This window comes from Pezoporus occidentalis, unplaced genomic scaffold (assembly GCF_034315485.1).
Source record: "Pezoporus occidentalis ecotype Australia unplaced genomic scaffold, CSIRO_AGI_Poc_V1 ctg10, whole genome shotgun sequence".
Lineage (NCBI taxonomy): Eukaryota > Metazoa > Chordata > Aves > Psittaciformes > Psittacidae > Pezoporus > Pezoporus occidentalis.
The window spans coordinates 7168793-7290688 of NW_026912779.1; the positions used below are offsets into that span (position 1 = coordinate 7168793).

Here is a 121896-nt window from a genome sequence, read left to right on the forward strand (position 1 = left end):
CGACCAACACCCCCAAGTCCTTCTCCTTGGGCTGCTCTGAATCTCTTCTCTGCCCCACCTGTAGCTGTGCCTGGGATTGCTCCGACCCAGGTGCAGGACCTTGCACTTGGCATGGTTAAACTTCATGAGGTTGGCATCAGCCCACCTCACAAGTGTGTCAAGGTCCCTCTGGATGGCATTCCTTCCCTCCAGCGTACCAACCAAACCACACAGCTTGGTGTCATCGGCAAACTTGCTGAGGGTGCACTCGATCCCACTGTCCATGTCAGCGACAAAGATGTTAAACAAGACCGATCCCAACACTGATAGTCGAACGCAAGTACATACAGAGGAAAATCTATTCATAACAACCTAAATGTTATTGACACTTTTAAAATAGGCAGTGTTAAACCTTTAGGCAAATCATAATTTCCTCTCTTGTCCTTTTTAAATCAGCTCCAGTGACAACGGTCTGCTGAATCACCATACATCCTGATGAGGGGGTCAAGAAATGCAAAGTGCAAGTCATCCCCACATCAAAAACTGTGAAGAATTTCCTGATGGGAAAGCTAGTTCCTGGGGAGGGCTGTGAGGAACTGCAGAAACTGAAGAGCTCTGGGAATGAGGAGCACTTTCTTGAAGACTGTGCCATAGTGTGACATGTTCTGTCCATATCTAGAAATGCAGTGTTAGTCTGTTCGCTTGCCAGACCAGCAGGTCTCACTAGCTCCAACTCAGATACATAGAAAGTTAAAATATTCTGAAGCAGGAATGAATTTGATAAACGAAGGAATGAAGAATGTGGGGGAAAATCCCAAGTTTTAGCCAAACTGATGTGAAAGCAAATTAAAGTAAGAATAAAAGGTTTGCTAGCTCCATTATGAGTACACTAACAGTAAATACAAAATGCAGCCTGTGTAGAAAGAGCTACTGCTAATGTCCATCAAGACTGGAATGAATAAGTACTCATACCAATTGCGGCCCTGGCAACATCCCAGGGTGCCACTTCCATAGTGCCCTCTTCAATGGACTTACAGAGAAGACTGTCCCTCTTCTCCATAGCCAATTCCAGAAGTTATTTTTGACTGCTAGGGATTTTAAGTTTCATCTAGATGCCAAGGTAACCTTGAAATATGTAAAGGAGACCTGGCTGTGATCATTCATGTGTGGGTGACAGACTGGTTGTGATGAGAGACTGACTATCATCAGTTGCTGTATCAGCCAGCTATGGTGATGAGGGTCTGTGAAGCGGTCAGGGAGCTTCAATAGAACCTGGAAGTCTGGACAATTTCCAAAATCTTGGCACTAGAAAACAGTCTTCTGTTGAAATAAGTCATACAAGGAAGAAGCCTGCTGTATGAGAGATAATGAGACCATGGGTTTAAGATCTGCAGAGAGTCTGAAAAGGGATTTGTCCCCAGCAAAGATTGTCTTGGTGTTTACTTTGTGAGCCCCAGTGTGCAAGGACTTATGTAAACCATAAAATTTTCCCTTAGACTACGAGCTATGTCAGCTACTGGACAAGGAACAATTTAGCCGTGGTTGTCCCACTCCACAAATACAGTGTCTTTTAATATATTCTGGTGTTATATAAATGTGGGCTAGATATTTTTCCGGTAAAAACTTGGGCTTTGATTTCTTTTTATTGCTACAAAAAACATATTTGGCCATTGATTATTGCAGATGAAACACCTGCTGTGCAGTACATGCTTTCAAGGAATGCACGCAGGCATCACCACAAAGGTAAGCTTGACTTCTCTCCATTTGCAGAAGAAATGTTGGTTCCATTTAGATGAGTAAAAGATCATGATAATAGCTGTGCTGGTTCAACCCAGGGATCGTTATTCACTCTCCTGTTTCCAAGTATTTTTGCAGAATGAAGTGTCAGGGTACTTGGAACACAGGGACCTCTGGGATATCATTACTGCAATCAGTGGCACATCCCTGGTCTTCTGCCTATTCTTGTTCACCAGCATGTGAATGCACTGTAAACAGCAGACATCCTCTAAGTGAGCGAGCATCCTGGTGGGCTGTTGAGGTCCACACCTTTCATCATCATCCTCACAGTCTTTAGCAACTTGGAGTGACTGGATTCTGATGAAAGGCTCCAGGCAAAGACACTCTGCAAAATCATCACCTGCTTCTTCCTTGCTGATTCTGGCCTCATCGAGTGGCCTTATGTTCATGTTTGGCCTCTACAATGTCAAAAAAGGTCCCTTACTGAGAGAGCGGAGAAGGCAAGACAAGGAACTGATACCAAGTGAACTGTCCCCAGAGTACATAACTGGTATCTATGCAAATATCTGTGAGCGATATGTTCCAGCTTGTCTTTAGCTCTTCTGTCCACTAACCTGAACTAAACACTCTTTCAAGTTGTGTTTATTATGTCTGTTGAGCAATGGTGTTGTCCGGAATGCAGCCTGATTTGTTTTAAAGCCTAAAGAATAAGGCGGATTTTACTCTGACAATGGTGATTAATTGCAAATCTTTAAGTCTATTATGGACTGGAAGTGTTCAAGATTATTCTTGATGAACTATTGAACTGATCAATCTTTTGTTTCCTTTTGTCCTGTTTCTGAACTGGTGAGCTTTTCTGAGTGTGTTAATTGCTAAAAACTTCTTCTAACTCTTGCCAATTCAAGTAAAAATTATTACAAAGGTTTTTGATGAATTATCCCTGCTACTGTTTCTTTAAGAATCTGGTATTTTTCAGGCATTAGATTTGTCTGCTTAGGCAAGTCTTCTGTTTCTACACTATGTTTAGATAATTTAGCCTGCTAAAATGAGCAAATAACCAAAGCCATCTAACCCATAATGACTTGCGATATTACTTTTCAGCATGGTTTATTATTCACTGGGTATTGTGAATTATTTAGGATTCATAAACATCTTCAGGGCTGAAAACATTCGTCATGCAGATACACATACGCAGTTAATACTAATAAGCCACAAATAATAACTGAATGAGCTGACAGTGCTTATGACAAAATTATTCACTGTTTTTTTGTGGTATTTAACCAAGTCTGCTTAGGATCCATAAATAACTGCTGACTTCCAGATTTTGAAGGCCTGATAGAACTGTTGGATCATTTTTCTGATTTTCAAGGTAGTATAGACCAGGTACTACTCTTAGTTATGCTGGATGATGATTATATCTATGTGCATTGACCATTTTAATCCTGCTGAGTATAGATAGACTGCAAAGGTCTAAGTAAAAGCAGAAAAAAATCTGGTATTGTCATTGATGAGACTTTATGAGGAAAAAAAATGAATGTTTAGTATAGCAGTTTCGTATCTAAACAGTGAAGCAGTCATGTCACAGTTGAAATTTCCTCCATATAGAAGACAGAAGGGTTTAGGGAATTTCTTATTCCTTCTTTTTGCAAAATCATATAGAATCATGATGCAAAACAGATTCCAGAGAACAGCGACAGTTGTTCCTCTGTAACAAATGGGATTGCTAATGGAAAGAAATGCAAGACAGCCATCTGTTGGCTTGCACAGTAACATGCTTGGTTTCCAGGTCCCAGTGTGGGCTGTCAGTAGCCCAGAAAGGAATAAGAACAGTACTCATTGCAACGGCAGATGGTGTTTGTGGACAGTTTAAATTCAGGCTGAGCAGAAGTCCCCTAAAAAGGAAATGCATGTGTCTGAAAATGGATCCTGGGATTGCTGGAGACATCTGGGATGAAGGCAAGTCTTTGTCATCAGCGTGTTACTGGTTGTACAGAGGTTTTCTGCATCTTTTCACAAGTAACAATTCTATACTGCAGGACTGTGTGGCGAGCTCCCTTCAAAAGTGATGGATTCAGCACTGATCCACTGCTTGGGGAGAGCAAACACACAGCTGACCTCAACATGCATGTCAGTGTAGAGCAGCAGATGAGCTTGCCCCTGGATGTGTATGACACCTTCATATATGTACTGTAAAGAACATACTAATGAAGATTACAACCATGTTTATCTTTAAAAAGTTGGGTTTAATGTAAGGTTTGACTTAGATGTTTTGAATCCTTATCTTTTGTGTATTATCGGCTTTTATTAAAAACCTTTTCTGTCATATTGGTCATTAAGTGATACAGTCAATAACTGGGTCTTTGGTTGTCCCAGATCTACTGATCCAAATCTGCAATTTGATAAATTAGCCTATTTGCACATCACTGCCATTAACGCTGGAGGTCTGAGCCGGTATAACATCTTTCCCATCCAAGATACTCTGACAGACTTCTACTTTGAAGTGATTTTGTACCTTTCGTAGATCTGGGACCATTTAAATAGGCTTAGTTCCCAGTACCACGGAGGTGATTGCATTCTGTTGTTTGTCTCCAGATCTTTTTAGTAGATGGCTATAAAATAGTGGATATACTGGTCCCCCTCTTACCACAGTCGTCAGTGTAATGCTCAAGAGTAATGCTCAAGCTCATGTTATCTCTCTTCCAGGTAACAATAATACAAAGGAGAACTTCTGATACGGTACCAGGGTGCTGGGGGTTTGGGCAGGGATTTGTAAGCCTCGTGCATATTGCTGTTGTCACTTCCATTACAGCTGCAAGCTGGTACTCAGGACTAAGCTCTGAACCACAGTGATTTCAATGGAAGTATTATCAGTGTTTTTATCTGTCACAAACTGTGCAATTTTCAACAGCTTCCTGGCTTGCCTTTACTTATTTTTTTTGTCCCTGCTGAGGCCAATTACACTTAAAGCTGGAAAAATTGAGCCAGTATTGAAAATCACACCCTATGTGTTCCTCTGAGTACCAATAGACTGAATTTCAATTAAAAATGAGTGAAGTAAAAGGTCACTTGTTAATTCTAATGTAATTTAAATGGATGTAAATTAATTTTGTTTTTCTCTGTCTTCACGTTCCATCACGTGTTCTTTTGTAGGTCACTGAAATCACAAGAATGGGTAACAGCTCATGGATGTAAAAGGTAAAGGGATAGGGACAATCATAAGAAAGGTATCAAAATAACCAATTATACTAAATATTGGAGCAGAAAACCACACTGGTTGAGCTGCACAAGTGATTTGTTTGCTGCATTTTGTGGCAGACATCCATTGTGAATATTTGACACATGTGATTGCTTTGGTGAAGATATTCAAATCGTTTACAGGCACTGAGGATATGACCACTGCATTCCATGTGATAATCATAAATCTCTCATATTCTGCATTCCTGTGCTAGTTTTTTTTTTCCTCCAGTAATTTGGCTTAGACTTGACAGCTTCTGCTTGTGATGCATTTATCCCATATGTTGTCATCAGCAGATTAATATTATGCTCTAAATAAGATTCAGCTGATACGAAACTGATAAAGCTGGAAGGACAAAGGTACCAGCTGGGCTAGGCTAGCTTGTTAACATCCCAGGAGATCTTGCTGTGAGCTGAATACCTGTCACTCAGGCTGTAACTTCCTGAGAGTTTTAAAATTACATAGGCAGGCTTTATTAATTGTAAATTCTGCAGCCCCTGACAGAGGATCAGAATTAGGCTTCAATGCACTTGATATGCAGAAGTGTTTGTAATATGTGTAGAAGCTAGATCTTGTGGTTTCAGTCCAAACTCAATGAACAGTTCAGTTGGAAAGGTATTTCAGTCTCTGTATATGCAAATGTTAGGAGTTATCCTCATGTCCCTCTTGCTAACAAAGAATCTTCTTACCTTAACAGAAGGCCACTAAAAGGGGAGAAGAAAAATGTCATACAGTTTCAGGGGAGATGCCTGACAGATGGTGCACTAGGTCTAAGAGAAGCTGGCTTTTCTGCTATGAAAGGTTTTATTCTTGCTTAGTCAGCAAATTATATACAAAAAAGGTCTATTCTGGTTCTGGTTTTATGTTATATTTAGTATGAATTTCACGACTTCGCCTCCATTTTAATCTATGAAGCCTGGATTTTCCCCTGCAATTTAAGTGACCTGGTTTTGAAATTGCTGACTGCTGCTGTTTGGGGTATTCACTTCCAGAAGCAGGAAGAGGGACTGATCCCTAACCTCAGAGCAAGATGTAAGTTTTATCGTGCATAAATAACTCCATTCTCAGAAGCAGTCTAGAGGGGAATATGGGAACTGATTTGTTTTGAAAGCAAGGGAAGAGTTAAACAGCTTCAACAGAAAGTAAATAGCCACATTACGTTTGCTGAAAGCAAAGAAAAACCCTCAGAAATTTGGGAGCAAAAACAAGCCCTTTTTTTTGTGCTAGAACAGTTTCACACTAATTGCAAATATGTTTGCTAATAACCTTCTCCAAGTTTGGCCTTTGACCCCAAAACCAAAATAGGAGAAGGTTTTGCCTTCGTTGCTCAAGACGGATGAGTTTGTTAGAGGAAGATAACAAATGTGGAATATGTCACTACAAATACCGAAGGGGAAGGTGACACTTCAGGTGCTTGCCTCTGGCTAAGTATGTAAGGCCAGTGCTATATTCTTATCTAGGTACAACCTTTCCACTTACCTTACAATAAATTAAACTGACTGCTTGTCTTTGCTAAGGCTAAAAAAGCCATTTTTTTGTATGTGTTTGTTTTTCTCCTTTTAACCTCAGGGTAACTAATACATCTCGGCTTTCCTGAGGTAAAAACATAGGGAAGGAGAGACACTTCAATTTACAAGATCAGTGCTATACCTCTGCCTAAGGTTGACTTAGCCAAATTCATCCCACAGTAAAACTGAAGCACTCTGGCATTGCTGTCTTTTCTTTTTTTCCTTCTTTTCCTCACCTCACACAACCTTGTGTGCGCTAATTACAACACAGCACATCTTGAGCAATGAACAGTTTTAACTGCAGCGTACCCAGGTTATGCTAGTATGGAGATCACAGTGCTGATGGTACAATACTTATCTTGAATGTAATTTATCTTTTCACATAGGCAAGCGATATTCCTCCTTCTCTTGGCTCATTTCTCAATTGTACATTTCAATTTGATTCCCTCACATGTGGCATTCTGCTCTTCTCCTTGCCAGATGTACCTGCTCAGATTTAGCTACTTCTAAAGTGCTTCTGCAGCTGTGGGCCTTCTGTGCCGCTGCGATCTGCTCTTCACTGAAGCAAGTGCAATTAGCATAGGGACAGTATTTGGCATCTCTGCACAATTTATCCTCCCACCCCAGAGTGACAACCTGAGATTTTCTGACTTCCCTGCACTTAAAAACCCTCAATTTCCTGTGATTCTTTTTCAGTTGTTTTTACTCTCTCTTAAATATGAATTAATAGCCCAGGATCCCGACCCTATTTCTGAGCTTCTTCATTTCATTCTACAATAGAAAAAAGTCTGTACATCACTGTAAAAATAAATTCTTTATATTCCATCCCCACTGCATCCAGAGTTTCCTGACTGTATTATTACAGACGCTATACTGGGTTATTCTGGGTATTAACACTGGTAGATCCCTCTTAGTGTATTGTGCTTCCTGAACTTGGAAACCTCTCTCAGCTATTTTCCTAAAAGTTCATCTATGTACCCATTCTTCTCTTGACATATCTCCCCAACAGCCCACATCTGGTTAAGTTGCAGAGTGCCCTGAAGAGAGTCATAGCATTACAAAGAGCTTTCTAGCACATAGTCTCTATTTATAACAGTCAACTTTGTTGACTAATGTGGTCAACAAAGGTTGACCATATTTTTGAGGTCAACAAAGTGCATAAAGTGTTTCAGCTTAAATATTCTTATGTATTGCTAGAAAATACATTACCAGCAATATTTTTTTGTCTACTGAAGAGAGCCAAGAAGTTGATGAGCGTCCAACTCTTTCCAATATAGATTAAAAAATCCTTCTGCCTCACCAAACTGAAAAGTCTTCCACTAAGTCTGAATTCAATTTTACTTTCTCTGCTTAATGGTAAAACAAGTTTTATCTTCTTCTTCCAAAAAGTTTTAGGTATAGATTTGATTGGAGCCAAAGCCAGGGGCATCAATCTGTGCTAATAGTGGCAGTTCAGAAACCAAAATTCAAATGAGCATAAGATGGATTTAACATAATGCTCTCAAACATAATCAAATTTTTGATAAATTGGCCAATTTTCCTGCTAATTGTGTGATTATCCCAGAAAATGAACTGTGAATTATATGCTCTGTAATATGTTTCTGACGCTGATGTGAAAGTCATTTGATGAAGGAATTACTTGACCCAAAATGTTTATTATTTAGATGTTTTTCAGATTGTACAAATCAATCTCAGTATTAAGGACACTCCAGTAATTGAAGACATACACTTGAATTTCTAGTCTTAAATAATGATGCTTAATATTAACCCATCATCCAACTGGCACAACCCAAGCCAGGGCAAAAATGAAAACCAACATAGATGATGTGTGTGTGCATATATGCTGTCTTCTAATTTTAAAGTCTCTAAACATATACATATGTATATATATGATTCACTGCATTCTCAGGACACTTTAATGTGCTGATACTATTAAATAACAAATTAAAAAGGGTATATTTCTGGATGTTGGAATGTATCTATGTGAGAGCAGGCTATAGCTCAAAGGCTTGCTAGCCACCAGTGCTTGCTGTCTGTGCAGCAGCAGGTCTGCAAGTGCCACTCAGGCACCACTTTTCAACAGTTCTCTGGTGAAAGGAAATGTGACTTGAGTCACTCACAATATTCTGTTTCTTCACCTGCAAATGAGTAGTTTTCCTGTTGATTTTAGACTTCACCCAAGTGCTGTGCTGCACCACGCCAGCTGTATTTTCTCACTCAATTCATAGCACGTAATATTACCTGCCTGTCAAAAACCTAAGCAGTGTAAGCTAAGAGCTCATTCTTTCATGACCACTATGTCCTTTGCTTTTTCTTGCATAAAACCACACCTGCTTGTATTTAAAGCTTACAAGTAGTGATATATCTTATGTCACAGAAGTCTCCGATACAGTAAAACAAGGTTCTTGATTTTGCCAAAGCCCAATTCTCTGACAGCATAAAGCCCTGGAAGAAGGTGGAAACAGGTGCAGAGAGGATGCTGTGATTTAGCAGGGATTTTTGCCTCAATGGCTGTTTTTTTTTCTCTATGACCACTTTAGGCTTAAGGTGCTTTTGAGTAAAAGTGCATTATCCAGCATCAGGTTCCGACTAGCTGGGATTGGCAAGAGCTTTTCAGGATTCAAATCCTGTCTGGCAAGTTCAACCTTTTAAGTCCCCGTCTTTACATACAGTAATATTGTGTAGTAATGAGGCTTCTCTAATTTAAACCAAACATTGAAACGGTGTCTTAGTGGCCTTGTGTTATCAAGTTGGCATAACACCCTCCTTGCCCTTTCCCTGCAGAGCAACTGAACCTCTGTAATTCAGGAAAGGCTCTTGGTAATGTCTAGGGTATGAGGGTTGCTGTGCCAAGACTACTGCCTTTATACTTCCTTTGGGAAAATGAAGTTCCATCAGAATAATTTTTTGCATGACTATTCCCATCCCAACTGTACCATTGACAGATATGTTTGTAAATGTTTCAAAACAATCAACAACCTGATTTTGTTTATATTTTCTTATTGACTTTTGCCTTTCTCATTTCCTTTTATTTTGAGAGGCTATTATGCTGCATTTTCTGGTTTAATACAAAATAATCAAAGGCATTTTAGAATTGCAAGTCTGCTTAGTATTTTATGAATATCAATTTTTCTCCCAAGTAGGACAAAATAAAATTGGGAAAAGTCAGACCATCCAACAAGATGGAAATTCTGTAGCTGGTTTCATGTTTCCCTTTGTGATTTTGAGCTCCCAGGACCTGATTCAGTGCCCAGCAAAAGAAATTGGAAGCTTTTTCTCCAACTTAATTACTTTGGACTCAACTTTAAGACCAAAAATCTTTCAATCTGGTTATAGAAACCAACAGGCTTTTATTTTCTCTTTTAGTTTTAAATATTCCTGCTGCTATGAAAACCCAACTGGCAAGAGGAAACTTGCACTGAACATCCATATTTAAGTCAATGTAAGAAAGTGAGGGGGGCTCCCAGTGTCTACTGAATCCCAACTAAGCCAGAGATTTGAGTTGAATTAGTGGAATTCGCCATGAACCATTATTTGGCTCCAATGCCTTGTTACTGGATCTCTATGAACATTGTGATGTTGAATGTCCAGGAACAATGTTTTAGAAATGTTTTAGAGATATTAAAGATTTTGATGTAGGTTGCTTTTTTTTTTTCCCTTTTGGGATTGAACAGGTTTCCTGAGGCAGCTGGTATGTATTGGGGGATTGAATATGGAGTTGAGATGGAGCACAGAAGTGACACTGGTCATATGCCAGTATTCAAGTACGCTGCCTGGAGTGGTTCACTGTTGCGTCCGAGCACTCTAACAAGTTCTTGATGTCACCAGAAATACTTCAGGACAAGAGACCAGGTCACCACCTCTATTACAATTGCATGAGTCACTCTGCCTCATCAAGGTAACACAGGTAGAAGTGATAAGAGATTATCACATACAGAGTGCTGCTCTCATCACCATCCTTACACCCCATCCTGCTCTGTAATGGGGTGTGGGTTATTTCCTCAGCTCTGCCTTGCTCTGTGCAATGTGGTCAACCAAGAGGAAATAAAGTCTCTAACTTCTCAGCCATTCAACCCAAGCACTGAGAGTCAAGCTTCACTTTGTAATTTATATCTTGAGTCACCCAAGTCAGCAAATATGACCCTTGACATACAGAGGGTGTCACTTTCACAGAGCAGTTTTTTACAAAGGAACAATTATACTAGTGACCAGCTGATTTTCTTGGAAACTTAGTGGTCCATTGTTGGAAAGGCAAAAGAACTTTTGCTTATATGGACTGTGTTCCACTTCTGCTGTAATGCTTTTGTGAGATGTGATTCTTTCGGCCTGCTCAAAAGGTAGGTGTTTTCTACAGTCTTTGATAGATATGCAAAGTAGGTGTTTGGCTTGCAGCTTCTTCCTGCAGGTAAGGTACCATTGCACTTGTTTCTTTCATTCCCAAGCTTCTTTTATCAAGATTTTGGAGCTTGTTTTAATCTTTTTAAGACTCAAATGTTGGTGTTTGGGGTTTTTTTTTAGTAATAGTGACATTTCCACTTAAGAAGCTGAAAGTTGCTGCTAATCAGAGTCCTGCATAAAGCCCTAGAAATGATCAGAGTTTGCCTCTGATCATTTCTGACAAGCCCTTTGGAGAAAATCTTGACAGAATGATGATGACTGCCAACCTTTTTGGTTAAGTTCATTCTCACAACTTAGCAGTACTAGGAATCAGGTCTTCTATGGTGTATTTTGCCCAAAGAAGTGGTAAATGCTCCATCCCTGGCAGTGTTCAAGGCCAGGCTGGGCAGAACTTGGGCAACACAGTCTAGTGTGAGGTGTCCCTCATGCACATGGCAGGGGGGTTAGAGCTATGTGACCTCAAGGTATTTTCCAACCCGAACCATTCTGTGATTCTATGATTGTGAACTCGGTAGCCATTTCATGCTTCATGTGTTTTCTTCCCTGTGATCAGAAAGATGAACTCATGTATAAAGACGGAATAAGCTGGACAGGTTTTTCAATAAAACCTTCTTGTGCAGTTTTCAAACAGCTGAAAGACAGAAAAACAGACTTTCCATTGGCAATAACTTTTCTTGCAAACACTTGTATACATTTTCATTATGCTGTCAAAGGAAAATGATGATGCAAAGCAAAAATAACCTCAGGACTCCCTTGTAAATCATTTGGTTTCCGTCTTGAAAGAGCTTTTTTTTCTTGTGGTGTCAACATCATTTTAATCAGAGTACTGGAGCTCCTAAGGAAGCACAAATTGCACTACTGTTTCATACACATTCACAGCCATCAGAGGTCAGTACAAGTTCATTCATCTGAGCAGTTTTAAGGTCCTTTATTCCTCCAGTTTTACATATCAAGTTTTGGATAAATAAGAAAATGAGCCTTCATGTCTGTGACATCTTAGTAGATGAGAAGCTTCTCGAGAATTTAAAAAAGCTAATAAACTTAAAATATATGCTTACACTAATATCTTCATGCCATATAACATGTCAGGAGAAGTTCCATTTCATGTTTGTTCAAATTTTGAGAGTGAGCAACTGCCAAAGGAATAGAACAGATCACAGAATGGTTGGGTTGGAAGGGACCTTAAAAATCATGGGCAGGGACACCTTCCACTAGACGAGGCTGCTCCAAACCCCGTCCAACCTGGCTGTACCACATGCTCTTCCAGATTTTGGTTAATACTTGTGCCTCATTGAGATCTGTTTGACACAAATCCTACTGGTTATGAACCTAAGTTGTTAAGAGTTAGCACCAAGACAGCTACAGCAATGTATTGTTTCGTATTTTGTCTTATTTGGCTCACTTAAGCCCAATATTAATGATCCCCAGTAAAGTGCCCTCTAAAAAAACCATCTAAATATTCTTCAGTTAAACAGAATGAAGGTTTAAAGGCAACTTTCTGTGGATTTATAGCTGATTTTACAATATGCTTTATTTATTTTGAAAAAAAACCAACATGCTGTAAATTGGTAAAATAGGGAGTATTAAAAAACTCCGAGGAACAGAAGGTTCAGGAAGTTCTGAACTTATTTTCCCAAACCAGTACTTATTCTTAATGTGTTTTATTGAAAAATGCTCCTTAGAGGAACATGAATAAAATTTTATTTGGCTATAGTGTGAGAGAGTGAAAGACGTGAATCCAGTGGTTTGAGTGCCTGCTACAGAAAAGGGCTGAGAATCTGTTATGGATCTGGCCAAGAATGAACTTGAACTTCTGCCTCCCACTAAAAAAACAGTCTATCAGTTATGGGAACTTCTCCCTCTCCCTCCAGAGACAAATTCAAAAGGTAAAACACAAAATTGGTAACTAGAATGGGTTTAAGTGTTTGTTTAGGAAAACATTTTCTAAACGATTTTGGGTTTGACTCAAAAGGAATATTGAAAAACAAGAAAATTCTATGAAGTATTTTTTTTAGTTCCCTGGACAGCAGCAGTAGTAATGTGAGCTGCTTCCTATCTGTAACTAAGCTATGAAAATAAAATTCAAGTGTAGAAGGTCAGTTGAAAATTAAAAATGCAATTCATTAACTTGGGTTTATTGGAAGAAACACTCATCCAGGTCTCAGAGGATAATAACTATCACAAAATGCTGCATAGACAGAATTGCCAAGGCTTCAGGTTCAAAGTGGATCTCACCAGACTGGCTGTTTATCTTGAAGCTTAGTTCCCACAGCCATGTATCACCTGAAAATCTCAGTTCCTATACTGTCATTTAAAACAAATAACCAACAAAAAAACAAACCAAACTATAAAGCTAATCTCACAAAGTCCCATTGCTCTAAGAGCCAAGACTGCAGGAGAAAACATTAAATGGACCATTGATTAAACTGTGTCAGTTGGCAATTCTGAGTGTGGGAAAAGAATCCTCTCTCAGTACTGAGCTCGAATGTGAGTCCAGTAAATACATATCAAGAGTATCAGCTTTGAACTGACAAAGAACTTCATAGTCCTGGTGAATTACTTGGGAAATCCTAGTATCTGATCCACCCTCCATCAGGATCACACATCATCATGTATGCCATGAGGTCAGAACAAACACTAAACAAGGCAGTATCCTGACTTTTGTTGCCACATCACCTAGTGTTAACCTAAGAGTCTTTGCTTTTTACTGGTGTTAGTTAACTCAGTAATAATTAGTGATCTTATAATATTAAAAAGTAGCAAAACAACTTGGATTTTATTGAATGTGATGCTGAGGGACAGAGGTACATACACAGTGAGGTCTTAAGAAGGCCATGACTACGGTGTACAGAAAATTCAAATCTGTAACCACATTTAATAATCATGATCTGAGAAACTTTATAAGAATGGTCAGGAATTTTGCTGTATCTTCTAAACAATTATTCTCAGCCTTACCTTTACACTGTGGACAGCTGTAATAATTTGATTGGGTATATTCAAAGTATGCATGTAACAATAGTAGGAAGGCAGGGGTGTTTGCAAGAAAAGCTTTGGTGTTTTGGGAGTGACTGGTTAGACAAAAAGACTTAATTCAAAGCTGTTCAGTGTTATCAAAAGGTCATTATGTGAACAGTGGTTTGAGTTCTTGTAAAGTCCAATGACAATTCTAAATAAGAATATATGCAAAACAGAAAATATGTGGATGATTTTCTTGCTGTTTTAAACTCTATGAAATCTGGGATTTCTCTTTGATTAGATTGCTTCCTGAAGTTAATTCAAGTGTTGTCTGAAGCATCATTGGAAGGTAGTTTTGGTTTGAAACTTTCTGTGCTTGATGTCAGGGTGAATATCTGACTTTCCCATAAAGTTTCAGTAAAGCAGTGAATTAAGCTAGTAGGAATACAAGCAATCTTAAGCTAGGCCTAGATAGAGTCTGCTGTCAGCCTGTCTAGGTGTAAATCTGAATCTGGTTGGAGTGCCAAGAGTCAGTTGAGGTCAGTAGACTTGTATGTGTATTCTTAGTGAGAGGGCCATGACTCAGTGCATAGGTACCACAGAACCTGAGTTTTCACACAGAACTATTGATTTGTGTGTGTGTGTTTATGTCTTTGTCTCAAACATCAAAATCTGGACCTGGGTAGTCCTGAACAGACTGCTTAAGTATTACTTTTTCCACTGTTGAGGAATTCTGGTTAAATTAGTGGATTTTTTTCTTGAGAGATCCTTTAGTCAAACCCAGATCATTTATAGAGCACCAGGCTATGGTCTAGAGAGCACCAAACTGAGTAAAATTGTACTAATCTTGAATGAAGTGATCTAATGATTCCAGATTAATGGTGTCTCCTGGCCTCAGGAGCCTCATGAGGGTGTCATCTTCACACTGGTTTAAAAGGTTAAAAACAGTATCAGAATTCTGAAATTCTTACATGACAAGGAGCAGCACACATTCTACTAATCCTGTTGGTGTAAATCTGTTGGTTCATTGGGCTACAGACCCCCAAAATCAAGTACTTCTGCCAAATCTGTTTAATGACCGCCTTAGGTATAATGTAAAAGAGCTGGCAGCTAGGGCAATAAAATGGCTGTGCCTCAGCTGTTTCCATTACTAGGACTAGAAATCTCAGGAGGTAAGTTGGCTGCTAGAGCTGACAAGGGAAAGGTTGGAGTTTGCATCATGGTGGTGGCCGTGGAAAGGAAAGAAGGAGTAATACCTTTTTCCTCATATTTAGTTCTCAGAAGTACAATAGTAAACCTCAGTCTCCAAAGCTTCTCCCAATCCTTGCTCCCCCCCACCTTCATCTGTACACCTGTATTCAATGAAAAGAGAGTCTATGGAGCTTCCCCTCACCTTCAGTTCTCACCTTCCCTGCTGAGTATTTAGCTCTTGTCTATCCCAGTCGGAAGTCTTGAGTCACCTCTGTTCTATTTTCAGCTTGCTTTCCTCCAGCAAAGAGAAAGAAACCATACGCAAAGGAACAGCATTAATGCTGCAGTAAATCCATGACACCAGCTGCTGTTTGCCAGCATAGGGAATAGCAGGTGAGGAAAAGAACTACTTGAGGTAAAGGACTGTTTTGGATGTCCGTTAGCTGCAGTGAAAGCACCGGAACTGCAGGACATGCGCTAGTCTCAGAGTAAGTTGCACAGGATCACTTAAAAGCTTGAATTTTCAGTAACATTGAAAAAGCAGCACAAGAACTTTATTTTCGGTTAGTCACATGTGTAGGAAAGGTTGCTTTGAAACCCATTGGAAGCAGTAGACTGCTAAATATAGCCGGAACAGTAACCTCTCCAGGCTAAGGGATGAATGCACATAGCTGGAAAGTAGAATGAGGCCCATTTAAAAGTCCTCTAAGTCCCAACTTGCCTAGACTTCTCCAGTGATATAAAATATGCTGCTTTGTTTGACACAGAGATTAGTTTCAAAAAAGAACTACTGGAAAAAAGCAGCCCTTGGTTCCATTTCTTTACTGATGCCTATCAAATTTACCTTGCATAATATCAAAATCGGAGATTACATGGAATATAAAAGTGAATAAACACTGGAGGAAAGAAGCTTTAGTTTTACAGCGTCTTGGCATGGCAGTTACAAGACCCCAATGTAAATTGGGTTCCTGTAAGAGTGTGTTTAATGAAAATATTGTGACTGAAACTGATGTATTGAAACAGAACCTGCTGCTCTGAGCAGCCTTCTTTTATTTGCTGGCATATGCACCAGCTGTGAGCTGAACTTGTGGAGTCCAAGCTCCTGAAACAGTGTTTTGGAATACCAGAGTGTGTTCCTAAAGCTTCTGTAGCAAATGTAGGATGGGTCAGACTTGTACACTAAATCTTAAATACAAGTACCCCCAAGTAAGGAACAACGACGTTTTATTTGGTTGACAAAATTCTACGGTGTGGTTAAATGTAAGGCTTCAACCAATCTCAGAAAATATTTGTCTCAGAACTCTGTGGATTTTTAAAATTCCTGGGATAATTTTGTAATGTTGGCATTCCTGCATTTGGCATCAATTTCTAGGATGATTTTTTAAATTCTCATTCACCCTTTCATCCTCCCATCTGACCCTTGGTACTTCTCCAGAGCCCCATTGACTTCATGGGGGCATGAAATCGAGGATGAATTGCTGCTAAGTCTGCTGAAAACAGAATGATGACTGAGTCTGCAGAACCATAGATGAAGCAGAAGTCTCAAAAGACACAAGAAATTCTGCACAAGTGAAAACAGAAAACAAATGGATCTGGAAACAGACAAAGTGAACAGTAATTTGGTTTCTTCCATCTGTTTGACAGTGTAGGGTAAAAATAACTAATGTCAACCATAGTAAAGTATCATGAGGCAACTGAATGAAGACATTTTAGGCTTTATAAGGCAACTTGGCTAATAGCTCTTTACCATAATGCCATAAACACAGATTATCTATCTATCTATCTATCTATCTATCTATCTATCTATCTATCTATCTATCTATCTATCTATCTATCTTTCTATCTATCTATCTATCTATCTATCTATCTATCTATCTATCTATCTATCTAATCTCTCTCTATATATATATCTATCCATCTCTCTATCTCTATCTATCTATCTATCTATCTATCTATCTATCTATCTATCTATCTATCTATCTATCTATCCTCTCTCAGCCTGTATTCCCCTAAAAGGTAGAATATACAGAACTGAAATGATGAATAGCAAAACTACAAGCAACAATAGCAGGAAATGAGACTATAGAAAGCCCATGTATGGGGTCGTATTTAACACAACCCTGTGTCATGTCTTGAAATGCTTTGTTCACTGGCAATGGAGAAGGCAAATAATCTACTGTATCATGTCACTAAGTTTAGTACTGCTAATAAAAATGTGTTGAAGCATAACTACTACTTGGATGAGTAGGGTTATTGACCTCACTGGGTTTAATCCCATGAAGTGCTTCACTGAATGAGTAAGAATTGCAAAAGAGCCACTTGTTAGATTAAAAATGGTTTTGGGGTGTTTTGCAATGCTACTTTTTTTTTAAACTGGGTACCATTGCTAGCCTTCATCTTGGCCTGTATAAATCTCTTGCCTCCAGAAGCACTGAACAATTGTGTTACAGGAACAATGAGCAATAACCTTTAAGCTTTGTGTGAAATCACCTCTTAATTTCCTGCTCTGAGACTTAAATTTCATCATTAAACGTAGGTTGAAGCTATGACTTCTGTTTCAATTTCATTAGTAATACTAAGGAGATTTTTCTTCCCTGTTAAATATCAGTTGTCTTAATGTTCCAGATGTTTGTAGCTAAGAGCAACTTGTCTGAATTGATGTGGTGATGACAGAGAGAAGGAACAGATGGCACAGAGCTGTCTCTGCTCCATTCATCACGTCAGTGACTGGAAACACTGACAATACCACACTGGCTTGTTCCAAATTATGAAGCCTAGCAAACAAATTAGCCAGGCTGGCAGGAGGTCTCAGAAAAGTAGACTGGAATCTGCTTTGGACAGCTATAGAGGTTACACAGCTATGGCTCACAACGCTGGTGAAAAAGGTATGTAGAAAAATGGCCAAAGAAAGGTTTTGCCTCTCCCTGGTTCTTGTAAAGTTCTTTCAGCTTTCTTTCAGCTTTTGGCTTGGGTGAGTATTTCTGTTGACTTCACTGGGTCTAGCTACACAAAGAAGTCTTTCATTTAAGGAGTGAGAATTACAGATCCAGCTTGTTGATCAGATACCAGGTAAGAATGTAGTAATGACATGATACTTGTAAGTGGAAGAAGCTAGAGCAAAAGGGTATATACTAGGCTTACTTATGCTTGCCGCTGTATTTTTGCAGCAGGCTTCTAGTTACCATACTGTTATTCTTTTTGTCTAGGTCTGTTTTTCTGTATTGCTTTTGGTTTTGCCTGACCATAACGTTCTAGTCAGATTCTTTTGTATTTTTGTGTCATAAGATAGGGACAGAACCATATCAGCTGTGCAGCTTAATCCTTGCAAGATTAAAGTTTCTGGTGCCACAAATGTCCTGGGGTTGGGTACAGATTCCTAACCAGATATGTGTACCATATATCAAAAATACCAGTAAGTTCCTATTGTTATGAGTACTCACAGCTGACTGACATCTGGATACACTCAGATCAAGTGCTGCTAAGACTGCTTAAGAAACCGGGGGAAAGTACATTTATATGTATATGATTTGCAACTGTTTTCCTGTCATCTTACTGTACATCATGAAAGAACAAGGAGATGCAGGATTCGTAAGTAAAGAAAAGCAGATTTTGTTGTTCCACCAAAAAAAAAAAAAAAGGAAATTTGTTGGGCTTTTTCTACTCAGACCTGCAGTAGAGCTTGTTACAGAACACCAAATACAAGGGTTTGGTAGAAGTGTTTATTAAGTTTCTTCTGTGTCTTGGTGAACACACTCTCTTTGTCAGGGCATGCTTGTAGTTTGGGAAGGATAGGAGTGTTCTCATTGGTATACTTAAAAAAATAATAGAAAATGAGTAAAATCACTTGCTCGATAAATAGAAATTGAGGAAAGTTAACTGTTTTATCCAGATTGGAAAGGGAGATGTGGATAAGCTCTGATTGTCCTCTTTACAAGTGATAAACTGGTTACCTCTTTTACTGTTGACTGCTCTAGCAGTGATTATTTGCCAGAAGACTGTTTTGTACAGCGAGTGGAAGAAGTTAAACTTGTAATTCTTGTGCTAAGGGTGTGAATAGTTCCCCAAATATGAGAGTTTGGGGTTTCAAACCCAAGGTAATTTCTACTTCTCCCCTTCTATTATCTGACAGGAGTTAAATATGTCCACCTGAGAAGGTCTTAGCAAAATGTTTGTACCAACCTCTTTCTGCACTCAGGAGTAAGCAGAGTTATTTGAAATGAAAAAGTAAGAAGAAGTCCCTCTCTCCTACAGTAATTCTATCAGAACATTGCAGCAGCATCTGTGTTTCTAACCTCCACCTTTGGAGCTGTCAGAACTTAACTTTCTGTCAGGAGAGAGCCCCAGCTTGCAACAACTGCATTAGTACTTGAAAATATGACTCAAATGCATCCAAGAGTTTTGGAAAGGAGAAGGTCTCAAATCATTATCATATTAAACTCATTCTATGGTATTTCAGTACCTAATATTAACTGTATCCAGTAAATTATGATAACAGTGATAAAATAATTTTGTAATCTATGTAACAACCCCAAAGCAAAGTAAAGTTAAGCTGGTAAAGCTAAGAGGAAAGCGCAGCTGCGACTGAATTTCCAATAGATCAGGTTATGATGAAGGCAGACTGTTAATAGAGAGTACATGTTGTCTGAGGACTTATGGTAGAATAAATAAAAGGGAAAGAAAGGGGAATTTAGAAGCTCCATTTCTCAAGAGAAATATCCAAAATCAGTGCTTCTATGCAAACTTTTTAGACCATAAAAGGATATTCTAATTTAATTTTCAGCTTATAGACACTAAAAAAAAATCCAAAGAGGGACTACAAAAATAATGGTAGTGACAGCAAAACAGCAGGGAACCTTATCCAAAGTTTTAATAGAATCATAGAATAGCTAGGGTTGGAAAGGATCTTAAGACCATCTAGTTCCAACCCCCCTGCCATGGGCAGGAAAACAGGTTTAAATGGTCCAGACAAGCACAGCCCTGTAATATTAATTGACTTCCAAAAATATCCATAAGAATCACATGCCAAGAAGACAGCAGAAACTGCTAATCATAGTAAGAGTTATCCTGAATCATGATGCTTTTCCTTCATGATACATCTGATTAACTAGTAGAAACTTGGCTACCTGGAAGCCTAGTGTTGTTTGGGCTTTTCCTGCTCATAACTTACAGCCTCCTTTGTTTACGTAAGTGAGCTACTGCAGATTTAGGATATTTAAGATCTGTACTTCTGATTATAAGCAGGGAAAAAAAAACCAACCAGAGAATGTTATTAATTTTATCTGAACAGTGGCCTAAATAGTAGATTTCAACATTAATGGCTGTGGAATATAAACTGGAGATGTGAAGTGTGTGGTTTCCTTTCACAGTTCAAGGATAACATCCAACATGATGTGCGCATGTTGGTACATGAAGCTTAGGTTATGCCAGTCTGTCATCTTTTACTAGTCTATAGTAAACAAACTATGGATTTCATAATCTAAAGTGTTTTTCAAATGTCAACCAAAACTTATGCCAGTTGCTGACACATTGCTGGCAAAAGTTAGGAGTATAATATCATTAGAAATTGAAGATGTCTGCTACAACTAGTAACTTATTCACAGTCATTACTCCCCTGACATATATTCACTTAAATAATATATTATTATAGTGCAAATGGTGAATGAAACTTCGACACTTATGGAGGAGGGAATGACATCTGTGGGTAGCAAGAAACAAGATGTATTTGTCTTTTTAACAGCTACACATTAAGGTGGTAAAATAACAGAAACGAGATACCTAAGCAAGAATCAGACAATCTGGCATTCAGACCTACAGTAGTGTCCTGCATAACTCAAATTAGTAAAGCAACTGCACTTAGTTCATGCATCTCCTTTTAGGTGCATTTGTTGCTCAGAGAAATGTACATTAAGGTTTCAATGCAGCTTCTCCCTGTAGCGCTGAAACAGTAAGTACATCCAAGGAGGGTGTAACAGAATGCACCATTAAAATGAGAAACTTTATGGATACCATGTTTAGTTTGGGGGTTAAGATGTGTCCACTGCAATTGAGGGTACTTGGGTTATCAGTAATGATCTGGCAATTCATGTGATACTGTCTGCTTTGAATTAACTTCACTAGTGCATGTGAGTTCTGTTTGCACTGACATCAAACAGCAGAATCGTCTGGTGAGGTTTATTCTGCATTCCAAGGAAAGAGAATTTATTTCCACTGTTATACAAGCACTTGGAGGTGTGGTGTTCGGTATGCAAGAGCCCTGTTCTGAAGAGCATACAAACTTAAATCAAAAGACATAGAGCCGGTGGGATGCCAAATTCAGACCATGTTCTGCACCACGGGCAAGCAGCATAAATACAGCATCTGCTCTAGTCAGCAGTGTTTGAGCTTCCCTGTGAAAACGCGTACTTTCATGTAGGTGTGAGGAAATCTTCTCCCCTTTCTCCTCAGAGAGAGCAATTAGTAGAAACATATCTACATGTAAATTACTCACACTTTACTCCTCTCTCGACAGAGGTTTCGTCAAACGTTCTTGCCTTTCCCTGGCACTCCAGTCCCTCAAACCAACAGCTTCTGAGGTAAGAACATTTTAAAACCATTTTCCGATCCCTTCATTAGCATAGTGTAATCAAGTTATTCAACTGAATTCACCTCTGTCTTTACAGGAGTTATAAGCCTGAAGGAAATGTTTTGAAAGCATGTGGAACTGCCAGCCTGGGTGGTCTTACAAGTGTTCATACAGGGCACCTCGTTCTCCACATCTTTTCAATGGGTGCATTGATTTATGATTTATATGTAATGTAGATTTCACACAGGTCAGTGGCTTTACTCACATCAAAGTAAACCTTCGATTCCCAATAAATGTATATATCACTGCTTTGCTGCTATGCAATATGAATTCCCAACATTTTCAGTGGCTACCCTGTGTTTGTCTGTGGGATTTTTTTTCCTGATCCCACTGAGGATTTTGTGGGCAGGCAGGATGGATGAAGGCCAAAAGCTCTTTGTGCATTACTGGGAGCCTGCCTGCAAAAATCTGAAAGCAAGAGAGAAACAATAGATTGCGATGATAAAGCAATATGGATGAAATTCAGATGGAAAATGTAAAAGATCAAGTCTCTGCCTGCTTCATGCTGTTTCCCAAGAGCTTCCCTTGAGCCATCCATCAAATAAAAGAGCTGGAGAGGATTAATGAGGTGCGTCAAGTTTTAAAGGTGACACCTGTTCTGGACTGCCCAAAGATGGATTTGGAGGAGTTTATAGAGGGTTTTTTTCCTTTTAGAGACAGGAGATCAGATGGCAAGCAGGGAGCAGAAAATGCCACCTCCATGGAAAAATGTGGAATTCTGTATTTTCTTTGTGGAAGTGCTCATCATGTATCAGTGTGCCTGTGACTTTCTACAGAGCTGTATTATGCTCCTCCTTGAAGCATGAGTCTGAAAGCAGGTTTCAGTCCCACCTCTGTGTAGTGATGTCCAACCTCTGTGATTAAAAATCAGCAAATCTCTCTGGGCTGCTGCTATACCGAATAACAACAAATTTTCAAGGCCCATTTGGAGGAAAAAAATAAGATAGTCAGTTTTTTTCAATGCAAGACAGTTGCATGGAGTGCTGCAGTTTCATAGTATAGCAAATGAAATTTTCAGTCATTTATAGACCCCTCAAATGTGTGAATCCATGCATCAATACTGCAAGTTTGCACAATAGGATTTTTTTCCTTAGCTGCTTAAATCCATGATCCCTAAGAAGTCCTTGCACCCTGATAGTTCACAAACCAGAGTGAATTTTCTAGGGAAAATCAATGAAGCTCAGAAGGCTGGAGTCACATTTTGACCTATGAAGCAACACTTCTTCATCCGTTAGTCTTTGAAGAGGCTTTCACCCCTTTTAAGATTTAGTTGCAGTCTGAGATTTGAAGGAAGGACATCTGTCAGCAGAATGGCAACCTCCTTGTCCCTTAGAACAGGAGCAATGTTGGGGAAAACTCATCAAGACTTGATGCAGGCTTGTGGAGAAAAAGTTAAAGAGGCTTATGTAAGTAGGAGAAAAAGTAAATACAAAAAAGAGGTTGCTTCCTGGCACACAGTCATTTGTTCGTGCTGACAGGACAAAAGTGCTACACTGGCGTTCTTGCTTCACTCGGGTTTTTATAACAAGTAATGAAGTGACTGTATAAGTCTAATCTGTCTCTTCAATAGATGGGTCCAACAACAGGCTGTAAGGATGTCAGACTGCACCCACCAAGTCCTTGCCTGCTGCCCTGGTTCCTAGGCCTGGACGTAGCTTCTTCTACCTGTGCCCACACTTCTGGCTGTGCTTTTTCTTGCAAAAATGTAAGCTTTTTTTGCAGTAAATTCAATGAACTTTATCTCTTAAGTGGTGCAAGACTTCCTTGTTGGCAGGACCTTCCTGTTCTGGAGATCTCACAACCTCTCTTCCAGATTTCACACAACCCAACAAAACTGTAGGTTTCCCTGTGGTTGAACTTCCCAGACACTAATGTAAGTCAAACAATATATAGCCCCCTCTACCTCATCACTGAGAAGCCTGTTTGTGCTCCTCTCTCCTCCCCAGCACCCAGTCTGCAGAGGTGAAATAGGGGATCTGTGCCAGCCCCAGGGTTCTGCAGATGATGCATGGACCTGCCAGAGCTGGAGGAGCCCTGATCGTTGTACCATGTTGCAATGTCTCTGATGCAATGCTAGTTGCATGCATCCACCTATGCCGTTGGGTCTTGGTTCTGAGATGCTCTACTATTATTTCCTAACCAATTTCAAAGCTTTTTTCTATCCACCAAAGGGTAATTGTGCAAGGGCACTTGAGGGGATCCATCAGCACTGGTGTGCAGTTTCATGCCCAGGTAATAGGGAGATATCCCTACTCAGATAGGGTTTAAAGAAGCATAGGTGGATTGAGGTTCTTCCATTTGAACATTTAAGAAGTTGAGCCTATAGCCAGTGTTGATGAAGCCTGGGTGACTCTGGAAAGACACCCAGGGAGATGACTGACCAGCCGATACCTGATGCTTGCTGTTGCTTATGTCAGTTTATTGTTGTGTCTCCCTACTTGTTCATTTATTTCAGCCTCACTGGTGTTGCTATATTGTAAGTCATTTACATATCCAGCGCAGGAATTGTCTCCAATATCCATGGGTCCACAGGTACCCAATGTACTGGGGTCCTAAACAGAGAATAAGCCAAAAATGGTACACAGAATTTATAAGGCAGACTACTGTTGTAAGATAAACAATTGGGAGAGCAGGAATGCTTTTTAACTGGGGGCATGCTCTGCAGCTAAACTAAATGTTATTAGAACCATGACTTTTAACAAAGGAACTGAGTTAGGCACCCAGTTTTTTGAGCTCTGGTTTGACACTGGTGTCTGTCCAATGAAAATAAGCGTAAAAACGGTAGTTGCCTTTGTGTAGCTCCTTATTGTTTCATGTGGCACGTAAATTTACACCTGTCATGAAGGGAAATCATCAAGGTCTTGCAACCACATTGTAAGACCATTTCACAACTAGGCTGGAACTGTTCTCTGGGATGAGCATGGGCCGTGTGGAAATCATTCTGGCTTATGACATTACAGTTTCTGGGGATCAGCTCTCACGCTTTCTTGCAACATGTACTCTTTTTATCAGTAGGTAATCTAGTGGTGCTATCATGCATGGGGACCCTGTGGCCACCCTAATGACTCTACATGGTCTGACTGGGCTGGAAGTCTAATGGAAGGCTAAATGGTTTTGTCCCTGTTTCTTGAATTCATCAGCCAAGGTCGACCTTTTAACCTACCCTGTGTAACAGTGGTAATGCATAGCAGAAAAGTGGTTTTCTTCAAGTACTGAGAGACTGCTCAGACAGAGCCCTACCCCTCCCTTCTCTCCCTGCTCTGTTGTTAAACCTCTGCTAATTAACTGTATATATTTTACTTTTCCACCACACTCCTTGTCAATTAGTCCCAGTGCGTTTACAAAGGATTTAAACACTTTTATCCTGATTTCAAGAGGTGAGTCAGCAAAGACCCAATGGCGTTGACATGATAACGACAAAGCAAAGGATAGATCTGGGGAATTCACTGATGGTTTTCCTACAGATTTATAGTAGTCGTAGCCATGGCTTACAAGCTTTACTGGCATCTGCATAGAGCATGGTGTGTGGTCTGCTAATGACCTTAGAAATTCATCATCTTCTTGCCAATGTATGAAGGGTAACTTCTGACCAGAACCCAAGCCACCAAAGTGAGGAGCACATACAATCTTAGCAGGATTGGGGTCCCCTGCAGTTAAATGCACACAGTTCTTGTATAGTCAGCATAGTAAGGTTTTTTTATCTCTTGCCTCCCAGAATGGTAAAAAGAGACAGGGTACCACTGCTGGTCATTTTGGTGTTGCAAAGTACATTACTGAGTCCTTCCTCCAGTGTCCAGAATGCATAGACTTTCATATTTCAAATAGATTTAGACGCAGCTAATCAGTAGCATGATAGATACGGTTATAGAAGCCTGAGTAACAGATGGTTTTGAATAAGATGGAGTTCTAAAGGGCACAATTCAACATACTTCTTTTTCTGCAGGAGAAATACCACATCCTGTTTACAGATCATCTGTGTGTATTTGTCCAGACTCATCCCTTCTGTAAATCTTTTGCTGTGAATGGAATCAAGGCAGGAATTTTACTCAGCCCTCAGTGGTATTTGTTTTGTGAGCTCTGGCTTTTACAGTGTGGTTAAAAGAGACCCTAAAGGATAGCTGTTTTCTGAGGGTTTTAAAATTGCTCATTTAAATTCTTATTTAAAAGTAGTCTATTTTTTTTGTGGTGTTTGTTTGTGATCTTAAATATTACGACATTGAAAGCTAAAATTAATGTAGCATATTTAATTCCCTTTTTTATTCATATAAGGGCACTGATATTTCATAGGCCTTGAAATAGATAAAAGGTGTAGACTTACAGCCTGGGATTAGAGACAGAATTTGCATCACCTGAACTGTTATTTAATCAGATTCTACTTCCCCATAAACCTAATTGGAAAAAGAAAAAGAATAAGACACACCTGAGATGTTAATTATATCACTTTGTGCCCTGAAAGGTGCTGAGTCTGTTGGGAAGCATATATGGCAGAGGTGCTGGGACTGTTAAGGGGAAGAAGTCTACTCCGGTAAGTTTTCTTGTCTTGTCTTTATCACAGCAGGATCAAGATGATCAGTCACTGTCTGAACAGATGATGTGTTTTACAGGGTTTAGTTTTGCTGTGACAGTCAAGGAAGCAATTCCCAAATGAAGACAGATTTTGGTGGGAGGGGGTTGCCAGAGAGTATGCTCTATATCATTGTGCTGTATCTGTCGTGGTACTATGGGTGAGAGAGATGTAGGAAAGTATTACTAACCATTCTTTCAGCCTTCTTCTGGCTTGTCCTAATCTCTGTCTTCTCCTTGTAGATATGAACTCCTAGCCCCTTATCATGACCAATTTATCTTATCACTACATATTCATGATTAATCTGTAATTGAGTTATCCTTGCAGATGCCTTAATGAAGCCTAAAAAAAGACTGTTTCACACAGAAATGAGGCAGTCTGGCCTAGGAAAAAACACCAAAAGACAAACCTAGGAAATCTGAGTTCTGATGGTGAATCTGGTATAATTGTGAAGCAAAGCATTTTGGTGTTTTAATCTTTCTGTGTCATTCTAGTCAGTTAAGGGGCTATTTTCTTGACCAAAACTACTACTGTCTTATTAATTGAAATATGTAGTAGAAGGCTTCTTTCAAAGGATATAAAAATCAAACCTGGTTATAAATGGACTGCTTTTTCAGTTGGTGTACTCCATAGTGTATCATGGAGGTTTTCTGCAGGTCTTAATGGAAGTTTCAGCAGGCCACCTCTGAAATGAGGTGAAATGTAGAGGGAAAGATGCAGAGATACTTCTTTTAAACACATTTCAGGTCTATGTTAGGTAGGGACCAAAAGATTTCCTACTTTTCCATTGAAGATACACCACTTTGCAAACCACTTCAAAGGAGAAAATACATGCTAGGAAATCAATACATGACTAAGACAAGTTTTCAAAACCAATGCAGTGTGTTTCCCTTTACAGTGGCTCACTAAATATTTAAGTTCTACATGCTCAGGCTGTAGGCTGCTTTTTCTGTATATCACTTACATTTCATTGCTGACACAGTAATTTTTTCTAGTTAAAACACTCCAAGTGTTTTTATTCTCCCAGCCTTTCATCCTTACTGTTTTCCAAAATGGATATTATAATACGCTTTCCTTTAATCTCTCTCAGTAATAATTGTAATCATTTGGGGAGGAAGAGATTCTATCAGATGCTGCCAGACACTCTTACGCTTTCATGTTTTGCCACTAAAATCTGAAACATGAGAATTTGCTGCAGCAAAGACACTATATGTGAGTATTTCCTCGTGTCTTAGAAGCAAGGATGTATGTTAGTCCTGGTTAGTAATTTCATATGTGATTAAAACCTAACTTGTTTTAAAACTAGATGAATAAACTTTATAAAAGTCCATTTCCTCTTAGTTATAATAGCATGCCATTTATCCTATTACTGGCCAAACTGATTTTAAAGAGACAGTTCACTTCAGTAAACACCTGTGCACACTCTGTAGGATAGAGCTAAATATATTGTTTCTAGCTCTAGGTAAAATGTCATTTAAACACTGAAACGTTTTCCATTTCCTTGCAGGATTAATGTTGTTTCTATCATGCTACTTATATAAGAAGAGATTAAAAAAAAAATAGAAAAGAAAAAAAAGCTGTTCTGTTCCACTCAGTGAAATACTACTTTTTCAGCCAATACACTCTGAGCAAGATGAACCTTGTAATTTTAAAGATTACCCTATTTAAATTTTCCAAGCATTTTATTACTCTAAACGGAGTAACGTAGCTCTACGTTCAGTGTAACCAGGAGGAGAAACTCTAATGCTCCTCACTGGGAGATGTTTAAGAGGTAATGTATCTTTAAGTGTCTCCGCCTCTGAATCCACCCACTTCTTGATAGCTGCAGCAGCCTTGTTGACTCATAGAAGCTGTGTTCATACAATAGCCAGCAATGAGACGTATTCCTCAGAGATTTTAAGAGCACACGTCCTGCTATGTATTTCGCGATCTAGCCTGCTGGGGCTGAAGGTATATGAAAGAAACAGTTTTAGGTTTCTAAGGTATTGCAAAAGATAGATCTTCCTCTCATCCCGGAAAATCCTGACAGACCAGTTGGATATCTTTCAGGCCTTAACCAAGAACTTTATCTGCTCGTCCCACTGTCTTTTTTGTAGTAGAAAGACCTGAGATACCCTTAGAGAACTGGGAATCTGACTAATTTAAACAGATGGCTAATCCCAATGCTGTCTGCAATGGACATCTACATCACCATCATCAGAAACAGAATAACCTCTTAAAAAGTGGAATCTATAAGAAAAATGGAATTACGAAAGGAATGAAGGTAAGGTTTAATTGTTTACCCTAATTGCCTCAATATTGAAAACAAATAAGTAGTTGCACCATTACTTATTAAGCTAGTTTCATGGCAGTCTTGGTCTCCATTGAACAGGTTGCATGGATTGGGTTTATATGTTCAGTTTTACAATCTTGGGACCTGACACTGATTTTTTTTCTGTCATCCTAAACTGCAATGAGAGTTGTGAATGCTCCAGCTACTTACTGCTGGTCCTGCAGATTAACTAGTCTCTAGTTCATATCGAACACAACAAACACTTGCACGCTGAAATGCAGTAGTTTCCTTCTTAAAGCTTAACCAATGGTGGAGTTGACTTTATGTTGCATTAACCACTAATGGAATGCTGTTTTATCAATTTAAAGTGTGTGTGTGGATTAGTTTATAAAGTGTGATTTATTGCTGTACAAGTACAACCAAAAAAAAACCACATGCAGGGGAAGCTATCTTTTCTTGATGTTTACGTTACTGCAAGGTTGGTTTAACTGATGCCTGCACTTTACTGACGCCGGCCCTCTCCAGTCTTGTACTGCTTAAAATCCGAGCCAGTTTGCTTCCTAGTTTCTCAAGCTGTTCTCTTTGAAACCAGTGCTCCTCATTTACGTGGACGTTTTGTAGCACGGTTGGCAGGTAGCAACCTAAAGAATAAACCACAAAACCAAAGGTTTGCCTCTGCCAAAAGAGCCCAAATCTACAGGTTGTCTGTCTGTGATGCCTGTTCTGAGAACCTACAGCCTGCCTTGAAGTGTCCTAATTCTGGATCACGATGTGGTCATTAGTAGAAAGTCTTGTAGCGACGAGCAAAAGGCTGGCTTTACAATGGGGTGTGATGGTGAGAGGGGAGAGGAGAAGGTTGCTTCTGGAGCCTGAGCACTGACCTGACCATCCCTGCTGAAAGCTTTAGACAGTGGCTGTGGTGAGGGCTCCACTGTTTTAGAACCAAACTGCTATCTTATATCTTTCTCGAAATGGGGCTCTCACACACCTAGCACTCTAATGAAGGCACACCCAGTGTCATGCTTAATGGTTGTCTGCTTTAGGTGTCTCCCTTGGTACCGGTGTTTCCCAATCTTTGGCTTGTGTAGTAGGATGAGGAAAGCAAAAATGTTTGTGCAATGATTGAAAGGCCTTTCTTGGGATTCACTTCCAGAAACCTAATCTGGCATCCTTTTATATGTCATCATTTTACGTATTAGCTGTTTGCCACAATGATGTCTGAAATCTCTGCTTTCACTTTGAGTGGCAAATTTCAATAAGCCTTGCCATTCAGTTATTGCTAACCTTCTGCAAGTGAGCAGTTTTGAAAGCAGTAGACTCCCATGAGGGGATTAGTTAGAATACCCTCCTTAATAGGAAAGCCGTGGCTAGAGAAGTAAAGAAGAATATTGCTGAGGGTGAGCAAAAAGGAAATAAAGATTGGCCTGAAAGGGGTGGCAAAGAAATGGAAGAAAATGTTAGTAGATGTATCTGCTAGATTTGTAAGGTCTTACAAACACCATGTGGTTGAAGGAAAAGAGTCTTTACCCTGCCATGTGATGTGTGAAAGAAGCACTGAACCACTGACAAATACCATCCATGGCTGAGGAAGTGGTGAGGAAGTGAAGCCGTAGAAAGTTCAGGAGGCTTATCGCAGGCAGATTTGGTATGTCCGGGTCTAGCACTGTGTTCTGAATTACATGCCATTTCACCTCTCTCCTGCTTCAAACACAGATTAGGAAAGAAGGAAACAATAACAGACAGGAGTCCTGTATGAACCAGGAATCTCATTCCTGGTAGGAATCTCCCCATTCCTGTCTGGTCTGTTTCTCCACCCCAGCTGCCTCACCCTGTTGGGTACTTATGCTTTATCCTATTCCACATGAACAGATACTGTTCCTTCCTACCTGAGCTGTTTACATGGCATACTGCTCTAGGTGCACCACTTCACGCAGTCTTCCAGGGTGTTTGTATTTGCAACACCTCGCTGAGGTGTGCTTCCCACTTCACAGCTGGGATCTGAAGAGTAGGCAGTATGGCAGCTGGGTGCACAAGGAATTCTGTGAGGGACCAGACCCAGGTTTGTCATGATTGCAGTCATCCTCCCTCCTCCCTTCTCTTTTGCTCTTTCTCCACCTTGACCCAATTTCCCCTAGCACTTTCACACACATGTACACACACGTATATGTACTTTGCTGCTTATTGAATAAATTAATTCACTACTAAACACCTTATATTGGAGGTGAAATACAGTGCTAGGATATTCAGGGGACATGACTGATGATGCTGGTTCTAGCACTGAAGACTTGTGGCAGTTCTGAAACTCTCGGGGTTGGTTACAGCTGTGTTTCTTTGCAAGGAGGAGAGGCGAGTGTTCTGGTTTGAGAGAGGCAACTGGTGGTACAGAGGCTGCAGCAAGGGCATGGCACAATGAAGGCTTCTAAGCCAGTATTATGTAGCAATAGCTGCACACAACTGACTGACTGGAACATCAGGCTTTGCAGAAATCTGCCCCATAAACCCTTTTTTCTAGGGAGCCCACAGGAAGCACTGGCTTCAGGAAATGTTGGCTTTGGAAACGCTGCTTTGGAAAACACTGGCGCAGGAACAATGTGTTTCTCATCTTAATGATGTAAGGGCATTTTTTGTGTCTCTGAGTGCACGACAGAAAAAGAGAAGCAATTCTGATACAGCAAAACCCCCAGGTTACCAAAGAAAGGATTTTGTTTAATGGTTTGGGGAAGGCAATTAGGGATGATCAAATGTGGGCGAGTAGGGAGGTTCTCTTTGCTTCTAGCAAGCTGTGGCATACCAAGGACAGGAAAGGAGGTATCCGAGTGATAAAGAAGCAGGGAAGCATCCTACCAGAAGAGATACTGCTTTTGTGGGGAAAGAGATCTACCCCTTTGGGGTGGGACTCCTGGTTGGAATAGCTTCTGTGATTATTTTAAGTCTGACTCACTCAATTCTAGCTGATAGCACAGATTCCCACATAGTAATGAACCCAGGCCTAACCACATCCCCACAGCCATGCATCCTTGTATTCTTTATAGCATATATCCTTATAGAAGCCTTCCAATACCTAAAGAAGGGCTGCAAGAAATTCGGAGAGGGACTTTTTACAAGGACATGTAGGAATAGGACAAGGGGGGATGGCTTTAAATTGAAAGAGGGGAGATTTACATTACGTATTAGGAAGAAGTTCTTCTCAATAGAAGTGGTGAGACACTGGCACAGATTGCCCAGAGAAGCTGTGGCTGCCCCATCCCTGGCAGTGTTCAAGGCCAGGTTGGACAGGGCTTGGAGCAACCTGGTCTAGGGGAAGGTGTCCCTGCCTGTAGCAGAGAGCTGGAACTGAATGAACTTTAAAGTCCCTTCTAACCTAAGCCATTCTGTGATGCTATGATTCATTGGAAGGTGGTCCACAGTGAGACATAAGCTTTGGCTTGGTTGAGCGCCATGTCTTTCACTTCATTAGAGCTTTTAAGACATGTTCTTTCAGAACTTGTAGCCTGGACTTGCTTTTATCCAAAGCACAGTTCAATAGGTAACCTATTTATTCATGCAATTGTAGTATTCAGGAGAAGGTACTTTCCTAACAATGGTTTCTTTTGCTGTTATGTTGCTGTTGATTGGGTGTCCATTGTAGAGAACATTGGATTTTTAAAACAATAAATATGTTTGTCTAATAGAAACATTTTTTCCTGAAGTACACATGCAGCAATTTTTTTGATAGATCATTTCCTCGGATGCCTTCAAGACAGTGTAAAGCTATTTGCAAATTCACTTTTTCTGTTCTGCACTAAGAATGGCATTAGCTTGCATTGAGAATGGCACTTCACTTGCAGTGAACAGCACTAACAGCCTTTTCCAGGGCTTTCAGTCTCCCTTCTGGAAGAAAAAAAAAGAGCTTAGGAATTAAGTCAAACCTTAATACCAAAGTAACATCTGCCCCACTTATTTGACAGCCCCAAAATGTGATAGCTTCTGCTATTAGGGGGCTCTACAGTTCAGAAGCTGGTTATATTTACCCTCTGTCCTGTGACATCTGGACCCCCTCCTAACTGTTCTGCTCTGCTATTGATTTGGTACTCCAGTAGCTGTCTTAGTACCTGTCATGCTTTTGGCTCCCCTGCTTTTCTTCCTCCTCTTTGTGCACTCCAGTGTCACTCACTCCCTAGTGGAGATCTTAAAGAAAACATTGGTTGTTTAAAAAGAAAGTCATGAAAGGAATATGCCATGCAACTGTTCTCATAGGATTCATTTTCTTGTATGCTGCAAATGCCCCCTGTAATTTCTCTGTGCTCTGTCCTCTCACATATACAGATAGCTCTTATTTCATGCAGTGGTTAGTGCAACTGGGGCGTTTTGGGTGCAAACTCAATACAAATGTTAATGAGTCCTGTGGGGAAAATATAAGCTGATTCCCACAATTAGAGTCACGTGATAAGGTTTATTAATGAGAGAAGATCAAGAAGAGAGGATTAAGGCTGATCAGACACAGCCCTTCCGAATGTTTGCAGCCTCAGCTGCACAACCATAAAGTGACCTACCGACAGAATCACCTTCTCCTGAAGTATCTTCATTTCTTGGTGTTGCTTTGGGTAAAAACAAACTAAAAGGGGACTTTGCTGGCCCCAGCTTGTTTCATCTGCAGCATGTAAACCTTTTGAACCTGTTCCACTCGCATGTATTAGTGGAAAGCTCAATCTTCATAAGCCCTCTGGGTTTCATAGCTGTAGTGATGACAAGTAAATAGAGAGAATTGGTTTCCAGTCAGTTCTCTACCAGTTATTACACCTGTTGCTTCAGCTGCACCACAGACATGACCTCCTCATCCTCAGTTCCTGCCTTCTCTGGGTTTCGAGCCCCAGAAATTTGCTGCTTTGTACCGGCACTCTCAGCTAATAATCACAGGTCTCAGATCCACACCCTTGTTTCTGTCATTTACTCTGCTATGTGATGAGCTCAATGCATTGGAAGCAGGAAATGTTGAAGAAGTCTTTCTGCAAACTGAGATGTGACAACTGTGTAGGCACGTTAAGCATTGCTACAAGAGTCACTGTTACATGTGTGTTGTATGAGACTTTACATGCAGGGTTAGGGATCACATGGCACAAGAAGTTTCCAGTAGGGATGGACTCACTACCCTGTTAACACGTGAAATGTCTTAATCTAGCTAATTAAATTTGGGTAGTTTGAACCCTGCCTATATGCAAAACCAGCATATAGTGCTTTGCTTTGGCTTGGAAGACTGAGCATGTCAGGTCTTTAAGGACAGCCTCCTGTTAGTGCAAGAACATGAAACAAGTCAATGTATTAGGAGGCTGGCTCAGCTAAACAGATAACCCATGATTAAGCTCCAGTGCAAAAAAAAACACCAGTATACAAAAGGCAGAAGCAGGAATTGGGTTATGAAATAGGAATTTTCAAACATTTCAGGGGCATGAAGGAATGGTATTAGGAAATACAAAGCTCACCCGGAGTCAACATTTGTGAGGAACATCAAGGGAAGCAAGAAGAGCTTTTACGGCTACATTAGTAGTAAATGAAGAAACACATGAAATGTGGCTCATTGCTGAATGGTGTGGGTAACTTGGTGACTGCAGACACAGGTAAGGCTGAGGTATCCCATGCTTTCTTTCACCACTGAAGTCTTCCCAGCCTCTTTGTTGTCAAACTACCAGTAGCAGAAGACAATTGAATCCTGGATCTATTGAGAACTCTCAACCTATACAAGTGAACGGGATCAGAAGGAAGCATCCAAATGTGCTGGCTGATGTCATAGTGATATCACAGGCTACCATATTTGACAGATATCAAAGTCCATCCCTGATAAGTTCAGAAAGACAAATGTTTCATGTGTTTTCAAAAGACAGGATAACTTTTAGGAAATGTAGTTTCCTATAGAGGAAGTTAAGGAATAGCAAGCATGGTTGTGACAAATACAAACGATGTTTGTCTGACTGTCTTCTATGATGAAGTGACCAGATTTGTGAATGAGGGCAGAATGATGGATGTCATCTACCCTGACTCTAGTAATACTGTCCTCTTCTGCTCCTTGGGACATTACGGTCTCAATGGGTAGACTACTATATGGGTTAATAACTGGCTGGATCATTGGGCTCAAAGAGTAGTGGTTAATGGTTCATACTTTGCCTGGAGGCTGGAGAGGTTTCATATATGGGGTAAAAAAAGCATCAACATACAGGTAACAGCACTGGGACATGTTGCTCTGGAGCCTACATCATGGAGGCTTTCAGGACCCAGCTGGGAAAAGCCCTGAGCACCCTGCTGGGAATTTGGTGTTGAGCTGCCTTTGAACACAAACCAGAGACCAGCTGAGGCCCCATCCATCCTAAGGGAGTCTGTGACCCCTTAGCATGAGGACACAGTATTTCTTTGGTGATAGTCAGCTGCAGTGATCTAAAAATGGACAGAATTGAACCAGAACCCCTGTGGGGCTTCTGTGGGTAATTACCTGGCAAGCAGCTTATTCTTGCTCAGTAGAGACAGTTTGTAAAGAAATCCTTGAAGTGGGTAGTCTCATTGCCTGTCAAGTATGTCCCTTCAGCATGAGAGTAAGCTACCTTTGCAAGTTGTAAACAGCAGTCTAGCTTTCAGATACAGGCAAGATAATGTGCATTTCCTATCTACTAGGTCAGCCAGGGACATAGCTGACTGCAGTCCATTGCAGAAGCAAGTTCATGAATATAATGGGCAATAGGATAAGATAATGGCTGTTTGGGGACTACCTGCATCTCTGTGTGAGCTGGCAGAGGCAGGAGCATGTTTATAATCCTCACCAATGTTCCATCATTTTCCCAAATTCCACCCCCTTGCTTAAGGCACCATTTTCACTGAGACTGGCAAAGCTGGAGGTGCCCATTTGGGATTGTGGGGTGTAGAGCAGGGAAATTTAGAGGCACATAATAAACACATATAGAAAAAGGAGTGAATGTATCACTACAATAATGCTCTGAATTGGGTGTTCCATTCATTCTGTCAGGGAATTAAACCACTCAACCAGCCAGGCTCCACCAGTAGATGTTTTATTTGATGCTTTAAGCCCTCAAGATGCTGAATGTCAGCCTCCATGCTGGCTGATTCACCAGATGTGTTGAAACAACACATGCCTTCAAAACTGGAGCAGTGTTTATGGTGTCAAAGAAGGAGATATTCTACCACCAATCGATTTTGTAGTGTTCCTTGGTGTATGCCCGTTATCTTCCTGGAAAAAATAACAATGAGGACCATCAATATCAAAAGGACCCAGCATAGCATAATTCTGCAGTACAGCCTCTGGGATTTACATTTACATTAACTCCATTTCCCCTGGAGTTAATATTCTGGGAGAATTTCAGTGCTTACCATATTTCATTCTGGAGGTGTTGTATTAAAATCATACGGGTTTTGATTATGAACATTCTGGCTACTTAAGACAAAATCTGCTTTAGTAAGATGTGAACTCCAGTGTTCATTATTTTACTACTGGTTAGCTTATTTAATTGTTCCTTCAAAGTCCCGTTCATTCTTTCAATCAAACCATTAGTTTGGGGATGTTAGGCAATGTGGAATATCGAATCTATCCCTAGCCCTTGAGCACAGTCTTGGCTATTATGTCCAATAGAATGTATTCCTTTGTCACTTTATTTGATGGGGAGGTGTGTATTGATGAATGAGTTGTTCTAAAGCTTCAGTTGTGCTGTGCTGCTTAACATATTTGGTAGGTTTTGCAAAAGCCAGTCCTGACACCATATCCACTGCCATGAATTCATATCACCACTACCTCGACAGGGGCATGGGGCCTGTGTAATCAACCTGCCAGGTATTCAAGGCTCACTGACCTCATTCTATCTTTCCCCATAGCCTATATAATGCCCTTAAATGTAGCTGTGTACAAATAGCACAATTACATGTATATGCTTTATAAGTATGCAATGACTATTGAAAGCATTAGCAAAAATCTGTCACCACCTTCCAGGGTAGTAAATTTTTGCTGACTTTTTCTATAAGAGTAGTTATGTTTGGTACAATAACTGCAAGTGGGGGGTGACTTTATTCAATTCTCTATAACCTACAGTCATTCTTCAAGTGCTGTCTGGTTTTTGAACTGGTCAAATAGGGTTATTAAAAGCAGTCATGTGTTCCTGAACAATTCCCACTTGCTGAAGCACCTGAATGGTTTGAATCATTTCCTCTTTCCCCTCTGGAATATGGTAGTGTTTTACAGTTACCACCTTGCAAGCATGGGAGGCACAACAGGATCCCACTTTAGGAATCCATGCAAGATGGCTATGGATCAAATAGCAAATCCTGCTTGTGGAGTCTCTTGAATTAAAAACAGCCATTTAAAGTATCGTTTGTCTTGCCAACAGATCAATACCCAAGATAATACTCTTTCCCTGGGGCAATTAACGCTATCCTAGTAAATGGAATGGCGTTTCCTATTGCTAAGGTAACCTTAGGTCAGAGGGCAGGGGTCACATTTCCTCCATCTCCACAGATCTGTGATGTGGCTTCTTTATTATTGCTATTACTGTGTAATGCAGCAACTTCAGCTCTAGAATCCATTACAGCTGACACGTGTAAAATCCCCTCAGACTTTATGGTTAAAGGAATATAGGGGTGTCAGTCCCTCCCACACTAAGAGGCTACAGTGGCAGCAATTTGGGGGGATCTTCCAGACCTTCATTTCTGCTGTTTTGGCATTTTCCACTTCCCTGCCTTGAAGTGGCAGGCAGGGTGGAAGATGGAAACAGAGTTGGTGTGGCCAGGGGTGGATGGCTTTTTTGCTTAGGAGCTAACTTTCGCCATCAGCAAAACATTTCTGGTGATGTAATCCCATGTATTTCTGATTGTGGGACACCGGCTTGGACAAGATTATTCCACGTTTGTTTCCTCATCACCTGCAATGTAACTTCTTGGTTTTACCAGCTTTCATTTATTCACCAGCCACACGGATGGTCCCAGAGTTACAGCCCCAGTTTCCCTCAAGGTATTTGTTATGGCACCTACATGACCTGTATCATTTATGACTGCTGGTATAACCAAGGGTTTGGCTGAGGTGGAGGTTCCTCTAGAAGCTGCAGTTTGATACCTCTTGTCTGACTGAATCCCATAATCAATACATGAGCCATCGTTGTTATCAGAATGTTCCCAGGTACAGCAGAGTGAGATGATGATCAGAACAGCAAGCAGTGAAAACAAAAAGCAGCCATCAAGGAGCACTGGACATTAACACACAGTAAGGTAATCAAGGCCCATCATAAGCACAGAAGCCTGCCGATTAACAGCTCAACAGCAAAAATAACTGTAAGTTTGAACTAGTACATTCCAATCAAATCTGTCTTAAACCCTTCGTGCCCCACATCGAGTACCAAAAAGGACTGACATGTTTTAACCCCAGCCAGCAGCTAAGAACAGCACAGCTGATCTCTCACTCCCCAGCTCAATTTGTTGGCAATACACACTATCAGCTGTTCTGCAGTATCTTGCAGCCCATAGCACCGCTCTGCTTGAGTAGTAATTCTTGCACAATTGCCTTTGCATCTCATAAAGTTCTGGCTTCCTTTTCCCTTTCTCTTGTTTTACTCCATAATGCAACAACTTCACAGTCAAGAGTTCCAAGACCAGTAACTAACAACCATTCCAATCTCCCTGTTAACTTGTGAGAGGAATCCAGTGCTGTTTTCCATGGCAATCCATACATAGCCATTTCAGTTATCTGGGGGATAACCACCACCCCATCACCTATTTCAGGCCATGCTTCTGACAGCGCCCACATAGGCAGGAAAGTAGCCACTGAGGTTCAGCACTCAGTATTGGACCATCCAGTGGAGACGCAGGTACCATGGAAGTCTGTGCTAGAGGATGACCAAACCTGCTGTTTTCTCCTGTATTTCAGGGATCAGTGTAGGTGGAGTTTGCCCCTGTGCTTTGATCTGTCCTACAGCATGTCTCAAGCATGTGTGATTCTAAGTCAATCACAGGCCTATGCTATTTAAAGACAGATTTTCCACTTAACCAACACACACGACTAAACAACAATTGGTATGATATACGTGTGTTTTCTAACCTTCAGCTGCAGGTCATTTGACTATATTTATAATCCTTCCCACCAATTTTCCATTATTTTCCCACAGTCTCTATAAAACTGGAGTTTTCACCAGAATATTAGCTAACATCACGCCACCTCTCAGAGCTTGCTGTTTGCAAATGTGTGGTGGGGATTCAAATCCTGTTTTATAGGCTATGAGACATACAGATCCCTTAATTTATCATAGAATCAGAATGGTTTGGGTTGGAAAGGAACTCGAGATCATCCTGTTCCAACCCCCCTGCCATGGGCAGGGATGCCTATGCAGGTCAGTTTCTGCTGCCACCAGAGGTATGAACTCTCTTCATGGCTTGTTATTTTTAAATATCTATTTAAAGAAACTTTACTTCTGTTGTGGCAAGGTCTGTGGCATTACCCAGCAAAACAGGAAATTAAACCTCCCTACAATGACCAGTGGCTCGGCCAGAGAATTCCTGCCATTCCTGGCAGCGAATTTTTCCACAGGAAACACTTTTAGAAAGCAATCAAGCCAGACGTCTTGTGAGACTGTTGTCTGAGGGCTGTCACTGTGGGATGGATGTTGAATTGGGAAGGAAAACGTCATTTAAGGAGAAGAGCAGGCAGCAAGAACCAGCTGTGCTGTGTGCCAGACTGAAGAGGAGCTGGGGTATATCACAGGTTAGGAGATATTAATCACAGAATGGTTTGGGTTGGAAGGGACCTTAAAGCTCATCCAGTCCCAACCCCTTGCCATGGGCAGGGACACCTTCCACTAGACCAGGTTGCTCCAAGCCCTGTTCAACCTGGCCTTGAACACTGCCAGGGATGGGGCAGCCACAGCTTCCCTGTGCACCCTGTACCAGTTCAGCCAAACATCTAAAGCATTCAGTGTGATGTCTTCACTATAAAACTGCAGGGAGAAGAGCCAAATTCCCAGGGCAGGTACCATCTCTGTGCACCCGTGTCTTAGCATAAACCTGTTCTGGCCAGGTGACTCTCTTCCTCTTGTAGCACTTTGAATATGTGGGAGAGCAAACAGTGTAGTGTTCTCTGTTCTTCTGACCATCTCAGTCTTAGAAATTATTCAGCTGTACCCTTCCCTTTGTTCATTTGGCCAAGCACAGGCTTTGACATGTGCTCTGTCATTCCCCCTCTTCCTACAGATCTGGTTTTTTCCCCTTAGCCTACTAAGAAGTGAGGATTTATAGGAACATGGAACTTTGCAATGGGGAGCTGAGACTTTCAGCCATTTCAGCTGACATCATGCTGCACTCTGCTTCCTCCAGGAGCTTCCACTGGAGTTTCTGCTTCCCTGTCGCTGCTGCTGATTCATGCTGTCTGAAGTGCTGCCATACTTCCCTCTCTGTGACTCACACTTGTCTATCTGAGGCTTCAACCTGGGTAATCTTCTCGCAGCCTCAAAGCTGTCAGCCTGCAAGTGGAACAGCAGCAGCCATTTGTACATTCTTAAGCTTCTTGGGGCTGTTCTTCAAGAGTGCCTCAGTCTGGGCCTGTGTTTCAGTTTTCTGTCTATTACTTGTGTTTCCACAAAACTTTGTGCTTGTATTCCGAAAGACAAATCCAAGTGTGTCTGAAAGACACATTTCTCCCTCTGTGGTCCCCAAGCTGAGCTTCCTGATGACAAAGGTATCTGTGATCAGGCATTTGTGCACACTGTTTTGGGGGGAGATCTGTAAAGGTCACCCAAGCCAACAGCCATGTGTCAGTGACTGTAGTGATTTAGATGGGAATCCTGGGGGCCAGGAATGTAACTTGAGAAATACATTTAATACCACCCATGTTTGTCACATTGTACCTTATTGTCAGCTGTGCCCTGAAAGCATCCCAGCCCCTTGATGTGATCAAATACATCTCCTACTCAAGCCACCTGCTGATCAGCCTTGAAATCTCAGATACAGACTCCAACAATGAAACAATTCAAAGTGAATGAACTTTTGTTGAAGGGATTTCATGGTCCAAGAAAGCATTTGAAAAATCAATGTATTTTTCCAGCTTTTAAAGATCATGTTCATGTAAGTTCATGAGTTTGAGTTTTTGAACTTCCAGCATCTCTTGACATCAGTCATGCTCAAAGAGAACTTCTTACTTTGTCTCTGGCACAAAAAAACGTGTGTGTGCACATGTCTTGGTGTCCTATCTTCTTTATATAAGGCTTTGCTCTCCTGTGCAGTTCTATCCTTGCATCACTGTTATACAAACAGCATTTTGTTTGCATATGTGGGTGGTAAGATTGTTTGGGAGGTTCTAGCAGGTGCCAGGGTGTGTTAATCCCAGAGGAAAACCTTCTCGGCTTTTGTTGCTCTGCTTTGATCGTGAAGGAGACAAACCCTGTTAAACTGTTTTGATGCAATCTCCACCCCTTTTCCTCTCTTCTAATCACAATTATTTATCACCTATGGGCCATCATCCTCAGTTTCTTTCCACTTGCCTTAGGTTACAAGAGAACCAATTGTGAGATTTTTATGAGTCTTTACATGTTGCATTGGTGCATCGGGGGGGTGAACATGTAAAGGGTGTTACAAAGTAGATTCAGCTTTCTCTGTGTGTGCAGTTTCATCCCAGGTTAAGAAATACACAGTTACGTTATTAAGTAACCCAGGAAGAATCCCACATGGGTGTAACTTGTCTATTGATAAGTTTTGGTTTTCAGTGGAATTCCGAAATGGTGTCTCTCCAAGTTGAACTCAGCTTTTGCTTCTAAAATCTAATTCTTACCCATCATCAAGCAGGAACAATTACAGATTCCAAAGCAAAAATGATCATTTGCCAAATTCTACACCTTTTAAAGAAAATAGTTAACATTTTCACTTTTCATTCTGTGACAAGTATGCTGCTCTATATGCTAAATCTATTTGCTTGTTCTCGAAATCCACACATGTTTTCAAGGGATGGAAAGCTTATGAATTCTGTAATCTATCTTTATTTTCAGATGTATATGAATGGATCTAGTATATTGGCATACAGTAGTGTGAAATGCTGGATATGTTGTGTACATTAGTAAGACTTGGCAAGATAATTACAAGTGAGTTTGCGTCCTGAGACGGGAGACGTGATTTGGGAACTGAGGAGTAGCATTAATAAAATTCAGTTTCACTTGTGTTAAACCTTTTGTCCCAGGAGACGTGTTATTTATTTCATCCCTCAAAAGGAGTTTGTTGGCCTCCTCACATCCATTGCTCACCAGTGAAAGCTAAAGAGATAAAATTCTGCAAAAAAATTACTGTCTTTAAGCAGAGGTATACAGGATCAAGAAGGGCTGCAAGGAGGCTGTTGGGTGTTTTTGTATGTCCAATGTAAGGATGGATAGCTTACCCAAAGTCCTGGCCTTTGGGTATTGATGCTCAGTGTAGTAACCCAGCAGTGGACTTCTCATTATAGCAACAGTTTCCAGCATGAAGTAATGTCTGCAAAATCCCTCCATCTCCCTCCATGTCTTCCCAATGCACGCTGTCTACCCGAGCACACACGTTCACCCATCCATTTCCAACAAGCTTTTCTCTGCATTTCATTAGCATCTTGGCTCTTCTTAAGTTTCTGTTGTGACAAGAGAAATTTCTTTATTGCCTTACTATATAAAGGAAGTTCTGTCATCACCTCTTTGATTTGCTAAAGAAACCACTGTGGCTTTTACATTAGAGATGCATCTCTGAAGGTTACGCAAGAGTGAAAGTCAACAGACTCACTGCTAGTAAGGAGCAAGACGGCATTGCCGAGCATGGCAGGTCAAAAAATGGAGCTCTGACAACTTCCATCGCACCCCTAGCCCAAAGTATGCATTAATTGCTGGGATTTAAAATGTAGGTATGAACTTTGTTTTCAGCACAGAATAGTTAAATCAAGCAAATCAGAAGGGGGAAAATCCACTTTACCCATCAATAGGTGGAAAATACTGTAAAATTTGCAGAAATAAGGTACTATCGGAATTTTTTTATATCTGTGATTCAGTATGACTGGAAAACTTTTCAAAACTTTTCTTGCTGTAGGCTGAGAATTATATAGATTTATGTAAGTAAAGCAAAGCAGGTTTTTATTTCATCAGTATTGTATCAGAGACTTCGGCTGCTTTGATTGTTTCACTATATACCTGGTGAGAAAGAAAGCCTTGTAATCCTGTGATTTTGTTATAAAGGTATTAACATTTACAGGAAACAATATTTGATTCAATGACAAGATATGCGGTTGTTTAGCATATCAGGTTGGCTTGTCTTTATTCCCTGCTGAACACTTTATAGGTGTCAAAAATGTATGTGGTTCGGGAAGGGGAGTGTTGTATGAGGGGAAAAAAAACCCACATATGTGGTTTGTTCTTTCAGCATGGTATCAGTCAATCTTGGTTGGTTTTGGCTTCATTTCCTATAGAAATAAGACTTATTTAATGATACTATCTGTCAACTCCTTAATGACTTGTGAACTAGTCAGCTGTTTTCAGACAGATCTGACAAAGGCTTATCATCCACTTTTTCCTTAAAGCAAGAAGCTAGGCACAGGAGAAAAGCCCTGAACATTCCCTGTTGAAAGAGAAGCTGCAGCATGAATTCATTCCTCCAGTACCCAAGAGAATCTGCAGTAGAAAAGAGATTGGATCTCCGCCTCAAATAAGAAGGAAGTTTCTGTCAATATGTTACTTTATTTGACACCAAACTCAGTCAACATAAGACAGATGTAGAAACCCGGAATTTATTATTCCCAGAGTTCAAGGTGCTCTCTTTATTCTGCTCTAATTCATTTCTGCATGGTGCGTATCTTACAATTGAATTTCTCTGGAATTGATTTAGGCTGTAAACTTGCTGAGATGAAGACTTTTTTTCTATCCTCTTGTAAAATGCTTGGTACACATAGAAGCAGTATCTATTAAATGTGCCTTCATTCATAGGAATTTTCATCAAAGTTTGCCCACTTTTTCCAATATCACTGATCTGTTACCAATATTGCAGTATTACCAGTAAAGCAGTTGACTTACCTCCTATTCTAGTTGCTGCTAGTAAGTCAGGATAGAAAAGTGTATCTTAGTCTTATTTCTCATGGGACGTTTCTACTCTACCAGTCTAGCTACAGATGAAAATTGAGTTCAAGTTAAATGTTATACTTACCGTTTCTCAGTAATTCAATTCTAATTCAGTCATGCATCAGTTCTTCATCTTTAAAGGAGACTGGTCCAAAAGTGAGCAGATTCAGACTCATCATTTCCATCTGGCTGGTGTTCATCCATTTCACAAAGGCTGCATGATTTCAGTTAATCTACTGATCAAGTATGTCACCTACTCAGCAATGGCACCCTAGTGGGAGCTGTATTTCAGGACATCAGCATAACAGAAAGTGGAATGGATGCAAAAGACAGAAGTGGAATGTATGCATACCTTTAAGTCTGGCAAGTAGTTTCTGTAAGCTTCTGAAGGTTGGCAGTTAGGCATTTTAGAAAGCTTTGACTGTATCTTCGTTAAGATTTAGGTAATCGTAGTTAGAATATTTTGTTTTTCAAGGCTACCCATATAATAACTTGAATAGTGTGGAAAGCCAGCTTTTAACCAGATATCCAAAGAAGGTTTTTGCCTTAAAAATGTAGTCTAAAAGGCTAACAGAGGATGGTTTGAGGGTTCTTTAGTTCTCTTGTTGTTCTGAGTTTTGCTGGGGAAGCTAATCAAAATACCTCCTCACCCTGATGCTTCTCAGTAAGTAACCACCATGACTGACTGACAGTGATTTGTTTGCAGACTTCACCATTTGCTGCTTTTTTCTATCTTCCTTTGTTCCAGCCTTGTACATCTCCCTGGCTTATGGATGACATTTCAAGGTTACGTTTAGTCAGCGTTGTGCAGCGTGTTGCATTCTTGACTGTGCTACATTCCCTTTTAGCTGTGTGTCTAAAAAAAACAGGCCATTTTCCACAGGACTCAGGCAGGGTTTGCAATGCAGCATTTCAGCAGAGGTATGAGAGATGAGCATCAGTCATGTGTAGGCAATTGTATTTGTCAGCTATACCTCCTTAAAATAGGAATGAGCTTTATCCATGAGATCATGATGACAGCTACCAATTCTGGTGATAAATCTTTGAGTGCAATTTCCTGAAACTATTGGTAGAGGCAAATGAACCAGTATTAATTTCAATGGTATTGGAGGAAAAACTTCTTTCTCTAACTTGAAACAACTGCTGGAGTCTTGTTTCTGTATTAGCCTCCTTTAGCCATGGTTAAAACAAGCAGACGCACCTGCACTTTACCTATTCACGTGTTCTGGCAGATCATTGCCAAACTGAACATGAGTTTGTGATTTTGGGTTTAGCTGGGTTTGTTCAGCCTATGTTGTTCAACATGTAAAACTCAGAAGAGTACATAAACAACATTGTTTTAACAATTGAGTAGATAAGAACATTGTCTTTGAAGACTTCGAAGCATTCTGTGTTTTGACAAGATAATTAAACTGGGAAAAAAAAAAACATAAAACCAAAATGGCACACACACATGAGACATTGGAAGGGATGGATGTCCCTAAAGCTGCCAGAAATAGGTCCTTATGTACGGGTACTGGCCACTTTTGGAATAGGAATATTAATTTCTCAGCTGCATGATATCTAATTTACCTAATAGTGGTTAGTTTCACATATTCAGATTACTCATCAGGTAGATACAAGAAACTTGAGTGTCATAAGCCAAGCAGGTTACAATTATGAATAAACAGTTTGGTTTAGATCCCATTTTCACACCTGTTAAGAGAAAAGCATACTTGTGAATCAGGCATACCTGCCTGGCACAAGTTCTGATTATTCAAACGGCAGTGTCCCGGGCAAGGAATCATAGCTGAACTTTTGTAACTCCTCACTTTGAAGGCAAGTTCAGTAAAGTCTGTATAAGCAAAGGGAAGGGACAAAGAGCTCCCTCGCAAGTGACAGGGTAGAAATGGAGGAGTGAGATAAAGCAGTGGTTGAACTGGAGAGTCCGGCTTGCTGGGTTGTCCCAAGGAGCCAGCTTCATTGAGCAGTGCGGTAGTGCTCGAGTGGAGGGAGGTGGAGCTGCCCCAGGGAGCAAAATGCACTGTGAGAATTAGGTCAGGGGAGTGCCGAGCTCTTTGGGGGTGCCGGCATAGCCGGAGGCTAGAGAGAGAAAGCCAAGGGGAGGTGAAAGGTGGATGGGTTGAGTCTGCGGCAGGTGATGTCAGCCAGGATTAAGGCAAGGAACCAAGGAATGGTGCGAGGAGGGGAAGATGTAGATCTGTGAGCAGCTGCAATCTCAAAAGAAGGGTGTTGACTTATCTTTATTTTTAACTTCCTTTTTTTTGCACAAAGAAATAGGACTGGCAAGCGTGTAACTGCAGAAACATGAATTATCTCACAGCCAGCATGTGTACTGGGTAACACGTAGTACTCTGCAATGAAATGCTTTAGTGTTGACTGAGCGTTTAGTTAAAACAAAAGCAGCAGTGCTTGCCACGGCTGCTACTGCCAGCTTCTTAGCTTACTGCCATTAAGAGAATTCTAGCATAACCTTTCATGTAACTCTTTGCAACACTCTTCTTCTGTTTGTGCTCGTAAGAGTGCTTTAATCCATTCATTCACAATTTTTTTTTCTAAAATATCACAATTTTCTGTCTAAAATTTCACAATTTTCTGTCTAGAATTTCACAATTTTCTTTCCAAATCCAAAATTCTGCTGTAGTGTTTCTGTGGAAGCATTGTCTCCTCTGCAGTCTGTCTCTTTAAGATACCAGAAGCAGATTTGAAGGCTGTGTGGGGACTGAGATGGATCCTAGAAAACAAGGATAGGATTGCAGGTTTCTGTGTAGGAGTGCGAGTCTTTCACATTATTCTACTGAGGTCTGTAGCACAGGAAACACTTAGCTTTCATTCCCTGCAGAAACACAGGGACATCTATGGAATTCCAAAATGATTCAGCTCTGCTCTGCAAACTGAGTCAGATTTTTGGAACGGCTCCCACAGAAAGTAAAAATCTCTCAAAACTCTGAGGTCTGGCAGTGCAGGAATTCTCATGTCAAATCTATTCTATCTTAGCATGTACTTATTCTCCCAGAGGTTATATTCTGTTTTAATGCAAATGATCTGTATGGTGTGATGCATCTGAGTAAGAGTACTTTAAAGATTTGACATTCCATTCCCATCAAGATGATAAGTGATAAACTGAATCTTAAGCTGAATCTTAAGTGTCAAGTGATAAGCTGAAACTTAAGCGTAATTATATTCTTATTTTCTAAACCTTCCTGCATATCATCATTTACCATTGCACTGTCTGACAGTTGTACTTTCAATTCTCTAGGTATGGTGCAGGCCCCAATCTTACTGCTTGGCTGTCCTCAAGGGATTTTGGCATAAAATGGATAGATCTAGCCAAGCCTATCTTTTTGGGCAATATGTCTATAGTAGAATCCCAGTTTGAATACGCTTCCATTGTTTTTCTTTCTGAAAAAAACCTTCTGATAGGTTTTGTTCATTAACAAATACTGGGTTTTACTCTCATGCTTTGGCTTATAGTGATTCTGTGAGAATAAAGCAGTAACGCTTGGTAAGGCAAACCTGCAAGTAAACTACCTGAACACGGATTTATGTTGTATTTAACATGAAGTGACATAATCTCTCTTCACACTTTTCTCCAGCTCTTCAGAAACAGGTATAACTTTTTGTTGGTACCTTTCAAGGTCCCTCAGGGAAGCCAATGCCTTTCACTGTCGATTTCTATATCATTTACGCACAACAGCTCTGATGGGCATCATTATACTGAGCACTTAGCTTAATCTGAACTGCCTTAACCCTCCTTTCATCCAAAAGTAGAAATGTCCCATTTATTTACCTTTTAACTTGACTTGTGGGATTAGACCCTAGAAATGGATGGGATATGTATTGCCATCTCTTTCTGCATGGATGGAGGGAAGACTCAAGCCAGACCACTGCTCTGATTGAGCTGAGCCCAATTCCAGTGTCACTGCAGCTTGCAGAGGGAAGGTATAGCCAAGGTATCTTGCTTTCATAAAACTCGTTGTCAGGAAGCAGATAACAAGCCCGCCAGCTCCTGAACAAGCTGTGGGCCAGGATCCCCTGCATGTCACTGAGGCAAGACCTGGCATTGCAGAAATCCCCTGACACATGGCCTGACCTACTTACTGGCAGCAGAGGACATCATGTGTGATCTCCTGCCAGCCTGACGTGAAAGCACTGCTGGTTAAAGAGAAGAGTAAGAAGCATGATTGGAAACATCAGGTCCTCCCATGATTCAAGCAATTATTGGAACAGGTAACACAGGCTAATGACATAGATTAGTCTTTGCAGCTGATAGTTCTGTTGTTCTGGAAGCAAGATTCATCTTTTTTAGAAGTTTCTCCAGGGCTGCATTTCCTGAGTACTGAGTTATGCTTTCAATGGAGCTCAGTGCCTTAGCAATATTCCCTCACTGATAGACCCAGGATTCTCCCTCATGAGACCATGCTGCTGGGCAGCTCTACCTGAGTTTTGTTCTAAGAGCTTCCACTTCTTTTCTCTTGAGCAGAACGCAGAAAAAGATTAGTACATAGGAACTATAAATACTGTTTTACTGCTTTTTATATTCCAGGAGCTGCTATGCTCTGAGATACTAGTTTTGACCTATGAAAATGAAGAAAAGAGGCAACCATCCAATCTGTTATGGATTTGGTCCCCACAGGGGGATAGTCTTGGATTATGCTGGTTACTCTGCATGTCCCTTTTGTATTTCTTGATTTTGTATCAAGCAAATTTTTACACAGGCTAAAGTTATTCCATTAGTCCATAAGGGAGCTGTTAGGATGAGCACATAAAACTTCTTAATTCAGTTTAGGATGATTGAGTTCCTATATGAGAATGAGGAGATGCAGAGCTTCCTTCCCTGTGGAATGGGAAAGAATTTAAAATAAGGAGTTAATCAGAGCATGCAAATATTGTTTCAGAATTCACTGTGAAGCTTTGTGTCTGAAACATCTAAACACTCCCCTACAGGAGTGTCTCCTGAGACAGATTTTGTGAGGATTTTATGTGCATGAGATTGTCTGTTTTTTTCCCCCATGGTAACTGAGTTTTATTAATTCTTTATCAGTTGATTTGTCCTATGGGACATGCTTGTAAGGTCATATTGCTTTGCACATGTGGAATTCCTCAGGAGTAAATGGTCATAGAATCACAGAATGGTTTGGGTTGGAAAGGACCTTAAGATCATCCAGTTCCAACCCCCTGCCATGGGCAGGGACACCTCACACTAAACCATGTCACCCAAGGCTCTGTCCAGCCTGACCTTAGACACTGCTGGGGATGAAGCATTTACCACTTCCTTGGGCAACCCATTCCAGTGCCTCACCAGCCTTACGGTAAAGAACTTCTTCCTTATATCTAACCTGAGCTTCCTCTGTTTAAGTTTGACCCATTACCTCTTGTCCTATCACTACATCGTATTTTTCTCTGCTAGGTGGTAGGATGTAAGTACATTGTTCACCTTCTCAGAGTAGTTACTGGATGAATTTAAGTTGTCAGAAGGAATTTGAGACCTCTCTCCACACAGTTGAGACACCTGCACCAACCTTTTCTAACGGCTCGTTCTTTGCCTCATTGTACAAACATATTTATAGCAGCCACTCTAGAAGGGCACAACATTAATCTTACGTTCAGGTTAGTAATTTTCCCCTTTTTTTTTTTTTTTCTTTTTTTTTGCAGATATATTGGAAAGGTAGAGGTGAAACATGAGGTCTTCTGAAAAAGGTTTCTTTATCTTCTATGTGAAGCTTTGCTGTGACTTGCTTATCAGTTATAACTGAAAATAACAACTATTATTTACGGAAACATGACACTGCTTGTTTTACTAGTACTTGAAAATCTTTGCATTTTAATGGCCTTTAAAACTATGCTCCTTTCTGAGAGAAACTTTTCAGGTTTTCTTGACAATGGTCATATTTGAGAAATAAAGATTGATGTGCAGGCATCTTCTGTTACTCCCGAAAATGTACTGGGTAGCTCAGGAAAGTGTATGGTTGATCAGAGCTTCAGCACATTCCTTCTAGATGGTTCTGCCTAGGCTGCTTTGCCAGCTACTGTTGGTCTGTCTTGGTACTTCCCAAATTTAGGAGCCCAGGCTCAGATGTGCAAACAGAAGTATTAGACTAATGGAAAAGTCAGAGAAACATCTTATCTTTCAGAGGATTGGTATACTAGAATAGTGCTATGTAGAGATGTAGAGACAGAGATAACAGAGCAGCACGCAGAAGACTGTCTACACAATCTGTTAACCAGAAGCTTGCTCACTGATCTGTCAAGTGTGCGGAGCAGATTTACGTTCTCCAAATACAGTCAGCTGCCAACAGCCAGAGTCATGTTAATTTTATCAGAAACTCTGTACATCTATTTCTTTCTTCCAGCATCTATGGTTTAAAGGTTCTCTCTGTCTTCTTGCATTTCATTCAGTGCAAAATGTGTTTTGTCTATTTTCAGTGTGGTCTGTCTTTTCTGTTCTGCTTTTTGTGTCACGGTAAGGTTTATGAACATAAGGTAGAGTGGGAAAAATAGGTAATAAGGCTTAAAAGTGTTTCTACACAAAGCAGACTTAGTTTTATCCAGAGCTAGTTTTATGCTATAATACCTTGAAGGTTATTCTGGACCCTCTTAGCCCATAAGCCATGCCACTGTACTGAGAAAGCACTGCTTTCTGATATCTTTTGCTAATGATATTAGCTGTGTCTATACGTAAAATGTTCCTGACAGAGGTTTGCTTTATACAGTTTGCTCATATCTTACATACCTCCATTGCTTTACCTTCAAGTTTAACTGCTTTTATATGTTGAAAGTTCTTTCTAATATCTGATTTAGATCACCTTGGCTGTGATTTATGCATGCTGATGCTTCGCAGAGCATAATTATTCTCTTCCTCTTACACTTACTTTTTACATGCTTAAAGATTTCTCAGGCTGCCAGTTGTCAGGGTTTTCTCTTCTCTGTAGAAAGAAAGTTCAAATTCTTTCATTTTTAACTCATAACTTGCTTGACCAGGCTTTATGCTTTTCTTCCCAGCTCTCTCCATTTACTTTACCTCTTCTTTCTCAAAAAGCATTGCCCAAAGCTGGATGGAGCACTTCATCCAACACCTACATACTGCTTAGTAGCACTGGAGTGGTTTGTCCCTTTGCCCTTATTTTCTTAAGAGATGGGTGGTTTTATTCTAACTCTTTCTAGCTTTAATATTTCTTCCAATAGGGTTGCCTGCTATTTCTGAGTACAGTTGTTCTCTCCTGAAATCTGTTATTCTGCTGTTCTATTTCCTGCTTTTCCTAAGTCCCTTGGTTTCTATCATTTTATGACCAGTATAAATGAAAACTTTAAGATACCCTAATGTCTACCTAAACTACCTTCAAGGTGTAGCAATGTTTTGAGTATTGTTTTTTAATTTACCCAGCAGCAATACGGGAAGAAATAATATTGGAGGTGAGACAAAGGCTTGTGAAATGTCCAGAGGTTTTTTTTGGCAAGAGCAATGGCTCTAATGAAGTTTGATTTCATGTTGTTTTCTGTTAGGCACCTTCTACCACCTCAGAACATACCAGCTTCACTACCATGTTCTCAGGTCTTTGCCTTCCATGTCCCACCATATTTCCAGATGGGCAAGTGACAGAGTTAACCTTGCTCAGAGCTATGTAGATGCTGGTTCATGGGTCGTTACACATGTAATTCACTTGTGTAATTCACAGCAAGAATGGATAAATAGCCAAGTTATTGCTGTCTTTCCTTCAGCACATAGATCTGGATCTCTGCTCCAGCAAGGTGAAATTTGTATCTTGAAGGACCTCTATTCTTCCATCACATTTGATTGAAATTGGTCTATGAGCTCAAAAAAGCCACTAGAACGTTACTTGCAGGCAGAGGGGTGTCATGAGGGCATAAGCCATTGCTTTCTTAGAAAACAGGTTAAAGTTATTTAAATTCAAAGGATAATTCAACTAAATCTTTACTTCTTCTATGGATTTGAACATTCCTTTGCTGAACCAACAAAACATGCTTCACCTACCCCTTTCCCTCTGTACTCTTGCACTTGATTCGTCTCCTGAATTTCTGGTGTGCTGCTTTTTCTTATTTCATGTCTTCAAGAACCAACAGCTTGTAGGTGTTTGCCTCTAGGTAGATGCAAATCCACTGATGAAAATTAGTAGACAGTAGGGTGAGGACTTTTCTTTTTGTCTATGCCTAGAATGCAATGAAACCTCAGGAGAGCATTTATTTGAGTGATTTCTGTAAACCTAATAGTGCCATAATGTTCAGATGAGAGAAAGCCAGCCATCCTCATCTTCAGTGCTATGACTTTTACATAATTACTGGAACAACTTACAAAGAGCATTTTAATGTATGATGTACCAAAAAAATAAATCATGTAACAATTTTTTTCTGGATTCTTTTTTATTAATCTTCAAGTATTTGAAGTGGAATGCTATTATTTTTTTTTTTTTTGAGCTCCAAGATTGAATTAGCCAATTTAAAACTGGTTAATGAAAATCATTACAATTAAATAGACATTAAGAAGTCATCAAGGCCCAGATCATCTTCTCCAATTGTACAGGGCAGAAATTTAAATCAGTGGGAGGAGAAAGCCTCATGAAGAACTGTTGTACTACTTCAGGGATCCTGGAGAATTCCACTTGTGAGCTTCTCATAAGCATGGAAGTGGGCATTATTTAATCATAATAGATTGAAGCTACCTTCCTTTGATAATTTCTAAACAAAAAGTAGGTAGAGAAGGATGTTACTGTTTCTGTAGAGTTTTAGGTGGAAAAGAAACCTAAAGTAAATAATTGGTTGTCGTCTGCTGGAATATATAGCTTTTCTGTATTAGGGCAGAAGTTGTTGAATCCAGGTTACTTCTGGGGTTCTCACAAGGTAATTGGAGAGTAGGTGGGTTGCAGCACTTGTCGTGTTGCTCAATTATTATTAAATGGTGTACTGATTTGGTCACATAGGCCAGTTCTGATGCTGGCTTTGGTATAGTCCATCTGACTCTAATTATGCCATGGTCACTGCTGCCAAGTTACCTAACTACTGTTTAAATGAATTCCTGTCATCTTGCTTAAGACAGCTTCCCTTGTGTTTGAAGATGTCAAGCTATTCATTTTCTCAAGTTTATTCCCACTGTGATGTGCTGTGAAACTCTTGGCACGCTTATAGAATGCCAGTCTCCCTCATCTACCTCAAATTCTTCTGCCCTAAAAACACATGTGCTGCACAATAAGTGAGCTTATTTTGAATGTTTTTTGTTCCCTGGGCCTCTTTTTTGATGCTTAAGTCCTATCCTACTTCACAGAAGGACCTTGTCTACCCAGATGGCTGTCTTCCTACTGAATTCTTGATTCCCGTACCTGCAAAACTAGCAACACAAAACCCAATTGCCTCTCTTCCAATTTTTCTTGAGAAATTCTGCTTTCCCCATCATTAAATTACTATTTTTTTAATTATGTTATTTCATCTCTCCCTTTCCCTCGCTGCCCATGGTAAGCCAAGAGATCTGTATTTAAATGTCATTTAAAAATAGTTAATTACCTTGAAGAAATAGCATAAATCCAGCTACAACTCTGATTGCATTAACAGAATTGGCAGTGATTTTCTCTGTTGTCACGTTTCTGAAATACGATACTTGTTACTCCTTGCAATAATAGCAATGTCTTGGAGGGCACACCACTTCAACTTAACCCATGCATAACTCTCAGAATAAATAGAATAATGTTCAAATCATTCTAAAGATAAGCAGCTTTCAGGTAGGACATGTGAATGCATTTGTGATCCTTTAACAAGGAACCTGTGCATTATGCCTTCCAGAAGTCTTCATCAAAGCTGATGCTGTCATCTTGGGAACCAATGATGGCCTGAGACTGTTTCTGCAGTTTCAAGATATTAAGATTGAATGTTGTGATGAATTTGGCATGCTCCAGGCAAGTCCAGGGACACATCCATTCTGAGCATGAGCTAGCTGTGTGCCCAGGCAGCCAAGAAAGCCAACAGCATCCTGGTCTGTATCAGCACCTGTGTGGGCAGCAAGGCCAGGGCAGTGATTGTCCCCTGTCCTGGGCACTGGTGAGGCTGCACCTCGAATTCCGTGTTCAGTTCTGGGCCCCTGACTACAAGAAAGACACTGTGGAGCTGGAGTGAGTCCAGAGAAGGGCAATGGAGCTGCTGCAGGGCCTGGAGCACAAGAGTGATGGAATGGCTGAGGGACCTGGGGGGACTTAGTCTGGAGAAAAGAAGGTTCAGGGGGACTTTATCGCTCTCTATAACTGCCTGACAAGAGGATGTAGTGAGGTGGGGGTCAGTCTCTTCTCCAGGTAACAAGTGATAGGACAAGAGGAATTGGTTTCAAGCTTCACCAGGGGAGGTTTAGACCCGATATTAAGAAACATTTCCTCCCCGAGAGGGTGTTCAGGCATTGGAACAGGCTGCCCAGGGCAGCAGCGTAATCGCCGTCCTTGGAAGTGTTTAAACCCCGTGTAGATGAGGACCTTAGTGACATGGTTTAGTGGTGGCCATGGCAGTGCTGAGGTAAAGATTGGACTTGATTTTAAAGGTCTTTTCCAACCTGGTTGATTCTATGTTTTTATGAAAGCAGATACATGTCTCAGAATTAAACTGCTCTGACTTGTTATCTGTGCAAAATCCTGGCCCTGTTTGCAGCTGTTGTACTATATGGTGTGGAAAGCTCTGGGATTCAATGATTCATTATTATTATTGGTGGTAACAGTAGTAGTTTGTGTTATACCTTAGTTACTGGACTATTCTTATCTCAGCTCGTGGGAATTACACTCTTTTGATTCTCCTCCCCATCCAGTTGGAAGCAGGGGGAGGAAGAAGGGGAGAGCAAGTGACTGCTTGGTTCTAAGTTACTGGCTTGGCTTAAACCACTACATCAGTTATGCAAGTTAGTGCATAAGATCTGTCTGTTCACCTGTAGTGTTTTGCTCACAAGGGAATTTTCTAGGGAGGGCAATCTGACACTAGTTAAAACATTCTCTGGTGTTCCTTGCTAATTCACTAGGTGGGAAACTGAGCTGGTGGACTGCTTCATGTAGACTGTAGCTCAGAATCCACATTGGGCAAAATCACCATAACAGTCTGGTAATTTCATCTCAAGTATCTTTCAATTCATTCACAGTCTTGATCCTAACAAATATTAGATTCTTATAAAAAATGTATGAGATCCATAGAATGAATTTCTAAATGCTAAATCACTTCTGGAAGAAATCTTCTGTTTTAATAGATCATCCCCAGTGACGTGCAGGAACTTACAGCCTTTGAAGTGGCTTTTCATCTTTTCGATTGTTTGTTTATTCTTAAAGCCAAAGCCATAGGATTTGAATGATCAAGAGATACTCTGATGTGGTCCGGCAGTGCAAATCTTGTAGCTTACTCTAAGCCTTGGAAATGAAAACAAAACACTTGCTGCAACTTGACGCCATGAACTATGTCAGGATTGCTGTAACCTAAGCGTTTCATCCTGGTCTTTTGTCTGATTCAACGTGCCTGGCTTTCTACTCTGTAATTGCTGTAAGGTTAGGAAATAGCTTCTGGTGTTCTCAAGTACCTCTCTGGGTAATGAACTTCATTGTATTGTCTTTAATAATTTGAAATTATTAAGCTCCCTTTTTGTCCTCATGCAATCCTTGTTATATTGAGTTGAGTTCGTTTTGAATTTTCTGGGAGTAATGGCAAACAGTAATAGCTGTATCAGGTACACATATTCCTTTTTCTTTCTAGTGTTTCTTGATATTGTTTGCATAGATGTAAAGATGTAAAGCCACTGGGAGAAGAGTTTACTATGCAGGCTTTTCAATCTCCCATGTACTGTTTTATGTGAGTGCCTTAGTTCATGTTGGATGGTTGGATAGTATCTGTTATGGTTTATATTGCAATTCCTGAAACCTAGTTCAAAGTAGTGTTTCCTTAGATTTTTGTCCCCACCATCACATTGCGTTTCCATGGGTTACTACTGTCATTTGTCCTGAGCCTGTGTGCATGACTCTAAGCTTCTGTGCTGTGAAGTTATGTATGTAGCTTTTCTTTTGATAAACACTGTAGTATGACCGTTCTGCGATGTGCAGTTCTACTCACTGGACTAAAGTCATACCAGATGAAAACATGTGCTGATCTGTAGGTTTTGTGAAAATTGCATACAGGAGGCAGTTTACTTAACAGTTACAAATAAACATTCACTGATGACAAAATTCACGTTGCATTTAGTGTATGCTGGGCTAGAAATTCATATCCTGACATACCAGGCTAAAAGACTTCTTGAATTAATAGAAATATCTGCATAAAAACTTGCAAACCAAAGACTAATAAATGCACACCTTCCAAGCTCACCTTTGTTCTAGTTTGGACCTCCTGCCACTGCTGTCTCTAGACCTTTACCAACTCCTTTTCTTCCTGAATGTTATTTAAGAGTAAGTCTTCTGCATCCAGGAACAGCCTCACACTAGCAGGCCCTTGTCCTCATGGGAGACTTCAACCACCCTGATCTGTTGGAGCGACAGAACAACCCGGCACAAGCAATCCAGGAGGTTCCTCGATTGTGTGGAAGACAACTTCCTTCTGCAAGTAACAGAGGAGCCGACAAGGAGAGGTGCCATGCTTGACCTCGTGCTCACCAACAGGGAAGGGCTCATTGGAAATGTGACACTCCAGGGCAGCCTTGGTTGTAGTGATCATGAGATGGTCAAGTTCTAGATCCTCAGGACAGTGAGAAGAACATGCAGCAAGCTCACTGCCCTGGACTTCCAAAGAGCAGACTTTGGCCTCTTCAGTAGTATTTAGTAAGTACCTTTAGGAAGGTTCCATGGGATATAGCCCTAGAGGGCAGGGAGGCCCAAGACTGTTGGTTGATATTCAAGGATCACCTGCTACAAGCTCAGGAGTGTTGCATCCCAACTAGAAGGAAGTGCAGCATGAGGGCCAGGAGACCTCCTTGGATGGATGAGCTGCTGAGGAAAATTCCAAGGAAAAAAGGGGCTTATAAAAGGCGGAAGCAAGGAAGGCGGCCTGGGAAGAATACAGGGACGTTGTCCAGGAAGCTAGGGACCAGGTTAGGAAAGCCAAGGCCCAGTTAGAATTCAACTTGGCTAAGGATGTGAAAGATAACAGGAAGGGATTCTATAGGCACATTGCGAATAAAAGACAGACTAGGGACAATGTGGGCCCTCTCAGGAAGCTCTCAGGAGAACTGGCTACCCTGGATTTGGAGAAGGCTGAGGTTCTGAATGACTTCTTTGCCTTGGTCTTCACTGGCAAAGGCTCTGACCACACCACCTAAGTCTTGGAAGGCAGACGCAGGGACTGTGAGAATGAAGACCTTGGGCCCATTGTAGGAGAGGAACTGGTTCGAGACCATCTCGGACCTGAATATGCACAAGTCCATGGGTCCTGATGAGATCCATCTGCGGGTCCTGAAGTAGCTGGCAAATGAAGTTGCTAAGCCAATTAGTCCTGCCTGACCAATTTGGTGGTCTTCTATGATGGGTCTAAGGAGCTGATGGACAGGGGTAGAGCAGCTGACGTCATCTACCTGGACTTATGTGAAGCATTCGACACTGTCCCGCACCATATCCTTATCTCTAAATTGGAGCGACATCAATTTGATGGATGGACCACTCAGTGGATAAAGAACTGGCTGGATGGCTGCACACAGAGAGTTGTGGTCAATGGCTCAATGTCCGGCTGGAGACCAGTAACGAGTGATGTCCCTCAGGGATCCGTGTTGGGACCGGTCTTGTTCAGCATCTTCATCGCTGACATGGACAGTGGGATTGAGTGCACCCTCAGCAAGTTTGCCGATGACACCAAGCTGTCTGGTTCAGTTGATAGGCTGGAGGAAGGAATGCCATCCAGAGGGACCTTGACACACTTGTGAGGTGGGCTGATGCCAACCTCATGAAGTTTAACCATGACAAGTGCAAGGTCTTACACTTGGGCGGGAGCAATCCCAGGCACAGCTACAGGTTGGGAAGAGAAGAGATTCAGAGCAGCCCTGCGGAGAAGGACTGGGGGGTGTTTCGATGAGAAAATGAACATGAGCCGGCTTCAGTGTGCGCTTGCAGCCCAGAAAGCAACCGTATCCTGGGCTGCATCAAAAGGAGCGTGACCAGCAGGTCGAAGGAGGTGATCCTGCCCCTCTACTCTGCTCTTGTGAGACCTCACCTGGAGTATTGTGTGCAGTTCTGGTGTCCTCAACATAAAAAGGACATGGAACTGTTGGAACAAGTCCAGAGGAGGCCATGAGGATGATCAGGGGACTGGAGCACCTCCCATATGAAGACAGGCTGAGGAAGTTGGGGTTGTTCAGCCTGGAGAAGAGCAGGCTGCATGGAGACCTCCTAGCAGCCTTCCAGTATCTGAAGGGGGCCCTATAGGGATGCTGGGGAGGGACTCTTCATTAGGGACTGTAGTGATAGGACAAGGGGTAAGGGGTTAAAACTTAAACAGGGGAAGTTTAGATTGGATATAAGGAGGAAATTCTTTCCTGTGAGGGTGGTGAGGCACTGGAATGGGTTGTCCAGGGAAGCTGTGAATGCTCCATTCCTGGCAGTGTTCAAGGCCAGGTTGGATGAAGCCTTGGGTGACATGGTTTAGTGTGAGGTGTCCCTGCATGGGACCATGGCAGAGGGGTTGGAACTGGATGATCTTAAGGTCCTTTCCAACCCTAACTATTCTATGATTCTGTGATCCTTCCAAACTCCTATGTTGCACTCCAAAGTGTCATTTTAGCATCAAAATGTCAGTCTGAAAATTACGTAGAAACAGTATTGTTTTCCTAATTATATAACAACGTTTTCTATTGAACAGTATATTTCTAACATGCTTGTCATTCACATTTGTGTTTTCATAGCATTGGTATCATAATCGGCATTGCAGGACTTGATTATTTGGTGTTGAAAAATATTTATTATCAGGTGAATATGTTGAGAGTTTCACTTGTGCTTAACTGAAAAATGATGCAGTTCTGGAAGGTGAAGATCCTGTTTTCCATACCTTTATTGGTATGTGCCTGTAGTAAGCTGTCAAGTGTTTTCACAGAGAGGCTGCAAGTTTTTAGTCAGTGACAGTTCAGTATCAAATCAAAAGCCATTTCCTGGTACTTTTGAACAGTATGGTGAAAGGACTCAATCTTCATACAAACGTCAAGCAGCAGAACAGAACCAGCAGCAGTTAGCACTGTTTACAGGGTGAAAACTTTCCAAGCTCCTGAGTTGTTACTCCTAAATCTCTGGCAAGTTCAATAGCACGTGGATTCTTAAGTTATTTTGATGCTGCCTTATGTTTCCTAAACCATCTGGACAGCCTTGGAAATTTTACTCTTAGTCCTTATCGATTGCCTTACTACCAGGTGTATATTATTGTCCTGAAACTTCAAGAGAAATCAACAATCAGTCTAAGCAATGGTTCTGCAGACACACACTAATGAGAACTAAAGTTTCTTTGGCTTGGTTGCTTATTTAGTTTGGGTTGTGCAAAGATTCTACTTTCTTGCGGCGTTGTCACGTTGCAAGAGGCTGTGACCTTCATTTTAGCACCTTCTAGACAGATAAGTTTCACAGCTATTTGTAATTTAAGTCTTGTCTGTGCAGCACAGTAAGCTATGAATTCCCTCTGTGGCCATTTTTGACTCACATTTTAGCAACTTCAGTCTGTAAGATCTGAAATGTGTTGTAACAGAAAAAAAAACAACCCATAAATTTAAAGAATATCACAGACAGTAACTGAAGAGATTTGTGAGGTAATCTCCATCTCCTCTCTCCTGACACCCCACTTGGAGCATTGTGTGCAGTCCTGCTCTCCGCAACATAAGAAGGATATGGAGCTGTTTGGGCAAGTCCAGGGGAGACCATGAGGATGAGCAGGGGCTGAAGCACCTCCTGTATAAAGACAGACTGAGAAAGTTGGGGCTGTTCAGCCTGGAGAAGAGAAGGCTGCGTGGAGACCTCAGAGCAGCTCCCAGTATTTGAAGGGGACATTCAAAGATACTGGAGAGGTACTCTTCGTCAGGTATGGTAGTGATAGGACAAGGGGGGGTGGGTTTAAAAGGGGAAGTTCAGGTTGGATATAAGGAAGAAGTTCTTTACTGTAAGGGTGGTGAGGCACTGGACCAGCTTGCCAAGAGAACTGGTAATTGCTCCATCCTTGGCAGTGTCCAAGGCCAGGTTGAGCAGAGCTTTGGGCGACATAGTCTAGTGAGAGGCATCCCAGCCCATGGCAGGGGGGTTGGAACTGGATGATCTTAAGGCCTTTTCCAACCCAAACCATTCTGTGATTCTATGTGTCAACAGTATATTCATTATAGGGAACTTCTGATTTTCATTATTTCATTTTCGTTTTGTCTTTTCCTGGGGGCTGCATACAGTCATTAAGAATCCCCCAGTATGGAATGGTTGTTTAGGTATGGTGGTTTGGGGGGAAAATATTAATTATGGTAGCCACCTGGTGGGCTTGCACAGAACCTGACAGTTTAATTCTGTGAGACCCAGTCTTCTGGTGACAACGATCCATAAGAGACGGAGCTGCACAACCATCCTTTCAATCTGTGACTATCCAGTGTCAAGTTCTCAGTGGGATTCTGCCAGACCTTCTCACAGCTAAAATATGTACCTGTAGTACCTTGTCTTCAGCTTCTGCTCCAGAAGGGTACAGGCCTCTATATGGTGTACCATGTGGCTGTCTTGCAAATTCTAGGACATCTAAAATCACTTTCCTTGGGGCCTTGTCCCAGATGTTTTTCTTCTAATGCTAGGGAGGAATGGTCTGTTTGGAACCAAACCATCTGCAAGCAATCAGATGTTGCATCAGGGATTATCAGTCTGTTCTCCTGTCAGTTTTTAGCTGTAGCAATGCACTGTCCTAATTTGCTCAAGATTTCAGTGTCATCTTGAAATCTGGCAGATATTGAGCAAACGTAGCTATCACTTTGTTCACAGTTTTCAACACCTGTGTCTTCATGTACATATCTGTCTTGGAAGGTTTATGGTGATCAATCAACTTGCACTGCTTTCTTAATAGGTTTTCTCCAGCAACGTGATAAAATCTCATCCAGAAACAGATGAAACATTCTTAAACTGAGGGAGAGTAAAATAAAGTTACATCTGCTTCTGGATCAGATTTTATTCCTAGTGGGGTACTTATATTTTGAAAGACTTTTATTATTCTCTCAGTAGTTTATTTCAAGTATACAGCCCCCTGCACCTACTGATGCTGTTTTGGAAGTGGCCATAATAGCTAAAAAATATTAAATTAAGGAGAGGGTTCAAAAAGCAGATTGGGATTTCTGGATTTCTTTAGAGTTTATGTTGCTTTTAAAGAACTTGAATGAAAACATGAATTCTCATGTCTGTTTCCTTGATACAACTCCATTCACACAGCTTTACTCCTAACTTAACTCCAGCAGGAGTGGTTACCTCTTTGCTAGTAACCTCATTCAGGGCAAGCACACATGTAACACAATGTCTGTGCTGTTCCACTCTTAGCTCTCCCCTTGGTACTAATCTGTCTCATGAGCACTATTCCAGTGGCTACAGGACCTGAATGCAATGAAAAAATCTCTCCTATCTTTAAGGGTTGTAGGAACAAATATTGAACTATTACTCATGCTATTGCATAGCTATCTTTTATTTTACTTTGTAGTGCAAATATAATGTTTTATAACTATTCCCTTTAAAGGTGTTACCAGAAGTGTGCTTATTAGATTTCAAGATTAGTTTACATTATTATTAGAGCAAGCTATTTTGATTAAGATCGTGTGACCAATATATTCAGTATTTTATACTGATGCCCATTCTAATAACACTGTTAGAGTTGTTGTTAGTGTTAATTTCTCCATTTCTTCGTTTGGGGAGAGTTTCAAAATATTGTGGGTAACTATGGAATATGGGGATCTAAGAAGTGTTGCACTTCAAATTGACTTTGCTGCATTGGCATCACTCCTGTTGACTTCCTTGGTATCAAAATCTTGTCCAGGAAATCTCTTGCTGTGAGTGTCTTACTGGAAATCAGTTTGCAGCTGTGGTTTAAGGCCACTGCCAAATCTGTTGACATGGGTTTTCTGTTGACATGGGTTTTCTGTAACTGTGTGCTACAGAGTTCCAAAGCTGAGCTGCCAGTGTGGCCTTTGATACCAGGAGAGTACAAGACAGCATCATCTAACAAGCTAAGCAGACTCAACACACAGAAGTTGTGTATCCTAATTGTGCTTTTGGCTTCCAAGACGTCAATGAAATCCAAGATTGCTCAAACTCTATGCAAAGCATCCTGTTCTTTGGAATTTCAGCTACATCCATTCTGTACTGGGTGTCTTTACATTGCATTAGCAGATTCCTTGCATTTGTGCCTGGACAGTATACTTACTCTGTGGCATGCTGCTGGGAAACTATTTTGGTTTGGAATGCCAGTAGACTGTTTAAAACAAGCCAATAAAAAGAGGCTCGCATATCACAAAGGTTATTTACTCAAGACTTTGAAAGGAAACCAAACATGAAACTGCTGAGTAACTCTGGGTCACCGCTTAAGTTAAAAGACTTTTTTTTTGCCAGAGAAATGGGGAATTAGGGTTACAAATATAAGACTTTTTCTAATGAGGTCACCAGGGACAGCCCAGGAATGAAGTCCTGGAGGGGTCTCTCATTGGACCTGTGTCCTCTCACATTTCCACCAGTGCTCTGGAAAAAGGGATGAGAATAAATAGATGACATTATGTGTGGGCACTACCAAATTCTTCAGGGAGTGAAAAATTAACTCTGGACAGCAAACACTGCAGAAATTTCTCACTGTTAGTGCGTGGTGTGATAAAACAGTGGAAAAAAATGTAGGTCACTAGAAAACAATTCATGAATTGGAGGAAGAAACGATCCTGAGAATGCATAAACAGTGTGAGCTAAATTAAGTATTTATTCCAGCAAAGGAAGGATATATTCTAATCATGAGAGATTTCTGAAACTGTGAACTGTGGCAAGAAGGCAAATAGAATGTTAACAAGCTTTAAAAAGCAACAGAAAACAAGGCAAAACATTTACAGATGTACAAATCCATACTGTGCCCTCAAGTGTGCATGCAATGTTAATTTCCTTCCTCTGCATTTCAGAAAGGTATTCTTGAACTTTGCAGAGTGAAAAAGAGTTGAGCATTAAAATATAGATTTATTTTTGTTTAATCTATGTAAGGACCAGGACACTAAACTAGACGAGAACTAAATAGATGAAGATTCTTCAGCTTGGGAAGAGAGAAGTGGAGATGCAGAAGCCATTTAAGTACAGAAAACTGAGTCGTGCGATTGGTGGAGTAGGAAAGCTGAACAGACAACAGTGGTCAAAGTAAATGGGCAAATGGAATTATCAGTCAATTTTACAATAACAAAAAGAGGGAATTCATTTTTATAGATTAAATTAACTGTTGAATCCACAATTTATATCCACAGTAGTTGTGGGCTCAACAATTATGAGCCAATTCATAGGTATTCCCTGATGACTCTTAGCTGTGATAACACAATCTCAGGTTTTTGGAATCTCAAAGCCACCAATTGCTGGAAGTTGGGAGAATTTACTGAGTAAAATATAATTCTCTGGTTAGGTTTTAGAATCTTTGCCTAATCATTTGATATTTAGGATTGCTACAGTTGAAGTATGGAGCTGGAAAACATATTGTCTACTACAGGTGTTTTTACAGGTAATAATATACTAGCGAGTGTACAGTTCAGCAGCGCACACATTGTGTAACTAGTGATCTCTGAATCATTTCAGGCATATGTATGGGATCTGCTGTGTTTGATTTTGGTGCCAGCAACCGTTTAATTACATCTATCTTCACTGCCTAAGTGCTTTAAATGCGCAGTCTCCAATTTCACCTCTTTCTTCTCACATAAAACTTTATGTTAACATGTGCAAAGTCAACAGTAATGCAGTGTAAAATGGCAGTTAACCATTCGTGCACTGACTATTCAGTTTGGCTGAAACTGTTGTTCAGTCAGTCACCCATACCCTGGTGCTTGGATTTGAAGTGCTGCACTAAAGCATCCATGTTACCGCTCTCTAGAAGCAGCTTGTTAAACCACTTGTTTTAGTTATTCCAACCCAAAGACTTTTCCTCTGCTTTTTTAGTGGGACTTTAGGGATGAATGGAAAGCTCTGTTTCCCTCACTTCAGTTTTTAGACGAGATGTCCCTGATGTGTTTCAAATTTGTTCTCCCAGCCTTGTACTAACTTTGGGCTATTTGAAGACTTTTGTTTTTCACTATCCATAGACTGGAGAATAGGGGTCACAGCCTGACTCCACGTTCTTACTATTGATGCCATTTGCTACTAGCTACTTGTAGGCGACAGTGGATACATGTTTAACCACAAATGTCGTACTGGCTGCATAAGATAGCAACAACTGAAATGAGAGCTCCACAAGAGAAGAGTTTTATTGTGGAAGAAGAGTTTTTCAATGCAGGAGTCTAATATGAACTTCCTCGTTCCATTACAAATAAGATATATAACAATAAAGTGTTTCTTAATAAAACTGATAAAATTATTGTGGTAATTCCTCTGGGCTCAGGTGCATTATCACATCAGCACAGTTTGACAAGCTGTGATGTCAATTGAATAGCCACAGATAACCACAAGTATGCTCTTAGCTCATGGCAAATGTAAAGTAAAATGGCTGAGCTTAATCCTTGATGAAATATTTATCTCGATGCTGTGTGCACACAGCTTTTGTGACTCATGTGAAATACGACTTGGCCATGTATTCAACTCATCCTCATAAAATGTTTTTCATGGTAAATAGGTTGCCCTAAAAGAGTGATTAGCCTGAGGTGTGAGTGCGTGTGTGTAGCATTGTTTCAAATGTCCACCCTCACATGGTGAGAGACAGCCCTGCATTCCTTCCCCTTCACAGAGCAAAAAGTCTTTCCAAAGTCTAAATATTTCTATTAAGCTCTACCAGCAATTTTTTCCTTCTTGGATTTCCTTCAAAATCTTTACATTTCATCTTGAGCACGACACCTTTTTTCTTTCCTTTTTTTTTTTCCTTTCCTTTTTCCCACTCTTTCCCAAGAAAACTGTGACTGTGGGGTTGGACAGCAAATTACTACTGAAATCAAAGTCATTTGAAGGATAAAGGCATTTTTGTGTAGTATGAAGATCAATAATACTCTAGTTCTGACAAGTAAAGTGAATTTGCAGTTGTTCTTAGTACGAGTATCCTACGTTAGGTTGCTAAAATAATTGCATTCTATAAATACATCAGCTATAGTCCCACAGACAATATATTAGGGGTATTTCTTCATGTGTTGGTAGTTTTGCTTCATAATATGCTTAAAAATGTATGGGATTTTTTTGTTCATTTTAGGTTTTTTAATAGAGATCACTATTGTTTCTGAATTACATTTTGTTATTTTGAATTGACAGGCTGGCTGTTACTAGACAGTAACTGTAAAAGCCATCATGTTTTGCAGAAATAAGGGAGTTACCTCTCTTGCAAAGAGTAATCTAATAAGCCTACTGAATAGAAGTTGGTTTGAGAAGATTGCAACCAAAAAACTTAGATTCTTCAATACATACATGGAAATTTTAGAATATTTTCAAGACATATTATTTTGTCCACATATGGTTTTATATTTCTAGAAGTTGGTCACAATAGGGTCACCAGTTCCAAGAAGCAGATTATGTGTGTATCTCTCCTTTCCCCTCATCCTCCCTCCCCTTTTTCTTTTAAGTACCCTTAGAAGTGTGGGAGAGGTCACCGAAAAGATGATTAAAAGCATTTGTGAAGTCAGAATTGTAATAGAAGACTGGGACCATGGCTGGTTTGGATACTTCTTCAGATCTGAAGAACATCATGGAAAAGGTGCCCTATTTTAGACAGGATTTGTTGTATATAGGTTAGTTGTTGCAATGCGTTTCACAAGACTTCCAGAAGCAGAGTCAGATGCAGTGTAGGTGAGTTTTTAATGCTGCCCTTCCCTTTTTATAGCTCTGTCTTGCAAGACCAGAGTACTGTGGTTTCCATTTAATCACCTTTGAAATAATTGTCCAATTACACAATAATATGTTGCCAATATTTAATAAGTTTCACATGTTTCAAAATAGACAAGGGAGTGGTGTTGAAGACACCTGCAATTGAGGGCATTGGTGGAGAGGAGAGAAAATGGAAAACACTTGTAGTGGTCAGTAACAACTTGCAGGAGGTAAAAGTCCTCTTATTGAGGTTTAGGTTGCATAAGCTGATACAGTGCGAGGTCTAAATGTCTCTTTTAATTTGCATTGTATTAGAGAAAATTATTTGCCTTGAGGTCTAAGGTCTAAGCTTTGATGAGATGCACTGTATTAATCACAAGTTTCTGTTCTGTATTTCCAGAAGAATGGTGTATCAAATGGAACTCTCTACAAAAAAACCTTTATTGAGCACTTTGAACAGGCACCAATGTATGTTGCTGTTTTTACTTTCCTGGGTTTTGGAGTGGGAACAATATTTGGCTACCTGCGAGATTTTATGAGAGCCTGGGGACTAGAAAAACGTCACATTGCTGCAGAAAGAGAACAACAAAAAGTATGTATGGAAAAGACATCATGTATCCACAGCTGAGTTTTCCCCTGCTTGCAAGTTATGTGCAATAACCTACCGAATTAACAAGGCAAACAACTTTCATCTTACAGAAGATCACTGCATAGCAATAAGAGGAATGACACACACTGCGGAATAAACACCTGTATGAATATGTCCCTATATGAATGTAAAAATCCTAATTTTCACACAGAGAGATGTTCAAAGAGCGTCAGAACACTCTCAACAAAATAGAATCCCAGTGTATTAGGTCAATCCACAGAAAAAGAAAACTCAGAAATACCTCATTGTTAAATATATCATCTCTCCTAACCGCTTAAACCCCAGCTTTTCTTTGCCCCATGTGGCTGTCCTTGTCCTTCATAGCAAGACGCAGTGCTAACATCTGTAATTGCTGACTTCTGTTTGTTGAGCTCCTGATCACAGAGCACTCAGCAATCACTGTCCCAGCTACAGAGTGAATGTAGCCTGAATTCTTGCAAGTACTGACTTAGAGATTCTTTTTATCCCACATAGTTCTAAGTGAAACTTACACCTCAGCAGGCTCAGTTGTGGTTTTAACTTTCAGATCTTTTATTGCTCCTCCTTATCTGTGCAGTTTGAGCCATCATTTACAGTAACGCTCGCCATAATGGAGGAAAAATGCAAATAGTCTTACTGTTCCTCTTACAAATAGAATTCCTCAAACTATTTCCTGTTTCGGCTTCCCAAAGATGCACGTGCAACGTGATGAAATATCATGGTGCAGTCTTTTTGTCAGCATTCTCATGGAATATCCTTTTCATTTCATGATTTGTCCATTTGTGGAGCTATTTTGATTCCAGACATGCCAGTTAAATCTTTTTGCCATCCAGTATGCATTACGTGTTCATTTAATTCTCCAGTCTTCCACATATGTAACTACATACCATGTTATTTTGTCAGTTTATTGTATCCAGTGTCCGATATGCCTATATTGCTGTTTCATGTAAATCTTTGTTTAGATTCCATACCTTTCTTTTAATTTAATTTCTAAGTAAAATCCATGGATAGAAATTAATTGTCAACCAAATCAGTTGCCTTAACTGGCTGTATGAATGTGCAGTCTAGGCCAATAATGCACAGATCAGTTACACTGGACTAGCTTTAACCTAATGTATCCAGCATTTCATGAAATATAATGAGTTGTTTATCTTAGTTTTGCAATCTGCTCCACACATAGCAAAGGATGCATTTGGTTTCTCCCACTGAAAGAATCATGAGTTCTTCCGTTTCCAGCTTTCCAAATGCTGAACTGTTTTAATGGCCAACCTGTTGACCATTAAAAAAGGAAACAAAACCAACAACAAAAGAACCAAAAAACCCACCCCCTGAAAAAAAACAACACTGTATTTCAAGGAAATAAAGTAAGATATTTGCTGGTAGTTGTTGCTTGTGTCATAGGAACATGTGGCTGTTACAGAGCTCTGTTCACTAATGAATCTGTTTTTCCTTTTTAATGGGAATGACTTGGGTACAGCAGCAGACGGTTTCCCAGCAACATAACCCTGTGCATGTTTTCAAACCAGGATTTTGTGCCACTTTATCAAGATTTTGAGAACTTTTACACCAGAAACCTCTATATGAGAATACGGGATAACTGGAATCGTCCAATTTGCAGTGTCCCAGGGCCACAGTTTGACCTGATGGAACGCGTTACAGATGATTACAACTGGACATTTAGGTGAGTCAGCTTATACTGCAGCTGTCAGCCTCATAAGAATTCTCCTGATACATCTGCAAAGCACAGAATGTTGCATCCAAGCCCCTCATACCTAAATCCTCCACTAATACACATCAGCATATTTTTTCCCGAAATCATTACTGTGCTGACAGTCTGTCCCCTTTCTTCTGAATGTTGTTTGGAAATGCAGTATGGAAGGGACTGAACTCTGTTGGAAATGGGTTTTATTTGGCTGTATTGGCACAAGCAAGACTGCTTATGCTTCATCAATAGCAACAGGCCTTTAGCCAGAATATTACAACAGAATTTGTTTTATCATAGAATCATAGAATCACAGGATGGGTTGGAAAGGACCTTAAAATCACCTAGTTCCAACCCCCCTGCCGCAGGCAGGGATACCTTCCACTAGAGCAGGTTGCTCCAAGCCCTGTCCAACCTGGCCGTGAACACTGCCAGGGACAGGGCAGCCACAACTTCCTTGGGTAGCCTGTTCCAGTGCCTCACTACTGTCACAGGAGAGTATTTCTTCCTTATAACGAACCTAAATCTCCCTTGTTTCAGCTTGAACCCATCACCCCTTGTCCTATCACTTCGTTATAATGTAAATCATGATTTCTTGCAATGCATATATGTTGCTTCTTACTTCCATAGTGAGTCTTTGGCAATGAGTTTTAAGCAGTTTACAGCTTGAAGTTTTCAGTGTACCCCAACTGTTGCTGAATTAAATAGATACGGAAATTCACCACATAGGCAATGTGCAGTTTGAGTATATTCAGCTTACTGAGAATGTATCACAGTGCTTGCCACAACATTTTCTTCATGTCTGATTTCTATGCGTGTGTGGACACTGATGACTCTGTAGAAGCCATTGACAATTTGCTTGAAAAAATAGTGTCTATAAGTTATCCCTTAAATAAAGTTTTAGATTTGATTGTTTATTCAGGTCCATAAAAGCCCCCTTCCACCCAGTACTAACAAATTGCCATCTACAGCTTAGAATCTAGAAAACGTTCTGAACAAGGAGTAATATTTAGTCAGGAATAGAGAAATGCTGGAAACAACTTCTGGGATGTAGGAGGATTATAAATTCCCAGATAGGAATTTGACAGTGAACAGAATTCAGTGGGAAAATTTGTGGGGTTTTTTTTTTTTCTTTTTCTTTTTTGGGGGAGCTGGAGGGAAAGTTGCACTACTCTTTAAAATGTGCTTTGATTATAGGTTTACAGGAAGGATTATCAAGAATGTAATCAATATGGGTTCTTATAACTACCTCGGCTTTGCAGAAACGGATGTTAATGCTTTGAAAACTGTGACCATAGAGTTACAAAAATATGGGACAGGAATCTGCAGTACCAGACAGGAAATGGGTGAGTAAACAGCTAGATGGCCACCACAGCCTCTATAACTATGTGCTTTTTCTTACAGATATCTTGAAGGAATTGGATACTTAGAGAATTTTAGTTGCATAAACAATTACTTGTTTCACTATTAAAAGGGCTGCTGTGTTTTATTCATTATCACATAAGGAGCTTTTAGAAAGGAAACATGTTGCTGATTCTTAGAAAAGCAAAACCAAATGTATCACGTAGAGGTCTGGGATTTTTAATGATGGAAGTAAGAGGCTTATTTTCTAAAACAAGTAAAATAAACATTGGGACTTTGAGAATTGTTCCAGGGCAAATTTAATTTCATCACATTTATATCAGTTACCACATACAGAGTGCTCTGATTAGTAAAATGTCCTTCCACATCATTTATTTTTTACTTAATTCCATTTTCTAAGACCATAGTGTAATGTTTTATGGGACATTAATGGGCACACCATATAAATTTCTACTGTGCTTCTAACACATAAATTCGGGAAGGTTCCGTCTGACTTTTTTGCTATTATATGTCCTTAATGGTTTGTCTGCTTTTCGGTTTGGAGACTGCATGTAGTGTTATCTTCAGTCATATTTTCCCACAAAGCCTTACACCCTAATGGTGCAACCAGCCTACATTCCAGAGAAAACGATTTTGATCCACAGAAATGCAAGGGGAGGTTCCTGTTCAGGCTGTATCTTTCATGGGAGCTATCAGCCAGAAATAGAAAAGGTAGGCTTCCCAGCATGGACAAGTATTTTAGACTATTTTTTCCCCTAATCCAGCAACCTGAAAAATTTTCATTTTCATAGAATCATAGAGTAGTTAAGGTTGGAAAGGACCATCCAGTTCCAACCCCCTGTCATGGACAGGGACACTTCACACTAAACCATGTCACCCAAGGCCTCGTCCAACCTGGCCTTGAACACTGCCAGGGATGGAGCATTCACAACTTCCCTGGGCAACCCATTCCAGTGCCTCACCACCCTAACAGGAAAGAATTTCCCCTGATATCCACGTCTGAACTTCCCCTGTTTAAGTTTTAACCCATTACCCTTTGTCCTGTCACTACAGTCCCTAATGAAGAGTCCCTCTCCAGCATCCCTATAGGCCCCCTTCAGATACTGGAAGGCTGCTATGAGGTCTCCACGCAGCCTTCTCTTCTCCAGGCTGAACAGCCCCAACTTTCTCAGCCTATCTTCATACAGGAGGTGCTCCAGTCCCTGATCACCCTCATGGCCTCCTCTGGACTTGTTCCACCACTTCCATGTCTTTTTTATGTTGAGGACACCAGAACTGCACACAATGCTCCAGGTAAGGTCTCACAAGAGCAGAGTAGAGGGGCAGGATCACCTCCTTCGACCTGCTGGTCACGCTCCTTTTGATGCAGCCCAGGATCCGGTTGGCTTTCTGGGCTGCAAGCACACACTGAAGCCAGCTCATGTTCATTTTATCATCGACCAGCACCCATAGATCTTATGGAAATCTATTTTATTGTAATCTAAGTCTTATTTTCAGACAAAAATATTGCAAACCTTGTCATCCGCTTCTTATCTTGTCATCACAGTTTGATTTGTCAATAATAAATACGCCGGTGACACCACTCAGAGAGAGTTTACAGATTGACCTTACTTTCCTTTTGTAGGTGACCCATCTAGTGACTGCAGTTTATTGTTTAACCTGAATTGCATGCTTGAAAGTGGTCACCATTGCTAGTCATCTAAGGTACTGAAGGAACATTTCTCTGCATCTTTATCTCTCGGATTCTATTTTGTCCGAAAACATTTCAAGTTGTTTTCTCTATGTCAAAGAATATGTCTGGTGTTCCTTATTCTTTATCTCTGTGGAATTTTTCATGTGGAAGACTTGCATAACTTTGACTTATTCTCAAAAAAAACAAAAAAACCTTTTGAAAATATTGATTCTGTTTTCAAATATTAAAAGTCTTACCACTTACCTTCATCTAGTTTGTTTGGGGAGCCAATGTATACAGATTTCTAGGACTTTCTCTTCATCTGAACTCCTTTGGAGTACTCAAAGTTATCTTAACAGGTTGGGCAAAGTTTTAGATTTATTCTAATTGCTTTCATAACAAATAGTCCCATGAAATTCATTCAGACAATTCATAATGCAAGAATGGGTTGCAATTAAAGAACACTGTGTATGTCTTGTCAGTGTCAGTCTTCCAGGAAGTGAATTTCAGAGAGCAGCTTGGACATCAAGAATTGCTAAAATAGGAAAGCAGGGTGTTAAGACCTGACTTAGATTGTGCAGAAGAGCAGTCGTTGCATTTTCTCCGAGGGAGCTGACAGAGAGCCTGTGTTTGTGTAGTCAGTGGAGAGTTTGCTCCATAGAGCAATTCTGGGCAGTGGTTACTTCATTGGCTCTGGGTCTGTTGGAGCCTGTCTACCACCAAAAACTGTATAAAAAACAGCCAAAGAAAAACAGTTCTTTACTAGTAGTAAGGATACTCTGTTTTATTTTTGCCTTACCATTTTGTGCTGCTTCAGCTCTGTTTTGATTCATAGTTGAGCAGATCTGAAAAATTCTGTCTATAGTTAAATGTATATATACACATATACATGCATGAAAGAGGTAGGGAAGAGTCTGTATGAAAGGTCTTACCGTTACAAATCATCATTTGCCATCTTCACCTTAGAAAAATAGAGCAGAATGGTTCTGATCCTGAGCAAATAACATTTCAAAACTGTTGTTGTTGTGCGGCTGAGCTAAAGTAGTTTGGAGTAAAACATGCAGCGAGCTGTAGGAGCCAAGGCTCTAAATTGCCTTTGGGGTCCTAAATATAAAAGAGAACTTTGAATGTATTTGTATTTTCAAGCTAATTGACTTTGAAAGTACTGTTCTGCTTATGTGCATTTAAGTGTCTGGCATGTTTGGGGTTTTACCGAGATCTCTCTCAAAGCAGTAAGAGGTCTCTCTTTTAGAGAAGGATCATTCCACTCCTTTGGGAAGATTTCAGAGAGAGTGGAAAACAAAGAAAGACATAAGAATAACATGGGTGATGTTTGGAAGAGTGCATTATACTTAAACTGTCCTTTGAGGGGTTCTGCCAAAACTCCTTCTCTTATCACTGTGCTGACTGTGGAGTGGGTACAAAGTGGTGTCATATCAGAATGTTGTTGCAGGTAGTTTACTCTCGGGATAAGTTAATATGGCTGTTCTAACGCGGTGGTTTATATCTTTACAAAACTGTGTTTTATTTAAGGAAACTTAGTGAAGCTAAACCATGCTAAATGTAAAACAGTTATTCTGCATTCCCAGAAAATTAACTTCAGACGGTGTGCAAACAGTGCAGAAATTAACTTCAGTGAGAACTGTGAAGCCCTGCTCATGCTTTCCCTGAAATAATGCATATGCCACTGGAACAGACATTCCTGTTCAAGCACAAAAGCATAGGAAACTGATTAAAACAGTGGCTGGTCTTCCTGCATTTGTCCTCCATAACAAGATTTAAGGCTTTTCACTCCATTTTAAATTCAACACTCTCTTAGAATTGTAGTAATAATAATAAATCAGTTTCTTTGCATAACAGTGTCATTTAAGACACATTCCTGAGGCTTTTGTGGGACTTTTAATCTGAAAGAACAATATTTTCCTTTCTTTAAGACCAAGCTAACTATTATCCCTGTTGAGCATGATCTTGGGGTTATAAGTAGTAGTTCCATGAAAGCATTAGCTTATTGTCCAGTGGTCAGAAAGCAAGTCAAATACTAGAAATTATTAGGAAGTGAATAGAAAAGCAGCCATAGAACCTCAGTATGCTATTGCATAAAGCTGTGGTTTGCTGTCATCTTGGGTACTCTGTGCAATTCTGGTCAAAACAATTTGGCAGAGCTGGAAAGTGTCAGAGAAGGGGCAACAAGTCCTTTGAACAGCTTTTGGGTGGAGAACTACTGAGCTGCCTGTCTTTAGGTGTCAGAAATGCCTGCAATTTGGCTTAAAAAGAACCTAAAGGAGGAAATTACAGAAATCTTCAAAAATGCATGTGGCATAGAAAAGTGGTCAGGGTGGCTGTCCATTGCCTCTTCCACTGGAAGATCTGCAGGGCATTGTATGAAGTTGGAAGAAAGTTTCCACCTAAATACAAGAGGCAAGTCTCCATGCTGGAGGCTGGCAGACCTAAAGAACTCATTACAAAGAAGGTTGAAGATACTAAAACTTCATACTTTACATTCTAGGAGAGGCTGGCCACATGCAGAGGAGAGATCATTGATAGGTACTAGAAATACTGAAACCATTACTTGATTCAGGATGTCTTTATGCTGAAATTAGTTAGAAACCAAACTGCTGTTATATATATGTTTATCCTACATTCATTCTTCCCCAAACACGGATAGAAGACCACTGTCAGATGAAGGATTATGGGCAAAAGGTGCACTCTTCCGTGGCATGGTTCATTTAATACTAGTTGTTTAACATAAGCATACTTTGTTATTAACAGTTTAGTATTAACTTATATTATTACTTATATACCTATTTCCACTGCTGTACAGTCATTAATACTGGACTTGTGGACTACCAAATCATCATACAGATTTGGCTTGACTTAGAAAGATGCACATACAGCTTTATAAATTTGGACAGTATTTACAACAGAAGTAACATTTACAGAACTTATGAAGCAGTAACCTGGCTGTTTTCTGTGGTTCCAAGGACACTAAGATTAAAAAGACATTAAGGGAATACACTTAAAAGAGATCAAGAGTTGCACGTATGCTTGGGGCATGTCTTCTAAGGGTAGTAGCTTGGATGAATGTGTGAAAGTGGTTGCCTGCATACAGTAAGCAGAAGGCAAAAGATGCTTGTATCAAGGTCTGCTTAGAGGTGAAAGACTTTTCAGTTGTGTGGTACATGGAATGGAAATAGACACTAAAGAATATTGACAGCAAAAAGTTAAGTAAGTTAGATCCTTCAGAAAGTTTTGGAGCAGCTGGACATGTAGGATGAGGATAGGGAAACCTGCACCTACTGTATCTGACAGAACTGACCATGGGTGTAATCGAAATTAAACCAGCTTTTATCAGCAGAAGCCTCTCCTGCAGGTGCAGAAAAAGTCACTTTTTTCATTTCTTTGCCTAATCATTATAAGTAAAGAAACCAATGGGGACATGAAAAAGCAGGAAGTTGTGTTTTCCATGAATAAATGTTGGATCTGAGACAATAGTTTTTAAATGTTGAAGGATTTAAGTAACTGGAAACTGTTCAAGTAAGTGGAGTATTTGGAAGGTTACGGTATTTCATGTAAACTATCCCCAAAAAAACCTCTATACTATGTTTCATTTATGTTTTATTTATTTTAATTTTCCTCTCAAAAGTGTTATTTTTTTAGCTTAATAAAAATGTGAACAAATAGGAATCTAAATAAATCTGTAATAGCATCTGTTCCCTCTGTATTTTCCACGTGCAAATCAAGGTATTTTAACGGCTAGAGTGGCAGTTGGCTACTGTTGGAGGCAGGATCACAAGCCTTTTGTCTGAGCTAATCCTGCCATTCTTATGCATATAGTCAGCCTTTTCTAAGCAACCTAACTTAAAATTAGTAAGGGAGAAACATGCAGATGATCATTTAACACTGCTTCCTGCTTGCTGATTGCAGACGATAACAAAATCAGTAAAGTTACACTTTTTGTAAGATAAGGCAGATGATTATGCCCTGAATGCTTCTAGGCTTAGCACTAGGGTGGTGATGGGGCTGTCTCATGAACAGCTAGTAGCTCCAGTGCTCTATTTATCTAACTCACCATTACTCCTTATGAAGATGACATACGTGAGTAACAGGCACAAATGTATCATTAGCTCTATTTAAGCAGCCAAACAGGATTCCTGCCTTTTGAAATCCTTCTCCTGTGATTATGCCTTGAACCAGAAGACAAGATGGAGCCTGCACGGAACACTTGCAGGGTGATTCATTCTGGAGGGCATGGTTAAGAGATTGCTTTTCACGCTCAGCTTGCACTCAGTTGTAGAGTTTTGTATTTGTTTGAGGATTTTTTTTGTGTTCGATTGTGATCTGATTTCTAGAAACCAGATTTGAAAACCTCTGCCAACATTTAAACTATAAAAGTAGCTCTACCCCCTCCCTTCCTTCTCTTAGGTTCTAAGGCATAATGTGAATTTCTAGCAGCATTTCAAGAAGGTAAAAATAGTTATTTGGCCATTCACTCTTTTAAAGCACTTCAAAGCTTTAATTAAGGCCAAGACTCATTTTAAACTAATTGTAAACATAAATAAATGGTCCCTTTTCAGTTAGGAGAGAGATAAGGAACTAAAGTTCCCATATTTTGCAGTTTCCAAGTAGGAGCTTAAGGAGAAATCCAGCCACATAAATAAGAACTAGTGTGTATGCATTTCATAATCCTGTTTGCTTTCTAATAGGGTATGGTATGAATTAAGAAACAATTTATGAGAGGAATTTTCGTCCTTTGTCATCTCCTACTAACATCATTTTCCTTTTGTGCCTACCCTCTCATAAATAACTGATCCAACTTATGATCAAAGGGTAAAGTTTGTTCCTGGTATTTCGCCATTGCAAAAGTATGCTTTGCAAAGGATGATTAAGCTCTGGACAGTCTGTCTTCTGGCAGGTGGAACTGAAAGCATCAGGAGTAACTAGGAGTTACAGGTGTGACCTGTTGAACACCTGAAATATCTCCTGTATATAATACTATCTATGTGCATGCAAATATTTGGACACTTAACACACTGCTACTCAGGCTGTGGCATGAAGGGGCTGGACTTAAACTGTAAATTTCAGCCTTGTGTTTTTAGAAAAGAAAAAAGCAAACAAATCTGGAAGATTTAAATTAAACTGGAAGTTTTGTTAAAATGAATCCACTCTTTTCCCAGAATCTGAAAATCACACAGGTACATTGTTATATCTATGACACCCACAGCACCTTTCTGGACTGAAAGCCCTATCAGCTGGTAGCAGCATTAAGAAAGCTAGAACATTCCAGTTCTTTCAGATGCTTCCTCGAACCCCACTTCTTTTAGGGTTCTTTTATGCACGTCCAGTGTTAAATGAGGCAACTACATAACGTTACTCTGAGTTTCTTTACCTCTGTCTTGCCTGCATGTATTCTACAAGTTTGGGCTTTGCTCTTGTAGTGGACTCTATAGGGCAGTGATACCACCTGCATCATCCACTCTCGTAGAATGGTGTAAATGAATAACACACTTTCTATGTATTCTGCTTCTTCATCCTTCCAGTAATAACTCATCCAATCTTGCTTTTGTAAAAGTATGTGTTTCAGTAATATTATTCTTTCATCTCTGACAAATATCTTACCAGAGTGAATTTGTGACCTTAAGTTTCAAATGTGGAAGGGAAGTTTAGGTGTCTTGTTCTCTTCCCCACCCTCCTAACCTCTGACAAACCCTCATTTTCATAGGCTCTTATTCACATTGATGAGTCACACCAGTGATCTACAGGATTCCCGGGTCCTGTTCATATGTGGAAGTGGCTTTTATGGGAATCTGTTCTGTTCTTTATTTTCAATGACTTGTTGCTTATATCTGTTTACTCCTCCAGCTGTTGTTTAACTTGGAACAAGCAGGTATTTTCCTGTCTTCTTTGGGTATCAGTATCCCAAACAAAACAATCTATTACAGGATACTGTTGCCAATGTTGTCACTTTAACCAGCATGTCATTAGCACATAAGAACCTGAGAGACTGTGTTGGGCAGACTACCTAGTGGCATAAACCACCTTGTCCAAGCTGAAAGTGTCAAAGCTAAATAATGAATTGTGTGGATCATGGGAAGTGCATTTTCGAGCTTTATCTGTCTAGCAGACTGACGGGGACTTTCAACCCAAGAGCATGGGTAAGCCTATGAAAGCCTGTAAAAGCACAGTGTATTTCATGTTCCTTGTCCTAAGAGTTCAGTGACAAGTTAAGGGAGGGAACTGAGTCATCAGATTTTGAAAAGGAGGGGATTTGCTTTGGAAATTGTGGGAATCTGTGGAAGTGGCTAACATAGTGAAAGTCCACTTTTGATAACATCTTCAATTTTACTTTCCATAACACCTATATGATCTTGAAACACCGTAACCACTGCTGTACTCTGTTGCCTTCAACTGTCCAGCAGGGAGGAATAGCTTTCAAAAGAAAGTATTCCATTTGGAATGACTTTTAAAACAAAGCATTCCATTTGTATACCAAATGCAGATAGCTTTCTCTTTTCCTTTCTGTCTTAAACCTTCCCCAGTAAGATGGCATACATTACTGAGTTGTAACCTCATTTCTCAGGTCAAACCAACCTATAGTCAGCATGAAAATTAAAGCAGGTAGAGTGTGTGGAATAATCCTAAGGTCTATGTATAGGACAAGTATAGAAGCTATCTGTGTATCCAGTGAGCTAATAAAAATATGCCTAGTGTATAACTTTTCATTTTCTGGATCATGATGCTGATCTGAATTCAGCACAATACACAACATTTAAGGGTCATGATAACCTCACTTGACACTGCTAAGGTTGTGTTTAATGCAGCCTAGTGTAATTACTGCGTTTCTCATGTAGCTTGAGATGTAGCAGCTCGTGTAAGTGGATCAAATTTGCATCTGTCTGGTAGTGCTGTTTATGCCTCTTGGGGTGGTTCTGTGACCAGTTGGGAATGCTATTGAAAAAGCCTCATTCAAGCAGGGCATATCTGACCTTATGTTTCCTCCAGTAGAGCAAACTGATATAATTGGTACAGTTTATACTGTGTCCAAGGATTGATACATACTAGAGAAATCTTCTACTATGATTAAATAGTTGCCTTATTTATTAAATAAATATCCTTTTGACTTTAAACCTAGAAAAATGCAAGCTGATATGCTATATCAGCTGTACTCAATGTATATCGCTGTCATGAACCTCCCACTGTCAGTACCGATGCATACTGTACTGTACTGCTTCTGCAATACCTCAGCTACCGCCTACAATATTGCAATTATAATTAAAGTAATCCAAAACTGAGGCTCATTTTGCAAATCCTTGTCATTCAGGTTTTGTACATTCCAATTTGTATTCCAGGATTTATAGGTAATAGCGATATACAATAGCATCTACATTCACTGTTAGGATTAATAAATAATCAGTAAGAATCAGTCACCTTCAGAGTCTCTCATTCTTCACCATCACAAAATCAATAAAAAAAAGGTCAAAAATGTGCTGTTCCTTTCTGCTTCATCTAATAGATGCTTGAATAGGATAATCTGTAATGAGTCAGGCTTTCCTTGTTCGTAAAACCAGAAAACATGATGCAACCCCAAAAAGCAATTTAACTCCACCCCAGTCGTGTCAGATTTACCCCTGGAAGAATCAGGGAAAATTTTCTCATGCCTCAAAATGCCTGCCTTGCAAAGCACACACTGCTTGTTTCTCATGTTTTCACAAACGCCTTTCTAATTCAAGCTGCGACCATAGTGTAGTTGGCTTCAAGCTTCAATTTCAGATTTCATCTTCTCTTTGCGCCAATAGCCCCCAGCAGCAAAATAGCATCTGCAGGGAACACTGGGGCAGCTGACCATGCTGGAACCCTTGGTTGTCAATGAGTGCTGTAACCAGGTTGAAGATTAACTGGGCCCAAAATGCAAAAAATGCAGATCTAACCATAGGAATACAGCTTGGGACCTCCTGAGTTTACAAGTTCAAACATAGATTTTCATATCTCCAGTGAGCAGCTCAACTCTGAAACACTATGTGGGTTTATATTTTATGCAGCTCGACTACTAAGCTGTGGCTATGTGCCGAACCAGCACTTATCCTGGTGTATCTTGGCTTTATAAATGCAAAAAGTAGCTTTCATCAAATAGGTTCATGCAGAGTCAACTCACATCTACTGGAGGTTCTGCAGAGCCACATTTTCTGTGTCTTGTTAACCAACTTAGAGCACAAAGCCAGAGACCCTCCATCCCATGCGATACAAGGAGTGAAGAGACACTCTTGAAGCCTTGCTGGAGTTAGCTGAGGTCTAGCAGAACCCAAGCAGATTCTGTAGAACATCATGTCACCATTGTTCTTCACTGTTTATGTAATCAAGGTTTTTCTAGAAGCCACATTGTGCTGCATATCTCCGTGGTTTGCAGGGAGTTACCTTCCAGCATGATATTTTTCACTTTCTTTTTCCAAAAGAATGTCATTCTTGCTTTGGATATTTAGTGAGAACAGATAATGAAAACATTACCTCACTGTAACCACCTGCACTAGTGCTATTGCTGAATCTGCACTGCTGCTGTTATTATTTGATTTTATTTTATGAGCTTTTCTCCATGACAGAGGTAAGATCATCTTCCTGACTCATCGTTCTTGTTGACACACTCTAGTCAATCTTCTGCTTTCTCCCATTCATCTGTCCTTTATCCACCACAGTGAACACAGATTTCTTGTTCCCATCGATTTTAATTCACTTTGCTGATATGTTTGTGACATCAGTTTGTGCAGTCAGGTGATGTGAGATATTTACTCTCCTAATTTTTTAATTCTGGTCTCTGCTTACAGCCTTCTTCGTAGGGAAGGTGCTCTGTCAGAATCCGAAGGCTACTCTCTTTTCTTCCCCACAGATCATCCTGTAAGAGTTCCTTCTGGTTTGGTGCCCGTAGTGCACAGCCAGGCAATCAAAGACTAGAGATCTGGCAAGTTGAGATGATTCATTACTGTCCAAAATTATTTATTGCCTCAATCTCTTAACACCACTCTGACATTTATCGCCATCTGTATTTTGTCATCCTCTATTGTGAGCTGGGTGGAAAAGATATTGCCTTTATTGGATAGCTGGAGCACCTTATTTGTTTGGAGACTCCAGACATTAATATTAGATAAGTAACATGCAATAAGGAAGGCTCTCTAGCGTTGCCTCATTATTTACGTTTGACTGTTGAAAGGCACTGCAACAGGTTACCCAGTGGCTGTGGCTGCCTCATTCCTGGAAGTATTCAAGGCCAAGTTGCAACCTCGTCTAGTCCTGTCCATGGCAGGGGGTTTGGACCCAGATAATCTTTAATCTTTGGTCCCTTTCAACTCAAAACAGTCTGTGATTCTATGATTTTGTATATATATATCTTGGTACCCAAGAAGCAATGGAAAAATTTTGTTGTCATCAGGTTTGGATTTCACATCCAGAGAGAACTCAAGAATGCCCAAGATGTTTGTCCCATGTTCCCTATAAAAAGGAAGGTAGTTTTGTCCTCATTGCAAGGGTGAGAAAAAGGCAAAACATTACTCCTCAGAATAAAGGAAACTTTTTCCCAAGGTAACTGCTTTGCTGCCTTCACAGCAACAGTATTTGGTAGCATTAGTTATAGCTGGTTTGCATCCTTGTTTTTTCTTGCATTATACCACGTTAACCACAAGTTACAAATGGAAAACCTTCATTGGAACTTAATGTCACATAGCTTAATGGCACATTTCAAGCTGGTTCTTTTGGATGTTTTATGTCTTTAGAATTAATAACTTTCACAGCTTAATGAGCTTTATGATTCCCTGTCCTTATTTCTGCAGGCACCCTAGACAAACATGTAGAACTAGAGAAACTTGTGGCCAAGTTCCTTGGTGTGGAAGACGCTATGGTGTTTGGGATGGGCTTCGCAACTAACTCAATGAATATTCCAGCCCTTGTTGGAAAGGTGAGTACTTCCTTAAGGAACGCATAGAACAATAGTTTATTAATTGTTGTAACAACTGTTGCAGTATTCCAGGCATGCATTAAGTGGAAATGCTTGATAGAGGAACAAAGCTTGTTATCAGGAGTGCATGAGTCATCAGGCTGATGACCTTGTGAACATAAATATGCTCCTTCATCATTTTTTCTAGTTCTGGGTGTTCCTATCAGACATACCTAACATCTATTTAAGGATGAGTGATATGGTTGTTAATCTTCTCTTAGTGACATTGCTTCTCCCTAAAAAGTAAGCAAATGTTGCATCCCATGTCTCAGGTGTTGTGGGATGAAGCATTTGAGCTACTTGCAGAGATACTACACAGTTAGCTGTGGTGAAAGATGAGGATCAAGATATTCTTTACGAGACTTTCAGAAAACAGAAAGCACAGTATTTAGCATTCCTGCTGAACATGTCTCCAGCCAGCCTTGCAAAGAGAGGTGGCAGCAAATGCAAGTCTTAAGTCGAATTCTAGAACTACAGAATGGTTTGGTTTGGCTTGGAAGGGGCCTTAAAGCTCATCCAGTTCCAGCCGTCTACTATGGACAGGGACATCTCTCACTAGACCAGGTTGCTCCAAGCCTTGTCCAACCTGGCCTTGAACACTGCCAGGGATGGGGCAGCCACAGCTTCTCTGGGCACCCTGTGCCAGCGCCTCAGCACCCTCACAGGGAAGAATTCTTCCTAATACCTAATCTAAATTTCTCCCCTGTCAGTTGAAAGCCATTCCCCCTTGTTCTGTTACTACATGTCTTTGCAAAAAGTCCCTGTCCAGATTTCTTGTAGACCTCCTTAAGGTACTGGAAGACTGTTATAAGGTCTCTCCAGAGCTTTCTCCAGGCTCTCTCAGCCTGTCTTCACAGGAGAGGTGCTCTCCTATGTTGTGACTGTATGACAAAAGTTGGGTTCTTAATTGATGTTGAAGGGACTTCATCTCCAGTTTGGGGTATCTAATACCAAGGCATGAAAATCCGTTAGTGTGTCAATCACAACTCCTGACTTAACAAGAAGATACACCCTGCTGTCAGCCAGGAAAGTGGATAAGCTCCTCTTCAGTCCACACAAGTGTGAAACAGTATGAAGTGTGTCATGCAAGTGAGAAACAATTTCTCTCTCTTGGTTGAGACAGAATGAACTCACTCTGTGTGCTTCAGAAGCATTGCCATAGAGGTGAAGTCACTTCTTCACTCATTATTGAAGGTGAATTCAGCTTTTGCAAGAGATTTCTAAAGTACATGTAGACAAGGGTTGAGTAGGGAGAATTGTTTCAGCTGCTCAGAACATGAATTTAGATCTGCAATGGTGCTGGAGAAGTTGTCCAGCAATTTCAAAGGGAACAGATACACAGAATTAATAAGGTAAATGTATAAAACTGCAGACATACATCACAGCATAAGATACTTGTCACTCGCTTAGCTATAAACCAATTTTGCCTCACTTAGTTGGCCTCATATTGAGACTCAGGCCTCTGTCAGAGGTGGGATACTTAGATATATCTGGCACAAATAAAGGTATGACTATATGCATTATATAGAATATAACTGTAACAATTTAGTATGTATTAATATTCTATAGTATTATGATATATTATATAATTTTTTATGTATATGTAATTGCCTGTGTTGAGGAGACCTATTCCTAATTTTTTATCTGTAATTAAGGCTTGCAGCTGCATTTTCTTGTCAAGATGTGTGTACTCTTAGTGATAGTCCTGAATACCAGTGTTTAAGCAGATTTGTGTATCTCTCAACCTAGGAATAATCTGTGTTTCCAACACAAGTATTTACTTAATGTTGTATTGACCTTTGAGTAATGAAACCACACCACAAGATGTGCAATAGAAAGCTGAGCTAAATTAGGTTTCCATCTTGAATTTCAACTGTGAATCCCGTCTCCTATTAACATAATGTACAAATCTATTTATTCTGCATTCCTATTTTAGTTTCTAAAAACAAAATGAGTTTTCAAGTGGGTTAATTAATGAAAAATATGCTACAGGTGAACTGTATATGCATTTAACAGAGGAAGACTGCCTGGTGCCTAGGCTCCACTCACGTCTTAATGGAGGTGGGATTTATGAGGCATCTGTCTGTCCTGATCTCATCCCTGCAGCCCAAAGTGCTGATGTCAGTTCAACCTCAGTATTACTCCTCCTTCAAGTACTGTCATGCAGTCTTTATATATGGGGTGGTGACTGCCTTTTCCTTGCAACACAAAAAAGACTGTAGATAGGTGGTAGAGGAAGCAACATCTCTTGGTTTTATTATAAACCAGTCAAACTCTGCTAGGGTTATTCACTACTATCCAGTTGCAGGGAATATTTGTCCCCTTTGCACCACGTGAGAATCTGATCCTACGTTTTCTGCCTGCCTTTACAATGCATCCTGGCAACTTCAGAAAAGTGTCAGAAAATCTTGTTAATGTTTTATACTTACAATTTAATCGGTGCAATGCTATATTGCAGACATGGGTGCATGCTGTGCACGCCTGTCAACAGCCTCCTAGTTCATGCAGATGCTTATTGTACTCCTTCTCCACAGGGCTGCCTCATTTTAAGTGATGAGTTGAACCACACTTCTCTCGTTCTTGGTGCGAGGCTTTCAGGTGCTACTATTAGAATCTTCAAGCATAATAGTGAGTATTGAAGTTGGGAATATTTAGAGGCAGAGCTGTTCACACCTCAGAGTCAGAATGCTTCCTTTGAATGCTTGCTTTGCTGTCAGTTCCCAGATAATACTTCTGTCCAGGCAGAAGGATTAACTGTTCAATACTATGAGTGATTTCTAATGGGAAAAAATTAATAGCATAATACTATAATTGTTATTGTGCATGATTTAGGTCATCAGGTTGGACCTGAATTTCAAAATCCAGTCTTACTCTCATTGCTGTCTTTTTGACGTGCTGAATGTCAGTGTGCTGTCATAAAGGCTTTACTGTTATTGTTGCTATAGCCAAAATAGTATAAACATACTTACAAAACGATAGTCCATATTTCCTGACTCTACCAGGTTCAGTGCAACCATACATTAATTACATTATTGCTTTAATGTGGCCATACATTAATGTGGAATTATGTTAATGTGGCATTACTTTGAAATGGGTACCCCGTTACCAGGGGGCTATTCCAAAGGTGCAGATATCAAGAGCATCATCCCAAATATTCTTTTGAGTACAGTTTTAGTATAGAAATCACACAGTAAATTTGCAATCATGTAATTACCTTCTAAAATACTCATTCTTTTCAACTTTTATTTAGTAAATGCTGTAAATTACTGTCAGAGACATTGTGACGGGCTTTGATGACAAGAGCTCGTTCATTTCCCTTATTCCCCCATTGCAATTCCCCTTTCCATCTGCACTGTGCCACCAGGCAGTCATTGCAACAGAGGTTAAGAAGCTAGAGAAGTGGTAAGGAATGAGAAAAGAGGTCTGATCACCTTTGTTAATAACTAATACACTCCCTTCTCTTTATTAAGTGTTGTGTTCAGCCCAGAGGTGAGGAAAAATGAATTATGCATATGCTATAAAAGGCCTGAGGATCTGTTGGAACGAAAAGCACATTATAATTATAAGGTGTTATAATTAATATCTATTCATAATTTGGGCAAGAAGCAATTTCTGAAGATCATTCTAGAATTAAAGATCATCTGAACCTGAGTGTTTTTACAGAAGTAATTATTTATAGATTAGCCTGTAGCATACCCCAACGCATTGTACTTCCACAAATCTGAATATGCTAGGCCACGTTGTTATACCAGTCTTTTCTCAACAATCCTTTAGTTTGTTCAGTGCCCTATCCCATGCAAACTTAGGTTTGCATCACATCTTGCAGGATGACCTACCTCTACCCAAATCCAAATCCTCTCACAGCCTCTCCACCCATATGCGTGTATCAGCCCTACTGGCTTGTGTCACTTCCCACAGCGTTTCAGAGGACATTCCGGTTTGAGGAGTGTACTGCTTTCAGCTCCTAGGGAAGCAGTGAAGACATCACTTGGAGCTGTCATTCTTGCTTTAAGGAATTTGGTCTCTAACCATCTCCAGTATTTCATTCTGCTGCTAAGAACCTGATCCCTAACCAGCCTCTGCATGCGCTTATGAGAAATTAAAGCTGATATTCTTTAGAATAATGTGTGAACCTAATAATATAGTGATCTGTCCAAAAAGCATTATTCCGCCACTGGAAAATATAGACAACCTTTTTTAAGGTCTCAGCAAACATCAGTGGAAGCCCATCCAAGTTGCTTTGGAAAAACTCCTTTCTTTCTAGATTAAAGATCTGTTTTGTCAAAGTGCATCTTGTATGCCATTTCTAAGACATCATTTTAACTTCTTTTCAAATGAAACCTTGGAAATTTGTGCAAATACTGTTTGGAATTTGAGTATCACCTTTTGTCATCGCAATTTTGTAGGCCCTAAGTCTTAACCTATGTTGCGTTTAGAGAGCACTTCACGAGAAGAAGCTTCACACACTCATGCTTTCTCAGCCAACTGTGGGTCTCTCAGTATGTTAGTTCCATGATTAGAAAGTTCTTTCTAGTATTTCGTTAATCATACCTATAAGTTCCACATCACCAGCAGCTTTTAAAATCACATGTACAGTAATATATGTATGTGCCTTTGTTTTGGAGAAAATAGGATATGTACTGGGGTAGGATAACAGTCAAAAGTATAATCCAGCAGGACTGCCTTTGTAGGGTGCCAGTCAGTACAGCAGATTAATGGACACACATAACCAAAACTCCCAGCTTGTGTTGGGAGGGTTCTTTTCAGTTAGGCAGGTGCTTGTTTGTTTTGTTAGATCAGAGCTGTGTTGCTTTTGAACCCAGATTATTTTTCTTGCTAATGTGTGGATTTATAGCATGTATACAGGCATGCACATGCATGCCCAAATTGTCAGAGTATGTTAGTGTTGACATTGTCATGCTTACGAACAGGGGAATTAAGCCATTATCCATGTCGTACTGCTTGATGCAAAAGAAAGGTTCCTAATGCTGTGTTGGCCCTGCGGATGAATAGAAAACTTTGCACCTGGAGTTACCACTTGAAGAGCTTTAATAGGTATTAATTTCAGCATCAGGTAGCAATATCTTACTTTTTAATATCCTCCCCTGTATTCTAGTAAAACAAAGCAATATCCTCCACCTCTTCTTTCCAAGGAAGGGGGATTGATATTATGTCATTTCACATAAGGAAATCAATGACCTTTTAAAGGGCTTGGCCCTGGGCATAGACTGGAGGATGTTACTGTTGTCAAAGGCTTGGCTATGGCGCTTTGATGAGCAGCTGGAACAATTCTCCAACAAGGTGCAGAAACAAAGAATGAATCTGAGTCCTATCCCAAAGAGGATTAGGGCTTACTGTGCATTTCATTCTTACTTGCATGTACAGAGCCAAATTGTGTGCTGACATGCGTTGGCTCATCTCCTTTGGAGCTGTGCCAGGTTATACACACATACTGTTTGACTCAGTATTGCCCTACGCTAAAGAGAATAGAAGAGATGCTGGGTGGTACCACTACTAGTGCCTGAGACGCGTTTTCTGTGCAGCAGAATTGAAATAAATTCAAATCAGGCAGCAGATTTTGAAGTTATCTTTCAGCTTTTCAAGTTATCTTTCAGGTTTTTGTCTATGCTACTTGTTGCTTACATCAGGCTCTTTTGAAATGCTGTGTAATACCCCTGGTAAAACTGCTTAGAACATATTTACTTTGGCTGCAATTTCTTTGGTTGCACCATGTTAGAAGAGCTGCTGGGAGAAGGGTGAGGTGTGAATATTTAGAATAGAATCATAAAATCATAGAATAGTTAGGGTTGGAAAGGACCTTAAGATCATCCAGTTCCAACCTCCCTGCCATGCGCAGGGACACCTCACACTAAACCATCTCACCCAAGGCCTCATCCAACCTGGTCTTGAACACTGCCAGGGATGGAGCATTCACAACTTCCCTGGGCAACCCATTCCAGTGCCTCACCACCCTTACAGTAAAGAACTTCCCCTGATATCCAATCTAAACTTCCCCTGTTTAAGTTTTAACCCATCAGCCCTTGTCCTGTCACTACAGTCTCTAATGAATTGTCCCTCCCCAGCATCCCTATAGGCCCCCTTCAGATACTGGAAGGCTGCTATGAGGTCTCCACGCAGCCTTCTCTTCTCCACGCTGAACAGCCCCAACTTCCTCAGCCTGTCTTCATACAGGAGGTGCTCCAGTCCCCTGATCATCCTCGTGGCCTCCTCTGGACTTGTTCCAACAGTTCCATGTCCTTTTTATGTTGAGGACACCAGAACTGCACACAATACTCCAGGTGAGGTCTCACAAGAGCAGAGTAGAGGGGCAGGATCACCTCCTTCGACCTGCTGGTCACGCTCCTTTTGATGCAGCCCAGGATACGGTTGCTTTCTGGGCTGTAAGTGCACACTGAAGCCGGCTCATGTTCATTTTCTCATCAACCAACACCCCCGAGTCCTTCTCCGCAGGGCTGCTCTGAATCTCTTCTCTGCCCAGCCTGTAGCTGTGCAGTTATAAATGGTTATTTGTTATTTGCGGTTATTTGTTGCAGTTATAAATTGTTATCAAAATGAGGAGGATTAATGATATAACGATTTAGTGAAGCAATGATACATTGTTTGATTCAGCTACTTCCTGAATGTTATAGATAAGACATGCACACATGTGTGCTAGTAACCTCCCTTTCTAACAAATGTGGCATTGTAAGTCTCTCTCCCACCCCTTTTTTTCCTGTGTTATGGAAAAAATATTTTTAACAGAAAAATTACAGCAAACTTCATTCTATGATAAAAATATTTCATAGAAACGAGAGTAAACCCTCCTATTTCCAACTTGCTACTGAAGCACATCCATTTTTCAAGGGCTATGTTGCAAAGTCTTAGCTTGTTTTGTAAAACTGTCTTATCTCCAAGCATACAGTCTGTAATACTGGTTCTATTTGTCATTAGTCAGAAGTAAATAAGTATGCTTTTATTAATAATAAATACTTCATTAGTAAACCAAGAGGTAATCTCTACCTGTTACCTTAATTGGGTGTAATGTAATTCTTATTCTTACAAAAGTTAATGAAGTTCTATTTCAGTATGTTGGTAGCTGTCCTCGGCACTGCACTTTCCACAATATATCTGAATAGTTTTGCTAGAACAGACAGAATTGCTATATCTCCTGCTTCTCCCATGTAAAGTAAAAGGCATCTGGATGTTTCTTCTGTTCAACAAAAACATTGCCCAGGTGTATGGGAAGGTTATCAAGCCTTAATGTTAAGAATAGAACAAAAATGTATTGTGGACCTATAAATTCGTTTTTATTTGGTGGTAGGAATGTGCCCTGCATCTTGCCTGCCAGTGAACAATCCCTTACTTGTAAACAGACAGGAATTTACAGTCTTGGGCTGAGAGAAATGCACAGGCACACACCTATAGATGAGAGAAATTAAGAAGATGGAATTAGATGAAATTAGAGATGAAATTAGATGAAACTAGAGAAATTAGATGAGAGAAACCTACCTATGTGAGAGAAATTACGACTACTCCATTTCTGCCCTTCCTGTGTGCTTTCATTAGCACTGTTTCTAGTCTTCACCCTGCACTGGTCACACCAGTATGCCACAGGATATTTGGTCTTTAAGGGACTTTTTCTGTTTCAGGGACTTTTGTGGATGCTAGCAGCAAAGCTCTGATCCCTGGAGCCTCTGCTCTGAGGAATGGATGTAGAGCCGTCCAAAATTAAGTAGTAGTGGTTTTAGTGGGCTAAAATCATTCTGACATGCCCAAAAAGCATTTGCCTCTTGTCTCCCCTGCTGTGGTGTGGGCACCATTCAAGTTACCATTTCCCAAGCAGCGATTTGTTGGGGAAGCTAGAAAAGAGATGCATTTCAAGCGTAGAAATGCAGCCAGCAGCATGGTCCAAAAGCTACTATGCTGTGGGAGGAAGGTTGGAGGCTGCAACATCTCCCTGTCTTTGTGGCCTTGGTTAATTTTGTTCTTCAAGGTTTCTAATGTTATCCTTACCAGTTCTGGGCTCCCCATGTAACCAGTTTGGGGGTCCTTTGGCTATATGAGGGCTACACTTTTGGATGTTTTCATTTCCTGGCAAAGGAAGAGACTGACTTACCACTTTTTTTATTTCTAAGACAATCTTTTATTAATAGCCTATATTTTAAAGCACTTTTTTTCAGAACCTCTGGCCTTGATCTTGGTTAAATATTAGCCAAAATCCCTTGACCCTTCCAATAAAACTTGAAAAGCAAAGCTAAATAGCTAACCATTAATCAGCTTGTGATTTTATCAAGGCTTTTCTGACATAGCAGTTCTGGGTCTTATACTGGTATCAGAGGAAAGAGTGTCTTTGTTCATACAGTGGGAAGTTAAGTGTGTTACTAGCTACATCCAAGTGAATTCTATTCATTTAAGTCTATATGAGGAGGTGCTGTGTAAGACTTAGGATTTGTTTATTCTTTATAATTCTACTACATTTTCCCCGTATAGCATCAAGCAACTCAATGGCAGTCACATTTTCAGGTTTAGATTCGCAATTGCACAAGCAGAATGTGGGAATGTCATGACTACACACTGATATCACGACACGTGGAAAAAAATACCCAGTTCTCATCGTTGGAAAGACATTTTAACCTGCAATCAGAACAAGCGATCGTATGGGGAGGGTAGGCAATTGCAAGGCACAACCACGCACTTTGGGTAGATGAAAATCTGGCCTCTAGTCTGGTGCTTGAATCCACATCTGAAATGGGAATCACAGTAGCGCATTCCCAGCTCCTCCTTATGCACCTTTTCAGAGTGTTGTGAAAGTAGTAAGGGGGGGTTTGAGGTTCTCACAAATCTGATGGTTGATGACAGAAGTGCGTCACTCAGCTGTGAGCTGTTCAGGTTTCCATACAAAACATAGTTTCCTGCTCAGGCAAGAGTTGTGAATTTATGTTAATCCAAATCTGGCATTTCTCAGGCTATTCAGTCAAATTAATGCCTTGGAGCTCAGATGTGTGTGCCATGAGGACACCTTAAAGAGAAAACACAGCTACCTGGAGGAGTTGTAGTTAGAGCTGAAAGAGCTTTAGGGCAGAAGGTCCTCACCTTTCCATGCAAATATGTTCTCTAGCACAAAAAAAAAGAACTAATGAAGAGAAAAAAAAAGAAGTGGAAAGCTCTAAGTGCATGCTTTTAACAAGAAAGCAAATACAATAGGGAGGGAACAAAAGAGATAAAAGAACAGGTTAAACTCAGCAAAAAACCTCTTTGGTTACAGAAAACAGGGTTTGCAGGGGCTTAGTACAGATGATTCGTTAATTTTTTTACTTTTCCTTTTGAAAGATGTAAGTGCCCCTGGAATTTAAGAAGGGAGGGCAGCTTTATAGCTATTACAGAGCAGGATGAAAGGCACATTACCCACTAAGGTTTTGTCCTCCTTGAAGCCTCTGGCCACTATCAGAGACAAGATTATTGCACCAGATAGGTGGACCGCAGCCTAATCCAGTTTGGCGTGTATTTCCCTGTGACACATGCAGACGCTGCCACAGAGAGGAGACTGGTATATCCTGCTCTGAGCATGCTGTGTCTGCATTTGCCCTCTCTGATTTGAGAAAGCCATGTGTCTGACTTGCCAAGTGTGAACAGGAAGCTTTCTTGGGTGAGTGCCCTTTGTTTCTACAGAGATATGTATTTACTGAGGGGCAGGGAGGGGAGTCTCAGACTGTTAGTGTGGCTGCAGTAATCGCCACTCCCACCACCCCATTCCAAACAAACATATCCAAAGATGGGATTTCAGGGAAATGACTCTAAAGAAGATTTTGCTGCTCAGAGCTGTGCCAGCAGTCAGGGGCTTTTCAAAGACTAGTTTGCACTAGAATGAAAACCACCTTCCACGGTCCTACAGTTACTGATGCAGTTGCTTTAAGGATCTGCAAGGAGGGACAGCATTGGAGCTAGCCTTATGAGACATCATGGAAGGACAGTGACCAGGAAAGGTGCCAAAAGGGGGACAGGAAAAGAGGAGGAGGCGGCAGATGCTGTAGAAGATGCACTGCAGCAGGGAATAGGTGGTGGCAAGGGAGGCTGAGAAGGGACAGGGAGCCATAGAGTCTGCCTGAAAGTGCATGAAAGTGCAAAATGGGAGAAACTAAAGATGAGAGTGGCAAGCAGAAGGCGAAGGAAACAGGAATGTGATAAGGGCAGTAGTGGCCTGTTTAATTAAAAAGGATTCAGCTGACATCATGCAGGAGATTTCCATCCCACGCAGAGGAATGGTGATGACATCCCCAGCATTGCAATGTACGGATGAGGGGTGGAGACGCCGTGTCTCCCTGTCAGGAGGCACTGAGTGTGCCTGGGAGAGGGCAGGGGCCTCTCCAGGAGCCTGGAGTCCCACCTGCACTGGAGGCAGCATGACACACGGCTGCCTGCCCAGGTCCAGGCTCATTCTACCCACTGGCATTTTGAGTTGTTGGCATTTGTGTTGAAGTAACTCTGAAGGATCCCAACGAAGAATTATGCAAGTCTATTCAATTCTGGAAAACATGAGAGACCCACTGTCCCCACCCAGAGAGCTTTATCCTCCATGTCTATACAATATGCCGTAGGGAGAAGGCAGAAAGTAAGGCAAGGAGAGATTTGGTTGTGCTTTGACTAATTAATCAAGTGAAATTCTTAACACCACCTTCTGGACTGGTGAACGGTTATTAGCCAGTACCGCTGAAAAGCCTAGGCTCTGATGGTCAAACAAGGAAGGACAGTTATTATGCCCATAACTGGTTATGCAAGATGGACTTGTGCAATTCATCATCTCAATGTCCCAGTGTTTCACTATATTTCATGTGAAAATAATTTGATATCCGAAAGTCACCTGGGGTTGCACGGTTTTTCCTGGCATTCAGTATATCCTACTTTCTAGCAAGTCTAAGCACAAGCACATAGAGAGCACTGCACATTCACTTTGAATAACAGAAGCAGCCTTTTGGGGGAAAGATTAAAGGTAACAGATTTTTTCTTCATCCAGATTTCCCCTTTCCAAATGAGGGATTACAAACACAAAGGTCAGTAAAATTCGTTTGCACCGAAACAAGTTATGTGTTGACTGTTACAGGCTGAGAAAGGGTCACACATACATGCTCTTCAGATAAGACATCAAAATCAAAGTGGGACAGCCCTGTTCCTGCAAACAGACATGTCCTTAGCCTGTACTCCAGCAGCATTATGTCATGTATAAGGTCAGGCAAGCACATTCCTTGGGGAGGTTCTTCCCTATCAGCGATCTCACGTTCCACGCTAGTTTGTACAGAGGAGCTATTCACATCCATGCATTTTTTAAACAGCTTTATTAAACAGTTTGTATGCATTTCACTTCTGCCTACCCTCTTCTCTTTCCTCCTGTTTTTTGCATGTGGACACCCATGCAATCTTGAAGCCCTGCTTTTAGCTGAAGTCTAGAACCAGTCTGGACTGACATGTAGGCAGAATACTGAATCTAAAGACCCTGAGTGATTCAGAGGAGGGTTCCAAAGGTTCCAAAACAATTTGGGTGGCAATGATTTCGGTAGAGAAACAATTCAGTGGAGAAAAAGGGTGCCCAATGAGTTACTGAGTGAGCTGTCTGTCATCCTGAGGAATCCTTTAATGCTTAAAGCTCAGAAGGATTTATGAGTATTATCTACTCAAAACAAAAGAGAAGGTGAGCAGCTCTCCTCCATGAAACATGCACATGCTGCAAATGCTCAGCTGGCTTATAAATGCCTCTTTTAAAGTACCAAGGAACTTTTATTTCCTTGGTTGCCATCTAGTGGAAACTCTGCTGTCTGCATTGCATTACACATAATAATAGCATTTCCATCTCGGAGCCCATTGAGCTGTGTAGATGGTGGCACCATTGAAAAGAGGGTCAACTTACCACGCATGTTTTGTGCTTTCTAAATTAAAGCAAGGTCTTGCTAGGTCAAGAGATTACACAGTAAACAGCAGAACAGGACACCTATTTCTCTTCACTGACCACTGTATGGTACTAGCAAGAGGTGAGGTATCAGGATAGAAGGGCTCAGGTCATAGATTATTCATGATGGGCAGTTACTGTGCAAATGGCCTGTGCCAGCTAGGTGGAAACCACATTATAGGTCAATACTAATATATCTCAGGTGTATTTTCTTCACTTGGGACAACTGTATTTAACAGTTCAATGTTGTACTGTTTGAGATTATAATAACTGTGTTGTGTTGCTGAAACAATGGGGTTATATGTGGAAAAAAAATGCTATTGATTTTCTCAACCCACAACTTGAGTTACCTGTGCCATTGCTGGCGGTATCATAAGTCTCTGTAAGATGTTCTTTGAAAACATGGTGAAATGACAATTCCAATTCCTGAAAAGTACCAGACTAATTCATTTTGGAGAGTGTTCATTCATGTGGAGACACCAGGGAGCTGGCTAGATTCCTGTGATGTTTTTTCTTGCATCTTCCATGTCTTTCCTTCATTTGCTTTCCTTGAGGAATTTTATTAGATTACACGCACACAGTCCTTGAGAAAGCAGCTAAGTTTCCAGCATTGCTACATGCTTCCTTATATTGAAGTCCTGCCAGAGCCAAGCATTTTGGCACCAAATTAGCGTACCCACACCATGTGCTTTTATCTACTTGTCTCTCCCTTTCTCATCAGCAATAATTCACTCAATTTCCTTCCTGAGAAGGACAAGATTTCTCTTGCTGCCATCTTGATGTGCTTCACGTAGCGTGATTCAAACCTTGCTGAAGCAATGCATGTTATTCAGGGGAGCCGGTGGTGATGTTGGAAAGCAGACAAAAACCCACTATTCGGAAGCCTTGAGACATGAGCATCAGCAGCCCATACAGTCAACTGCTGGCAATTAGCCTCAGTACTGAAGAAAAATGGTTCCCTTTTGCCTTTAAGTAAAAATGTATGCCAAGAATTTCTAGAAGTTTCCCAGATAAGCTGCATAACTGAAAGCTTTTTGTAACTGTCCTTGTCACTAAATTGCTGTCAGGGAAATCACATCAATTGTTAGATCTTGCCTATTAATAAAGGAAGCTTATCTTTGGGACACGTTTTTTTAATGTCATCTTTTTCTGCATAGGAAAACAATCGTGCTGAGGAGAAAAGCAAAAGTTGTGTCAAAAAAGCTTTGTTAATGTTTTTCCTTCCTCCTTTTTCTTCTTATGAAATAAAGATATGCAGAGCCTTGAGAAGCTGCTGAGGGATGCAATAATATATGGGCAGCCTCGAAGCCACCGAGCATGGAGAAAAATTATCATCCTCGTGGAAGGCATTTACAGGTATGTTTGTGCTTTAGAAACGTGAGTACTTGTTATCATTTCTGATGACAGAATGATGTATTGAGTGAAGTGGGTACTGACTGAGAGAAATCTTAATGACAGTGGACGTTAAAACAACATTCTGTGATCTTATAAATATGTTGATTTCCATTACATCAGTCTGAGCCCTGGATCCTGCAGCTCCAGATAGATCCTGTGTATCGTTCTGAATGATGATTTAGCAAATCACCATGGAGCGGGAGATGTGCTGTGAGAGCAATACAGACCATCAGCTGGTGTATGTTGTCACAGCTGTGATAAAATCCATGGAGCTGCAGTAGGTGAGGAGTTTTGTTGAGTAAGCTGGGTTTTCTAGAGTTGATTGTTGTGCACAGGCAGATCAAAAGACAGCTACTCTGAATTAATTAAATTCTGCATGCCCAGTTCTTACCCAGCTTTTGGAATCTAAAAACTCAAGCTGAACATAGGCCAAGTGATATCAGCACCTTTCTAGTAATTAGTGTCGGCTCTAATGGACTTGCTGTCTAACAGGAAAAACAATTAAAAGATTGGCTTTCAAGGAATTATCTAGCCCCAGTCCCTGGAGGAATTTGAATGAGAGAAGTGCCTTTGATAACCCATCAGATAATATCATCATCAATAATACCATGTAATTATAGAGCATCCCAAGTCAGATAGCTCCGGTTAACTAGTGTGGTGCATCTTACACCCAATCAGAATGACAAACCATCACTAGAGTTGGGCAGCAAAGCAGAGGCACCAGCCAGTCTCACCATCCTGGGATTCAACCTGGCAGTCACTCAAGGCAGGCTGCTGGAGAGGCAGCCATGGGGCTGATGGATGGCACAGAGCAGGAACCTCTGGTGGACAAGGAGCTGGAATGGGAAGAGATAGAGATCATGAAGAGGAGGGAAGGGCTGAAGAAGCAGGGATCTGGACAGTGAGAGCGTTTGCAGAGATCTAGGCAAGGATACTGTGGCAATGGCAAGAGGTGGGGAGTAGGAGAAGGATGGTTTGGGGAGTAATGACATCTGCACCACAGAAAAGGGAACCAGAACGATTCATTCACAGGATGTGACATGGTTATGAAAGCAGTATTAAACTTTATATGTAGGGATCATGTCAAGTGTTGCTGATACACAGCTGGTCTCGGATGGGCAGTGGTTTATGTCATTTTATTGAGACATTCTGGCACAGTTGAGCTGATTAGCTTTTTTCATAAGGAATCCTACTACAATCTCTTGTCATCACAACTTCATAGATCTCAGTGCTTTCTTTTCACTTTAACATTTTCCATCTGTAAAGAGAGCAAATCAGTCCTTATCTAAACACCTGTCACTCAGATCTGAAACAGGTCAGCAGCACATCAGCTGATCCAAAGCAGGCTGAACGTCTCCTTTCAACCAGAATAAACAGAGCAAAACTGCAAATAAACATAGCTTGGCACTACTAAAGGAAACCCCAGATTTAAGGACTTTGATCATGCAGAAATTAAGTGGACCACCAACATTTTACTGACAAATGTTCCCATCAGTCACACGGCCTGCAGAAAATGCTCCAGCTGCTGAGCTTCACTCACTTATAAATCCTTTACCCTGGGTATTGACCACTAGGGAGCAAGAACATAGGCTGTTGACACAGAAGCACAGATTGGTCCGAGCACTGGGAGATACCCACTGTCAGATATTTGCAACTATAATAACTATAACTGTATTTCAAGGCCAGGTAGGACAGAGTCTTTGGTGACAAGGTCTAGTGTGTGGTGTCCCTGCCCATGGCAGGGGGGTTGGAACTAGGTGATCTTAAGGTCCTTTCCAACCCTAACTATTCTACAATTCTATGATTTCCAGATGTATATTTGATATGTATTTCCCTCTCTAGTTTTGCATTTCATTTTCAAAGATTTCATTCTTAAAAGTTCAAAGATGGAACACAAAATAAAAACATGTTAATTCCCTGAGAACCTCACTAAAACTGAACCATGAAGCTCCTTCAGCCCCATAAGGGCTAAATAACGTTAAGACCCTGAGTGTCTATGCTTGTGAAAGTCACGAACTAAAAGAAAAAACAAAGTCAGGTCTCCAATAGTCTCCCATTGGAAACTGGCCCTAGCAGTAGCTAGGTTGGCTAGTTGGTTGGTTGGTTGTTTTCATAGTCTAAGCAGATCACAAGCTGAAGATTGTGGCTTGGTTGCAAAGCAAGTCTGCTCTGACTGGAGGGAGAATACCACCACACCCCACCGTGCTGTGTCCTGGCATCACTGCCAACCCGAGATGCACGCAGCTGATCTTTCCTTATAGCATTACTGGCAAAAGGCTTAGGCCATGCAGTCTAATTCAGCAAGTAGCTAATAACATTTCATATGCGAAATGAAAATATTAGAAATGCTCTCTCTTTTTTTTTTAATGTGTGCATGTTCTTTCTTTTCTTGGCCCATGAGTTTTGAAAAAGACTAAAATTTTCCAGCCCCACACTGGCTAACGCTAGTTTCCTTCAAGGTTTGCCAGATGCCGAATTAACATCCATCCAGAGGGTTTAAGAGGAGGCAGAGTGTTGTTAATATATGCTTCTTACAATAGTTAATCTTGCTTTCTTTTTTTTTCCTTAAAGGGCTTAAGTTATGCTTCAGGGACAACTAATACAGAATTGAAATAAGTTGGTCAGAACTATTCTCCAAGTTAAAATACCTTGGACTTGCAAGCATGGCTTGGCAAATTTTGTCAGAAATGCTTTTTCCAGAGATGCAGAGAAAACATTAGACTTTATTATTTTCCTTCTTTAAAAAAAATATTACTATATGGGACACCATGGTCTTAGTGTGATGAAGTTGATGGTATGGAAAAAGAAGTTGCCTTCTGTTTCCATTAGGAGTATGTGAAAGTGTTTGCATTGTGCATAAGCCTGGGCTTACCAGCTGGCAGAATTTGAAAAGGGTCGTTGTTAGCCAACATGAGCATTTTTGGAAATCAGGTTTGTGTTTGAAACCAAAAGCCGCAGATTTTGCTTGGTTACAACTGAAGGCAGAATTGGCCCCTTCACTTGGGAAGCACTCAAGCTACATATCAAATAAATAGTAATATGTCTCTTTGCTTTTTAATGTTTCTATTATCTTAAAAAGAAAAAAGTCATCAGGAGTAATTGTAACTACTAGTGAAAGCTGGTTCTTAACTTGGACTACCCTAGGAGCAAATATGTTCCATTTGCATTCCAAGCTGAGAGAGATCATCTAGCTATCAATCTTCAGCATAAAAAGCATGAACAAGTTTTGGCAGTGTCCAGGGCACAAGTTAAAATGACTTTCAAAACCATATTTCTATTATTTAAAATTCCAGTTAACGTTTTCCTTGGCTTCTACCATTTCCAGTTCAGGATTAATCAGTTACTGTGTTCTGATACGGTTTGTCGTAGGCTTCTGCTCTTTTGCACACATATTTAACTAGGAGTCAGATAGGCCAAGGCCCAGGGCAGGAGTTCTGGGGCACCAGAAATTGATCAAAACCAATTTTTTTTCACTTTGTTTTTTCCCTGCTTTTAATTTAATTTGGGTATTTTCCCTTCCAGCTAAGAAAATAGCTCTCTGATAAGTTAGATATTGTCCAGTGCCTGTTCACATGCATTAGAAGTTCCTTGGGATTCAATACCATAGGAAATTTATCAGGGTTATTTTTTATTTCCTGAGATTAAGTGACTGGACTTCCAGAAAAGAATGGGGTAACATGTAATGTCTTTGGCCAGGAAACAGCATTAAAGGTTAACATTTCTATCGTTTCAGCGTGGGGGCTTATATTTGAGAGCAGGATTGGAAGGTTTCCTTACAACTATTGCCCTGAACTACAAAACAGAGATTGCTCTATGAATGTGCAAGGTTTATGTAAGAAAACAAAACCTAAAGTAAACATTAACATGGAATGCATACATCTTGGGAGTAACAAGTCAGGAAAAGAAGGATTTTCTCAATTAGAAACTAGCCTGAAAGGGGAACAGATATTTTTAAATGTTGAAAGGATAGCGGTGCTATAGGACATGTTTAGAGGCATTGAGTGATGCAAATAGGAAGAAAATAATGGGTTGAATACCAGTAAATTATTCTCCTGACAGACAAAAAATGAATCTGTGGTGCCACAGTAGGATGTAGAAAACTCTTTTTCCCAGGAAGTTTCAAAAGGAACTGGGCAAAACCCATCAACATCCTGTCAGGAGCAAGCCTGTGTTCCAAGCAAAGAGACCAGCACGAGTGCACGCTTCCTGTCTCTCACAGCACCTGGCTCCACAATTCATCAGGAAGAATCTCAGTGGTTTGGTAGGGATTGAATCAAGCTTCAAAACTCAGTGATGCCAAAATCTTGGATTACCTCCTCACATCCAGAAGTAGATTCAAACTAAGTGTGTATTGAAGCAAGCTCTTGTGCCTGCCCACCAAACAAGGGAGTTGAGGGTCAGCTACAATTTAGTTTTACATCCCTGCCACCAAGCTACAAAGACAGGACAGAATAACACATAATGAAAACATCTGGCCTGGGCAGAGCCATCTTATGTTCATCTACATCCACCTTTTTTGATGTGCCCCGTGTGCTTTAGCAGATCTGGAAACAGATCAATAGCTTTGTAAAAGTGACACAACCAGACTGAGACAGAACAATTACAGTTCACTGCTGGTTGTCTGGTTTAAACTCAGTCGACATCAATATTTACTGAAGGATCCAGTAAACTTTCCATTTGGGCTACCCAAGGGGTTATGTGAAGGGAACTTTATCTTGGAGCAATTCTAAACAGAGCAGCATCCATATCACAAAGCATCTACCAGGGTCAAAAGAGAGACCAAGAACAGAGCAGGCAGCAGAATTGCTCTCGTCTCTGCCATCAGGAGGGCTGAGGCCTGTTTGAATGGCAGCACAGAAAACGTACACAAAATCAACAGTGCTTTATCTACTCTATGGACACTTCAAGGCCATGTTAGGACCTCTGTCAACTATTGTAACATTTATGTCAGCTAGCATCTTTCAAGAGCAGTAAATCAACACTGAAACAGAATGCAAGTGCTTTCTTTTGCTAAATAGTTTAGAGTTCAAAGAGAATTCTCCTACTCACATGAGAAAGAAACATTTCTCTGAATTCTCTTAATGGTTAAGTCTTGCACTAGCCATGTACCAGCTCTATGTATTCTGGGATTCAGCAACAACACAAATATGCAGCAAATCAAGCTCTGTGGTTTTAATTTACTATTTTCACTCTTTTTTAAGATAAATACTCTTTCCCATCTGAATCTCCATGAGCCAGTAAGCTTAATGACATCCATGTAAATGGAGAAAAAACTGCTGTTGTCCTTTGCCTAGCTGATCTGTCCAAGTACTGCTGGAAGGTAAAGGGTGGGATACCTATTCACTTCCCTCTGTAGGGATGCTCCACGGCACCACTGTCACTCTGACCATATAGCCAACCTATAGGCTGACCAGACACAGCTGAAAGCTGCCATCTTCAGCACACACGATGCTGCCTAAGCACACCACTGGCTCAGGATCATTTTTAGCTGACTAAGCTTTGACCCTGGGCTATGTGAGGACTGTGGGCTCTGCCTTTGTATTCATGAGGAAAATAGCTGTAGTGGTTCATGCTGCTTCTCACCCAGCTGCCAAGTGCCACCTGGGAAAAGTGAGAAAGACCAGTCTTTGGAAGCTTGCAGCACAAGCCCACCCTCCTTTACTGCAAGAGACCATGGTGCCAATGTACAGCCCCAGAGCTGCCTCTTTGTATGGATGGGCAAGACAAAAGGGCAAGACTTACCGACAGTCACTGGACAGTCAAAAACATGCCTCCAGGCCCATGCAGTAGGCTCTCTGAACCTCCCAGTATGAACAGCACAGGCAACCCTTGTCCATGGCTGCTCCCCTGTGCTGTTCTGTCAGACAAATGGAGACTCGCCTACAGGCAGGTCTCCTTCAAAACTGGAGACCAAGATGAAGACCAAAGGATGAAGAATGACTGTAATTGGCAAAGGTTCCCTAAGTGCTAAAAGGACATCCTGCTCCTTTTGTGGTACCAAGCTTCCAGCTGCATGGTGTAGCTTAGAGTGGCAATAAAACAATCTGTGAAAACCATTGGCCTGCCATCTAAAAGTTGCCAAAAAGTTTTGTTGGTTGCACTGCTCTTTTGTACAATTTGGGAACAAACTCGATGTTTCTGCTTTCTCTTGTAGCTTTTGCAATTGGATAGACCTTTAGCCTCAGGCCTTAGCCATGGAGCATTGGTTTTCCTGGCATACAGTGCACTCATTTTCTGTTTGATAGGAAGTATTTAGCATTTAAAGACCTGCTCACTGGAGCTAGTGGAAGAGAACATGTTTAACTCATTATGAAATGAATACTGAGTGCATCAGAGCATATCCAAGCATAGCTGTAGTCATCTCACAAAGGCTTTCAAGACATAACAGTCTTCACAGCGACACTATTGATACTTCATTTTATGGGATTACAGTGTATTTCTCATTTATCTCCCTGGGTTTCATTTTGCTGTACACCTCTTCTGTGCTTTCTAACTTACTGATGTGATTGCCAGCAATACAAAAGATTTATCACTTTTTCTTATTTCTACAAATCTCAATACACCATTAGTGCAGCTTCAGAATATTTCCTATTCTTGCACAGCTGTAAAGAAAAGTAAAAGGAAAAAGAAAGAAAACCTTTTTCTTTTTGAATATTAGGTAGTAGGCTACATCTCCTAAAAAGCACGTATTAGGAGGAACAATTGGCAAGAGAAGATTTGAGCTCCCTTTTCTAATCCTTGATTCTGTCCACTCTGAAGACTGCTTACAGTTCTAGCATATTCCCTGGGTTTCATATGGCCCATCTCTTCCATATGTTAGACCCAATTCCTCTGCACCAGAGTAATTTGCTCTAGAGCTGTTACCCCCAAATATTACCACAGTAGCTGACGATGAAGTAAGCAAGGACCAGACCAAATTACAGGGGTTCCACATAGCTCATTACAATATTTGTTTGGTAACGAATTGCAGTGCTTCTTTGGGTGAGTATCTCCCCCTTGTTTTATACCTTTCCTTCTTTTTTGTGGGATGCTGAAAATTTGCAGATGTTCAACATCTTTTGGACTGATGTTGATTGTTTGAATTCTAAAACTCACCTGCAGATAGGAAAGCATTGCACCTTTTCTTTGAACTGCAACTACAAACTGAGGTTCCAGAACATCTTTTTTTTGGACTACGGCAATTAATGACTATATTTTCTGGCGGTATCTTAAAGTACAGGATTTGGAACTAGATGATCTTAAGGTCCTTTCCAACCCTAACGATTCTATGATTCTATGATTTGTTGTTCATCCATAATTCTCTCCATCCACAGCATGGAAGGGTCCATTGTGCGCCTGCCAGAGATAGTCTCCTTAAAGAAGAAATACAAAGCCTACCTCTACTTGGACGAAGCTCACAGCATCGGTGCAGTGGGAGCAACGGGCCGAGGAGTTGTGGAGTACTTCGGTATGAACCCTGATGATGTTGATGTATTAATGGGAACGTTCACAAAGAGCTTTGGCGCAGCTGGAGGATACATAGCTGGCAAAAAGGTAAAAGGAAAATGCATTTTATCATCAGGGAGGGAAAGGGGGAAGCATCTTCTTATATTTACGATGTATTTTGTTTCATCTTCTTATTATGTATCATATATTTCATTATCTTTTTGCACAGGCTGCTTTACAGGAGCACTGTTCTCATGTTAGTGCCATTTTTGTCTGGATCCCAAATGCGCATCTGTTAGACTTTCTTATTTTTGTCTCCTATTCATATTATGTAATTTGCTTGGGTCGGGTATTTCTGTGCCATCCTGATGATTGTTGTTTGTCTTGGAAATGTTTAGACACGTTGTGGTTGGCTAAATATACTTCACTACATTAATTTGCATGCAGATTGCTCATTACTTTGTTTCACATTTGCAAACAGCGTGGAGCAACACGGAGATTAAAGCCACAGCTTCATCCACTGATAATAAAATTCCTAAACAGTTGTGGATTGTCATAGTTGCATTTTTTAGGAGGATGGAGAAAGAGGGTTACTGAGGGCCTTTTGCTATACTAAAATCCATGTCCTCAGTTGCTCTGCATACATTAGCAAAATAACCTCTTGCCAACAACAGATGTCAACAAAAAGTAGAGCATTGGGGGTGTACAAGAAGAGAAAGCGTAATCAGCACCATTGTGAAATGTCATCAGCTTTGTTGCTTGACAGAGATATCAAGTGGTTGCTGATTATTTACCCTTTTCATACCCTGCTGAATGTATTTCTTAAGTAGTTTGCTGAATGAGTAGGAAGCCTGTTTAGACAGCCCATATGGTTGTTGTCAGGATGACATTAGTAAGCGTAGCACTCGAGTAGAATAAAAGAGCTGTAAGAAAGTATAAAGTGTATGTTTCTTACTGTCTTTTTTGGTTTTGCCCCTGGAAAACTTAAAACAGGCTATCATGATACATCAAGAATCAATTTTCTTTGTTTCCTTTGCTTCTTGAATCTGTATCTGAGGGTTTTACTCTCACCAAAGACTACGTGACTAATGTAGCTGGAGATTACAGAAAGCACACACCAGTGACAAGCAGCCTAAAGTAATTAATCATCTAATCCTTGGCAGTTTTCTTAAATGAAAGTGGGTCACTCTTTTCACGCCTGTGTGTGTCACTAAGTTTTGCCTCATGTTTGCAGGCCTTAGTGGCAGCTGCTCACCCGACACGCTTAGCACTCCTACACTCATTTCTGCAGCCAAAAACTCACTGTGGCAGTGCTTATTCTGCAACAGCTAGAGCAAGGAAGCCTTGTCAGCAGTTTGATCAGACCCTTAGGATTACAATTGCACTATAGCAATGCACAACCTGTATAACATTAGGTAAATCTTTATCCTTAGCATGGGAGTTACTGCATAGACTCATGCAGCTTATTTTTGGCAATAATTTATGTTAGGCTTTAGGTTTTTTTTCTGGTGATATTTTTTAACAAAGCCAGTTTTCAGTCAAGCCTCCTCCTTTCTCACTAACTTATATTCAGCTTATAGTGTGGTAACTGTTACTCTGGTATTTTGTATTAGGAGGTATAAGCTGTCATAATAATGATGGTCTTAACCAAGGGCTCAATTCCTACAGTGTCCCTTGATTCAGGACAGTGCTGTAGATGTGCCTAGAGTACATCAATGCTTTTTCTAGGAGCACAGATTGTGCTTAGTTATACAAGGAAATGTTAAAGCAATTATACCAACCCTAAGATGACTGCCCCTGCCACACTGATGGAAAGTTTCAGTTGAAAGAAATTTACATGCTAATAGCCAAAGATAGATCCCAGTAAGGTTGCTTTTCCTGTCTTGTGGCAGAGGAACTATACTGATGTCATGTCATGCAGGCTTTTCTTCATTCACAGAAAGAAACCAAGCAGTATTTTAAGTGCAGCTGTTCATTGGCCTTTAAATGATTTTGGCTCCTTTATAATAAGTCTTAGCACAGAAGTAAACATTATTCTGCTCCAGACTTTTATTTCAGCTGCAATTGCCCCTCTTACATGGTAAAGTATTTGCACCTGCCTGATGTTTCTTCAGGCCATGTAGTAACAGTAGCAGCCAAGAAAGCAAACCAATAACTGGTGAAACATCCTCTTCCTTTCACACGTTCTCACTCAGGCAGTAGTTAAGAGGGAGATCTGCTCTTTGACCAGCTCACAGCTCATTCATGCTTTGTTTTGCTTGTGTAAGGACCTTGTGGACTTTTTACGAACTCATTCTCACAGTGCTGTGTACGCCACATCTATGTGTCCACCCGTAGCAGAGCAAATCATCAGGGCAATGAAATGTCTCATGGGACAAGATGGAACAACACAAGGTAAGCCACCTTCTTTAACTTCATTGACTGCTGCTGTGTAGAGCATCTGCTGTGTAGAGGCACACACAAAAGGTCATCCAGCTGCATAGTATGGTAATACAATGCAAAGGCAGTAATTCTTACTGGAAGATTAATATCCAAATGATCATATTTCTAAGCACTATCAGCTCTCTTTTTCCATGCTCACCCACATACAGCAGGAACTGAAATATTCTGGAATTCTGGCTCCATAGTTGCCAGCCCCATCTGCACCAACAAATAGAAGTACACAAATTGCCCTTGGAGTAGATTGTCTGCCTTTGTAGGAGCGGTTCATAAGAGCGTGCCTTCATTTATGGGTTAGATGCTGCCAGCTTAGCTTCTTTGTAAGTGTGAACCTTCAAAATGGCAAGCAACTCAAGCATGGGACAGAATTTCAAAGCAGGTATTGTATGTTAATATTATAGTGTGAGAAGATGATTGCAATAATTCCTACCTCACTCAGGCATTAATTACAGTATCCTGAAGCTAGTGTTGAAGTACATTTTGTCCCAGAAGAATTGACTGCTTGGTGTATTAGGTTTATCTGTGTTGCCTTCCTGAAGCTGCAGATGCAGCTACCATCCAGTCCTCTGTGTAACATGCTTTCTACACAGCAAACAACAAAACAACTATGTGACAGGTCTATCTGCTGCTGTTTCAGAGTGATACTGCTGTGTGCTCAGTGTTCTAGGACTTAAATCCCAACTCAGAGAAAAGCTGGTGTTTTGTGTAGTTTTTGTTAGGAAAGCCTAAGAATTGTGTGATTGCGTAACATGCAGTGGGAGATACGGATTCTGAATTGCAGTCTCATTTTTACTGGTCCAGCAGCACTGTGCTCTGCTGTTCCATCTTACTTCCTATAGGAGTAGCAGAGGAATTCTGTATTAGTCCTCCATGTTTGATGTGGCTAGGGTAAGGCTGGGGATGGAAAGGCAAAAAGGTTATGTGAGAGCAGGTAAGATGCCGACCTGCACTATTCTGTTGCAGTGCCCTAGAGGGCAGCTTCAAACCGTGGCAGACACGAGGCTATAAAGACGTTTATCACAGCCCTTCAGCGGGGCCAGTGTACAAAAGGAGGGATAGAGAATCCAGCCCCGGTGCCAAATTCTGCCGAGTGCAATAACAAAGTGCAGCAGAACTCCAGTGCAATGTGTAAACAACGAGATCACGATCATACAAAAAACGATGCTTTTGTCATTTTGGCAGAGAAGTCAGTGTTACAGCTGTTTCCAGCTCGGAATTTGAAAGGCCAGGGTTGAGTGTGCTGATGTCTACATCCTGTTCAATCTAAGAGAGCAGCTGTGACATGTTTCTTCTACCTTGGGGACTAAGCCTGCAGCCTGTCCTGCTGCGCTGCTCCCTGCGCCAGCTATAGGAGATGCTTGCCGTCAGAGGGCGGTCTCGGTCTTAACACTGAGCCTGCCCGGCAGTTAGATACTTCAGGCTCTGAGAGATGCCGCACGCAAAGCATTAAACACGCAGAGCATTCCCAAACTTTCAAAGCCTCTTAAAAATTATCTTCATCTAGCGTGATTCTGCATGCAGTTCAGTGCAGGCTAATAGGAGAACTTGGTTCAAGACGGAGCCTTTTAAGATGTGCGTGTCTGACTGTCTTAGGGCTAAGAGTTTGCAGCATTTTCTCTTCCAGAAGCATTGTTTAATGACACAATGTTTGTATTTCTGCACAAAATAAGTGCCTATTAAGTCTTCCGCAAATCCTTTATGAAATAAATTAGTGTGCTGTTATTTTTTAAGGATTTGCCTTGTAATACAAAATGCAAATGAACAGAAAAACAAACGAATAAATCATATATCACAACTTAGAGCATTGCACAAAGGCTAGGAAACTGGCTATGATGTGTAAAAATGTCTCTTGTCCTTCCGAGCCAGACTCATTATTTTAGTCTATTGGGTTTTCTTTCATGTGGGCCTCCCTTCATTAGGCTGTCTTGTGGACTACAAAAAAACCCCACAACCCAAAACACAGGAAAAAATGTTGTGCTGGACCACACTACAGTGCTGCTTTGGCATCAGAGAGAGGAAGGTGGTGGCTTAGAAAGGAGGGGGAACAGAAGGGAGAGAGCACTGTCTCTTCTTAGATATTTTTGTTTCCAAGGACAACAGCAGCTTTGGCTGAGTCGTTTTGGTCCACTCTCATAGGAAATGGTGAATCCTGCACGTGAGCCATCATGCTATACAACAAGAGCTGTATAGCAGAGACACCTGGCAGAGGAGTGGCAAGTGAACCAGAATTGCCCCAGGGTGGTATTGCACCCTTTGTCCTCTGGAAGCTTGTTCAGTTGACAAAAGGAGTTTATTTTGCCATTTATTTCAAATGGCATCCTTTTCCTTATGGATGATGTGAAGAATCCTTTATAAGGAGATGTCCACTGACAGCTTGTCCTCTGGAGGGCATTTCCAAAGGACAAAAAAGATATTAGGAATCTTTTGGAAAAGAATGAAATTAGAGTTTGCTAAAAAGTTCCATGTTAACTGGAGGGTGCTTCTTGAAAAGAATGTGAAATAATGGGATGACAAATCTGTTAACCCAGTGTGTTCTTACAGCTGAAATTCATGACTGAGTCCTTCATAAGTCAACAGAAAACTAAGACAAGGAAGACTGATTTGGTCATTTAAACTGCTGCTCTGAAAACTCTTTATTTTTTTAGCACTTCACACAGCCTTCTCTTCTATTTTACCAGATATCATGCTTTTACATTCCCTTCAGTTTCTTACCAGTTATTCTCCACTAACCTGTTAAGCAGCTGATCTAGAAAAGAATAGCATAGGTGGAATTATAGAGTAGGTAACGCCAGAGGCCAGAAATGCAGTGATAGTGCTTGTGTTTATCCTGCTGTGTGTCTAATTGATTGATCTCCCATACTTGCTTCCTTTATTTTCAATTAGTAAGAATACGGCTGTTTGGAAAAGGAATCAGGGTGTGCATTTCCAGGACAGGATCAGTATTCTGGAGGCATGACTGCGATATGAATAGATGTTTATGAACACAGGGGGTACAGCTTCATTACAAGGAATAGGTTAGCACTTTAAATATAATTCTATAAAACCTAAACTGTTTAGGTGGAAATTATCCAGAGCAGGTGTCTGTTTCAGACTACAATTTTCTCATATAACAGAAAAATTTCAGCTCTTGCATAGAAGAAGGCTGGATATGCACACAGGGCTTTGATAATCTAGGGAGAGAAAAAAGGAGGGGAGGAAAAAACAATTCCTAACAAAATCCTTTTCTCCTAAAGATCTTTGGTTTCTCCAGGCTTAGGGTGGAAAACTTAGACTGTGGCAGCCAAGTTTGTAATTTTGGCACATCTATGAATTTACCACCCGAGTCTTGTGATGGGGAGGGAATCCGCATTAGGGACTGTAGTGACAGGATAAGGGGTAACGGGTTCAAACTTAAACAGGGAAAGTTCACATTGGATATAAGGAAGAAGTTCTTTACTGTGAGGGTGGTGAGGCACTGGAATGGGTTGCCCAGGGAAGTTGTGAATGCTCCATCCCTGGTGGTGTTCAAGGCCAGGCTGGACAGAGCCTTGGGTGACATGGTTTAGTGTGAGGGGTCCCTGCCCATGGCAGGGGGGTTGGAACTGGATGATCCAACCCCAACCATTCTATGATTCTGTTACAAATATCAAAAAAATCTCTGTTTGAAATATATATTGACAAATCTGAAGGTGCACTGAATGAAGGAGCATCTTCCAGCTCAGTTTGGAGGGGCAAGAGCAGAGCATCTGCCATCTGGAGCCTAGGCAGAGGAGTGAGGCCCTGAGCACCTGCATCCATCCTGCACTGTCAGGCACTTAGGGAGGTGAATTAGGATGATTAAAGAGAGAAGACACTCTGACAAGCACAACAGGGATAACAAGTGGGTGATAAGGATGGAGACTAGGACCAAAATGAGGTGCTGAGAAGACAGTCTGGAGACGCTGTGAACAATAGGGCCTTGTGTGGGGAAGGAGAAGAAGAAGGACAAATGTGCCTATAAGAAACTGTAGGAAACACAAAACCCTCCAATCCAGTGCTAGTACCTGAGACACTCCTTGCTCATCTCTGCTGTGGAAGGGTCACAGCAAGATGTGTGCTTGCCTTCCTTTGCACTAGGAGACTTCAGTTTGGATGGGGATGTTCTCATTTTGAAAGCCTTGCACTGACATAAGTAAAAAGATACAGAAAAGACATTGTATCTCACACAAAAACCATCTATAAAGGTATGGGCATATCCCATAACAATATTTGTGACAGTTGTGAGACATTAATGTCATGATACTGTGACTGGAAGGATGCTGCAGAGCCCACAGACAGCTATTACGGTTTCCTTCTTTTGCTGTCTTTGCTGCTGTGACTTGAGAAAATGAAGCACAAGAACTGATGGATTAGGAAAAGATATTAATTACCTCAAAACTAGACAGCTGTTTCTGCCTAGGAAAGAGGAGTAGGTTGGGGTCGCTATGACCAAGTCCTTTGTTTCTTGAGTGACTATCAGAGGAGTCAGAAACTGACAAAAAAATAGCATATGTATTTCTATTTTCATGTGAAATCCTATTTTTAGTAGAGTACAAGTCCTGGTCTTTTTCAATGCCATGTTTTTTACAGTGCACTGAAAATCGACAGCTTGTAGAACCAGACACATGTATTCTTGGTACCATAATGTCATAGATACTATCATAGTTCCTGTTATAGAGTTGTTCTAGTGTTCTGGCAGCTGTATTTGCTTTAGTAATGTCACAAGGCAGCAAGTTCCACAGTTCAGTACATGTAGTCTATTAAAAAAAACCCTCATTTTATCCCTCTTAAGCCTTTGTGGCCTTTTCATCTCAAACATGTGCCTCCTCGTTTATTTGGAGATATGGGAAGCAGGAGTTCCCATGGCATTTACTCTTTATAATTCACAATATAGATATTCTCTCTATGTTCTCCTCGTGGCTTCTCATTACACCACTGGAGATACGTCAGGAAACTCAACAGCTGCTTTAGTGGTTTTATCCCCATGATGAGGCTGGAGTTGACTCAGAGTGTTTGGACCATGCACAGATTTTCAAGTACTCTCACTTGCATGCAACACAGCCCCTCCAGCTGTGACCTTGGACCGTTTTTCCCCCCTTTCTGTCTGAGAATACCAAAAGTGTATTTTTACACCTAAGATCTGATAGGTAACAAAGAGAACCACTAGGCAGACGGAATTAAGAGTGCTGGAAAACCTAAAGCAGTTTTCTTGCTGACTAATAATAGATTATAGCTGTGTAAAAAGAGAACTGCAGCATTTGCAAAGGCCTCATTTGAACGTTTAACTTCTGGCAAACCATAATTCAACAAAACAATAGCATTTTCCATGTTTTTATGGGATACTGAAAATTTTCAGACCCTATCCTCAGGAACCTACTGCCCCCGTTATGTGAAAAGGTAATTCCTGAGGTGTTTCAGACAGACATTGTTTCTTTAAAATGTTCATTTACTTTTCCATTTGTGCCCATTGGTTTATCTCTTTGCAACTCCTAGTTTTCATTTTTGTTTTTAGCCCACTTTGAGTTCCTGTATTTGAGCTCATTCGGTTTGTGAGAAGCTGCAGAATACTGCTTTCTGTTTCAGCTTGGCACTGAAGAGATCTGGTTGTAAAAGGTTCCTTTTTAAAGCATTTCCGTCTGCCTTAGATTTTTGCAGAACTGGAGGACCAGCTTCTTGAAATGCTCAATTTCCAACATTTTCCATTGCTATCACTTAGCAGTCTTTTGAAAACTTTAGCTTTGCTGGTCAGGATCCTCTGCAAACCCAAACCCCTTAGTTTCACATCACTACAACCTGGCCTAAGCCAGCCCTGGTGCAATGAAGAGCAGTCTTTCCCTCCTTTTTGCTTTTGTCCTCTCCCTGTCCCCTTATTTGTGCCCCTTTTCCTTACACCAAGTGTTAGTGTTCATGCAGCCATGCAATGAACTGAACCAGAGAACTGATCCAGCTGAAAAATAACCAATCTTCCCACAAATGGTTAGCCTACAGCCAAACTGGTTCCCTCAGCCAATCTACCATATGGCTACGTGAATCCCAGTGCCAGGACTTGAGCAGCTGGAGCTGCGAGGAGCAATCCTTTTTGCAGCAACATAAACCCATGCCAGACTAAACTGATCATGAAACTATAGTTGTACGCTTTAATTCTGCAAGCCACTTAGTATTGGAGCCCTTGAACCTGCTCAAAATGGCTTGCAGAATCAGTCATCCCTGAGTATATCTTTTTACTCTTCCCTCTCAAATTCTTATTTTGCTGTTTCATTTAGAAACTACTGTTTCTTTTGGGTCCTCATCAAGCAGAATGCTTGTACCCTGGCTTAATTTTAATATTCCAAATAGGTATGTGCTTACATTTAAAGCACTTACGTGAATTTATTCCCTGTTTGCAGAACATTGGCTCTGTGACTAGGGCTCCCAGTCACTATGAGGGTGAAGGTGCTAATGATGATAACGTGCTGTCATGATTATTTGTCTAAGCTGAACGTCAAAGGTGTTCTCCCAAGCAGTGGATGATGAAGCAGAGCTAAATTCTGTCACCTTTACTCACCTGCCATGTGGTCCTCAACCTACAGGAAGCCATACTTATCCATGAAGGGTCAGTTGATCTGAACAACACAGGCTTTGGGGTAATAGTGTTTGCAGTGATTTGCAAGAGCTCTGAGAATTGACCAAATTCTACCTCATTTGGAGTCACTTTTTCCATGCACCAAGTTAAACCGGTGCTGTAGTCCTCTAGCAGACCTTATGCAGATTGTGTCCCCTGTATTCACAAATAATATTAACTGCAGGCTGAGGAGGGATGTGATCAGACTTGGATGTGACTCACAGCCTGTCCCCCAGCAAAGAAAGTTATGCTTTCCCCAGGGACAGCAACACACAACTTCATGACACAGTCACCTTTTAAGGGTGCCTTTGCTGCCAGGATAGAGCGTGAGCATCCCTCCTCCATTCCAGATGCTGCTTGCAGATGCCCGAGGAATCCAGTGCTGTTATCAGCCTGAGGAGCACAAAGGAAAGAAGTGCCTTTCCTAATGGTGTTTGGATCCCTGGCATTTCAGAAACACCTAATGTGATACAGATGGAGCAGTTGTGCACTGGCTTTCAGCAAGGGGATTGATGTGCCTTGTGATTAATCACCTGTGCTGGGAGTAAATAAGGCTCGACCAAGGCTGGCTGCTCTGTCCCTGCTTTTGTGCAGGACACTGATTGCTTACATTATTTATCTGAATAGAGACAAGGTGGTGGGCAAGCAGAGCTGACTCATTCAAGAAATAAGGTAAAAATGACAGAATTTGTACAATTTTTCTCCTTTTTGCTTCAGCTGAAATTGCTGCTTTTTCTTCCCTTCATCTGCTCTGGAAAGTGTATTGCAGCAGTTCACAGTTAAAATTGGACTGACTAAGCAAGTCCTTAAGGGCTTATTTAGCAGATGAATTAAGTTGAAATTACTAGGTTTCTAGTTAGCATTAGATTGTAGAAGAAAATGTCTTCACTTCTCCCCAGTTCATAGCAAAGTCATTTTTTACGAAGATTTTTGATCTGAGAACATATTTCCTTTAGGCACCCCAGTTTTATAGCACTCTATTTGTGATTTAATGCACATGGAGGTAAATGTGCATTACTTTTATAATGGAACTAGAGGGGAAAAAAAGAAAATCTGTCCATCTGCAACAGTTTAGTGGGGAAGAGCTATTGTTTTCCAAATTTCTTTTCAGCCTATGAAAGTTCCCTTTTTACTATCTACTTCTTAGTAGAGGAGGGCAGGGAGTGGAGTCCTCCACCCAAGGAGCACAGATTGAAGAGGCACACTGACACCAGTATGCAAATCTTTGATTGTGTAACTAATTACCTAGAAAGACCCTATGAAACAACATCTGGAGAAGATTAAAGCAGGTGGATTTCTGTCTTGAAGAGTCCACTGTGTGCCAAAAGAAGTACAGCGTGGGATTATCTTTCCTGGAATGGGTTCAGGAAAAATAGCTCTCCTTCAATTAAAATACACCTGAGATCTTGATATGAAAGGCTACAGGTTGCTTATTCCTGTTTTCAATATTCTGAGTCAGAATTTCCAAAGGGTAGAAGCCTACAGGAAGAGTTCAAAGGTACAATGTTTGTGCAGGAACTGAGCGAGGCCAGCTTCTCTGCTTATTAAAATCCTGCAGGAGCAAAAACCAGACATCTCTGGAAGAGGAAAACAAACTTTTGTTGCAGAGAGCTGATAGTTTTACTGTATCTTTTGCTGCCAAGGTCTTCAGCTGGCATAAATAGCAAAGCTCTACTGAAGTGCACGGAGCTGTGCCAGGTAACACCGGCCTGAGGTCAGGTCCTCAGATGTGTAGTGAGGATGTCTTCCTGCTGTTAAACTCCAGAGTGGGTCACTGAGAGCAGGTCCAAAGCCATAGCCTGGCATGTGACAAAGCATCTACCAAGCCTCTTACTCCAAGAGGCTCTCTTAAATGTCTTGCTGCTTCAAAGAAATTATGAGCAAGCTTCTATCTTTTATCATTTCTCTTTCCCTTTTTTATTTTTCCTTAAACTAAACCATATTAATTTTGAGCTATAAAGCCTTCGAAAAGCCTGCAGCAGTTAATGAGCTAAAAATGTGTGTCAAATAAAAATATAATCAACATTTTTCCCAGAGCTGCCAGCACCTTAAAACTTTGCAATAAACCAAATATTTTTAAAGCAGTGCAACAAATGTAAACTGTAAATTTGCCAGCGGTAGGTGATTGCAGATGCAGTAGATCTGTTTTTATTGTACCGTCCAGGTAATTAACCCTGTATTTCAACAAAATCCCAGTAAGCTGCTGTGTATTGCTGTGAGTTCCAAGCAGCATGAAGATAACTTAGAATTATAGAGTCATAAAGCGGTTTGGATTGGAAGGGACCTTAAGATCATCCAATTCCAACCTCCTCCTATGGGCAAGGATGCCTCCTGCTAGACCAGGTTGCTCTAGACACCGTTCAACCTGGCCCTGAACGCTGCCAGGGATGGGGCATTTACCAGTTCTTTGGGGAGCTTCCTCCAGCGCCTCACCACCTGCAAAGAGTTCTTCCTTATGTGCAACCTAAATCTCTCCTGTTTAAGTTTGAACCCATCACCCCTTGTCCTGTTGCTACAGTTCCTGATGAAGAGTCCCTCTCTGACATCCTTGCAGGCCCCCTTCAGACACTGGAAGCTGCTCTGAGGTCTCCAAGAAGCTTCTCCAAACTGAACAGCCCTGACTTTCTTAGCCTGTCAACTTGCAGAATTCAAGCAACATTCATCATTCAGTTTTCTCTCTTTCTGGCCCTTCTTATTTCAGCTAATAAAAAGATGTAGAGCTCTTACTGAGGTCATACTCAACCTTAGCTAAAGACTCTGGAGCATTAGTGGGCTTAGTTTTAATTAGCTAAGAGTCAGTTTTCCCTGTCCTGGATGTTTTCTCTGAACGTTGGCTGTACTGTGGTTCCCATGTTTTATAGAATACAGCTATCTGGACAAGGTCCTGCATGCTGTGCTAGAAGCTATTTGCATAGATTATAAATCCTCAAGAATTTTGCAAACTAAGAATTTTTGAACTAATATATTACTGTCTAAGGACCTGATCCTCTTATTAGTGCCATAGGGGTGAGTTCTTACACTCAAGTAGATGCAGCTCTATTATTTTAGCTCAAGGGTCCAACTCCACAGATTTTCACTGAATAAATAATGAAGGATGCATGATCAAGAATCAAAGAAAAGAATTCTTAAATGCAGTGCCTTTGGTTAAACATACCACAATGAAATTGGTATTTTGGACTAAGATCTGATTCTAAACTATTCACCACTCTTACACTGTTTTAATCTGTGGTGTGAGGGAAAAATGGGGCCAACAAGACCAGAATAAATATTTTTCTCAGATCTGCCCCTTATCTGACATTAGAGGGTCCCATAAAGGAATAAAAAAGAGCGTTGAAATACAGTTACAAACTTTAGGGGGTTTATTGCTCTTATCAGGACAGCATATAAGATGCCTGTGTATATGATGTGCTTATGTGGTCTTTGACCACAAAAATTAACATGAGAAAGGAAAGTGTTGACACTTGGTAAAGAAATAGGTTCCTCCCAGCCACCCACCCACAAACCCAGTGTGTGTAGCAATCTTCTCCTAATATGCTTTTTTTTCCCTCCAGATATATGTGAGTGCTCTGATCTTTTATTTGGCTCTTTAATGCATCCCTGCAAATGAAATTACTATTCTGGGATGTTGCTAAAACGCTAAAGTGGTTCTTCTGCATCAAGCACTGGCTGGCTTGAAATTGACTCCATAGGGATTCTTGAAAAGGGAACCCATCCCATCACAAACTGGTTGAGGATATAGGTTTAGCAAGGGAAGACTGGAAAAAGGAGTTTGACTTTAGGGGGATTGCCTGAAACTCATCTTCCAGCTCTAATGTTTCCTTCGCTGAATTCCCCCTCTTGCTTTGGAGTCTAAATTTCCGGTACCTAAAATAAGTAGAGACAAACTGATCGACTCTGGGCCATGTGCATATGGTTTGATAAATACCAAAGGGCCTGGAATCTTGCATGGCTGACACTTTGTTTCCAGCTTTGCGGTAAACAGCTGAATAGGAAGGAGAAGGCAGCAAGTCTCAAACTGCACTCGCCAAGAACATCTGCATTTATGAAAACTTTCCCTAATTGAAAATCTAGTAGTTGCAAATGCCATGGACTGAGAGCTTGGAAACTAGCTCGGGGTTGCTAAGATAGGAAGAAGTAGCAGTGGTTTTGAGCCCCCAGTTCAGGTTATTCCCCCACCCTCCTCCTTGTAATTTGGGCATTCAGGAGGCGCTAATAACATCTTCACAAATTCCGACAAGGGAAGAAGTGTCTCTTTAGGCTTCAGACTCCTTATTCTGCAGTTCTTCTCTAACTGCCTTTCCTTGCCATCTCCCCTGCCCCCATTTCTCCTCCTCCTCAATGTTTCCTCCTGGTTCTTTGAGATCTACTACACCAAAAATATTTTTGGAAATACCACAGACTATTGTTTTTATTAGTGACTGGAAAGCTTTGTAGTAGGATGCTTTTGTGTTTCATTTGTTTTCCTTGCTCTGGCACAGCTGTTTCTGTTTTAGCAGCATTAGAGAGATGGTTAAACTATTTGTGGCCTTTTCTAACCCAGCAGATCTCTTCCACTGAATGCTTTAAACTGAATGACTGAAACTGTAACTAACAGGTTGTCTGCGTGGGCAGTTCTGTGCATAAAGTTACAAACGCACTGGTTTTATGAGATCTTTTAATTTGTTCAGCAAAACACTGATCACTGTGAAGCAAGTCCCAGTTTCCCTATAAATTTCCCAGCCAGAACACTGACAGAACCTTGACTCGGGAAGATACAGAACAGATGAAGCAGTAGATCTTGTTCAAACCTATGCACGCTCAGAAATGATTCATGGAAAAGGGGTTTATGTCGATGTGGTGATCCTCACCTTAGCCAAGAGGGAATAGGAAGAAATGTGCCACAGCAGGCGGTGGGGCAGAATGTGGTCTGAGGACAAATCTGCCAAAGGTGGTATGTAGCAGCTCTAAATGCCTGACTGGCCACTTGTGGTTACAAGGAGGAAGATGGGAAATTAGGAAACAGGCATTCAGTTGGACAAGGGTGACAGCAGAAAACAGTAAATGAAGAATGAAGCAAACAAAAAATAAAGTAAAATGATGAAGTAAATAGAGAGTGAAAGCATAATGCATCTGCAGAAAGGCACCTTAAAAGCAAAGGGAAAAAGAGGAAATGAGTTGTACTGGAGGCTTCAGTGTTCATGTCTGGTGACATAATGTAAGTGATATTGTAAGTATGGGCTAATGAACGGCAGGAAAATGAAAGTTAAGAGTGTAAGTGAGATGTGTCTCGCTAAATCCCAGTCTTACCACATGATCCCATCACCTCTGCTGGGCAGGCTCAAGCAGCCGCACAGCGATTAGGTTTAGAGAACCAGTCTGTTTGACACTGGTTTGGCAGGTTTCTTTCTGGTGAGGTCAGGCAGATGACAGACCTGGTGTGATGCATCGTGTGGCTGTGTGAACCTAGGACTGGTACCAGGGAGGCACCTGGGTACAGGGTAGGTGGGGCTTACTCTCACTTGTCTGTGTGGACAGGCGAGGGTCGGAACAGTAGGTGACACAGTGCATGGGTAGCTGCAGATCCAACCTTGCATGAGGGCGAACCAGCACATGGGTAGCTCGAAATCGCTCAGGAGATCACAGTCCTGGTGGAACACTTCCTGATTGCCTAAGCACCCTTTTTTCCAACCAGATTTGCATATCCCACTTGCCCTTTGTCATCGTGCTTGTAGTAAGCGTGGTTAAAGCCCTTCCCAAATCTTCGCTCCCGAAGCCAAGCCATCAATCAATCAAGGTGACACCATCCCCATCAGCACCTTACAGGATTGGAAGAGCAGTACATATATCAGCTCACTGATGAAATATAATGCAGGTAGAGTGGAGAAAGGACACACTATGTCTCCTACCTACAGTAATGTTGAGTGTGGCTCTTCCCTTTTTGTGTGCAATGGGTGGGGAAGCAACTGCTCTCATCAGAAACCACCTCCTTAATAATCCTGCAATAGAAAAGGCTGAGATGACTTTTCAAGCACATTTTTTCAGTGCTGTTTTTTGTGGTTTTCCTGTGTTAACAAGTTTTTGTTTTCAACTCTCCTGTCAGTTTTGCTGTGGGACACATCAGTAGATTCATGACTGAATGAGGCCAGGGACAAAACTTGCATCTGAAAGTCCCGAATGACTGAAGTCTGTTGTCAGATGATGATATTGGGGTAATAATAGCAAGAAAAGAGGACAGAGAACCTAAGCAGAACTCAGCAAGGGATTACATATCAAGATGCATATTACAGTAACTGGAGTTACACTGAATGCTGCTAACAAACTGCGGAAGATCAGACCTTGTGTAATAACAAAGTTTATCACATGAATTCCTCTGTCTAAAAAATTGCAACAAAAGCATCAGTTTGAGCTACCCCATAATGTTTAATGTTTTCTATTATAAACTTAATTACAGTCACAGAATAATAATAATAAAAACAAACAACAAAAGAAAAACATATTCATAGAACTAGCTATGATCTAAGAGTATAAGATATATCGTTAATGAGAAGCATAAGGCATACTGACATCTGTATCATCTGTAGACATCGGTTATTTCCCTTTATAGTGAACTGTATTGAGAAAGAACATATTCTATTTACATTCCTGTATCTATACAGACATACAACTACTTCTCAATAGCTGTGTGTTGTTCAGTAGGCTTTATTCAGCACAATTCAGTAAAGGGAATTGTTTACCTATCATGGAATCATAGACAAAACAGTGAGAAGGTTCCTCACAAGCACAGGTATATCCATCCTCTCTCCTACAATGCCGTAACAATCAATGTAGTTGAATTCAGCTCATTTCATGTTTTTCTTCCGAATCAAATAGTAACACCGACATTTTACCCAAACTTTTTTGACCTGTTACCCACAGCACTATTTCTTGCCTGTTCCTAGACTCCAGTTATGATCCCTGCTCTGACTGTTCTCCTGACTGACTCATTTCAGGGCTCCAAAGAGTACGCCAGCTGGGGAAAAACACAAGATACTTCAGGCGAAGACTGCATGAAATGGGCTTCATCATTTATGGCAATGATGATTCACCTGTTGTCCCCTTACTCCTTTATATACCTGGTAAGATAGGGTAAGTACTGAAAAAAAACCCTGTTGGCAAACTGAACCTTATTCAAGTTCATTCAGGTTGTTTGGTATCCACTAAGAAAAAGTGTAGTTATGTGCAGTAGATTTCTTCACAGGAGAAACACACATTGTTAGGTGAATTCATTGTTTAGTTATGTTCCCTTTTAAATTTGGCCCTAGACCTAATTTTGAGCTGTTACAGTATTTAGATGTTTTTAAAATTTCTCTTATCCTTTTTTAACTTTTGATGGCACTTTGAATTTGGATTTTTTTAAACTTTATTATCATTAAAAGAGATACATTTCCTTTGGTGTATGAATTGGTTTGGATGGATGTTCTTTTTCTCCCATCTGATCATTGAACAGTCTTTGCTTGTTTTACCGTTCAGTACCTATCAAGCAGCACTCGTGTACTGACTTGGACACACATACCTGAAGTCAGCAGTAGTTTAATGTAATGGTTGAGATGTAAGGAGTATTTGCAAGTAGCTTAGGGTGGCTATGTGCTGTAGGTCTACTAGGTACCACACAAAAGGTTCCTATATTGGCAGAGTAACTTGAGAGCAAGGAAACCATCACAGAGATTGTTTGATTCCTTTTGACATGCAGGAGCCCACTTCTCATACCTTTCAGAAGTCAGGCCTCTTCTGTACTTAGGGACTGTGAATGCCCACACTCTGATTTGCACTCAAAGCCTTTCATTAAGTGTCTATTCTACAGTGCCTTCTCTCTACCATCACACTTCTAGTATTTGACACCCACTTGTCTTCATGAGCTGTTAAGCAGCAAAGAATCTCAGTCCTACTGGTAAAATTCTGGCTCTTATTGAATTCAATGGGAATATTACCACCCACTTCAGTTGAAGAGAGGATTTTACCCATTGTTTTATTCTACTTGAATGTTTTCTCTCTGTGGTCAGTTTATTGGAGATAATTTACTTTTATTCTTTTCTTCTTTTTCTCTCCTTAGGGCTTTTGCAAGACGCATGTTAGAAAAAAACATCGGGGTGGTTGTGGTTGGGTTTCCAGCTACTCCTATCACAGAATCCCGGGCTCGGTTTTGTGTGTCCGCTGCACATACACGGGAGATGTTAGATACGGTAAGCACAGCAGATGGCCTGCTGAAATCAGCTTCAGATGCAAAGGAGGTTGGGAGAAGCTGTGTGTCTGTTACCTCCAATCTCAGTAATACAGTTTTACATTTGTTTTCCTGGCCCTGTCACTTGATCTTTAAAGGCATTTTAGCCTTCTATATTCTGTTTTTAAAAATAAATTATGGGACAGTTAACTTGTTATGTTCTTCTATCTCTAACAGTGACCAAATCTGTCATCACTAATAAAGACCTACATGAAGAGCACAGCAAGACAAAAGTTAAACGCTAGGTCAAAACTCTCAGAGTAGGAAACCTGAAACGATGTGGAAATAATTGAAAATCAGGTTTTCCATACTCTTATTTTCATTCGGTATTTCCACGTGCTTCTTGAATTGCAGAAGTACATGGGACAGCCTTGGGGGTACAGGTGGAAATGGCAAAGAGTATTTGGAACTGTTTGAACCTAATGAAATTTAATTGGTGCTGCCTGGCCTGTCTCAGTTCTGCATCTTTCACTGATAGCAGACATACTGTTAAGAGTATGTTGAGATTTCCACCATAAACCTTCATTCCAACGCAGTCAGAAATGTGTTTAAAATAAACCCTTTGAAATTTTCCATCTCCCTTTCTCGCCGAAGGTGTTTTTGGCCTGGCTTGATATACGTTCTTTCATTCTCAGCATAAGCCAATCTAAAGGCATGAAACACAGAGGCTTAACAGTAAATTTCAGGCTTTTTCCTCTCTTTGCACAAGTATGATGGTCAAAGCAAAAATGCTGTGAACACAGAAGGCATTTAAGATGCCATCCCTTCATCCAGACAAGCACCTGTGCCTGCAGAGAGCCCTTGCCTCTCCATTTGCATCCTGAGATTCATGTGGAGCTGGAGGCTGGAGCTCAGCCCAGCTGACCAGCTCCCACACCAGTGCAGACCTCTTTCAAACACCACCAAAAAATCTGCCTTGCATGTGTGCGGTAAAATTCCTGCTGCTCTTAAAGGTGCAGTAGTTACTAGCAAGGTAAAATGCCATAAAGAGAATATTGCATAGAACAGGGCATAGCTACCTCCTTGTGTTTGTCGTTGTCAGCTTTTGCTGTTGACTGTGTAGATTTTGGCTTATGTAAGTTTTAATAGGTGATGAATTTGATCTGAAAATTAATCTCTTGATTTGCTGTTTTGATTTTCTTCCTTCCCCCTGTGCCCCAAATGTCAAGTCCACTACATTTTTGGGCCATCATTGCATGTTCACTTCCTGCTACCTGCACATTGCTGCTTCCTAGTGCTAGTGAAGGCCTGACCCACTCCCCACCCATCATTCTTGAACATGCAGTATTTTTGCCTTCGAAAGTGGAATCATTGCTGTAGTACTTGTGGCATTCTTGAAATGTCCTTACAGCATGGAGGAATGGAAATGCCCTGAGTTTAATTGCTTGCAGATGGAAAAGTTTTTAGGACAAACACTTTGTGAATATGCCCAAACCCAGGGTAACAACAGGTAACAAGCACAATGAAAACTTTTCCCTTTGGCAGAATTTGCTTTGAATCTCAGCCTGGAACTAAAAAGAGGAAAGATCCCTGAAAGGGCAAGTTCCCAAGAATAACTTCCTTAATGACCTTGAAGCTATCTCTCTGCGTAAACCATTACTAAATTACTCCTTTTTGTTCTTGAGCTCATTTTAGTGGCTTCACAGAAACAGGCTCAAAATCAAAATTGCTGTTTTCTTCTTTGATGGCAAAAGGTTGGCTGCTCTTGAATATGGATCAGATGCTGCAAAACACTGAGCTACTTCTTTGTGGCATAGAGTTCCCTGGCTACTTTTTGAATCTACTGAGAACTGGGAGCACAGCTAGCGAATTGCATTACAACATTGATGCACGATTAATTATGCCTGTGATATTAATACAAGTAGAAAATGGAATGAACTAAAAACATCTTAAACTATTCAGACTATTTATGAGGAGTCTGATCAGCACTGTGGGCCGAGTGCCATCTAAGAAAATGCAGTGGCAACTCCAGTCTTTGAGATCCATAGGGGAATACTGAAGTACTACCTTACACATTCCTTTTGCACAAGCAAAGATAACTTTTTATCTGGATTATTATCTCCCTGTGCTTTAGAAAAACAGCATTGTTTTTCATCTGTGCTTAATTAATGCACTTACTAATAGACCATAACCTACTGAAGGAGTAAATTCTGTTCTTATAGATGCTATTGTACATCCATGACTGCATTGACGTTCACTACAGAAGAATGAAAACAACATTTGCCCGTTTGCCCTCAGAACTTTCTTTAATTGATGCTTTTATAATCTTCCTGTTCTGCTGTAAAGTAGAGGTTACTAGAACTTCATTTCTTTTCCGAGAGAATTGACACAATATAATGGTCTTACAGGTTTTGAATGCTCTGGATGAATTGGGAGATTTTCTACAACTGAAATATTCACGGTATTCCAAGGCATCTCATCCTGAACTGTATGAAGAAACTAGGCTTGAACTTGAAGATTAAGTTTTCCGCCCATGAAGAGAACATTATGATGTTATGAAAGGGAGGAAAACCCGAAAACTAAGAAATACGAATGCATTTCTCCCCTTCTAAGGACAATTTTTGTTTCTCAGTTAATTGAAAGGAGGGGAAGCTCGGGTGTTGCATCTTATTGTATCAAAGTTCTGCATCCAAGAGACTGAAATATTGATTCAGATTTGCCTCCCCAGGAGATCTGTCCTTCTTACGGTATTTTTGATGCAGAATGAATGCATCCATTGATCGAGTTGCTAACGTACAGCTTTTGTTATATGGCCCCTTTTTATGAAGAGGCTGAGGTAGTCTTAATTGTGACTGAAATAATAAAGTTCAAAACCTGAATGGATTCCAATGTAGTATGGTAATGTAGCTGAGCTTCACCAGTGAGATTGACTTTTATCTCTTAAAGAGGATAAATCAAGACATCGGTGTGGACTGCTGCAGAGGAATGAACAGAAAGTCACCTTTTTAAGTCTCCCTACCACGCATTTCTACAAGGACAGAAAACGTTAGAAAAAGGCTAATGCTGAGAACAAGAAAAGTAGCCTGATCAGATCATGCATTTCTGACAGCGGATTATGGGAAAG

The 121896-nt window shown here is 40.7% G+C and overlaps 1 protein-coding gene across 2 annotated transcripts; it reads left to right on the plus strand.

The window, feature by feature from the left end:
• Nucleotides 1-26073: 26073 nt before the first annotated feature.
• Nucleotides 26074-121655, plus strand: SPTLC3 (serine palmitoyltransferase long chain base subunit 3). Of its 2 annotated transcripts, XM_062610640.1 has the most exons (14): nt 26119-26150; nt 27697-28139; nt 28286-28452; nt 65862-66053; nt 67616-67770; nt 68989-69137; nt 80638-80762; nt 83336-83429; nt 93990-94095; nt 101448-101667; nt 103827-103953; nt 117565-117700; nt 118665-118794; nt 121181-121655. In XM_062610640.1, exons 3-14 carry the CDS (start codon nt 28339-28341, stop codon nt 121292-121294), a joined length of 1662 nt encoding a protein of 553 aa, XP_062466624.1. In that variant the 5' UTR covers nt 26119-26150; nt 27697-28139; nt 28286-28338; the 3' UTR covers nt 121295-121655. The 2 variants fall into 2 exon arrangements, with proteins under 2 accessions (XP_062466633.1, XP_062466624.1); XM_062610649.1 differs by lacking the exon at nt 27697-28139 and having other exon boundaries at nt 26074-26150.
• Nucleotides 121656-121896: the final 241 nt, after the last annotated feature.

Coding starts and splice junctions, on each gene's coding strand:
- SPTLC3 (XM_062610649.1), top strand. CDS start 28,339: ATGGCTAATCCCAATGCTGTCTGCAATGGACATCTACATCACCATCAT. Junction 69,138..80,637: donor CAGTACCAGACAGGAAATGG/GTGAGTAAACAG, acceptor TTATTTCTGCAG/GCACCCTAGACAAACATGTA. Junction 103,954..117,564: donor ACAAGATGGAACAACACAAG/GTAAGCCACCTT, acceptor GACTCATTTCAG/GGCTCCAAAGAGTACGCCAG.